Raw genomic sequence first — 101,058 nt, 5'->3', positions numbered from 1 at the left:
GTTTAATTTGACACCTAATTCACTTTCATATCTCAAGTATTTAAAAAGTTATGGCCATTTTCATACTCGGAAATTATCATCTTGTTCCCTATTGATTTTCTATGGACATAACAAAAAAGCTGTGATCGTGGACAGTTAAAAGCCCATAACTTTCTTAAAAATTAAGAGAACTGAATGAAATTTTCAGTTATCATAGATTGAAGCATTCTGAAACAAATATAAAATAATCTTACTTGGATGACCTGAAATTAAAGCATATAATTAGTTAGCTACCTAATTGTAGCTAATTTCAAACTTCAATTACATTTTAACAGTTGGTATGGCTGTATTTTTCCAAAATTTAAGTATCAATTTCTTTCCAATTATTAACCCATAATTAAAAAAAACATTTTGGTCTTTATTTAAATTGGTATCTTCTCCTATTATTCCAAATATAATCCATTCCATTTTGGGTTCTATTCTTGACTTGAAGAGCTTTGTATATATATCAAATATATCACTCCAAAATTTATTCAACTTTGTACATCCTACAAATGAATGTGTTATATTAGCGTTTTGAAACAAACATTTATCGCATCTGGGAGAGACGTTTGGATAAAATTTATTCAACCTCGTTTTTGAATAATATAGTCTATGTAATAATTTGAATTGAATTAAATTATGTCTTGCATTAATAGAACAGTTATATGTATTCATCAGATACTTTTCCCATCTATCCTTCGAGATCTTTATCATTAGCTCATGTTCCCAATCTTCCCTTAGTGCTTCTGTTGAGGGTGATTCTCTATATAATATATTATTATAAAAGTATGATATTAATTTTTGTGAATCAGCCTTAATATTCATTGCTTCTTCTAAAGGGTCTAAAAATATAGTTTGGAATCTATGTGTATATTTCTTCATAAAGTCACATACCTGTATATATTTAAAATATTGATTATCTTTCAATTTAAATTTTAATTTTAATTGTTGAAATGATAACAGTTTACCCAATTCATACATATCCCCTACTTTCCTAATCCCCAGTCTATCCCATTGTTGATATGTGTTGTCGATGAGAGAAGGTTTGAATGCGGGGTTGTTCAATAGTGGGGTTAGTACTGATAAATTATTTAATTTCAAGGATACTTTTATTTGTTTCCAAATTCTTATTATATTGTGAATAATTGGGTTCTTCTTATATATTATACTATTCAATTTTATCGGTGAGAGCAGGATCGTTCCTATATCGTGCGGATAGCACTCCTCTTTCTCCATTCTTATCCACTCCAACTGCTGAGTGGAACTATCCAGCCAGTACATTATGTTCTTAATATGCACTGCCCAGTAGTAATACATAAAGTTAGGTAATGATAAACCCCCAACTTCTTTAGATTTGCACAAATGCTTTCGTTGAATTCTATGTGTTCTGTAATCCCATATAAAATTAGTGATAGTGGAATCTAATTTTTTGAAAAAATATTTTGGAATATATATTGGGATCGCTTGAAACAAATATATTAATTGTGGTAAGAAAGTCATTTTTATAGCGTTAATTCTACCTATCAATGAGAGCGGAAGCGTTTTCCAAAACTTAATCATATCATTCAGTTTATTTAATAGTGGTATAAAATTGGCACTAAATAATGATTTGTGTCTTCTCGTAATTTGAATACCCAGATACTTGAATTTTTCTGTTGCAATTTTGAAGGGGAATTTTAGTAAGTGTCTCGAATCCTGTGGTTTTAAAGACATAATTTCGCTTTTATTCCAATTTATTCTATATCCTGAAAAAGAGCCGAATTCCTCAATTAGTGTTAATAAGGTGGGTATACTCGTTTGTGTATTAGTAATATATAAAAGGATATCATCAGCATATAGTGAAATTTTATTCTTTGAGTCCTTAGTGTTATATCCGTGAATATTCGGGTGATTTCTAATCTTTACGGCCAACGGTTCTATCATAAGGGCAAATAGCAATGGTGATAAGGCACACCCTTGCCTATTACCCCTTGATAAGTAAAATTTTGGAGATAGCGTATTGTTAGTTAGTATTCTTGCCGTAGGTCTATCGTAAAGTAGTTTAACCCATCTAATAAAATTCTCTCCCATATTGAATTTTTGGAGTACCTTGTATAAATACTGCCATTCTACTTGATCAAATGCCTTCTCTGCATCCAGCGTGACAACTGAAATATCTTCATTGTCCTCATTATGAGAGTTCATTATATTGAAAAGCCTTCTCAAATTATTAAATGATTGTCTTTTGGTTATAAATCCCGTTTGATCCGTATTTATTAAATTGTTAATATAATTATTTAGCCTTCTAGCTAGAATCTTTGCTAAAATTTTCTGATCCGTATTTAGTAGTGAAATAGCTCTATAAGAATCCGGTTCATCTAAATCTTTATCTTTTTTTGGTATAAGTGTTATTGTTGCTTCTGCTAGGGTTTCTGGTAGTTTATTTTCAGTATAAGCCTGCGTGTATAAATTGAATAATCTTGGTACAATTGACTCCTGAAATCTTTTATAAAATTCATTACTAAAACCGTCTGGTCCTGGGGTCTTCCCATTTTTCAGTGAGTTTATTATTTGTTTTATTTCTTCATTAGTAATCCGTGCTCCTAATTGCTCTTGTTCTAAGCTATCCAATTTTGGGAGCTTGCAATTATCTAAAAAATTTGTAATTTTACTTACATCTGTATTTATTTTAGATGTATATAAATTGTGATAAAATTGGGCAAACCTCTTATTAATATCCTTAGGCAGTTAAAAACTCACCCTTATCCGATTTAATTTTAGTAATAGTTTTTTCCTTTTCTCGTTGCTTCAGTTGCCTCGCAAGTAGTTTATGTGGCTTATCCCCAAATTCGAAGTGTGCTTGTTTTGTAATTTGGAATAATCTTATTACTCTAGCCGATAGTATTCTATTGACTTTATATTTCAATAAAGTTATCTTATTATGTTTATTTATGGTTGGGTCAGTTGCATTGTCCAGTTCTAGTAGTTTTATTTTCTGTTCTATCCGCTGAAGTTCTCTTTTATTTTCCTTATTTTGAAAACTTTGGTGAGAAATTATGACACCGCGAATATATGCCTTGAAGGTTTCCCATAATAGGGCAGAAATACCCGGCGTGTCATTTATTTCGAAAAAAAGTTTTATTTGTTCTTTTATATACTCATAACCCTGCGGGTTATTTAATATACGTACATTGAATCTCCAAAAAGGGTTTATACTCGGCATTCCCTCAATTTTAAGTATAAAAGTCAATGGTGAATGATCAGAAATAATACTATTATGATATGATGGTTTATTCGTATACGGGATTAATTTTGTGTCCAATAAAAAATAGTCAATTCACGAATAAGTTTTGTGAACTGATGAACAAAATGAGTATTCCCTACCACTTGGATTTGCTATTCTCCAAATATCAGCTATGTTATTATTTTTTATATAAGTATTTAAAAATTCACAGGTCTTAGTTTTAACAAGACGCTTCCCTAGCTTTATTGATTTATCTAAGTATGGATCTATAACACAGTTAAAATCTCCCCCCATTATTATATTTTGATAATTATGCTCTGCGATTAAATCTATTATTTTCCTAAAAAATTGTGGGTTATCAAAATTAGGAGCGTAAATATTTATCATAGTTAATGGTGTATTGTAAATTTCTCCCGTGACTATAACATATCTTCCCTCTTTATCAGATATAGATTTCTTTAATTTAAAATGTATACCCTTCCGAATTATAATAGCCGTGCCTCTTGCTTTAGAGGTGAATGAGGAGTAATAGGTTTGACCTATCCAATTTGCCCTTAATCTGATCTGAGTTTGTTGTTTCAGATGTGTCTCTTGTAGGAAAGCAATATCCATATTTAATGATTTTAATTGTGCCAGAATTTTACCCCTCTTAATTGGCTCATTCGCACCTCTGATGTTCCAACTACAGAAGGTGAGACCTCCGATATTTATTCGACTATTATCTTGCATTGGCTATTATTTCCAGACTGTATGATTCATGTGATGCAGCCAAGTACCTCGGAATCCCGAATCCAGAGTTGTCCTTCATAATTTCTACAGTAGTTTTACATCTCCTGACGCTATTAAACATAATTAAGGGAAAGAGAAAATAAAATAAAGTGTACATAAAAATTATTAAGTCATACAACACATAATTGTGAATAAACAAAAAAAGTGAATGTAATTTATCAAAAAAGCGATAAATTACAAAAAAGCCACCTAAGGTAGCTAAGTTTGTTTTTAAATTGACTTCCGTCGATGAGATTATGCACTGGGCCTTATCCCCCTATTAGAATTTGACCCAACGTTAGTCGGTTCCCTCTAATTGTTACCAAAATTATCATATCAGGTCAATTAATCGCTGAACAGTTTAAAATAGAATAAAATAAAATAAAAGGGAAGGTAGAAGATTTGGATTAAAATAAAAGAAATTATGGGTTAAAGTACCTCGTCAATAATTACACTTTTCATTTACCTGTATGTTAATTAATTCATAATTAGTATTTAAAATATATGTCTAACCTCCCCCATCCTTCCTGCTATATAGTTAGTCGTGTTAGTATAGTACATTACGCCTTTAACGTTAGTTGAGTTTATTGCGCGTAAGTGGTTAATTAGTTAGTTAGTTATATATATAAATAATAGGTCATATAGTGTGGAACAGATGCCTCATATCATGGCCATTTCAAAAGGAGACGGTCTCATAGTTCTCCGAGCTGAGGGGTTTGGTGACGAGCTTGCGACCTTGAGCTTCCATCTGTGCTTTCAGTTCAGAAGTTTAATTCGGCCTCTGTTATTGAACAACACATTCTTTCCAGATAAGCCTGTCTGGTAACCGTCTGAAGCGTTCTAGTGTCTTAGTTGAAACAGAAAAAACAAAGTTCCACAGGTAAAATGTCTATTATTCTGTTCCTCCTTGAATTTTGTTTAAAATCTCCTGGGCGTATTTGCAAGCAGAGTCCGGGTCCGTGAATGAGCATTGCTTGCCATTAAACGTAATTAGCATTTTCGCTGGATAGATCACGCCATAACGAACTTCAGAATGTCCATATAAAATACTGCTTGCCCTTTTAAACTCGCGTCTTTTTGCCAAAATTTCCCGAGGATAATCCCTGTAGAATCTTACGATATTATCAGCAAATGTAAGATTTTCTCCATAGGTTATCTTCTTTAATAGAGTTTCCAAAGTTGAAATATCCAGGAACTTTACAATAATTTGCCTTGGTTTAGCATTATCACGTTTTTGGAAGCGACCCACTCGATGAGCCAGATCTATCTTTGGTTTTTCTGGAAGTTTGAAAACATCTTTAAGTAGATTAGTAATAAAATCACACATTTGAAGGCCGTGTTCAGCACCCTCTTTAACTCCTACTATTCTCAAATTATGCCTCCTTGACCTGGCCTCTAAATCTTGACATTTCTCATTCAGTTTATTCGTTAGCTCCCAATTCGTATCGTATTGGTTTTAATTACAACTAACTGCTCAGTAGCGGAAATATCGTGTGCATGTTTTTGTTCATTGTGCGATTTTGGCTGAGGTCTGGTAGCACCCTTGGCTTTGAATCATGAGGTTATGGATTTAGTCCCCACTAATACAAGAAATGAATATGTTACCCCAGTGCAGTGCAGAGCTAGTGTTGTGAGACGGTGTGGTGTGAGACGGCGGGACTCCTACCATTATCATGGTAGCCTCTTCTCTTGGTTCTTGGTTTCTTGGTCCTCCAAAATATTCCAAATGGAATTTAAACTGGAGGTGGGAAGGAAGTTGAGAAGGGATTTATTTGAGAAATTGACAGGCTGATGCAGGGTAGGATGATTTTCCTAGTTAAGGATATATCGTACAAGTAGTTCTGCTATAGCTCATGTTTCCATATCACGCAGACACAAGGAACCGCAGATGCTGGAATCTTGTGTAGAAGAACACCAAGTGCTGAGGTAACTTGGATAGGTGACGTTGGCTAAAGAAGGACTTGGATAGGTGACGTTGGCTTAATAGAAACATCATCTATCCAGGTCCTCCAAAGATGCTGCCTGGCCCGCTGAGTTACTCCAACACTTGCATTTGCATTTCCTTGTATCTACTCTTTACATTTGTAAATCCAATGGGAAATAACTTTGTAATACCAGTTTCCAGACGTAACACCAATTAACAGTAATCGGCAGCACCCATAGGAGCATTGATATACAGAGGGATCTTGGAGTGCAAGTCGGCCGAACGCACTATGGGAACTACACTCGTCCCCCTTCAGGATCTATACATCAGAAGGTGCAGATCCAGAGCCAGCAACAATATGGGGGACCCCTACCATCCCAGCAACGGACTGTTCCAGCTGCTACGTTCAGGCAAACGCCTCCGCTGTCATGCTGTGAAAACAGAGAGGATGATACAGGCCATCAGGACTGTAAACTCTTATCTCACCAGAGACTAATTTACCGTACTAATTTACTGTTGTGTGTCTTTTTAAAATTGCTGGGGTTTTTTCTATTATGTAAATACTGATTCTGTTCTATTCTGTTCTGTAGTTTTTTGCACAATCCGCAGGCATTGCCACTTTCATTTCACTGCACATCTTGTAGGTGTATTGACAAATAGTTGACTTGACTTGACGTGAAGTCCAGAGCTCCCTGAAAGTGGCAACACGTGGATAGGGTGGTAAAGAAGATATATGGCATGCTTGCCTTCATTGATCAGATGACTGATTTTAAAAAAAATTAGGTCTTTTACAGCTGTATAAAACTTATGTTAGGACACATTTGGAGTATTGGTTGCTACACTATTGGAAGGATGAGAAGACTTTGAAGAGGGTGAATAAGTTCACTGGGATATTACCTGGAATTAAATATCTTACCTCTAAAGAGAGATTTGGACAAATTTTGATTGTTTTCTCTGGAGCACTGGAGTCTGCGGGATAATCTGACAGATATACATATATATGAAATTATGAGAGGCGTGGATAAGGTGGAGATGGTCAGAGTATTTGTTTCTATAGGATCAAATACTACTGGGGATAGGTTTAAAACGAGATAGGGAAAATTTGCGAGGGAATAGAGGGACATGGATCATGTGCAAACATATGGATCAGTTTAGATTTGATGGCTAAAAGGCCTGTTCCTGTGGTGTATTCAGTGTTCTACATTCTTACATATGGGACTGATGATAGAATTCATCAAATTACTTTTATTATAAACTTGGGATCACCCATAAATCCTCTGCCCATGATGTAATATGTATCAATAAATTCTGCTGAGTCATATATCAACCCTATAAATTGCCCTCAGGTTAAGAGACATTTGATCTTAGAAATTGCTTCAATGCATTTAAATTGTTTTCCAACACCATCCTAAAACCCCAAATGCTTTTTGTGAAATTCCCATAAAGATCAATATTTTCAATCGTAAGGCTTGTAGAATAGCATTGTAGGGATTCCCTGTGGGTTTTGTTTTGTTTCTTTTCTCAGGATCTGTCAAAGCCAATTCCTAATTATCCTTGAGAAGGGGTGTTGAATGGCCTTCTTGAACTGGAACATCAAAACATAATGGCACTGTGGAGTTCTTTGTGTTATATGAGTTAAGAAAGGTTGCTCTTTGCTGGTAATGAGAATGTTGCTAGTCAATGGAGGCAGAAGCAGAAAAAGATGGACCCAGTGGCTACTATTAGCATCTGCGGCAAGAGCCGAAAAGTTAACAGAAAAGAAAAATATAAAATACCACAAATTTTAAAGAGTATTAAAACATCTAGAAATACTCAGTTGTTTTACCAAAGTGACATAATTAAATATATTTCTTTTCTCCATAGTGGACTTCTGTCAATGTTTTTGATGAAGATATTCCCCGAGTTGTGTAGGGGGTTTCAGGATTTACATCTAGTGAAGATGAAGGAGTGTAAGGGGTAGGCTTTTCACATTGAGGGTGAGGCCATCCAAATGAGAGGCCAGAGGAGGTGGTAGAGGCAGCTACGACTACTGCATCTAAAAGGCATTTGGAAAGGTACATGGATAAAAAAAGACGTGGAGGGTTATGGGCCTATCACAGGCAAATAAGATTAGTGTAGATAGGCATCATGAGCTGGGCGGAACTATTCTACAATTCTAAGAGTGGTGGTGTATTTCCAAGTCAGGATGATGTTCGATTTGGAGGGCTGGTGCTTGAACCCTTTGATTCTAATGAGAGTTGCATGTTTAGAAGGTCCTATCAATGTAGGCTAGCTGGGTAATTGCATTGAAATATATAAATGGTTGACTCTGCTACCACAGATCAATGGTTTTGAAGAGAGTGAATGTTTATGGTGGAGGATGTTGATGGTGTGTAATCAATCAAGCAGTCTACTTTGCTCTGGATGGAGTGGAGTTTTGGAATGTTGTTCTAGCCGCAGTCATGCAGGCTAGAGTATTCCATCGTAGCCTTGTCCTGTCCTCCATAGATTGATAGAGAAGGTTCTGGGATCTATGGATGTGAATTTCCACCAGTTCCTGACCAGATCTTGGAGCTACTGTAGTAATGTGGCTGGTCCATTTGCATGTTTTCTCTGCAAATAAGTGAACTTCCCACATGTGCTCTTGTTTCTTCCCACATCCTCGAGACATGCTGGTTGGTAGGTTAATTGTGTGTTACTGCAGGTGGGTGTTAAAATCTAGGGGAGTTGTTGGGAATGTGAGAAGGGTAGGTTGGAAGGAAAATTAGTGGGGCCAAGGGATCGATTGGCATAAATTCACCTGGTAGCAATGTTGCAAGCAGTTAAAAAGCAGGACTGGTGGAAGCAACTTTTTCTGACAGCCAGTTCCACACTGTACTTGCTGAAGGACTCACTGGAGCTTGGAGCACTCAATGCCAAGGTTCTGTGGGGGAGGACCACAGTCTAGGATCCTACTGCTGGACATTGAAGGGTATAGTCTGGTGGGGTCATCCCTCAAACAAGGAAAGGGACATCACCCCAGGGATCCACCAGTGGCAACAGTGCTTGGTGTAAGGAGAGTTGCGAAGACTATAGAATTGACTATTGACACTGAATGTCGGAAATGATTTTTCACGGTTGTTTTGTATAGATTTTTAATTCTGAATAAAGTTTATTTTTGGAAATAAAAATAGCTTTTCTTTGAGCAATTCATATTCTTACAATGTCACTAAAACTAATCCTGATTCCCCAAACATTAGTAGTTCCACATATTATTTTTCCTTCGTGATTTTTAATGTTAATTTGTTCACATGTTAATAATTCAAAAATTAAAATCAAATATTCCAAACCACATTTACAAATAAAAGCACAGCACTTGACATCATCATTGTGCATGTCTTCTATGTCTCATTGACTATCTTAGGGAACCCTTATGGGTGCAGTGAAGGAGTTTGTAAATGGCTTTGTTTGATGATCTTTAGGAGATCTAGACATATAAGCCCTGAATTTGGACTGCTGCTTTGGCAACAATTCTTAAAACTTCACTGATCCAACTCACAATTCAAAATGTTTGAACGGTTTGAGGGACGTTGCTATAACCCTGGTAGAATTGATACTTCTCTGGTCTCATTTAGTTTCAGTTTGGTATGAAAGATACACTGTGGAAACAGACATTACTGTCCACCGTGTCTGCACTGACCAACAATCACCCGTACACTAGTTCTATGTTATCCCAGTTTGGCATCCTACACACGAGGGGCAATTTACAAAAGCCAATTAACCTACAAACATGCAGGTCATTGGAATGTGGATGAAAACCGGTGCACCCGGAGAAAATCTTCTCAGTCATGTACAAACTCCATACAGAAGGCAACCATTGACAGGATCAAACGCTGGTCTCTGGCGTTGTACGGCAGCAACTCTATCGGTGCGTCATTGTGCCATCTTTTGATAATGTGGAGGAGAAAAGATCCTCATGGCAGGCCCAAACAAGCCTGTAAGTTCAATTAGCAACTACCTAAAAATATCAACATCAATTGTGATGCATTCTTAACTTGGATTCAGTGGTGAGAGAAATGTGATATACTTCATCTTTAAACAGTAATAAACAGACCAACAAATAACCACCTATAGTTACTATGATTTTTGTAAACAGATAAGGCAGGAAATGTGCATAGTAAAATGTAGTAATACCAATAAGAGAAATGTCCTATTAATTTCTTCCTCATGTATTTGATGGAAGGATAAACATTGGGTGGTATATCAGGAATGTTACTTAGATATTTACATATAACAGAGCAGGTGGAGTGACCTCAGTAGATCAGTACAAGCTTCTGGAGTAAATCAGACGTAGAAACACTTTAGGTTTGATCAGGAAACTGGTAATTCGTGTAAACCCAGGACTAAAATTTGTGTATCCAAGCTAAGATCCACACATGTCCAGTGCCAGCACATTCATAGTCATGTTAGCTCACAGACCACGTGCTAATTGTTGCAGTGATGGGCCCCAGCATGCAGGCTGCTAGGCAAGGCTATGTGTTGAAGACTGCAACCTATATGTAGCCTGAAATGTTTCATGGCCAGTTCCATGGAAGGTATACTGTATACTGTGAGGGGAAGGTATACTGTATACTGTGAGGGGAAGGTATACTGTATACTGTGAGGGGATGGTATACTGTAAGGCAGGAAGCTACCATTGAATTAGAGACACATTATATCTAACATTATTTAGAAAACATTTTTTTTGAGTTGCTGTAATATTTCCAGACATTTGAGGAGATATGGACTGTTCTGGAATGAAGTATTCCCAGTCTTCTTTGTATGCTTTCAGGGAGCAAAGTTGATCCTTGGTAGGGGGAATTTGCGTGAGGGTCAGGGCTTAAGAATTGCAATTAGACAGAAACAGAACATAATTAAAACATTTAAAAAGTACATATTTTGTATTATACACTGCTCTCCTGAGACTTTGGTTCATTTCGAAACAAGATTAAAAAAAAAAAAATGAGGTACAATTTTGCTTTGACCTTTTCCTTACACACTTAGAAGCCACAATCCAGTTGCTGTGACACACGCAGCTAAATATAGAGGTATAGAGTTCTCAAAACTTAATCAGAGTATTGTCTCCTCATTGTCTCCTGACATGTTACCTTCTGGATAGAGAAACAATAAAGAAATTGTTAAAACATAAATAGTAATTTGGGAGCAGCCACATACAAAGGCTCTATGATTTCACTGGAAAGAAAAGTTGGCACAAGTCCTGGCTTAACCATGACTTGATAATGGATAAACAATCTGACAGTACATTGGTGGCATGAAAAGGATGATATCATATATTATTTTGTAACAATCATAACTATAATTATTGCACATCTGATGGATTAAGAACCCTGCTGCTCATTATTTATAAGCACAACTTGGGCTTAACAATCAGAAATACAAATAGAAAAATAGTGTATATAATAGATATCGAAGAGGAATATGACAGAACATTAGAAAACAATTATGTGTATTATATAACGGGCAAATAATCATTAGTCTTGATAAAGGTGAGATAATATGTTTTGGGCAGAAAAAAAACATATTTCTTGAGCTATAGATATGTGAACAGGATAGGCCACAGTTTAAGAATAAGGGGTAAGCCATTTAGAACGGAGACGAGGAAACATTTTTTCTCACAGAGAGTGGTGAGTCTGTGGAATTCTCTGCCTCAGAGGGCGGTGGAGGCGGGTTCTCTGGATGTTTTCAAGAGAATGCTAGATAGGGCTCTTAAAAATAGCGGAGTCAGGGGATATGGGGAGAAGGCAGGAATGAGGTACTGATTGGGGATGATCAGCCATGATCACAATGAATGGCGGTGCTGGCTCGAAGGGCCAAATGGCCTACTCCTTCAATTATTGTCTATTGATAGAGTAACAGAAGGATCTGCAATCTAGTCTGAAGTAGCAATGTAGGTTAACAAGGACAAACAAAAATATAATTGGCTTAATTTTTCCAGGGGGGGGGGGGTTAAAAAAGAGTTCCTAATCCTGTATAGAACCTTGATAAGAGAAAAATGTTTGTTTCCTAAACTCACATGTAAAAACATTGAATTTATTTATTTATTCGTCTTTATGCTATGGTCATTCTTAACGCCTTCTCTCTATTGAGGTCTGATTTTCAATTGCTCATTTGAGTTACTTTGAAGCAATTTTGTCAGCCATTCAATATTTTGTATGATACAGAGAGGAGAAACTATTGTGGATGCTGATGTAGCCTTACCTCCAGTAAGTCAATTCTTGATCATTCTTAGAAATTAGAAAAGGAAAATGCATCCATTTGCAGACTAAAAAGAGATCAGGAATATAGAAAAAGAGAGATAGGGAAAGTCCACACAAGAGAAAGACAGAAGAGTGAAGAAACAAGAGAATAAAAACGTATTAGTGTTACCCATGAATTGTTGGGAAAGGCTTATACTTTTTGGCGTGGTATATCTATTTGACATGAGCTTATATGTCAAGTGTATGGTGTGTGACAGCAACACATTCAATTTGACCAGTTGATATCAACTTGTTGGCGTTTAGACCAAACTACAATAACATTAGAAACTAACTACATTATCAGATGCAGAATTTCACGAAGCCTGCAGGTTGAATTTAATCAAAGACTTTAGTTAAATTTAGCTATTGAATAATCGACACCTGGAAATTATTCCTGAAATCACCTGGAATCTAATTGAACATTTTGAACAGATTCCATGGAAAATAAGAGATTCTCGTGAATGTTATGGGAAGGAATGTACTTTTGTTTTATAGTTTGTGTAGGGAGTAATGAATACCTGCATAAAACCTGCAGGTTGAATTCTACCAAGTACTTGGATTAGGATTAGATTCTATGATCCCCTTTTCCCAGGACTCTATGTTTGAATGAGGCAGGAATTAAAAAAATAAGGCTGCAGCACTAGTTCCATTTTGAGGCTCCTGTTCCTCTTGAATGCTGAGTGACGTATGCAGAATTTACGCTGCAGGTTAATGAATGCTAGGGATTGAGTGACTGGCTGAACGGATCTCAAGGTTGTGAATATCTAAGTGCAATAATAAGATTTTGAGTTAACGCAGTTCCGAAAATAACAGAGGAGCTGTGCTAATTCACAATAACAATTATTTTTACCTCTCAACCTCCTGTGTCTTGACCTGCAAAAAAAAAAAGTTTTTTCTTCATGAATTGAATGATATCAGTTGATCTCATGAACACAATTTCCTCCACCACCAAAATATTATTAAATTAGATGATTATTACGGATAGTATTTTCTCTCACTTGAAAGTGAATGGGCAAATTAGTCAGCATGGCTTTGTCTAGGTTCCAAGACCATGCATTTCAAATTTGATAGGGTTTTGTGGGATGGTTTTAGCTCCAATGTTATGACTCTTATGGATGCTATTGCACCACTAAAGACCAAGGTTTTATCTGGAAGGAAAAAGTCACCATGGAGAAATGCCACAGCAGTGAGATCCCAAAGAACAAAGTGTAGACAGGCCGAACGTAGGTGGCGAAAAACCAAACTACAGGTCCACTACGACATCTACAAAGACAACCTCCGTATCTATAATCAGGAATTGAAAGGGGCAAGGCAGTCCTTTATCTCAGAGGTTATCAACAAAAATAATAATTCCCGCACCCTGTTTGCCATTGTCGATAGACTGACAAACCCCTCATCATCAGTCCCTCCTGAGCTCCTGTCCAGCAAGTCGTGCAATGACTTTGCAGATTTCTTCACCGATAAAATTCTGAAGATAAGACAAACAATGTCTAGCTCCACCTCAGGGAACATGGCTTTGTCACCTATGCCTCCAGATTCACTAATGAATCTACAACATTTTAAACTTTTAGATTGTGCATCTCTGACTGAAACTGTTCAACAGCTAAAGTCCACTACCTGCTGTCTTGATCTGCTGCCCACAAGCTTCTTTAAAAATATTTTTAACAGTGTTGCACCAGAAGTACTGAACATAGTAAACACTTCCCTTCAATCGGGGCATTTTCCCGAAGCCTTAAAAACAGCAGTGATCAAGCCCCTATTGAAGAAGCCTAATTTGGATGCCTCAGCTATGAGCAACTACAGGCCCATATCTAATTTAGCATTTTTGGCAAAGATTATTGAAAGGGTAGTTTACCAACAAATTTACTGCTTCATGACCCAAAACAATATTTTTAATGTTTTCCAGTCGGGATTTCGGCCACATCACAGCACCGAGACTGCACTCACTAAGGTCCTAAACGACATACATCTAAACAGTGATGCATCAAAAGCTTCAGTTTTGGTACTGCTAGATCTCAGTGCTGCTTTTGATACGGTAGACCACAACATACTGCTTGACAGACTGGAGAAGTGGGTGGGACTCTCTGGTTCTGTGCTGGACTGGTTCAAATCTTACTTGAAAGATCGGGATTATTTTGTTTCCCTTGGTAATTTTGAATCAGAACGTACAAAACTCACATGCGGGGTTCCTCAGGGCTCCATTCTTGGACCCATTTTGTTCAACATTTATATGCTCCCCCTAGCTCAGATCATAGAGCATTTTAACATATCCTACCACACTTATGCCGATGACACACAACTATATATCGCAGTGTCACCACATGACCATAGTCCCCTACACTCACTGAGCCAGTGTGTCAAACATATCAATGAGTGGATGAACCAGAACTTCCTCCAGCTCAATGCAAATAAGACAGAAATTATTGTCTTTGGTCCCAAAAAATCAAGGCTAGAGGTGAGTGCTCAACTCGACTCAATTGCACTGAAAACCACAGACAAAGCCAGAAATCTTGGTGTAGTTATGGACTCGGATTTGAATTTTAACAGCCATATAAAGACCATTACCAGATCTGCCTATTACCATCTAAAAAATATTGCAAGAATCAAGGGATTTCTGTCCAAAGATGACACTGAAAAACTTGTTCATGCATATATTTTTAGTAGGTTAGATTATTGTAATGGCATCTTTACAGGTCTCAATAAAAAATCAATTAAACAACTGCAGCTTATCCAAAATGCCGCTGCCAGAGTCTTGACCAACCCCAAGAAAATGGACCATATTACACCTGTCCTTAAATCTTTGCACTGGCTCCCTGTGTGTAAGAGGATAGATTTTAAAATTCTGTTACTGACCTACAAGGCACTGAATGGTCTTGGTCCAAAATACATCTCTGACCTACTTGTTGTATATGAGGCGCCTAGACTCCTCAGGTCTTCAGGGACAGGTTTACTCTGTGTTCCCAGGGTCAGAACTAAAATGGCTGAAGCAGCATTCGGTTTTTATGCTCCACACCTGTGGAATAAGCTCCCTGAACACCTGAGGTGTGCACAAACTGTAAGCACATTTAAATCAGGCCTAAAAACACTGTTGTTTACTATAGCTTTTCCATAACCCGACATGCAGGTAATCTTAACCGTCTAATTTTAACCCTTTTATGTGCTTTTAAAAATCGTTTTAATGTTTCATTGACGTTGTTTTATTATTCATACATTTGTCGTATTGCTTATTTTGCAATTTTTAATTATTGACTATTTTATTTTTTCTTTCCTGTAAAGCACCTTGAATTGCAGTTTGCACGAATGGTGCTATACAAATAAATTTGCCTTGCCTTGCCTTGCCTTGCTGTCAAAAGTGATTGATGAGGGTACTGCAATTGATGTTGTCTACATGGATTTTAGTAAGGCATTTCACAGGGATCAGTACTGGATACATGTGATCTATATATAAATGATATGTACCAAAATATAGATGGGTTGATGAGTGTATTTGTAAAAGACACACAAGTTGGTGGAGCTGCATTCGATGAAGAAGGCTGTCAAATGTTACAGTGGGAGATACATCATATACAGAAATAGGTGGAGAAATGGCAGGCAAAGTTTAATCTGGAAAATGCAAGGTATTGGGACATCAAAATTAAAGCAAATTGTACAGTTGATGGCAGGATCCTTACATATTGATGTACATGGAGATCTTGAGGTTCCAAGTCAATAGCTCCCTGAAAGTAGCAACACAGGTAAAGAGAGAAATAAAGAAAGCCTATGATATGCATGCAAAATTAGTTGGGACACTGAGTATGTTGTCATATCGTCATAAAACATTTTGGTTAGGCTGTATTTGGAATATTATCCCATTACAGTAAGGATATGGAGGCTTTGGAGAGGATGCAAAGGAGGATTACCAGAATGGATTGGAGGGCTACGAGCAGAGGTTGGACAAACTTGGATTGTTTTCTTCAGAGGTTGAGGGGAAAACTGATAGAAGTGTACACACTTATGAAAGGCATAGATAGGGTAGATAGTCAGAATCTATTTCCTAGATTGGAAAGGGGAAAGTTTAAAAGACATATGTGGGACAAGTTTTATATTACACAGAGAGATAGGTGCCTGGAATGTTCTGCCAGGGGAGAGGGGGGTTTGTTGAAGCAGAAAGGATAATGCCATTTAGAAGATTTTCGATAGACACATGAATATGCTGGGAATGGAGGGATTTGAAACGTCCAGGTAAATAAGTTTGTTTAATTTGTTGTCATGTTCGGCACATACATCATGAGATCATAAGTCTATTCCCATGCTATACTGTTCTAGACACAAAATGCTGGAGTAACTCAGCGGGACAGGCAGCATCTGTGGATGGAAAGAATGGGTGACGTTTCAGGTCGAGACTCTTCTTCAGACTATGAGTCACGGGAGAGGGAGAAACAAATAAGGAAGTATAAAGTGTGAAAACGAGACATCAAAAGAGATGTTGGAGGAGGTCAACCTCATCTACTGTATCCACTGTTCCTGGTGTGCACTCCTATATATCGGCGAGACCAAGCGTAGGCTTGGCGATCGTTTCGCTGAACACCTCCGCTCATTGCGCCTAAACCTACCTGATTTCCTGGTTTCTAAACACTTTAACTCCCCATCCCATTCCAGCACTGCCCTTTCTATCCTGGGCCTCCTCGAATGTCAGAGTGAGGCCCAGCACAAATTGGAAGAACAGCCCCTCAAATTTTTGCTGGTCAGCTTACACCCCAGCGGTATGAACATTGACTTCTCTAACTTCAAGTAACCCTTGATTTTCCTCTCTCTCCATCCCTCCCTCTTCCCAGTAAAGACACAAACTCAACAGTTAATCTCTGACCAGTCTGACTTGTCCCCCTGATTACATTTTATCTCTGTTTGCTTTGTTGTCACTTTCTCCTAGCTAACAATGATCTATTCTCCATGTTCCTTGATCGATATCTCTTTTGATGTCTAATTTTCACACTGTACACTTCCTTATCTCTGTTTCTCCCTCTCCCATGACTCTCAGTCTGATGAAGGGTCTCGACCCAAAACGTCACCCATTTCTTCTATCCAGAGATGCTACCTGTCCTGCTGAGTTACTCTGGAATTTTGTGTCTATCTTCGGTGTAAACCAGCATCTGCAGTTCCTTCCTACACTATACTGTTCTATGTTCTACATCATTTCAATTAATCTTTTTACCACACAAATCAGTAAAGTTTAGATCATAAAAATATATACTGCAGAGCAGAAATACTCTGTGGCCACGTTGGCTTGGTCTTTCATTCAATTAGATCATGTCTGGTCTAATCTTGGTCTCAGTTTCCTTGGCTTTCTAATAGATCATAAAATAATGATATCCCTTACCGTTGAATGAAACATACGAGGAGAATCACCAGTAAAGACACAAAATCAACAGTTAACCATATTGCGAGGTAGGTTTTCGGAGACTGAAAACAAAACAGAATTAAACAGAAATTAATGAAATAAATTTAGAATTGCTACAACCAAGATTACAGAAGAGGAAGCAATTTAGAATATGGCTATTATCAATGCCTATTCTCTACAGCAGAGCAAAGATTTAGATACTGAAGAAGGGTCTCGAACGTCACCCATTCCTTCTATCCAGAGAAGATGCTTCTTGTCCCGCTGAGTTACTCCAGCATTTTGATTACTGATAGTAATGATTACTCTAGCATAAGATTTAGATAGTCTGCTCTCTATTCGCTGGTTAACAAAAGTCATCAAATGGACTCAAGGTCAATCTGATCAAATTGTGCTGATTTTTTTGTTGCAACAGCTTCAACTTGAAACTACCAGCATTAACTGATTGGCAGATTATAAATCATTTAACTTAAGTTTAAAAACAGAAAAAATAATTTTGCACATTCTTATATTGCTTGGAACTGGCAAACATTATAAAGCTATGCATCAAATTTTCAGAGGTTTCTTAATTAAGATTATAAATCAATGATTTTTAGGCACCATAGTTCTAAGACTGGTGCAAATTGGAGCTAATAAGTGAAACAAAAGGCTATATACTTGAAACATTAACTCTAGTTAACATTAATTCTTCTCAGATTCACCTTAACATGACAAGTACCTCCACAATCTTCTGGCTTAATTTAATTCTAGATCATCTCTATTTTTCTAGACATTTTGACTTGCTAACGCTTGAATGTTGCTGCCTGCACATTAATATTTTCCCCACTGAGGTTTGGCAGGTGCGTTCACTTTCCAATCAATGAATGCATTCATGTGATAAAGAATAGACCTTCTGAAAACATGAACTGGTGCAGTTTGTGTCAAGAATTTACTTAATATGTGAGAAAATAATTTGATGTTGTTAAGTTAGTTTGGGCGGCATGGTGGCATAGTGGTAGAGCTACTGCCTTACAGCGCCAGAGACCAGAGTTCAATCTTGACTGCGGGTACTTGTCTGTACAGAGTTAATAGGTTCTCCCTGCGGCCTGCGTTTTATCTGAGATCTTCGGTTTCCTCCCACACTCCAAAGACGTACAGGTCAGTGGGTTAATTGGCTTGGTATAAATGTTAAATTGCCCCAAGTGTGTGTAGGGTAATGTTAATGTGCGGGGATCGCTGGTCTGTGCGGACTCGGTGGGCTGAGGGTCCAGTTTCCGCGCTGTACATTTAAACTAAACTTAGATCAGCACATAAATGCTGATAGTAAAACAAAATTTGGTGCAAACTCAGAGAATTTGTACCCCAGTGTTTCATTTCATCCATAAGCAAATAGGAAATTGGTTTAATGATCTATATGTGATGGAGGAACCCCTACCATGTTCCATACATATCAAAAATATTCCATACTGACTGTACTCCACAATGAGCTGCTTCAATGGTCAACGTGAACTCTACCAGGGGTGAAATAAATATTGTAATTGATAATTTTGTTTACAGGTGTTTTAGAAATAAGTTATCTTCTTTGGAATTGATTACATTTTCTTGATAATTTCCCCAGAAGCATTTCCTCCGGTCCTGGAAGTCTAAGGAAGGGAGGTATGGTGGGGAGATTAGGCTTGAAATCTATCAATTGTACTTCTCACTGACAATAAAAAAACAAACATATTATGTGGTTTGAAATACCAGTATTAACTGGGTTGCATCCCACATTCCTAAATCTCAACAGGCAGAAATGTTTTGCTCTACCTTCTGCAACTCCAAAGAATGCTATTGTGCAGAAAAGATTTACGAGGATGTTACCAGGACGTGAGAGCCTATGCTCGAGCGAGAAGTTGGGCAGGATAAGATTTTATTCCTTGGAGTGCAGGAGGCTGAGGGATCTTATAAAGGCAACTTTTTCATTCAGAGGGTGGTGGAATTAGCTGCCAGAGGAAGTAGTTGGGACAGACACAATAAAAACATTTAATAGACTCTTGGACAGGTACATGGAGAGGAACGTTTTAGACGAATATGGACCAAATCCAACAAACTATTTTCTTATTACCAATGTTTGCCATGTAATTCAAGAATAGATGAAGAAACATCCAATTCATAAGGCTCTAAATTGGAGTAGAATTAAGCTATTCAGCCCATCAAGTCTGCTCCGCCATTTGATCATGTCTGATCGAGTTTTCCATCTCAGCCCCATTCTCCTGCCTTCTTCTCATAACCTTTGACACCCTTAATCAAGAACTGATCAATCTCCACTTTAAAAATACCCGATGACTTGGCCTTAACCACCATCTGTGAATTCCACAGTCAGGTGCGGAAATAGCTATCAAAACATGGAGGGGGGGGGCTCTGTGCGCGACTGCGCACACACACACACATGTGCGAGGCTTTGGAGGCTTCAGCCGTGGTCCCTGTGGATGGTAACATCAGGAGCTGACCTAGTTGGTGACCGACTTCGAACTCCAGCAACAGCATCTTCGTCCGCCCTGAATCATGGGGCTTCAATCGGCCCGTTTGTGGGCCTTTCATCACCTGGCGGGGGCTTCAACATCGGGAGCCTCGATCGCCTCGATGCAGCAATTTGACCGCAGGGCGATTGAAAAGTCCTGCAGCCGATTTTACCAAGGCCGGGCGATTCAAGCCCCGCTCTATGATCTTTGCTCCACCAGGACATCTCCCTCCTCCAATCATCGCGCCCTCGATCATCAGTCTCACCAGTATCTTTGGTCACCATTTTCTGGCGAAAGATATTCCTTCTTAGCTCCATTCTAATTCTAAGGCTTCAATTCTATTACGCAACTCCCGCCCTATGCCATTTTCTTTTTTTTTTTTAATATACTCTTTCATTGGCATTCCCCAGCAAACACATTTCCATAAAACGGGTTTCAGGTATAATGCTATATGTATACATCATCCACTTATGTTTGTCTTGAATTGCCTCTTTTTGAGATTTGTACAAAACAAATATAGAAACAAGAACACAGTAAAAACTACGAACACTTAGGGAGTGATACTTTCTTTACCATATAATCAAAAATGTGTAAAAATAAAGTTCATGCATTCAGAGTTGGGCTCTCCTGTGATAACCATTTCTTTGTGAGAGCCTTTTTGTGAGATACCATCAATATATTCGGTAAGTATTTGTCTTTTTTCTGCCAGTCTTCAGGTACGAGTCCAAAAAACATGGTCTCACTTTCCAGGGGCACATCTAATATATAAAACTGTGTGCCTGTCGCCCGTCCGGCTGCCTTTCTTCCTTTTGATTCGTTTCCATCGTGTGATGTCACAATGCCCAATGCTCGCAGATGTCCAATCACAATGCCCAATGCTCGCAGATGTCCAATCGGAATGGATCCATTTACATGGACGGCTGCTGGCTGCATTTCTTCCTTTGATTCACTGCATCTCCGAAACCAGACGCAGAATCGCCGACATCTTTTCCATTTCGGTAGAGATTTCACTTTTCTTTCTAATTATCCGCTCCTCATTACATTTCGTGGTGTTTAAGTACACGTTTTTAATCAAATCCTTCCCCCCCCCCCCCCCCAATATTTCAAAAATAAACTGGCTTCTCACCCATAGAAGCAGCACCAGCCCCTGGTGAACGTTCCATCGTATGATGTCACAATGCCCAATGCTCACAGATGTCCAATCGGAATGGATTCATTTACATATGCCTTTGCAGGAGCCCCAGCCCCTGGTGAACGTTCCATTGAGTGATGTCACAATGCCCAATGTTCATATATGCCCAATCGGAACTTAAGAGGGAGTTAGATGTGGTCCTTGTGGCTAAAGGGATCAGGGGATATGGAGAGAAGGCAGGTACAGGATACTGAGTTGGATGATCAGCCATGATCATATTGAATGGTGGTGCAGGCTCAAAGGGCCGAATGGCCTACTCCTGCACTTAATTTCTATGTTTCCCTCTCCTCACCCCTCTCCCTCTCCCTCTCCCACCCATCCCTCTCTCCCCCACCCCCCTTCCCTCTCTACCAGGTCAGGTCTCCAACAGGGGGCGCTGACCTGTGCGCGGCTGCCCAGCCAGCAGCTGTCTGTCCTTTCATCTTTTTTTTTATTTTTAGTTAGTTAAAGTGTTTTGTTTCTGGAGTTCTAGACTTTTTTATGTGGGGGGTGGGGGGGGGGAAGGGGGAAACTACCTTTGAGGGTCCCTACCTGGTCGGAGAGGCAGCTTTTCTCCGGGCTGCAGTTTCGACCCGTCCTCGCGGCCTACCAGCGGGCCTGGAGCGGCGTTTCCTGTCGGGGACCGCCCAGAACCACGGCTTCGGCAGCGGCACAGCGCTGGAGCGCTATCGTGGAGCGGGCGATGCCTTGTCCGGGTCGCCGCGCTGGAGCTCCGGTGAGCTGAGACCGCTGGGTAAAACATCGCGGAGCTGTGGGACCAAAGATCCTATAGCTCTGCTATAAGATCTTTGTGCGGGACTGTGGAGCGGCCGGCCGCGGGCAGCGGCGCTGAACTGTACACCGGGAGCCTGGGATCTCGCGACGAGATCGCCAATAGTGGAGCTCCATCCGGCGCGGCCTTGTTGGCTTTGGAAGCCGCGGTCTCCAGTACGGAAGCGGCCGTTCCAGGTGTCCCAAGCCGCTGTGAGGATTCTCCCGACGCCGGAGCACCATCACCCGGCGAGAACGGCCAGGAACATCGGGCCTCCGTAGAGGCAACTGTGGAGGCCTCAATTGGCTCGACTATGGGTGAACTGGGGTTGAAGACTGGACTTTGTGCCTTCCCTCATGGTGGGAGCCATTGTGGGGGGATGTTCTTTATGTTTAAATCTCTTATTAATGTTATGTCTGTATTCTTTCTTTATGTGCTGCATTGGCAAGAAGCATTTCACTACACCTAGGTGTATGTGACCAATAAATAACCTTTGAACCCCACCCCCTTCCCTCTCTCCCCGCCCCCTTCCCCAACCCCTCTGTCCCTCTTCCACCACTCCCCCTACCCCTCCCTCCCCACTCTTCCACTTCTCTCCCCTTACTCCACCCCTCTCCCTCCCCCACCCCTCTCTCTTCCCCTCCCTTTCCCTCTCTCCCCCACCCCTTCCTCTTACCCCTCTGTTCCTCTTCCACCACTCCCCCGTCCCTCTTCCACCACTCCCGCTACCCCTCTACCCCTCCCTCCCTCCCCACTCTCCCCCTTCTCTCCTCCCCCCTCCCTCTCCTCACCCCTCTCCCTCTCCCATCCCTCTCTCCCCCACCCCCTTCCCTCTCTACCCCCGCCCCCTTCCCCCTATCCCTCTGTCCGTCTTCCATCATTCCCCCTACCCCTCTCCTCCTCCCTCCCCACTCTTCCACTTCTCTCCCCCCACCCCCTCCACTCTCCCTCCCCATCCCCCCTCCCCCCTCCCCCACATCTGTCTCCCCATCCCCCTCTCTCACCCCCTACCCGGCTTTCCTTTCTCTCCCAAATCTGTCCCGTTTCCTCCTCCTCCTCTCCCCTCCCTCCCCTCTTCTCACCCCCCTCCCCCCACCTGTGTGTTTGTGGGGTGGTTAATGTGAGTGTGATGCCGCAGCCCCCCCACCCCCTCCCCCCCCAATATTTCAAAAAATACTGGCTTCTCACCCATAGAAGCAGCCCCAGCCCCTGGTGAACGTTCCATCGTGTGATGTCACAATGCCCAATGCTCAAAGACATGTTGCCATAGTGGGAGTACAGAGAAGGTTCACCAGACTGATTCCTGGGATGTCGGGACTTTCATATGAATAAAGACTGGATAGACTCAGCTTGTACTCGCTAGATTTTAGAAGATTGAGGGGGTATCTTATAGACTTACAAAATTCTTAAGTGTTTGGACAGACTAGGTGCAGGAAGATTGTTCCAGATGTTGGGGAAGTCCAGAACAAGGGGTCACAGTTTAAGGATAAGGGGTAAATCTTTTAGGACCAAGATGAGAAAAACATTTTTCACACAGAGAGTGGTGAATCTCTGGAATTCACTGGTACAGAAGGTAGTTGAGGCCAGTTCATTGGCTATATTTAAGAGGGAGTTAGATCTGGCCCTTGTGGCTAAAGGGATCAGGGGGTATGGAGAGAAGGCAGGTACAGGATACTGAGTTGGATGATCAGCCATGATCATATTGAATGGTGGTGCAGGCTCGTAGGGCCGAATGGCCTACTCCTGCACTTAATTTCTATGTTTCCCTCTCCTCACCCCTCTCCCTCTCCCACCCATCCCTCTCTCCCCCACCCCCTTCCCTCTCTACCCCACCCCCTTCCCTCTCTCCCCCCGCCCCCTTCCCCATACCGCTCTGTCCCTCTTCCACCATTCCCCCTACCCCTCCCTCCCCACTCTTCCACTTCTCTCCCCTTACCCCACCCCTCTTCCTCCCCCACCCATCTCTCTTCCCCTCCTTTCCCCTCTCTCCCCCACCCCTTCCCCTACCCCTCTGTTCCTCTTCCACCACTACCCCGTCCCTCTTCCACCACTCCCGCTACCCCTCTACCCCTCCCTCCCTCCCCACTCCTCTCCCCCATGTAACTCTCTCCAAAAATCTTTAATAACAGGGCAATCCCAGAGAACATGGTAATAATCTGCCTTTAAATTTCCACATTTTCTCCAACAAACTGGAGAGTTCCCACCGTAATGGGATTTCTGAGAAGGTGTAATAAAATACTGTATCAGGCTTTTCCAACTAAACTCCCTCCAGCTTTGTGAGCTGGTACATTTCCATTGATACCTCCATATTGCTGTCCATTCTTCCCCAGATATAATTATCCCTCTTTCCTTCTCCCATTTCATTTTAATATACAAGGTTGAGTGTGATTTAAGATTCAATAACCTTTTGTACATACATGAAATTATTTTACTACCAGTATTTGAGTTACACGCTTTCCTAAATAATCCCATCAAACCTATATTCAACTCTGTTTTATTTTTAACATTTTTATTAACGTAGTTCCGCATCTGTAAGTATCGATAGAAGTCTTGATTTTCTAACTGGAATTTTTCCTTAAGCATTTCAAAACTTAACAGTGTTCCTTCTTTCATTATGTTACAAAGAGCAGTTATGCCTTTAACTGTCCACTCTTTAAGCCTACTATCTAATTTATTAGAAGTAAAATCTGTGTCATATGCGCACCATTTAAGAATTATGTCTTCCTCTAAATTATACTCTGTTATAACTGTTTTCCATATTTTAAGTCCATTTTACCCAAGGATTTTCAATAGCATTTATAGTCTTGTAGGTTGCTGTCAGTTATGATCGATTGTACAGGAATGACGAGTGTTCTCTCTTCAATATTTTTCCATTGAGCATCATATCATGGGTTGCACCAGCATATCATAGATCTTAGCTGTGCTGCCTGATAATAGTCTTTGAGAGAGGGTAGACCCCATCCCCCCCTTTTGTTTTGTTAACTGTAAGGTTTTGGGACGGGTCCTAGGTATTTTACCTTGCCATATACATCTTGACAATATTTTGTCCCATTCATTAAATTGTTTTTAATTAATCTCTATTGGTAGGGTCTGAAATAAATATAACAGTCTTGGCAATATGTTCATTTTAGATTCAATTCTCGAGCTGAGAATTAAGAAAGGAATTAGGTTCCATCAAGCTATGTCCTCCTTAATGTGTTGGTGTATAGGTGAATAGTTGCATTCTGATAATTCTGTAAAATCCCTTGGTATAATGATGCCCAAATATTTGAGATGTTCTGCTTGCCATGCCAGAGGGTACCTACTTCTGACTTCTGCTGATGGGCTGTAGTTGTATGTAAGCAGTTGTGTTTTACCTATGTTAATCTTATATCTTGATAGTTGACCATATTGTTCGAGTGATTGCATCAATTTAGGTAGAGTTTGTTTGCCCCAAATAAATCAAAATGTCATCCGCATAACAGGCCAATTTATGTTCTGTCCCTTGAATAATAATACCTTTTATTTCTTCATTTTGTCTTATACATTGAGTTAGTGGTTCCAAAGATAATGCAAAGAGTAATGGTGACCACGCACATCCCTGTCTTGAGCCCCTTTCAAGAGAAAAACCCTTTGATAAATATACGTTAACTTTAATTCTAGCGGTGGGCTTATTATATAGTGCCTGTATGGTTTTAACAATAGTGTCATGCAGGCCAAATCTATGTGGAACTCAATAGAGAAAGTTCCAGTTCACAGAGTCGAATGCCTTTTCAGCATCCACACTTATCACTTGCTTCAATTTTATTTTTTTGAATGTCGTCCACAATATGTAGTATCCGTCGTATATTGTCCTGTGTTTGACGTTGTCGAATAAACCCTGTCTGGTCATTGTGTATTAATTTAAGCAAGAACTGTTCTAACCGTTTGGCCATGATAAAAGTGAATAATTTACATTAAGAACTGATATCAGTCTAAATGACCCACACTCTGTTTTATCTTTACCTTCTTTTGGTATAGCAGAGATAATTGCCTCCCTCCAGCTCGGTGGTGTTTGTGCCTTTTTTTAAACCCAGTTTAATGCCTTTACTGTACCACTCTACTGCTTTTTTTTTTTTAATTGCTGTTTTTTTCCCTTTTTCCTTCCGCCCACAATATTAAGAATATGTGATTCTGTTCCATTCTGTTTGTAGTTTGTTTGGTTGTTTGTTTGTTTTTCTTTTTGCACAAAGTCCGCGAGCGTTGCCACTTTTCATTTCACTGCACATCTCGTATGTGTATGTGACGAATAAACTTGACTTGACTTGACTTGGAGTATAATAGGTGTTAATTCATCTTTAAATTCCTTGTACCATTCTGCTGTATAACCATCACATCCTGGTGACTTGCTCAGCTTGAGCCAACTAATTGAATTTTTTAATTCACCCTCTGTTATGTCTTCCAGTCATTATCTTGTTTTGTTCTTCATTTAAGATAGGCAAATCTAAGGAATTCAAAAAGGTGTCTACTTGAGTTTGGCTACCTCCTGGAACCAGAGTACAGAGTTCTGTGGAACACTTCAAAGGCTTCCTGAATTCACTTAATTTACTTTTCAATATTTTTGTTCTTGGGTTTCTGTGAACTGTATTTTCAGCATTTTCTTTTTTCCAGTTTCCACGCCAAGATTTAGAACCACTTTCATTGTGCCCAGGGCCGGATTTAGATGAAGGCCCTAAGCTATTTCACTTGTGAGCCCCCCCTCCCAATCACCACCCCCACGACTAGAGGACCATGACTACCCGACAGATCCTACTGTATGTTGTCATTAAACAGTTGGTTTTAAAATACATATTGGATTCACCGCGGAGCGGGCGATGCCTTACCCGGCTCGCCGTTTGAAGCTCTGGAGTGTTGGGCCTGTGGCAAGGATGGGGGTTGGGGCCGGAGGAAGGCAGGTGAGCGGACTGAGGCGAGGCGATGTCTGGTGCGGGAGTGGTGGGTGGTCAGGGGGGAGTGGGGTATGAGGACTGTAGTGTGGGTGTGGAAGAGCTGGGGTCATATGGTTTGAGGGGAATAGGGAAGACCCAGTGGAACATCCACTGAGATTACCAGGGTTAGGGGGCCTAGCACTAGGACCCAGCGCAGTCAAATCCAGGGTAGTGGGAATCTGCAGCGTGGAAACTTCAGGCCCGATGCTGAGTCCAGGCTGCAGGTAAGGCGACGGGTGCGGGCTGCTGGAGGGCAGTGGAGTGGCCAGGGTCAGCGGGCAAAGAGTAGGAGGTCCTGGTGGGCGGATGGTCGGTGAGGCAGCGAGGTGAGTAGGCCCTCCTAGATCTCGAGGCCCTAAGCTTAAGGTTGTCTAGCTTATACGTAAATCCAGCCCTGATTGTGCCTCTGTTTAAGGAACATAATCTTCTTCTTGATTTCTTGTGATTGTTGATTTCATTCCTAGTATTCCTAAATCCTTATGTCATTTTCATCAGTTTAAAGATTTCACTTACCAGATGCCAAATGGGTACAGCCATCTCGTTAAAGATATGACATGCATTGGTTGTGACAGACTTTACTTTGGCACACCATAGTGTCGAGAACACCCAACGTTCATTGACAACATAAACGTTTGTGCTGATATTTGCTGTTGCATATTTCCTGAAAGTACAATTTGCACGAAACAAGGCATTAGCCAAATACTTTCAACAAAATGTCAAATTATCCTGAACAAGATGGTTATATCCTCTGTTCAACATTTGACTTTCATTAGAACAACCATTTTTATTATCTGCAGTCATCTGGTGCACAGCCTTGGAAGCACAAAAGTTGCTTGCACTATATCTGGAACTTCAAATTTATTTAAAAATGTAAAATCTGCTGCAGTTGTCCTGATCTAATATTTATAAATACTTCCATCAAACCTCAAATTTTCCATTGGCAACTTTCTACAAGACAATGTCAACATCCAATCCTAATGTACGAATACTGGAAAAACTAAGTCTGATGATTGGCCGCACTGACTAAACTCCGAGAAATCCATAACATACCATTCTATCCTATCATTGAAGTTCCTCTAAAAAATGTTGAGGATGAAATTAGGGAGACTTACTTGTAAGTACTTGTGGGACTTAAGTCAGCACTAGTATTATTTCAGATTTGTTTATTGCCACAAATTGCAAGGTGCAATGAAATCTCTTGTTCACAAGAAGCTCACAGAGTAAAGAGTATACACATTTAGTCATGTTAAATGCAGAATTTAATCAGTTTATTTATTCATGTGTGTATATATTTATATCATGGTATATGGACACATTTATCTGTTTTGTAGTAAATGCCTACTATTTTCTGTGTGCTTATGCAAAGCAAGAATTTCATTGTCCTATACAGGGACACATGACAATAAACTCACTTGAACTTGAACTTGAAATAAATGTGTGCATTGCATTTATGTGCCTGTTAATCTGCTGCAAGTAAGAATTTTATTGATCCATTATCGGTACGTATGCCAATTATACTTAAAGCAGCAGAATGATACAAATGGCACGAATGGTACAAAATTGTTCCTTTGCAGAGAATGATCCTTAAAACTACATAATCTATTGTGAAGCAGATATGTGAAATTTAGAGAGGATTTAATCTGTTCAGAATAAATGCCTAAATTATGCACCTAGAAGCTAAGGTTCGGAGTAGGGAACTTGATTTAAAAAACTATAGTGCAATTCAGTACAAAGAACTTAATTGATGCACGGTGGCACAGCGGTAGAGTTGCTGCCTTACAGCGAATGCAGCACCGGAGACCAGGGTCCCGACTACGGGTGCTGTCTGTACGGAGTTTGTACGTTCTCCCCGAGACTTGCGTGGGTTTTGTCCGAGATCTTCGGTTTCCTCCCACACTCCAAAGACGAACAAGTTTGTAAGTTAATTGGCTTGGTAAATGTAAACATTGTCCCTAGTGGGTGTAGGAAAGTATTAATATTTGGGGATCACTGGTCGGCACAGACCCGGTGGGCCGAAGGGCCCGTTTCTGTGCTGTATCTCTAAACTAAAAAAACAAATTCACAAAATAGTGCATCTTAGTGCTATCAGTCACCTTTACAGAGTTTTCAGTTTGGTTCACATTCATGGTTGTATTGTGATATTTCAAAAATAACTCACCTAATCTCTGCTTCACTGATGTTGCTATAACGAATATTAATTATATGAATTTTGTCTTGCTGCAATTTTTCTGGTTCAAGTTTTTCTCCCAGAACCTGCTGGAATCCAGGCGGGGTGCTATTCTTATGGTTGGGCAGCCATAGGATCTACAAGGTATCAAGTATACAAAGCATATAGAGAAAGGAGCATATTTGAGATTTTTACTGTTATATATGGGCAGAAGATGAGTTGAAGCAACACAGAGCCTACCATTATTGTTGAGGTGGAAATACATAGATTTGACAATAGGATAGATATATTGACAAATCTCATAATTAACCAATAATATGTTCAATGATTATAATATAGATTATTTATTCTACATAATATCTTGCATGCACTGATGCATTTTCCTGCTTTTTAGGAAAGTGGACTATAAATCAGTGTGGTCTGGCAAAATTTGAGAACTCAATATTTTTTTAACTGTATAACTCAATGAAAAGAAAGTTGCGTATCATACAGGTACACCCGTTTCCAATTGCTATTTTATTATAATTGTGTCAAAATTCTGTGCAAATCCACGTGCAGATATTCTATCTCAAAGCTAATCAGTCTTGTTTCCCAAGACTTGAAAACAAGTATTCCCAACTGATTCACAATGATTCTGCAGAGGGGATGAGAAAAAGATAGAATCTAATCATCTGACACTCTCCCTATTAATTCTGTGTCGAAAATCACACTGTAGAGTTGCCAAATCTATCACGGTGAATTCGTTATTTCTTCCCTTAAAATGTGAGGAAATGATAATTGCAGTATTTATGTGTCTAGCCCAGCTAAGTCCTCTGCTAAGTAAAAGGAATAAAAATCATATCATTTTATAATGGCAAGAAATACCTCAGAACTAGAACATGACCACCTACAGTGTCTCTAGACTGATGCAAATGCAAGAATAGAATAGCCTGTTTGATACACTAACCCAGGAACCTCCCTGTCAGTGGATATGAATTGCTATTACATGCTCTCTACAATTTTCCATTCTTACCTAATCATCATCATAAACAGGTGTAAATGTTCAGTTAAAATTGCTTTACATCTGGGAGTAATTCCTTGTAAGATGAATTAGTCTTTATAGCAATATAGTAAGACATAAATTTAAACATAATCTCATTCGGGTCAACTTGTTGTAGAGAGCAATGATATAGCTTTAGTGATCTATTGCAATGAAGATTTTCTGAATTTAACTTGACAGGCCCATTTGAAATTGAAACACTATTTCCTTACCTGATTGTGATCAATTGTGGAATTCAAGATGGTTTCTATAACAGCATTGTGCGAAGTGTTGTAGTATGGATGAGATCTGTTACTTGGAGTGCGCAAGTCAAACATTACATATTTTTTAGTTTTTTTTGCAAGTTTCAGCACCTCAGCCAGGGAAGAAACATTCTGTTGGCTAGCAATTTGTCGTGTTTCCTTTGATAGTGACTGTACCGTGTTGAAAGGTTTTTTCTGTCAAGTAATATAGTCGGAGAAGCATATGGTTAGGCCAACCCTCAGAAATATGTTATTATTTACCACACATAACCTTCATATTCCATTTGTTGAGTGCCTACCTTAAAAATTTACGTAGGTTTTTAACTGAAAATTACAGTATCAATTTTAAAGTTCCTCATACAATGGGAATATTTCTCAATTGCTATTAAGGTTCTTTATTTAATTTTGGTGATAGGTTCATTAAATTGAGAAAAGTAACTATTGAGTGATAAACATTTATTGAGCACAAACTTTTCTGTCATCATTGAACTCTCCAAAGCAAGTATATTGTAGGTTAGATGTAAATTATAACTCTCTGAATGGTATCCCATCCAGTGATGTTAGATATAGATTGGCTAAATGCAGCAGCTCTAATCATTTTCTCAATATACCTTAGTCCCTGTATCAGAAATGGCAACCACGTGCATTTCCTATATGGCATTTCTATTTAATTCGAAAAAGTGTGGTCTTTCTGGGAGAAAATATCACCTCATTTTACATTAATTTTACATTACATTACATTAATTTTCTGTTTGGGATTCTCGTGTACTAAGAACTGGACTGAAGCTCCAGGAGTTCATTTCATAAAAGATATAAATATTTCCTCTGAGTTAGAATGATGTGGGTTCAAGTCTCACTTCAGAAACTTGCGCACAAATGTCTAGACTGATATGTCATTACACTACCGGTGGAATACTAAACTGTTAGAGGAGATGACTTTTAGATGTCCATTATTATTTAATTGCTTAAGAAGGAACTGCAGATGTTGAAAAATCGAAGGTAGACAAAAATGCTGGAGAAACTCAGCGGGTGAGGCAGCATCTATGGAGCGAAGGAAATAGGCAACGTTTCGACCAAAAACGTTGCCTATTTCCTTCGATTCCATAGATGCTGCGTCACCCGCTGAGTTTCTCCATCATTATTTAATTGCTGTTTGTGAAAGTTTGATGTGTAAATTGATTGTCACGTTACATACATTTCAAAAACACCTAATTGCTATAAATCAGTTTGCGTTATTCTGACAGATTCATGAAAGGCACCAAATAAGTAAAAGTTCTTCTTTTATTTTGACCAGCTATGGAAGAGACTATAATCCTATCAGTTTTACCTGGAGTTGAATTTAGGATTTTCATGCTGATGGAAAGCCCTCTCCTAAAATTATTTACTTCTCACGTATGCTTTGAATTCATTGGTTGTTTTTTCCCGTATGGGCCAGAGCATTTCCCTGTACTTTGGTGTTAGAGACAAACATAAGTTAAAAAAAACTACTGCATCTTCACCTTCAGAAACCACTTCCCAGCATTGAGCTGCTGAATCTCTGCCCATGTAAAACTTGAGGATTCATCGTTAACTCTCTTTGGAAACTTCTCCTTTATGTCTGTTGTCCTTTCAAATGTGTTGTCATGCATTATAAATGGCACTCCATCAAAACTAGGCAAAAAAGAGAAATGTAAAACCTCATCAGTTTAGTTTTACATTCAATGGCTGATTTATTCAATTCCTCATGTTATCCAGCAGATAAATTCTACTTAACTTATGTAATTCCATTTATGCCACTAATGTAGCATTCTCTGTAGTCGAAACCCAGGAAAACTTACTATTGACCAGAAATCTAAGTGCTTATGTATAGTATACAAAAAAGAATTTCACTGTACTTTGGTACAAGTGACAAATAAAATACTATACCATACCAGATTTCCCTGAACTAGCAAATGTGGAAAGTAGGCTGTTTGGGTACAATTCACTTGCCTGGATGATTACACCCTCCTATAATCCTTCAAGGGAATCAATGAGATTCATGATTGTACTTTCCTTTGTCCTGGCTGGTCATTATATACAAAGACATAGAAAATAGGTGCAGGAGACGGCCATTTGGCCCTTGGAGTCAGCACCGCCATTCATTGTGATCATGGCTGATCATCCACAATCAGTAACCCGTGCTTGCCTCCCCATATCCCTTGATTCCGCCAACCCCGAGAACTCTATCTAACTCTCTTTTAAATTCATCCAGTGAATTGACCTCTACTGCCTTCTGTGGCAGAGAATTCCACAAATTCACAACTCTCTGGTTGAAAAAGATTTTTCTCATCTCAGTTTTAAATGGCCTCCTCTTTATTCTTAGACTGTGGCCTCTGGTTCTGGACATTGGGAACATTTTTCCTGTATCTAGCTTGTCCAGTCCTTTTACAATTTTATATGTTTCTATAAGATATCCCTCTCATCCTTCTAAATTCCAGTGAATACAAGCCCAGTCTTTTCAATCTTTTCTCATACGACAGTCCCACCAACCCGGGGATTAACCTTGTGAACCTACGCTGCACTGCCTCAATAGCAAGGATGTCCTTCCTCAAATTAGGAGTAAAACTGCACACAGTACTTCAGATGTGGTCACACCAGGGCCCTGTATAACTGCAGAAGGACCTCTTTACTCCTATACTCAAATCCTTTCGTTATGAAGGCCAACATGCCATTAGCTTGCTTCACTGCCTTGTTTATGGCATTGCTTGTCTGCTTGCACAAACCCCAGGTTCCCTCTCAGGGCCTTGCACTTTGAAACGGAGAAGTAGAAACAAGGAACTGCAGATGCTAGATTACAAAAGACACAGAGTGCTGGAGTAGTTTAGCAGGTCAGGCAGCATCTCAGAACATGGATAAGTGACGTTTTGGGTCGGGACCCTTCTTCAGTCTGAAATGTTGCCGGCAGCCTGTGCACTTAAAAAAGGGGTTCTTGCAACTATAAATTGCTCGTAAAAAGACCATGGAAAGTCTGTAGCAGCAGTAACTGTAATGAGTGACAAGTGTTTTTCCTTCTCTACTGTATGTATGACACAACTTCCTGTCATCACCCCTCACTCTTAATCCTACTTACCGTGACTCTTCCCTACTGAATCTTCCCTCAGCCTCTTACTTGATCATCATCCCAACCTGATTCTGCTCCACATCCCCAGGCTCTGACAGAGCATCTGACCACCAGCACTCTCTCCTTGATTTGACCTCAGTTTTAAATGAAACTAGACCAAGTGCAGACCCGTTGGGTCTGGTCCCCCAATGGTGTGATCCCCCAACCCAATATTCGTCCAATGGAACTGAAGCCGTTCCCAAATGTAAGATTCCAGCACTCCCCTGCCTCCCTCAGCAGTGGATTTAAAAACAAATCCAATTGCACCTCCCCTGCCTGCTGCAGCAGTGAATGGTTCAGAGTGTTCCTGGCTTGCAAGTTTGTTTCGAAGTGTGTTGGAAGCTGATAGGAAGGAGCAGCCGTCAACAAATCAAAAGGCAGAAAGTCAACGAATCAAAAGGCAGACAGGCAGCCGGACGGACGGATGTCGGACGGATGGGGCGAGAGTTTTATAGAATAATAGATAGATAGATAGATAGATGATGCACCTGTTCTGACCTTGGACTCCATTGCAGCTTGGCCACTGTTGGTCAACGGTTGTATTGATTGTTAATGACCCTCATAGCCAGCACACTTATACAGACACAATCTGATTATTTTTCTTAATCTACCTAGTTTAACGAGTAAGCATGTGAATGAATGACAGGGTTGTTAAACATTAAACAAGGGCGGCATGGTCGCAAGGCTACTTGCCTTACAGCATCAGAGACCTGGGTTCGATCCTGACTACGAGTGCTTGTCTGTACAAAGTTTGTACGTTCTCTCCGTGAGCTGCGTGGGTTTTCTCCAAGATCTTTGTTTTCTTCCCACACTCCAAAGACGTACAGGTTTGTAGGATAATTGGCTTGGTATAAATGTAAATTGTCCCTAGTGTGTGTAGGATAGTGTTAGTGTGCAGGGATCGTTAGTCGGTGCGGACTCGGTGGACCGAAGGGCTGTTTCCGCGCTGTATCTCTAAACTAATCTACATTTGAAATAACAGTTTCCCCCCCCCCCACAAGTAGGTTCTTTTCTGATCACTAATTATAACTTGCTTGCCCTTTGTAATTCTTTCAAGAAAGTGAAATTTCATCCAAACTGATCATCATAATACAATTTACAAATTTCTTGTGCCAAAAGCCTGCTGCTGAACTATGATGAATAAGATTTGGCCTTGGAATAAAACACTCTCAGATCCCAACAATGCACACCTTTGACCTCCAGGCATTGTTAAAAAATCTGGAATATGCTATATTTTTTCCCCATGTTGTATGGCAGTGAGGTGGTTGGCAGCTGATTGGAAAGGAGGTGAGCAGTGTCTTTACATGTCACTTGAGTGCATCTGTCATTAATATAGCTGGAGGCAGCCCCGATGCTACCTGACCTTGTACTGATGAGGGTGGACACAAAATGCTGGAATAACTCAGCGGGTCAGGCAGCATCTCTGGGGAGAAGGAATGGATGACGTTTCGGGTCAAGACCCTTTTTCAGACATGTACTGATTGTACTGATGAGGTTGGATTGATTGCGCAGGAGATGCAATAAAAAATAAAATGGCTGAGGTAACTCCAAGATATTCACAGGTTAAAACTAAACACTGTTTGTCACATACCTAATCTGCACATCAGTTTCAAATGTAGATGCATTACATTCCACAGTCTTCTCGAAAGACATCAGAGTGTTCTCTGGAGCCAACTGAAAGATGCACAACAGTGTCCATATGAGATACCTTATATCGACTGATAATGCCAATGTCAGATACAACACGAGTCAGATGATGCTCAGGCTACACTATTCCACTTTACCTACATTTTGCTTTAAGCATTCTCAGTTCATGTACACGATTGAATGGAAAATCAATCTCTCCCTGTGATAACTCTGTCAAACAAAGCACGAATTAAGGGTAAAGCTCTCAAATCAGATAGCCCAATATACAATATGCAATGTAAAACTTACTCAAAGTAACCTCTTATCATAGCACGGTACATTCTCATATATTTTGACCATATGGTGTAAGATCATGAACAGATCTTAACTCTTTTTACACAGTAAACACAGGAGGTTTGAGGTGTAAATAACTTTTTAGACTTTGGACTTTACTTTAGAGATACAGCACGGAAACAGACCCTTCGGTCCACCAAGTCTACGCCGACCAGCGATCACCCCGTACACTAGCACTCTCGTGTGCACCTGAAATAATTTACAATTTTATCGAAGCCAATTAACTTACAAACTTGTACATCATTGAAGTATGGGAGGAAATCCGAGCACCTGGAGAAAACCCACAAGGGAAAATGTACAAACTCAGTATAGACAGCACCAGTAGTCAGGATCAAACCCGGGTCTCTGGTGCTGCAGCAGCAGCAACTCTAACGCTGCGCCACTGTGCTGCCTAAAACTGGGTAACTTAACTACTGTTATATTCCTCTGCTTCTAAGGTTAATGCAAAAATAAAAATAAAAAGTCAGATACTTACCATGGGTGCTCCACGATGCCCCATCAAAGCTGGTTTTGGCCCCAGGTATTCATTTTCAATAATGCAAGGAGAGGAGATTGCGAGAGGAATGAAATAGAGAAATATCACCACCCCAAGATAGAATATGGACAAGACAATCTGAAAAACTAAAAGTAGAAATTAAAATTGGTGATATAACTTCCATGATCAAAACACTGGCTTTGTAACAGCAAACAAACATTTGTTCAAATATGTACAGAAAGATGTGAGGGAGGTTTAATGGCCAGAAAAGCTGGACACCATTGCTTCAGCTGAACTTAACCAGAATATTTTTGGATTCCCTGTGTAAACTGCAGGCCTGTAGCTGTGACCAAGTAAGTCTGTAGCGAGCCTGCAGCTGGGAAATAGATCAAAAAGTGCAAAGGAAAGATTCATAGCTTGCAGTTGCACATCAAGGGGGTAAAGTACACCAGATGGTTGACTGAGATTTAGAGAGTGCACTTGGAACACCTGACGGTGTTGAAGTGGTCAGGGGAAGTACATGGGTGAATACTCCCGACTCATAAGTGGTAATGGAAAGATATTTATCTCCCATCCAACCTGCCACCCCTTTAGCTGTCATATTTCCAACCCCCTAATTTTAATTTTAAGCCCTAAAACAGAACAAGGGGGTCACAGTTTAAGGATAAGAGGGAAGTCTTTTAGGACCGAGATGAGAAAATCATTTTTCACACAGAGAGTGGTAAATCTGTGGAATTCTCTGCCACAGAATGTAGTTGAGGCCAGTTCATTGGCTATATTTAAGAGGGAGTTAGATGTGGCCCTTGTGGCTAAAGGTATGGAGAGAAGGCAGGTATGGGATACTGAGTTGGATGATCAGCCATGATCATATTGAATGGCGGTGCAGGCCGAATGGCCTACTCCTGCACCTATTTTCTATGTTTCTAACAGTGAGCAAATCAGCGGTCCAATTCTAAAATATTGACCTTTGCCCATTTCTCCATCATCACCCAGCGGGTGTAACATGTTCCCTCTACTGATTTCATAAGAAAAGTCTACTTGACCATTGCAGGGGCTTTTCCTTCTCTGACAGGTATATGACATCAAAACCATTAAAGATCTTTGGTATTATAATTCCATTCCCAACAGAATTCTGGAATTATTGAGATAATTTTTGAAGTTTCCTTCACTGCAGTGGCTGCAGAACTTCCTTTGAGTCTGTGGGTGAAAAGTTCAAGATCCAAGCCACACAACCCCACCAAGTGGAAGCTAGAATATGTTATTATGAAACTGTATATTTTTAGAATATGTTCTTAAAAAAATCTTTCATAAAAAGGGCGGCACGGTGGCGCAGTGGTACAGCTGCTGCCATACAGCGCCAGAGACCTGCGTTCAATCCTGGCAAGGGGTGCTGTTTGTAGACTTTATAGCTTCTCCCTGTGACCACGTGGGTATTCTCCTGGTGCTCCAGTTTCTTCCCAAATAGCAAAGACATGCAAGTGTATAGGTTAATTGGCCTCTGTAAATTGTCCCTAGTGTGTAGAATAGAACTATAGTTCACCACAGACTTGGTGGGCTGAAGGGCTTGTTTCCATATTGTATCTCTAAAAATAAAACTAAAACTAAAAAAAGCCATTCAGCAGCATAATTGTGGGGATAATGGTTCACTGCTATCTGTGTGATGATACAATATTTAAATTCGTGAATCAGTAAGTATGCATTCCAGCTCCACTCAAGGCAATATTGCAAGCAGAGAATTCAATGCAAACTTTAAATATTTCATTGACGTTCTACAGGGTTACTAAGCTCGTTCTAAGCTCCCCCTCAGTCTAGTTTCAGTCATTAAAATACTGAATCAAGCACTTGAACAACTAAACGTCGAACAATACTTGTTCGAGGCGTACCAGGGCCCCATCCCCGAACTCTACCTCCGCTACATCGACGACTGCATTGGTGCCACCTCCTGCACCCACACACAACTCACTGACTTCATCCATTTCACCACTAACTTCCATCCGGCACTCAATACACCTGGAACATTTCTGACATTTCCCTACCATTTCTTGACCTCACTATCTCCATCGCAGGTGATAGACTTCTGACCGACATCCACTATAAACTCACTAACTCCCATGGCTATCTGGACTACACTTCTTCCCACCCTGCATCCTGTAAGGACTCCATCCCCTACTCCTCCATCTATGCCGCATCTGCTCCCAGGATGAGGTGTTCCACACCAGGGCATCGGAGATATCCTCGTTCTTCAGGGAACAGGGGTTCCCCTCTTCTACCATAGATGAGGCTCTCACCAGGGTTTCTTCGATACCCCGTGATACTGCTCTCTCTCCCCATCCCCCCCCATCCCCCCACTTGTAACAAGGGCACTCCATAGATGCTGCCTCACCCGCTGAGTTTCTCCAGCATTTTTGTCTACCTTGAACAACTAAACTTTATTTTGGATAGCACAACACAAATTCCCCTATACAATACCTAACCACTGCAGGTTTGTTCCTTGCATCTGCTTGGCCAAGCCCTCCTAGCCTTGTGCAAGCAGAGACACTACAAAAGGTCATGCAGTCCCAAGCGTTCTTCCAGAAGATCGACATCGGACCTCGTGGGAGCTACCTTTTATAGGTCCCCGAACCTTAAGGGGCCGAACCACATGGGGGTAGTCTCGAAACAGTCCAATAACAAATATCGATTAACACAGTACATGTTAGACAGTTCCCTTACCCAATAATACAGTAACTAATACAATGTATCTGACAAAGTTTCTAGATGGAAGTTAACAAAGATGAATTATGCAACATGTGGCGAGGTATTCAAGAAACCCAGACAAGGCTCAACACTTAACCCAATCAACATCTAGCAAAGTAAAGCTAGATTATTTGACCCAATCCGTTTCATGCAATTTACACCTAATTGTAAGAATCTGCAGATGTCCCATTCTTTCCCTGCAGCTCTTATCTAGGCCACAGACAAACTGGCACCATTCAGCAGCTTGTCCCAGTTCTGCAAAAGGCACATTTAACTTGACCAAAACGGCCTAGCAGCATACAAGCCTTTACTCAATTTTAATGTCCTGGCTGCTCCAATTTGGCCAGAATTAACAATGTCTGGTAAGTGCAGGTGGTCCCCCTCCCCCATCTTTTACTTGAAAATTTGCATTGGATTCTACAGTCTTTGGTGCGATTCAAATAAGAAAAGGCACTTCAAAAGGCACTTTAAAACCCATGATTAAGGCAGCAGAAACAATTTCAACCGCTGTTTCTCTAAGAAATCTAAATATTAGGACTTCTCAAAAGAAGAGTACAATGCACCAACAAATCTAAGTAATCACAATATCCACTTGAATTTCTTTAGAACATTTCTAAAATGGTAAAGCACCCAAAGTTCGAATAAACCCACAGTACTCGAGCCATCAGCCATTGGTGGCAGATGTAATCTTTGAGAATTTTAGAATTTTGACTCGTATTTGCTGTTATTTGTCTTGTTCTCTAAAGTACATCTATTACTCACCTCTTCTTTTAGATTGCAAAATGTGTTCAGCAATGAACCAAGCCACAATAGTCACACCAGCAACTGCACCAATGTGGAAGAAAGGGGCTGTTACCTGCACAAACAGAAAGTATTTTCTATTAATTCCTAAGTAAAATCCTTAATTCGAAGTGAAAACAAATAAATTTAGTTTCCATGACCTTTTCCACATAACCTTCAGTCTTAAGGGCCTATGGCGCCATTTACGTGACAGGCCGGCAGTGACTGACGGGCGACAGTCACGCGAAACTCGTCTAGCAGTACGCCAGTCGCGCGCCAAGCGCTCTTGAGGGCCCTGCTTCTTTGGGGAGCCATTTGCGATGTTGTTTGTACTTAGTCCGATCTCCGTGGCAAGGATTTTCCCAGTGAAAAATGTTCAAAACTACGGGCGCTTTATACCCGAGTAGTCACATGGTGCGGCGCTCAAATGACGCGTAAATGACATGCCGACGGCGTACGGGCGGCGCATGGTTACGGACGTTGACGCATAATAAATTAGCGCAATAGGCAATGTTCGTGCGTCACCGTGCGTAACCATGCATCACCACGCGCTACACGTACGCCGTCAGTACATCAGCGTACACCATCAGTACCTCAGCGGGCGCAAGGGATAGGTCACGCAGTTGGCGCCCAAGGATTTTGAGCATCCCAAAATCCTGGGGCGCCGCGAGTAACCGTGGTCCACTGCATACGCCACCACGCCTCACCACGCGCCATGCACACGTCACGCCACCCAATTTTTAGGATGTCGCGTAAATGACGCGCAAATGACGCCCAAGTGGGACAGGCCCTTTACAGTATAATGAGCCACAACCCAAAGTCTGTGCAATCGGGAGCAAAGGGCATTTATGAACTTGCAATTTGCAGCTAATTGGGAAAGATTCACACGGTAAATTGGGAGTGTTTTTGAATGAAAAAGGGTGCGTAAACTAGTTTAAACTTATTTCTGTGTATAATTGGTCTAGAAATACTAGATGTCAATTCACTATATGCTTTTCTTGTGATCCCTTCTTCTAGTTTGATTGGCACATGTAACATTTTGTCATCTTGTCCAGCATATGTGATTAAGAATTTTAAAATCCTTGGGATTGCACTCTTTTCGTTGCTGAAGCAGTTCAGCTTTGAACACTAACAGGAAAGTGGACTCAAAAGTTCATGGTGGGTCATTGGAGACAAGGAGCTGGACGGTGCAGTAGGAAGCTACATTAAAAGATGATGGCTCTACTCAGACACAGAACCAATTCAATAATAAAAGACACATAGTGCTGGAGTTAGTGTCCTGACCCAAAACTTAGAGTATCTATGTCCTCCAGAGATGTTCAATGACCCGCTGAGTTACTCCAGCACTTTGTTTTTTTTTGTTGTAAATCAGCATCTGCAATTCCTCGTGTCTCCAATAATAACAGCACAGCTGATAGAAGAGATAGTCAATTTAAAATGTAGAAACAAGGAATTGCAGGTGCTGGTTTACACAAAAAGGACAGAAAGTGCTGGAGTAACTCAGTGGGTCAGCCAGCATCTTTGGAAAACATGGAAAGGTGATGTTTTGGGTCGGGACCATTCTTCAGACAGAATCTACAAAAAAAAGATACAAAGTGCAGGAGTAACTCAGCGGGTCAGTCAGCGATCCCTGAATTCTCATCAAAGGTAAAATGAGTACGGTTACTGGTGTGATGAAAAATGATCATTCATTCTCCTCCTCACTAATGGACACATCTCTTCAGCAAAAAAGATATCTCTAAATAAATTGGGAACTCCCACTCTCAGAGGCATAATTCCCCCTTTTTTTAAATTGCTAGTCTCTCTCAAAGCAATTGCCTTTGTGCGCAGTAATACATAGTATGACCGCCAGATGGCACAACTTTCCTAAAGGTGAAGGTACACAAAATTGCTGGGGAAACTCAGCGGGTGCAGCAGCATCTATGGAGCGAAGGAAATAGGCGACGTTTCGGGCCGAAACCCTTCTTCAGACTGATGGGGGGTGGGGAAAGAAAGAAGGAAAAAGGGGAGGAGGAGGAGGAGCCCGAGGGCGGGCGGATGGGAGGGTGGGAGGAGCCAGCTAGAGGGTGAAGGAAGGGGAGGAGACAGCACAGGCTAGCCAAATTGGGGGAATTCAATGTTGATGCCATAAGGACGCAAGGACCCCAGACGGAATATGAGGTGCTGTTCCTCCAATTTCCGCTGTTGCTCACTCTGGCAATGGAGGAGACCCAGGACAGAGAGGTCGGATTGGGAATGGGAGGGGGAGTTGAAGTGCTGAGCCACCGGGAGGTCAGGTAGGTTATTGCGGACTGAGCGGAGGTGTTCGGCGAAACGGTCGCCTAACCTACGCTTGGTCTCACCGATGTAAATCAGCTGACATCTAGAGCAGCGGATGCAGTAGATGAGGTTGGAGGAGATACAGGTGAACCTTTGTCGCACCTGGAACGACTGCTTGGGACCTTGAATGGAGTCGAGGGGGGAGGTGAAGGGACAGGTGTTGCATTTCTTGCGGTTGCAACGGAAAGTGCCCAGGGAGGGGGTGGTGCGGGAGGGAAGGGAAGAATTGACGAGGGAGTTGCGGAGGGAGCGGTCTTTGCGGAAGGCAGACATGGGGGGAGATGGGAAGATGTGGCGAGTGGTGGGGTCACGTTGGAGGTGGCGGAAATGGCGGAGGATTATGTGTTTTTGAACACTTTCCTAAAGGTGAGATTGGAGCCAATGGTGGATAATAAAACCAGAGGCCACTGCTGCTCCGGGAGTGATCTCACCATCACCGACACTCTTACACTTTTACTTCAAGTGCTAATCCCTAAATCTTTCTTGTCATTCTAAAAATAACTACACATGACCTACAACATTGTGAAGACATTTGGGAAGTTTTGTGGATAATAATTAAACTTTAGTTGGCATAATGATATTTTAAGTTAGTCAAACGCCAATGAATATCAATTAAACATAAATTCCGGATATTCATACAGTTTATGGGGTTGATGTGCAAACAAAAATCTTTGGCATCACTACTGAATTGTCTACTAAATAGCCGCAGCTGTCTGAGCATTTTATTTTCTAGAAACTCTAAATTCAATAGATAAAAACAATGATATTATTCGCAGGTCATCTGGAATCAGATGAGAACAAATCCATCACGCTTTATGTTATAGAGCAGGACATCTCAAGACTGGCTTCCCGTGACAGTGTTTGATAATCTTGAACATAATGAGGTTGCAAATGCATGCTGTGAGTTGAAGATGGCTGGTACAGTATCTACTCCATTTATTGCATTCATATGAACACACTCTTCAGAAAACCAATGCATTCAGAACTTGTACCACTTTATATAATAAGATGGGTGGAGAGAGAGGGGAGGAGAGAGAGGGGGGGAGAGAGAGGGGGGGAGAGAGAGGGGGGGGGGGAGGGGGGAGAGAGAGAGGGGGGGAGAGAGAGAGGGGGGAGAGAGAGAGGGGGGGAGAGAGAGAGGGGGGGGGAGAGAGAGAGGGGGGAGAGAGAGAGGGGGGAGAGAGAGGGGGGGGAGAGAGGGAAGAGAGAGGGGGAGAGAGAGAGGGGGGCGGGGGGAGAGAGGGAGGGGAGAGAGGGGGAGAGAGGGAGCGGAGAGGGAGAGGGGGGAGGGGGGAGAGGGGGGGGAGAGAGGGGGGGAGAGAGAGGGGGGGAGAGAGAGGGCGGGAGCAAGATGAGAGGGGGGGAGAGAGAGGGGGGGGGGAGAGGAGGAGGGGAGAGAGAGAGAGGGGGTGAGAGGGGGAGAGAGAGGGAGAGGAGAGAGAGGGGAGGGAGGGAGAGAGAGAGAGAGAGGAGAGAGACAGGGGGAGAGAGAGGGAGGGGAGAGAGGGGGGAGAGAGGGGAGGGAGAGGGAGAGAGAGGGGGAGAGAGAGGGGGGAGAGAGAGAGGAGGAGAGAGAGAGAGGGGGAGAGAGAGGGGGTGGAGAGAGGGGGAGAGAGAGGGGGGGGGAGAGGGGGGGGGAGAGAGAGGGGGGGAGAGAGAGGGGGGGAGGGAGAGAGAGGGGGGGGAGAGAGGGAGGGGGGGGGGGGGAGAGAGAGGGGGGGAGAGAGAGGGGGGGAGGGGAGGGAGAGGGGGGGGAGGGAGAGGGGAGAGAGGGGGGGGGGGGGGGAGGGAGGGAGAGGGGGGGGGGAGGGGGGGGGGGAGGGAGGGAGGGAGGGAGAGGGAAGAGAGAGGGTGGGGGGAGAGAGAGGGTGGGGGGAGAGAGAGGGTGGGGGGAGAGAGAGGGTGGGGGGAGAGAGAGGGGGGGGGGGAGAGAGAGGGGGGGGGAGAGAGAGGGGGGGGGGGGAGAGAGGGTGGGGGGAGAGAGGGTGGGGGGAGAGAGTGTGGGGGGAGAGAGGGTGGGGGGAGAGAGGGTGGGGGGAGAGAGGGTGGGGGGTGGGGGGAGAGAGGGTGGCGGGAGAGAGGGGGAGGGAGAGAGAGAGGGGAGGGAGAGAGAGAGGGGAGGGAGAGAGAGAGGGGAGGGAGAGAGAGAGGGGAGGGAGAGAGAGAGGGGATGGAGAGAGAGAGGGGAGGAAGAGAGAGGGGAGGGAGAGAGAGGGGAGGGAGAGAGAGTTGGAGAGGGGGGGGAGAGACAGAGGAGAGGGGTGGGGCGGCACCCCGAGTGAGGCACGGAACAATCTGAGGATGGTGAAAAGCAGGGGTCCAGCCGATCGTGGCTTCCGCAAAGGGAAGCACACCCACCAGCGTGCCAGAGCTGGGCCGGGTGGGGGGGCGGGGACACCAGACGATCGGGCCTCCCTGGAGAGGAGGTCATCCTCTGTGATGGGTAGAGAGGAGAGGGGAGAGAGGGAGGAAGGACAGGGGAAGAAGTGAGAAGAGGGGGGGGAGGGGAGGGGAGGGGCGGGGCTTCACGAGCTGCGCCGACAGTGAGGAGAAGCTTCATCGCATGAGGCGCCTCTGAGCTCGAGATCTTCAGAACAAAGATCCTGTAGCGGAGCAGAGCTGTAGAATCATTGCTGCAGAACCTTCTCGATTTTTCTGCGCCTTTTGAAGAACGGGCGGGGAGGTGGACTAACCTCATGGAAAACTGCGCATGCGCATTGACAGCTGCTGCATTAATCCAGACCGGTGGGGGGGGGGGGGTCACGTGGAAAGGCATTGTGAGGTCAGCAGCTGGGCAATCTTAATATTTTTTTTTAAATGGCAGTTTGGTGATAAATTTTAGTAAATATCTTGGGAAATAATGGACCAAATTTATAGAGGATTGGATTTTTGAAATCATAAGGAACATTTCTACCAGAAGATGTAAACATTTCACTGTTATTGTAACGTCAGCAGCTGGGTAGCAGTCAGATTGTAAAAAAAAGGCCGGATTGGTCAACAATTTTAATTAAAAAGTCACGAAAATAATATACCAAATGTACAGAGGAGTGGATTTCGAAAATCTCTACTGAAATATGTAAAATTTTTCCAGTTTCGGCGTCTGGTTTTCGAGGAGATACGTTTCACATGCAAACTGACACACACACACACCCCACCCACACACAGTTTTAATAGATATATGATAGTTTTGTTACATATTAGAATGAAAAGAAACTTCCATTTAGTTGCATGCCCAATATTTTACCCAAAATCATTTTCGACCCAAGTCCATGGCGCCAATGGGAAACTGCAAAATTTGAAGGAATTAGCTTGCACAAACCTGTCAGGGCTCAACTACTGTGGCTCGAAAGAAGAAATTAAAAACAGCATTTGCATGACGACCACTTTCAAAGAAATATTAGTCACATCAGTTAAATTATTGAGAAAACTCACTTGAAGAGACAAGTGTATAGCATCCCATTCTTCCTTCCATTGTATTCTAATGACGATCATCAAAACCAAGATAAGAAAGATGGAAACCAACATAGCAACCTGGAGAGGAAGGAAAATATAACATTGTGTCATAATTGATTTGGAAAAAGACTTACATGATTTTATCTTCCCCGTTTTTCACATTGCTGTTTTTCTCTCCTTGGTAAGATTTTATCCAATTCCCTGCTAGCTTTTCCTTTAAGTTATGTAGGTCTTTTCTTCAACCACTCAATTGACCATAATTCATCTCCAGTCTTCCATTCCTGTGCCTGCCACTATTGACCTTTACATTCCGCTCACCACATGATGCCTGGTCTCAACTTTATTTTACAAATACTTTACAATTTGTAATGCAGTAAATCCTTCATGATTCCAATGATGACTTGTGAAATAGTTACTATGTTGTTTCTCAGATAGTTCTGACTATTGGTGAACTAGGGCTCATTAGCTGTCAACATCAGCTAAAAACTCAAGGATCCCAATTGTTGACTACCTTAACATGATACAATAAACGTCCAAGAGGTTCCAACTGGAAGTGTGATATGTGCCTTGTTGCATATCTGGCTGCAAATATTACGTGCTGAAAGCTGTAAGAACCTGCGACATAACACAATCACAACAATCTTGTGATCATCACAAATGAAATTCTTGCTTTTTATGCAGCTTTCATGAATAGCATTAATGTAACCTGCAAAACTATTTAAATGACAGAAAGATTTTGTGAAATATTTTTTAGATCCCTGCCTCTCAACTGATGGCTTCACATTCACTTACGGAACCAACCAACTGGTGTCCCAGATCTCTGCTTGCATTTAGAGTTTTCACCCAGGACCCATAAAATAGCCGTATTTTTCAAGTCAAGATGATTTGAGATTTAAAGATCACTTTATAGTTGGTAAAACACTTAAGCAATACTAGTATTCTCTTGCTATGTGGTTGACATCATGGTTTTCTCAATTGATGAGCTGATGTTATTAATTTTCTACATTGTACACACTACACTCACATTGATTGCATGCAACAGCAATGGTTAATAGGAAAGGTAGTCAAGATATTGTCCTTCTTTGTCCTGAATGACGTCAAGCTTCTTTAGTATGTTGAAGTTGTGTTTCTAGAGACATTTAGAGAATACTAGACCAAGTGCAGACCCGTTGGGTCTGCTCCCCCAATGGTGTTATCCCCCAAGCCAATATTCCACCATGCACTCGTCTCCTCCAATGGAACTGAAGCCGTTCCCAAATGTAAGATTCCAGCACTCCCCTGCCTCCCTCAGCAGTGGATTAAAAAAAAATCCAATTGCACCTCCCCTGCCTGCTGCAGCAGTGAAAAGTTCAGAGTGTTCCTGTCTTGCAACTTTGTTTCGAAGTGTGTTGGAAGCTGAAATGGCTGCTTGAATGGGTGAGAAGCCAGTTTATTTGTGAAATACTGGGGGCTGGGGGGAGAAGGATGTGATTAAAAACGTGTACTTAAACACGACGAAATGTAATGAGGAGTGGATACTTAGAAAGAAAAGCGAAATCTCTACCGAAATGGAAAAGATCTCGGAGATTGAGCGTCTGGATCCGGCGTGGCAAGGAATCAAAGGAAGAAATGCAGCCGGCAGCCGTACATGTAAATGGATCCATTCCGATTGGACATCTGCGAGCATCGGCCATTCCGATTGGACATCTGCGAGTATCGGGCACGAATCAAAAGGCAGAAAGGCAGCCGGACGGCAGCCGGACGGATGGCACGAGAGTTTTATAGATTAGAAGATAGATAGATAGATAGATAGATAGATAGATAGATAGATAGATAGATAGATATAGATACTCTTGCAACACTTGGTTTGTGCCTTATGGGTAACAGAAGGGGTTTGCCATGTCAACATTTATGTTCACATTACAGGATACCCAGCCACCAATGAGTTTTGCAGCTATGTCCCTGGTTACTTTCCAGTTAATGGTAACCCCCAGTACATAAGCAATGATAATGCGATTAAATATACATGTCTGCTCATAAGGCACAACATGCAGGCACAAATCCTGCACCCGCTGAGTTTCTCCAGCATTTTTGTGTACCCATGCAGGCACAAATTGCCTTTTGTCTGACTCTTTCTTCAGTTAATGAAGACCCCATGAACTGAAAAGCAATTGACCCTGCCCTCACAGCATATCCAGGGAGAATCTTTCATCGTTACCTATTCCTTGCTCTTTCTCTGCCTATCTTCTCTTCCTGCTCCTAATGTTGTGGGGTTGTGGTCAGAGACAATGTCCACATAACTGGAGAAAACACCATGCAATGACAAATGAGAGACCTTCAGTATTCATCCCAGGTCTAAATAAAATCTACTCTGAATTCCTCAGATAAGATAATTAACACAAGGTGCCTACTGACTCATAAAGATCATAAAGATCATGCGAGCCATAAAGAACCTTTCAAATAGTCCAGGCGTGGGTGTGGTGTGTGTAGAGGTAAGAGTTGGGGAACACTAATAGGTTGGTATTTTGCCAGGAAGATGCTCTTGCTGCTTGAGTTCACACGTTGCGAATTTGCCAGGACTTTGTCAATTCATTAAGGGCCTGTCCCACAAGCATGCGACTCCATGCGGCAAGCGCGACCTGACGTGGTCGCTTGAGCCGACCGGCCTCGCGGGGCCGGTCCCACTTTGATCGCCGGAGCTGTATGGAGTTGTGCGGAGCTGGTCCCAACATCGCACGGGGCTCTGAAAAACTGACCGTGTTCAAAATCTTTCGCGCGGCAACGGCCTGCCAGCCCGCAGCCTCCTCAACGCCGTACGCACCGCCTCGACGGGCATACGCAGCGTCTTGACGCCGTATGTCATGCGCGAACTTCGCTCGAACTTCATGTCACGCACTCGACCTCCGCGAGGCCCCCCGCTTCCGGTTTGGTCGCGCTCGCCGCATGCAGGCGCGTGCTGGTGGGACCGGTCCTGTACGGGGATCACTCGACCTCCGCGCGGCCCCCGCTTCCGGTTTGGTCGCGCTTGCCGCATGCAGGTCACATGCTCGTGGGACAGGCCCTTTACTGCACGAGTATTTACATCAGCAACGCCTCTCTACGCACTTCTGGTTTGTAAACGAAATACACATGGAGCCATGCAATTTAACTTGATGGAACACAAAGTGCACTTGAAATTCAATTTCCAACAATTTATCTGTCTCCACAATTCTTTCCACATTTAGTCTGACAGACTGCATTCCATTCATTTCACAGCTCTATTTCAACATTCTATGCCTTGTCTCCCCACATTCCGGTTGACAATTTATCTTTTCCTTCTCATCATTTTATGCTGTTGCTCACTCCTATCTATTCTTAATCTTTTTCTCAGCTGCTCTATCATTTCTGGCTCCTGCTTCTCTATATTCATCAGCACCTTTTTGTACCCATCCAATTGCATTAAATGTATCAGGACACTGGCAGCTAGATTCCTTGATTTTGCAAAACCACAGTGAGAAACTAAAGTGTTCAGTCCCAAGAAACATAGAAACATAGAAATTAGGTGCAGGAGTAGGCCATTCGGCCCTTCGAGCCTGCACCGCCATTCAATATGATCATGGCTGATCATCCAACTCAGTATCCCGTACCTGCCTTCTCTCCATACCCTCTGATCCCCTTAGCCACAAGGGCCACATCTAACTCCCTCTTAAATATAGCCAATGAACTGGCCTCGACTACCCTCTGTGGCAGGGAGTTCCAGAGATTCACCACTCTCTGTGTGAAAAAAGTTCTTCTCATCTCGGTTTTAAAGGATTTCCCCCTTATCCTTAAGCTGTGACCCCTTGTCCTGGACTTCCCCAACATCGGGAGCAATCTTCCTGCATCTAGCCTGTCCAACCCCTTAAGAATTTTGTAAGTTTCTATAAGATCCCCTCTCAATCTCCTAAATTCTAGAGAGTATAAACCAAGTCTATCCAGTCTTTCTTCATAAGACAGTCCTGACATCCCAGGAATCAGTCTGGTGAACCTTCTCTGCACTCCCTCTATGGCAATAATGTCCTTCCTCAGATTTGGAGACCAAAACTGTACGCAATACTCCAGGTGTGGTCTCACCAAGACCCTGTACAACTGCAGTAGAACCTCCCTGCTCCTATACTCAAATCCTTTTGCTATGAAAGCTAACATACCATTCGCTTTCTTTACTGCCTGCTGCACCTGCATGCCCACTTTCAATGACTGGTGTACCATGACACCCAGGTCTCGCTGCATCTCCCCTTTTCCTAGTCGGCCACTGTAGATGGGTTATGCATGCAACCTATAACGTAGTTACCTCATCACCACTAACCACGCCCCATCATATTAGTATAACTGTAGTATCCTCCCTTTGTTCCTCCCATTAGGTCCCAGTACGCCTGAAGGCTGGATGCAGTCAGTGCTGGGACGTGTGTGCCATGTGCTATAATAAACTACCAGTAAAGGTCACAGTGTGTCAGCAATCACTCCTTTACATGGCGTCAGAAGTTTAAAACTCGCGTTTCCCGTTTACCGGTTTTCATTTATTTTGTCCCCGTTAGTGCCCAGTTTTGGGTTTTCCTTGACATGGCATCCTCATGCCGAAAGCCATCTCCCCTTGTCTTCGACGCTGACATTGCGGAACGATGGACAACTTTTGTGATGGACTACACTCACTACGTCAATATTGCGCACCGGAACGACCCAGCCGCGGTCAAAGCATCACTCCTGCTCAACCTGGCCGGTCCCGACGCAATGAAGAGAGCCCAAGCCTTTGTCTACGAACCAGCGGTACTGGATGACAATGACCAACCGGTCGAGCCAGCTGAATCGGCCGACGACCCGGTATGTCTTTTGCGCAAATTCGCGGAGATATGTGACCTGCCCTCCAACCGTATACTGGAGCGGGCCAGGTTCTTCTCACGCAAGCAACAGCCGGATGAACCTGTTGAATGCTTCATTGCCGACCTACGGCACCTTGCCCAGCGGTGCCGATTCGAAACCATGCGCGACCAGCTTACCAGGGACATTCTCGTTACCGGTATGATCGATCAGAAGCTGCGCACCGACCTGCTGCAACGGCCCGACCTAACCCTGACTCAGGCAATGCATGCGTGCCGCATTGCCGAAGTGGTCACCCCTACTCATGGACAGAGGGGGTCTGACAACCGAGCCATAAACTTAACTGGTGTTGCTGGACAACGACGGATGAAGGACAACTTTCGCCCTCCACCGCGGCCCGTTCGTACACCACGGGACCCAAGATCTAAAAAGTGTCCTAACTGCAACTACGTGCACTCCTCAGAATCACAGTGCCCAGCCCTCGGGAAGACCTGCAATTTCTGCGGGAGAAGAAACCATTTTGCAGCTGCCTGCCGATCCCGTGGGAAAGTTCCCTCAGCTCCCAGACAACTCCTAAACAACCTTCTGCAAGTTGATAGCGAGATGGACTCTCAGCCCTCTGTTGACGCTGCCCCCGACTCTGAGCTCAGCTTTTCCACGGGAGATGTAAGTATTTACACTCTCCTCCACAGCCGATCTCGCCTCCCCGATCCTTCTGTGAACATAACTGTAAACAATAAGTCTTTCTCTGCTAAACTTGACACGGGGGCGAAAGTGAACGTAATGTCAACAAAGCTGTTCCACCAGATAAGGAATAATGAGCTGCTGATTGCAGACCGCTCTGTTTTGCGTGCCTATGGGGGAGAGGAACTAACACCTGTGGGGAGGGCAACTTTCCACTGCGTGCTGCAGGAATCTTCCCAGGACCTGTCTTTCTTCATTCTGGACAGTGACTGTGTGACGTTGCTTAGCAACCAGGCCTGCCAGGATCTTGGGCTGGTGTCGTTTGCCCGTACGGTCCACGAGGTGCAACCCGTGATGGATCCACTATGTGAGTACCCAGACCTGTTTGACGACAAGTTGGGGAAGCTGCCGGTGGTGTACAAGATCGCGACTGACCCATCTGTGGAGCCTGTGATCCGTCCACCCCACAGAGTGTCTTTTGCCATGAAGGGCAAGGTGGAGAATATGCTGAAGGACATGGTCAACATGGGAGTGCTGGAGGCTGTCAGCGATCCAACCGTATGGGTCTCCACCCTGGTCGCCACGTTGAAGAAAGGAAAAAATGAGATACGGGTATGCATCAACCCTAAGGACTTAAATATGGCGATTAAACGGCCCCACTACCCCATGAGGACTGTCGAAGATGTTGCCGCCCAGGTGTGACAAGCTACTGTGTTCTCCGTCCTCGATGCAAGAAGTTCGTTTTGGCAGATACCACTGGACAAACGCTGCACGGACCTGACCACGTTCAGCACGCCCTTCGGCAGGTTTAAGTTTTTACGGATGCCGTTCGGCATCAACTCTGCCAGCGAGGTATTTCAGCGTTCTATGGAACAATTATTCGCAGGTCTGCCCTGCGCTATTATTGTGGATGACATTCTGGTCTATGGGAGGGATGTGGCCGAACATGACCACAACCTCCATCGGATTTTGTACCGTGCTCGGCAGATTAATTTGAAGCTCAATCGGTCAAAGTGCAAGTTCCGGGTGCCTGAGGTCACATATGTCGGCCACGTTTTCACGGCCCAAGGGTTGAAGCCAGACCCGCAAAAGACCAGCGCAATCTCTGAGCTGCCCGCCCCGACAGACGCTGTCAGTCTGCAGCGCTTCCTGGGTATGGTGAATTACCTGGGGAAGTTTATCCCCGACCTCAGCGAGTTGAGCGCACCCCTGAGACAACTCACAAAGAAGGACATTGCCTGGGCATGGTTTCCGCACCACCAGCAGGCATTTGATCTGCTAAAGACGAGGCTGGTCAGCACACCTACACTGAAGTTTTTTGATCTGCTGCGTCCGATCGTGGTCACTTGCGATGCCTCTCGATTTGGTCTGGGTGCTGCCTGCCTGCAACCCCACGCTGGTGACTCGCTGCTGCCCATCTCCTATGCCTCCAGGACCATGACGGACACAGAGCAGCTCTATGCCCAGATAGAGAAGGAGCTGCTGGCGGTGGTTTTCGCGTGTTCGAAGTTTAAGGACTTCTTATTTGGCACCAGGTTCACCGTTGAGACGGATCACCAGCCACTGGTAACGATACTTAACAAACCAATACACTGCGCTCCTGCCAGGCTACAGCGGATGATGCTGCAGCTACAGCGCTTTGACTTTAAAATCGTATATAAGAGGGGCACCGAGATGCATGTGGCTCCTGCGACCAGCACCCCTTCGAGCGGTCGGACTTACAGGTACTGAACGTCAACTTCGTCCCTTCTCACCAGCTGCAGTGCTTGGTTGAACACACCGCAAACAACCCCGACCTGCAGCAGCTTGCTGCTGTCATCAAGCGGGGGTGGCCCACCAAACGGAATTCGTTGCCTGCCAGCGTCCACCCCTATTTTTTGGTCCGCGATGAGTTAGTCCTCCGGGACGGTATTATTATCAAAGGACACAAAGTTGTCATCCCGGAATCGCTGCGTGGCTTGTATTTTGATGCCGCCCACATGGGTCATCCTGGGGCGGATGCCACCATCTCACATGCCCAGGAACAGTACTACTGGCCGGCCATGGCTAAATACATCCAGGCCAGGGTGGATTCCTGTCCGGACTGTCACTCGCTTGCCCCGCATCAGCAAAGACAGCCACTTTTGCAGCAGCCTGCCCCTGACATGCGCTGGTCTTCTCTGGCGGCCGATATCTTCGACTGGCGTGGGAGGCAATACCTTGTGCTAGTAGACTCTTACTCGAATTGGTTCGAGGTGGACCTCCTCCCTGCCATCACCTCCGAGATGGTGATCAGCAAGCTTCGCCGCCACTTTGCCACGTTTGGTTCCCCTGTCCGGCTGCAGACAGACAACGGTCGCCAGTTCACCAGCGCCGAGTTTCGAGCATTTGCCACCAAGTGGAACTTTAATCATTTCACTAGCAGCCCGGAGTACCCGCAGAGCAATGGTCTAGCTGAACGGGCGGTCCGCAGCGCTAAGCACCTGCTTGAACAAACCCGTCTCTCGAACGGGGATTTCTATCAGGGTCTCCTGAACCTTCGCAACATTTCCAGAGACAGTACCATGGGATCCCCTGCCCAGCGACTCATGTCCCGAGTTGTCCGCCCTCCGATGCCTATTGCCCAGCAGTCCCTGATGCCTAAAGTCCTGCAGCCTGCTGATGTCCAGAAACGTATTGCCCAGAAGCACGAGATCCAGCGACGATCGCATGATAAATCCTGCCGCCCTCTTTCGCCACTGATGCCTGGACAGGTCGTCCGTTTGCAGACGCCCACCGGCTATTCCCGACTTGCCACCGTCGTCGGGTTTGACAGCGCGCCACGGTCCTACCTCGTGGATTTCGAAGGGACTGTATACCGACGCAGCCGCCAGCACCTGCTGGCGGTTAACGAGCCCAAACCACCTCCTGCGGTTCCGTATACCCCTCCATCGCGTGTCGAGCCTTCCTCCACTAACGTACCATCTGCTCCCTGCACGCCACGGTCGGTCCTTTTGCCTCGGATAGCCCCCCCTGCTCCTCCCGGTTTTGCTCCCCAGGCTCTGTTGTCCCCTGCAAGGTCTTCTCTCTCTCCAACTTCAGCTCGTTCTACCCCTCCATTCTCACCTGGCTCTCCTGTGCCTCTCCGTTCCCCCTTCAAGCTGGGTTCCCCACCCATCTTCTCTCCCCCTCCTGTTTCTGCTCCTGTCCCTCCTCCTATTCTTTCTGGTGGGGAGGGTGAAGGTGCTGTGCGCACTCGCTCGGGTCGGATTGTAAAACCTCCGGCTCGCTACGGAGAATATGCTTAGCTTTGCAGGTTCTGTATAATAAACCTGCTACTGTAGTAACTTGTTCGAATTGTAAGGGAAAGGATGTAGATGGGTTATGCATGCAACCTATAACGTAGTTACCTCATCACCACTAACCACGCCCCATCATATTAGTATAACTGTAGTATCCTCCCTTTGTTCCTCCCATTAGGTCCCAGTACGCCTGAAGGCTGGATGCAGTCAGTGCTGGGACGTGTGTGCCATGTGCTATAATAAACTACCAGTAAAGGTCACAGTGTGTCAGCAATCACTCCTTTACAGCCACCATTTAGATAATAGTCTGCTTTCCTGTTTTTGCCACCAAAATGGATAACCTCACATTTATCCACATTATACTGCATCTGCCAAACATTTGCCCACTCACCCAGCCTATCCAAGTCACCTTGCAGTCTCCTAGCATCCTCCTCACAGCTAACACTGCCCCCCAGCTTCGTGTCATCCGCAAACTTGGAGATATTGCCTTCAATTCCCTCATCCAGATCATTAATATATATTGTAAATAGCTGGGGTCCCAGCACTGAGCCTTGCGGTACCCCACTAGTCACTGCCTGCCATTGTGAAAAGGACCCGTTTACTCCTACTCTTTGCTTCCTGTTTGCCAGCCAGTTCTCTATCCACATCAATACTGAACCCCCAATGCCGTGTGCTTTAAGTTTGTAAACTAATCTCTTATGTGGGACCTTGTCGAAAGCCTTCTGGAAGTCCAGATACACCACATCCACTGGTTCTCCCCTATCCACGCTACTAGTTACATCCTCGAAAAATTCTATAAGATTCGTCAGACATGATTTACCTTTTGTAAATCCATGCTGACTTTGTCCAATGATTTCACCACTTTCCAAATGTGCTGCTATCCCATCTTTAATAACTGACTCTAGCAGTTTCCCCACTACCGATGTTAGACCAACTGGTCTGTAATTCCCCGTTTTCTCTCGCCCTCCCTTCTTAAAAAGTGGGGTTACGTTTGCTACCCGCCAATCCTCAGGAACTACTCCAGAGTCTAAAGAGTTTTGAAAGATTATTACTAATGCATCCACTATTTCTGGAGCTACTTCCTTAAGTACTCTGGGATGCAGCCTATCTGGCCCTGGGGATTTATCGGCCTTTAATCCATTTAATTTACCCAACACCACTTCCCGGCTAACCTGGATTTCACTCAATTCCTCCAACTCCTTTGACCCGCGGTCCCCTGCTATCTCCGGCAGATTATTTATGTCTTCCTTAGTGAAGACGGAACCAAAGTAGTTATTCAATTGGTCCGCCATATCCTTGTTCCCCATGATCAACTCACCCGTTTCTGACTGCAAGGGACCTACATTTGTTTTAACTAATCTCTTTCTTTTCACATATCTATAAAAACTTTTGCAGTCAGTTTTTATGTTCCCTGCCAGTTTTCTTTCATAATCTATATTTCCTTTCCTAATTAAGCCCTTTGTCCTCCTCTGCTGGTCTCTGAATTTCTCCCAGTCCTCCGGTATGCTGCTTTTTCTGGCTAATTTGTACGCATCATCCTTCGCTTTGATACTATCCCTGATTTCCCTTGTTATCCACGGATGCACTACCTTCCCTGATTTATTCTTTTGCCAAACTGGGATGAACAATTTTTGTAGTTCATCCATGCAGTCTTTAAATGTCTTCCATTGCATATCCACCGTCAACCCTTTTAGAATTAATTGCCAGTCAATCTTGGCCAATTCACGTCTCATACCCTCAAAGTTACCTTTCTTTAAGTTCAGAACCATTGTTTCTGAATTAACAATGTCACTCTCCATCCTAATGAAGAACTCAACCATATTATGGTCACTCTTGCCCAAGGGGGCACGTACAACAAGACTGCTAACTAACCCTTCCTCATTACTCAATACCCAGTCTAAAATAGCCTGCTCTCTCGTTGGTTCCTCTACATGTTGATTTAGATAACTATCCCGCATACATTCCAAAAAATCCTCTTCCTCAGCACCCCTGCCAATTTGATTCACCCAATCTATATGTAGATTGAAGTCACCCATTATAACGGTTTTGCCTTTGTCGCACGCATTTCTAATTTCCTGTTTGATACCATCTCCAAATCACTACTACTGTTAGGTGGCCTGTACACAACACCCACCAGCGTTTTCTGCCCCTTAGTGTTTCGCAGCTCTACCCATACCGATTCCACATCCTGCAAACTAATGTCCTTCCTTTCCATTGCGTTAATCTCCTCTCTAATCAGCAACGCTACCCCACCTCCTTTTCCTTTCTCTCTATCCCTCCTGAATATTGAATATCCCTGGATGTTCAGCTCCCAGCCTTGGTCACCCTGGAGCCATGTCTCCGTGATCCCAACTATATCATAGTCATTAATAGCTATCTGCACATTCAACTCATCCACCTTATTACGAATGCTCCTTGCACTGAGACACAAAGCCTTCAGGCTTGTTTTTACAACACTCTTACCCCTTATACACTTTTGTTGAAAAGTGGCCCTTTTTGATTTTTGCCCTGGATTTTCCGGCCTGCCACTTTTACTTTTCACCTTGCTACCTATTGCTTCTACCCTCATTTTACACCCCTCTGTCTCTACGCTCACACATTTAAGAAACCCTTTCCCTTTAACTCCATCCTCCACTAGCCCATTCGACACCCCACCCCCCTTATTCAGTTTAAAACCACCCGTGTAGCAGTGGCAAACCTGCCTGCCAGAATGCTGGTCCCACACCTGTTAAGATGCAATCCGTCCCTTTTGTACAGTTCCCCCTTACCCCAAAACAGATCCCAGTGATCTAAGAATCTAAATCCCTGCCCCGTGCACCAGTTCCTCAGCCACACGTTCAGGTCCCGTATCTCCGTTCCTGCTCTCGCCAGCACGAGGAACTGGAAGCAAACCGGAGATAACAACCCTGGAGGTCCTGCTTTTCAGCATTTTTCCGAGCTCTCCAAAGTCACGCTGCAGAATATTCATCCCCTTCTTTCCGACATCGTTTGTGCCGACATGCACTACCACTTCCGGATGTTCACCTTCGCCCTTGAGGATTTTCTGCACTCTGTCCGTGACATCCTGGATCCTGGCACCAGGAAGGCAGCACACCATCCTCGCATCCCGTCTGTTGCCGCAGAAACCCCTGTCCGTACCTCTCACAATGGAGTCTCCTACTACAATGGCGTTGCCTGCTTTAGGCCTTTTTGGTTTTGGCTCAACAGCCCTATTCGCATCACAAGCCAGTCCGCCGCCCAGTGTAAACACCTCTTCTGTCCCGACAGCTTCTAAGTGGGTGAACCTGTTCACAAGAGGTACAACCCCCGGGGACGTTGGCATTCCATGCTTCCCTCCCGTTCTCACTGTCTGCCACCTTCTCTCTTCCAGTACCTTAGATGTAACAATCGTACTGTAGGACTTGTCGAGGAACGACTCCGTTTCTCGGACGAACCGGAGGTCATCCACTTGCTTCTCCAGTTCCCCAACACGGCCCTTCAGGAGCTCTACCTGGATGCACTTTTCGCATTTGTAGCAGCCAGAGGCACCAGCGGTGTCCTTGACCTCCCACATACTGCAAGCATCACACTGAATCAGCTTGCCTGACATCTCCTTCTTTCGTCTCTCCCTCTGCAGTGTTTTGCGTAGTCTCTTCTCCTCAGCCTCCTCTCCGAAGACTCTCGAGCCAAAGACTCACACTTTTCTCACAGGGCACTTCACTCACAAGGCCGCTCACTCACAGAAGAGATACAGGAGCTCGAGTGCAATGTAAGGGAAGTCAATAATGGTTATAATTTTTGTCCATTGACTTCAAGACAAAACGTTGACTGTTTGCATAAAATCCAGACAGTTGTTATGAGTTTTGCATTACTTTGTTAATGTTACCTTGATCTTGTTACATTTACCTTGTTAATCCAGTGCAAATAAAGTGGTTCACGCAAAACAAAGTGACACACTGCAAGTATCTGAAACAACAGTACAAAAATAATTAATAAGAACACTGCTTGCATGGTGGTTGAACAGTATCAGTGCTACAGTAATTGGGGAAGTCCTCAGTCAAAATCACCAATGAAGTATTATGATAATCATCGATGCCCAATTTTAAAAACTGGTTTCAAAATAATTAAAATCATAGATTAAGATTGCATTATTCAGTACAATGTGTTATCTGTTCACTTCTGTCCCCAAGTCAGAACATCAAACTTTTGTTTCTACACCCAGGAGTACTTCAGTAATTACTAATGTATATCATCTATATTGAACTATCCAATATTATACATCTTGCATATCCTGTTGTTATTTAAAAACATGTTCAGAATTGATGCCAGGCTCCATATTTGTGATATTCCAGAGTTCTATTTAATATGTGCTGTTAAATTATATGAACATAAATATATAGAATTTCACAAGCTGGAATTAAATTGTAGAATTTGAATGGTTTCTATACAGAATAATGAATTTGGGGGAATTAATTACAGCTTAGAGTGTAATCGAGTGGGTCAGATGGTTTACAAGTATGTAAATCCATGTCTGAGGCAATGAATATGTTTTAGTACAGGTATAGTGGGACAGTTTATTTACTTCCAACTACATGGGTTTTGGTACAATAAAAGTGTGACAAGTTTTAACCCTCTTAAATGTGACATGTTATTACCCGTACCATGCAAGATCGATGACGAAGTGTTTCTATGATTTTTCTGCAGTTCCCTGAATGGATTTCACATTATTTCATCTGGAATTTAAATTAGAATACCAGAAAAATCAGAACCAAAGCAAGGTCACCCAAAGAACAAACAAGGATTTCCTCAGTGTTTGGACAGGGTAGAATGTGTTAGGTGTATCCAAAAGGGTTTCTTGAAACAGTATGTGGATAGACCAATTATAGGAAGAACCATATTGGACCTTGTATTGAGAAACGAATTCGGCCAGTGACTGGCATTTCAGTGGGAGAGAATTTTTGGGGAATAGTGATCACAACTCCTTAAATTTTAGGACAGTTATGAATAACAGTAAGTCTGGACCTTGGGTGAAAGTAATACATTGAGGTACAGAAAAGAACAACATTATTAGACAGAAGCTTGGATAGTAAATTGGGAACAGATGTTATTGGGTAAATCCATATTTGACATGTGGGAGTTGTTTAACAACCAGCTTAAAGTTCAGAATTGGCATGTTCCAATAAGGAGTAGTGGCAAGGATGGTAAGGCAAAGGGACCTTGGATGCCAAGACAGGTTGAAATTTGATCAAATTTCATGATATGGTATTCCAGAACATTAAGATGCATGTAATATATGGTGACTTGGTAGTTTGAATTCAGAACTTACCCACAGGAGGCATAGGGTAGTGGTAGAATGGTGTCATTATAGATGGAGATTTGTGACCATTGTTGTTCCACAGAGATTAGAGCTGGTACCTTTTGTTTATGCTGACATAAATGACTTGGACGAAAATGTACATGGGTTGATAATTAAGTTTGCAAACAACGCAATAAGAGTTGCAGTCAATGAAGAAGGCTGTAAAAGGATAAAGCAGGATATAGATCATTTACAGATATGAGTGGCGAAATGGCAGATGGAGGGCAATATGAGCAACTATGTGGTTTCACTTTGGGAAGTCGAATGTAAAGAGAAAATATTTAGTTAATGGCAGGACCCTAAACAACATTGACGTGCCGAAGGATCTTGGAGTCCAAATCCATAGCTCTCGGAAAATAGCAACACCAGAAAATAGAGTAGCATTTGAGTACAAGACTCAGGAAATGACATAAGAGCTTTATAGAACTTTGGTTATTCTGCATTTGGAGTATTGTTTAGTTTAGTTTAGAGATACAGTGCGGAAACAGGCCCTTCGACCCACCGAGTCCGCACCAACCAGCACATTAACTTTATCCTACACACACTAGGGACAATTTACATTTATACTAAGCCAAATAACCAAAAAACTTCTATGTCTTTGGAGTGTGGGAGGAAACCGAGATCTCGGAGAAAACCCACGTGGTCACGGGGAAAATGTACAAATTCAGCATCCGTAAAAAAAGACAGCGCCCATAGTCAGGTCTCCGGTACTGCAAGCACTGTAAGGAAGCAACTCTACTGCTTTGCCACTGTGCTGCCCAAATTGTGTGCCATCCTGGTTCCTCCAAGGATATGGAGGCTTTAGAGAAGGTGCAGAAGAGGTTCACCAGGATGCTGCCAGGATTAGAGGGTATTAGCTATAAGGAGGTTGGACAAACTGGGATTGTTTTCTCTGGGGGGTCAGAGAGTGAGAGGAAACATAATAGAAGTTTATAAATTTGTGAGAGAGAAAGACAGCCAGAATCCTTTTCCCAGGATGAAAATGTTATAGAAGGCACAGCTTTAAGGTGATAAGAGGTGTGTAGGGTAAGGTTTTTAGATGGTGGGTGCCTGGAACGCACTGCCAGGGGTGGTGGTAAAGGCAGATATGACAGTGGTGTTTGAGAAGCTGTTAGATAGGCATATGGATATGCACAGATCAGAGGGATATGGATCATATGTAGGCCGGTGAGATTAGTTTATCTTGGCATCATATTCAGCACAGACATTGTGGGCAGAAGGGCCAGTCCCTGTGCTCTATTTTCATGCTATCCCAATTTTTTTTTTTTTTTTTTTAAAGACAAAATGGATAAATGGTTAATTAGCATGATACTTATTCTTGGAAAAATGTTTAAAGAACAAATAGTATCACATTTGGAAAAGTATAATCTAATCAGGCAGAATCCGCCTTGGGTTCGTGAAGGGGAAATCACGTCTGCCAATTTATTAAACCTTCTAAGAGGAAATGTTGACAGGATTGAATAGACCAGAACCAGTTGACTTATTGTATTTGGACTTCCAGAAGTCATTTGACAAGGTCTCTCACGAAGGACTAAATAAGAGCTATGGTATTGGGCATAATATATTAGCAGGAATACAGATTGTCTAAAAGGCTGGAAGCAGTGAGTTAACCGTGGGGCTAATTTTCAGGAGATGTCACAGGGAACAATGCCAGTGTTGCAGCTGTTATACATATGCTAGTGATTAAATTATACTTCTGTGAGTGAAGGTAGTCAAATGTGTGGATGACACAATAGGTGAGTAGGTATATAAATGAGAATGTAAAACAATCCATTTTGGAAGGAGAAACTATTATTTAAATGGTCAAGCCAAGTCAGATTTATTTATATAGCACATTTAAAAAACAACTCTCGTTGGCCAAAGTGCTTTACATTTGTTATAAGAATAGTATAAACAAACAAACTACATACATAAATACATATAGCCCTCGCTCAGTGGACATCAGGAAAGGCTTGGGAGTATAGATAAGTTTTTAGTCTTGACTTAAAGGAGTCGATGGAGGGGGCAGTTCTGATGGGAAGGGGATGCTGTTCCACAGTCTAGGAGCTGCAACCGCAAAGGCGCGGTCGCCCCTAAGCTTATGCCTAGACCGCGGGATATTCAACAGCCCCAAGTCGGCCGATCTGAGGGACCTGGAGGTGGAGTGGTGGGTGAGAAGATTTTTAATGTAGGAGGGGGCAAGCCCATTGAGGGCTTTGTAGACATAGAGGAGGGTCTTGAAATATATACGGAACCGCACAGGGAGCCAGTGGAGAGAAGCCAGGATCGGGGTGATGTGGTCCCTTTTTCGGGTGCCCGTCAGGAGTCTCGCTGTGGCGTTTTGGACCAGTTGCAGGCGGGACAGGGAAGATTGGCTGATGCCAGTGTAGAGGGAGTTGCATTAATCTAGGCGGGAGGAGATAAATGTGTGGATGATCTTTTCGAGGTCATCAAAGTGGAGGAATTGTTTTATTTTAGCTATCGTCCGAAGCTTGAAGAAGCTAGCTTTTACCACGGCATTGACTTGTTTGTCAAATTTCAGTGCTGAGTCAAATATTACGCCAAGGTTTTTGACGTGAGGTTTGAGTAGTGGGGTAAGGCTTCCAAGGCTGCCTGCTATCATTTTGATTGAGTCCGAGGGGCCGAGAAGGATGACCTCAGACTTACTCTCATTTAGTTGGAGGAAGTTCTGGGCCATCCAACACTTTATATCCTCGAGGCAGTGGGTAAGGTTAAACAGATTTGATTGGTTTTTGGGCTTCAGGGGGGAGATAGAGTTGTGTATCGTCTGCGTAGCAATGGAAGGAAATGCCGTGCCTTTGAATGACTTGGCCTAAGGGGAGCATATACAGGGAGAAGAGAATGGGGCCAAGGATGGAACCTTGTGGAACCCCGCAGCAGAGATTAGCTGGGGAGGAGAAAGAGTTGCTGGGGAGGAGAAATGGTGAAATACTGAGAACTGCAACACATAGAGATCTTTGCGCATGAAGCACTGAATGTTGGCGCTCACATGCAGCAGACATTACGAAAGGCCAATTGAATGTTGGCCTTGTTTTAATGGTCTTGGAGTATAAAACCAAAGTAGACTTACTGCAGGTGTACAAGTGGTATGGAGACCCCCTCTAGAGTAGAGTGAACTTTTGATCCCCTTTCTTTAAGAAAAATTGTTACATCAATTGAGGCACCTCAGAAAAAGTTCTTTAGTATGAGCTCAGGTCTGGATGAATTGTCCTCTAAGGAAGGTTGAACAGTTGGGATTCTAGTCATTGGAATTCAGAAGAATGAGAGGCAATCATATTGAAACATAAGATTCTTGGTGGGCTAGCCAGGATACATGCTGAGAGAATGCTTCCTGGGAGAGTCGAGAATCAGAGCATGAACTCACAAAAGTCTCATCTAATCAAATTTTGAGACTGAGATAAGGAAAAAATCTTCTCTGTTAGGGGTGTGAGTCTTCGTAACTCTTTGCCAACAGGGCATCATGGGGCCAGGTTTAGCCTATATGAAGCGCAGATGGATTTTTTTTATCGATAAGACAGTCAAATGTGGCAAGGGCATAAAATGGACTTGAAGAACATCAGCATTGATCCCAACTGTATGTGGAAACAAAATCCGCAGATGCTGTTTAATACACAAAAGGGCACAAAGTTCTAGAGGAACTCAGCAGGTCAGGCAGTATCTCAGGTAAACATGATAGGTGATGTTTCTTTGAGGCCGGCCTGAAGAGGGGCCTCGACCCGAAACGTCACCTATCCGTGTTCTCCAGAGATGCTGTCTGACCTGCTGCATATAGATAACTCCATCAGTGTCCATTAAATTTCATTTCATATGCCAATAATTCACAAAACCGCCCCTTGATTTATCAGTAAACTTACCATGAGCAGAAACAAATAGCTAAAGATGGTGGCTGCCAAAATCAGTAGAATTACTGACCAATCTAACCATCGGTGGATAAATCCAAAGAAATGTCTATAAAGTAAAAGCACAATGTTATTTTTCATGTAATATTCTTTCATGTATGACATGCACATTGTACCTGGTAAATTGCAGCCTATTTTTTCGTGAATGCTTTTCAATTGTCTATCAGATAATATTCTGATGTTTTCCAATAATCTACCATTCCAATACTCTTTTTTGGTTCTCTCATTTATTTTAAATTATTCCAAATTAAAACCATGGGGCTGTTTTGCAGAAGACCTCTTTGTCTCCAACAGTTGCAGAGATTTGAAATTCATTCGGTAAGGCTACAATAGGTAAATTACAAACTCGGGGGGAAATATTCTCTGGCAAATGCCCAATTATTCTTCGTAATATAACTGAGGTTGAACTTTATGTGTAGGAAGGAACTGCAGATACTGGTTTACACCGAAGTTAGACACAAAAAGCTGGAGTAACTCAGCGGGTCAAGTAGCCTCTCTGGGGAAAAGGAATAGGTGACGTTTCAGGTTGAGACTGAACTTTATGGTGTTAGACCAGGGGATCGCAATGTAGCAGTATAATAAATTGTTCAAAGCGACATCAAGAAGGCCTCTTTAAAATAAATGTGAGAACCAAAAAAGAATATTGGAATGGTAGATTATTGGAAAACATCAGAATGTTATCTCATAGAGAAACAATTGAAAATAATTTTCATTAAGCTGCAATTGTATCTCTCAAAGAGCTGTCGAAACTATGTTAATTGGTTGGATTGTGTTCGATCTGGTCCGGCAGACTTGTTCACTTGCTTTACACCCCATCACTCCCTGCGCTGTTCCTTAGCCACACATACCTTTGACAACTCTGCTGTACTGTTTGACCTTGACATCTGGCTTCTGCAGTCATTCCAGGTATTCGGGTGGGGCGTGTGTAGCAACTAAACCTCTGGCAACGGATCCTAATGCCTCAACCTTAGAACCCCCATTTGATGTTTTGGGAGCCTGCTACACTTAAAAGGGTTTTTACTATATAAAATATATTCTGATAATCAAAGACTTTTAAAAAACAATTCAAACATATTTAAATAATTCGATTACATAACCATTATTTAAATCAAAATTAAAATCCAAATTCTGCTAGAAATTTGTTAAGATCAAAGACAATTTAAAAATAAAGAAAACTTTATTCTAGACGATGGTGTGGGTATACCAATAATGGTTTTGTAGTGGGTGGCGGTAAATAAAAACAATTTGTGGAACCAACTGCACACAGTTAATCATGAAACTTGATTAAACAATAGCGGTCTGTAGACCATCAAAAGTCAACCTCCTGTTCCTTTGAGAAACTAAAGATTGGTACAAAGCCAAAGACAGGGTGTGACAGGCTTCAAATGGATCAGGACTTAGGCAAATAAAACTCTGAGCTGGATATGCTTCTCTTGGAAATACTGAAAAGAAGATGGCGTTCTGTTCCATTATTTTTTTCTGTAACCAGGGATAGCCAACAAAATCACAAAAGGACACACAATGCTGGAGTAACTCAGCAGGTCAGGCAGCACCTCTGGAGAACATGAATAGGTGACCTTTCGAGTCAAGACTTTTCTTCAGAAAAGTCACCTGTCCGTTCACCAGAGATGTTGCCTGACCTGCTGAGTTACTCCAGCAGTCCTTTTGTGTATTAACCAGCATCTGCAGCTTGCCAGTTCTGAAAAGCATAGCAAGCAGCAAAACATCCTCCAGTTCAATCAGAAATTCAGCAGCAACCTTAGTTCAGATTTGTATTGAAATGAAATAAGTTTCAAGGGAGAATAGCTGCATTCAGCATATTACTGTATATTGGTAAATGAGGAGATGCTGGCTCTTCTTATTAGTTCCTTTAACAGAGCAGGGAGCACAGACTCATAGGTCAGGGATACAGGGATATACTAGGAAAGCATCGTTATGCAAAGAGTGATTAGGATTTGGCACACTTGTTGCATGGGAAAAGCAGTAATCAATCAATATGAAATTGGAGAAATCGTATGGCAAACAATTTGTTGGGCAGTAGGGAAAATAAATTGACAGGATTTCTCTATTGACAGTTGGCATAGACTCAAGGGGATAAACAGCTTTCTTTTGTACCATTATAGGTAATTATTGTTTTTTTAACTCTAGTTATGTCAATTTATTATTAGTAAATTTGGCAATCCAAATCCTAAGTTATGATCTGAGAAGTGTTATTCTGGACATAAACAAACATTATAATATAAAGCCATGCGATGGTGAGGCAAATCACAGTGATAAATATTTTGATTAATCTTAGCATCACCATAATTATTCAGATGATGGCATTCATAGAATTCCGCTTCTTTGAGAAAGAGTAGTCTGAAGGATGGATTATGATGCTGAGCAGTAGAAAAGAGTTTGAGTTAAAGTCAGCAGGTGTGTCCCAGAATGGCTGGGTAGACAAAAAAGGCTGGAGAAACTCAGCAGATGTGGCGGCATCTATGGAGAGAAGAGATGCTGGAATAATTTCACACTTACTCATTTAAATTGCTGTAGTCATTCAGCAGAGCCCACCAGCAATAAAACCAGAAAATACTGAGTGCGAAGCCACAAGACAGGACAAGAAACCAGATAGACTCTCTCTGCAATGACAGAATAAGGACAATTAGAAAACAATATATAAACAATCCTCTATATGTAGAACGATACAATAAAACGTTATTTATCCCAGAATGGAAATTGGTCTGCCAACAGTCATAACACACAAGATACATGAGACATAAAATTAAAATGATGAGTGGAAGGATTGGGGATGTGCAAAGATTGTGTGTGTGTGTGGGGGGGGGGCAGTCAGTCTACCCCACGGCAGAAGGGGGAGGAGTTGTACAGTTTGAAAGCCACAGGGAAGAAGGATCTCCTGTGGCGTTCTGTACTGCATCTTGGTGGAACCAGTCTGTTGCTGAAGGTGCTCCTTAGGTTGACCAGTGTGTCTTGGACGGGGTGAGCTGTATTGACACATATGACAAGAGTTTAGATATTCAATTGCACATGGAAACATGCATTTTGTCCATGGCATTTTGTCCATGTCCTGTTGTTTTTCCTACACTGTACAAGAATGTAATGCTTACAGGGTGAAAATAACAGTGTTTTCCCCATTAATGCAGGTTATTTTCAATGAACTTCATGAGTACCACACCAGCTGGGAGTAACCATGTCTGCACCCCTCAAATGGGTGAACACTGAATCTAATGAGCCTGTCCCACTTAGGCGACTGCAGGAGACTATGCAGTCGCCACATGGTCGCCACATGTTTGCGGGTGGTTGCCGGGGAGTCGCCTTCATGTTCGTGAGGAGTTCCCGCATTCTGGGAACGTTGCGGCCTCATTATGGTCGCCATGAATTTTTCAATATGTTGAAAAATTAGCGGTGACTAGAATGAAGCTGCCATGGAGAGTAGCGAGAATTCTCGAGCCGTAGGTGGGTCGCAAGGAGGTCCTAATGGGTTTCCAGGAGGTCGAAGGTTCTCGGAAGTTTTTGTAAGTTGTGGTCGGTGCTGACCGGTGAATTTCATTGGCTCATTGGGGAAAAAAAACGTAAGCAGTAGTTTTCAGAACAAAGGATAACCGACCTTGTTAAATGTCCGCAGACCTTCACAGCCGTGTATCTCTGGCTTCTTAAAAGTTGTCTCCACTCCTTCTCCCCCCTTCCCCCCCACCCTTTTTTTTTTTAAAGGACCTACCATACACTGTGCAAGCCACTTAATTACAGTGCCAACCTGAAAAATTGCCTAAGTGGGACAGGCCCATAACCATTGCAGGACAGGCCCATAACCATTGCAGGACAGGCCCATAACCATTGCAGGACAATGTTGCAGTTTGTAGAGTGAGCTACTTTTCTTCTTGTAAAAGATGGCTAATCAAAAGCCCATGTATCAAAGTACTAGAAAAACCTTAAGCCCAAATGTGGCCGATGAAAGCGTAGATCTTCACAGATGCTCAAATAATTCTGACAGAAATGGACATGTTCATGGTTAACTGCAGATTTGCACGTCTCAAAGCACAACAAATGTCTATATAATTATTCCTGTGCAACATGCCCTAAAGCAGGCTTAAGAAATCATAGAGGAATATTCAGCTTACCTGTGTGAGGCATTAAAATCTCACTAGTAGGGTGTGAGAAAAATATACAGAAGGTGAGGCCCTGAGCTATAGGGAGAGGTTGGACAGGTTAGGGCTGTATTCCCAGTAGAGTAGGAGGTAATCTGATGGAGGTATATAAGATCATGAGGGGATCAGACAGGGTAGATGCACAGTCTTTTACTCAGAATAGGGGAATCAAGAACCAGCGGATTCTTCAGTGCACTCCATAATGTTTGGGACGAAGACCCATCATTTATTTATTTGCCTCTGTATCCCACAATTTGAGATTTGCAATAGAAAAAAAAAAAAATCACATGTGGTTAAAGTACACATTGAGCATAAGAATCAGGATGTCACGATACAGCTCTAGAAGACTTCGGTCAGGCCACATTTAGAGTATTGCTTGCCGTTCTGGTTCCCTTATAACAGGAAGGATGTGGAATCTTTGGAGGAGGTTCTAAAGTGGTTTACCAGAATGCTGCCTTTTAAAAGATATTTGAAATATAGATATATAAATAGGAAGGGTTTACCGGAATCTGGGCCAAATGCAGGCAATTGGGACTAACCCCATATGCCAGTTTGGTCGGCACGGACAAGGTGGGCTGGTCAGCTCTGTGACTCTGTGGTCGGAAGTAGGGCCTGTTACTGTTCTGTATAACTCTATGACTTTATATCACATCATGGGGTACTCTTCAAAGTGAAAGATATCTCTGCATGCTAATTAATTAAGGGAAGCTTAATTTTTTCAAGTTACTCATAAGCTACTGACTTACATCCTGCTGAGCAGTGGGAATTTTTATACAGCTATTCATTCCATCAATTAATTAAATTCTCTTAATTCATAAAAGTGAGTAACACTAATCTCAACCCATTTTGTTTCTGGTCGCAATGGCTGCACATGAGGGCATACTTTTAAGGTGAGAGGGGCAGTGTTTAAAGGGAATGTGCAGGGTGAGTTTTTTTTACACAAAGGGTGGTGGATGACTGGAACACAATGCCAGGGATGGAGGCAGAAATGATGGTGGCATTTAAGAGGCTTTTAGATAGGCACATGGATATGCAGTCTGGAGGGGGTATGGTTCATATGTAGGCAGATGTGTTTAGTTTACCTTGGCATTATGTTCAGCAAAGACATTGTGGGCTGAATGGCCTGTTCCTGTGCTCTACCTTGTGATGTTCTGTTCTAACATATAGGATATGCATAATCTAATTTATTGGTAGGACAGGATTGAGGGACTAAGTAGCGTGCTCCAGTTTCCATATTATGTAACAGCTGTTGAGCTGTTTCAATATTTGAAGAGCAATACAAATGCAAGCACAAGGAAAATGACCTAAAACAGCAACAGCAAATGTAGCTTGAAAATTCTGTAAATAGGAAGGCAACAGTTGGACATGTTACAAAGAAGCTTCTGCACAGCCTAACATATGCTTTATGAAGAATAAAGCAGTGATACACACTTGTTATTGAATTAATACTAGGCTGAAACATGCTTTCTTTAGAAAGAATAGCCGTTGAGCCATGCAAACGCAACCGCAAGAATGAGATTATAGTGCACTCTAAAGGTCCTGTCCCACTTGGGCGTCATTTGCACGTCACGCAGATGGCGCGCGAAGATTTTGTGAATCCCAAAATCCTGAGGTGCTGCGCGCGATCGCGCGTCACTACCTACGTCACCACGCGCGCGTCGTGACGCGTAAATGATGTTGCGTAAATGACCCAAGTGGGACAGGCCCTTTACTGACTCAATGCTGAGAGCAGGGTTCTGAAGCTCCACTTTTTTCTTAAAAACATCTGTTGGCATTTTTAGTTTCATCTCTTTCCAAACCAAAATTTCATATTAAAATCATAAAAGGTTTAGCATCTGTTAACCAGACAATGAATATGCTCAGTGAAGAACTCTGCTAATTTCTATCTCAGTCCTTTGTTAGCAAAGAGTTCTTATGTCTCACAAATTATTACTCGAGGTCAGAATTGTACCTTTTTGTTGGATTTTGATTGCTTTTTCTTCCATTGGCAACCATAAATGCCAGTAATAGTGGTTAAACAATATTTCTTCAACATACGCGACATCTGTCTCTCCGCTTTTAAATACAATGTCTCCAGTCCTCGGGCATTAACTTTATTATCCTGGGGGAAGAAAATGGTAAATAAATAAATTAACATGTTAGAATAAAATATTCTGTTCCATTAGATCAGTGGAATTATTATATCTCATTCACTGTTGCATTTTAGAAAATTAAATGGGGCAGAAGTGCTGACAATTGAAGTTTTGGGATTTAATTTCAACCAGAATAAATATCAGTTTGGAAGGTAGGCCAAGGAATGGTAATTTAACTCTGACAACTATGAGGTGTTGCAATTCGGTATGTCAAACCAGGGAAGGACTTGCAAAGTAAATGGCAGAGCCCTGGAGAGTGTTGCAAAACAGAGAGATCTGGGAGTTAATGATGACTTACGTGGACAGTGTGGTGAAGAAGGCACTGAACACATTTGCCTTCATTGGGAAAGGATTTGGAGTACAAAGTTGAGCCATCATGATGAAGCTTTGCAAGTTGTTGATAAGACAACACTTGCAGTAGTGTGCTGTTCTGAACAGCTAGTTATGGGAAGGATACAATAAAATTGGAAAGGATGCAACAAAAATTACCAGGATGTTACCTGGACTTGCGGCTTTAGGTTATATGGAGAGATTGGATAGGCTGGGACTTTTTTTCTTTGGAGCATGGAGGCTGAGGTGTTGGCCTTATTGAGGTGTAAGAGATCATGAAAGGCATGGATAAGCTGACACGCAGATATATGGATAGGAAGGGTTTACCAGGATATGAGCCAAATTATTTTTTATCATTTAAAAATAAATTGGATAGTTATATGGACGGGAAAGGAATGGAGGGTTATGGTCTGAGCGCAGGTATATGGGACTAGGGGAGAATACGTGTTCGGCACGGACTAGAAGGGTCGAGATGGCCTGTTTCCGTGCTGTAATTGTTATATGGTTATAAGGCAATTGGGATTAGTCCCATATGCAATTTGTTTGGCATAGACAAGAAGGGCTGAAGGGCCATATTCCACATTGTGCAGCTCTATGACTTTGTTATGGCAAGTAGGACCTATTTCTGTTCTCTATAACTCCATGACTTTATATCACATCATTGGATTCCCTGTACAGATATCTCTGCATGCTAATTAAGTGAAGCTTAATTTTTTTTTCCAAGTTACTCATAAGCTATTGACTTTCCTCCTGCTGGGCTTGTATTGTTATTCATTCCATCAATTAATTCAATTTTCTTAATTCATAAATGTGAGTAACTCTAGTCTCAACTTACTTTGTTTCTGGTTGCACATATTGAATTGATATTCAAAAATAGAAAGTACTGTTTTACTCATTCCAGGGCTGTGCCATGTTTTGTAAGTTCCATCAAAAGGGGTGTTAAAGTGAGGCATGCATTCAGCGTTGCTGTGCTTCTCAGAGATATTAATTTGCAACCATCATGTATATAAAAGTGTCTCGACCCGAAACATCACCCATTCCTTCTCTCCAGAGATGCTGCCTGTCCCCCTGAGATACTCCAGCATTTTTGTGTCTAGCTTCGGTTTAAACCAGCATCTGCAGTTCCTTCCTACATAGAACCTGCAACGCTGATTAGTTTAGTTTAATTTAGAGATACTCTAAACAAAACATATGCTAATTAGTTTCGTTTCGATTAATTACTGCACTCAATGTATCTGTGCAAGGAAAAGCTTCTCTATTTTCACAGTTCAGACAAAATAGGGTAACTCCTTTGGTGTAATACATTAAACAATTCCTTCTTACTCTTTGTCATCAAAGAAAATTAATTTGCATTTATATACTCACTGTGCTGTTATGAAGAAATCAAACTGCAGATGTGCGGCTTTCTCTTTTGATCTAAGCTGCAATCTAATGTGCTGCTGCTTTGTTGAAATTTGCTCCAGTAAACTTTTCTTCTGCCTGTAGCCTATATAGCATTGGGGACATGTCTTATGTTGAAAGCAGTCTCCACAAATCTTGCTCCCTCCCCCTCCTCCTCCTCTCCATCACACACCTTGGGTGGGGCACCTTTGCATACAGATATTTTGCAGTTCCAGTTTTACCAGGATTGAGACGGGTAATACATGAACGTTGAAATGGTGTTACGCACATCATGTTTGCACTTGAGCAAACCGGGCACATGTTTGCCAGTTTGTCATACATCAAAGCCAGTAGTTTAAATTATTTCAACATAGTTTTTCACATGAAAACCCCAGAAGCTCTTAGGTTGTGCAATATTATTATGGGAATGAGGAAGACAGATTATTCATACAAAATGTTACAAAAACTGGTTTAAGCATTAGTTGAGTGTTTTTTGGCCGTGTCTGGTTGAATTATACATATTACACAGACCACAGCTTCGATCCCTCAGCTCTATAGAGTTATCTGATGTATGTTATGGGGATTTTAGGGAAACTTCATTTCGCTTAAATGGGGTGTCGGGGGTGGTTTGAAGATTTATTGAAGATGGTATTGCCTAGCATTTTATAGCACGAATGACACTAGCCTCTTCTCAGCCCATGCCCGAATGGTATATCTATCTTGCATAAGTTTTATTTGTTGTGGAGTTGCAAATGGATGGAAAATCATGCAATCTTAAGTAACCATCTCCTTATCCGATTTATCATTGCAGGATGATTATTGATGAAGCAGCTGAAAACAACTAGGATACTGTCCTGAAGAACTCCTGTACCGATGTTTTGGGGCTGCTTGGAAACAGGCCTTTCGGCCCAATTTGCTCACACCGATCAACACTAAACCCACCTACCTGCGTCCGTCCCATATCCCTCTAAACCTGTATTAATCATGTACCTGTCTAAATGTTTCTTAAACATTGCCATAGTAACTGCCTCAACTCCCTCTTCTGCCAGCTCATTCCATATACCCACCTCTCTGTGTAAAAAAGTTGCCCCTCAGGTTCCTGGTAAATCTTTCCTTAAACTCTGTGCTTTTGAGACACATATAATCATAGAACCTTTGGCCACAAGGGTGTCTGAAGAAGGGTCTCGACCTGAAACGTCGCCTATTTCCTTCGCTCCTTAGATACTGCCTCACCCGCTGAGTTTTTCCAGCATTTCTGTCTACCTTTGGCCACAAAGTCTGTGCCAACCATCAAGCACCTTCCAGCACTGATGTTAATTTATTTTTCCCCTCATCCTATCTCCCCCCCCCCCCCCCCCCTCAAAGATCTACTATCTAGTTTGCACATCAGAGATATAATTTTAGATTGAAAACAAGCTATTTGCAGTTCTGGTTCTTTAATTGTAAATAGGCTGTTGGGAGAGAAGAAAGTTAAGCAGGAACACAGATACACAGCATGGAAACAGGCCCTTCGGCCCAGCCCGACCAGCGACCCCCGCACATTAACACGACCCCCACAACAACACTCTAGGTGACAAGTTACACGTGCACCGTCAATTTACCTACAAACCTGTACGTCCCTTGTAGTGTGGGAGAAAACCCCATGCGGTCACGGGGAAGGGGCGAAGGTACAAACTCCCGCAGACCAGCGCCCGTAGTCGGGATCGAACCCGCGTCTCCAGCGCAAGTAAGCGGGTAAAGGCAGCAACTCCACCGCTGCGCCGCCCTAATCCTCACTGGTGAACACTATAATCCATGTCGAAAACATCACAGACGCTGGGTTACAAAAGGAGACACGAAGTGCTGCAGTAACTCGATGGGTCAGGCAGCACCACTGGAGTTCGGTGGCGTTACTTACAGGCCGATGGATGGTCGGGGCCCTTCGCTTACACTTGTTTCATGTACTTGGTAACATTGGACGCATCCTCAACAATTCACTAATACTTGAGCAGTTTTTAATAAAGCTGCAAATATTCAGGTGGCAAATACGGAAGAGCGTCGATAACAGTAAATTATTTTTATATAGAAAAAAAAAGAGGCACAAAGTGCTGGAATAATTCAGCGGGTCTGTCTGGCAGCTTCTGTGGAGACGGTGGATAGATGCCTTGTCAGGTAAGGACTGTTCTTACTTCAAATCCAGTAGATTCTTTGCTTCAGACTGATTGGAGGGGAGGGGTGGAAAGGAGGGGAGGGGTGGAAAGGAGGGGAGGGGTGGAAAGGAGGGAGGGAGGGGTGGAAAGGAGGGGAGGGGTGGAAAGGAGGGGAGGGGTGGAAAGGAGGGGAGGGGTGGAAAGGAGGGGAGGGGTGGAAAGGAGGGGAGGGGTGGAAAGGAGGGGAGGGGTGGAAAGGAGGGGAGGGGTGGAAAGGAGGGGAGGACAAAGCCAGTCTCATTATAGTTGGATACAGGTGAGGGGCTGGGGGTTGATACAATACAATACAATACAATTCAATTTATTGTCATTTGGACCCCTTGAGGTCCAAACGAAATGTCGTTTCTGCAGCCATACATTACAAAACAAAAAGACCCGAGACACAACACAGTTTACACAAACATCCATCACATCAATGTGATGGAAGGCAAAAAAAACGTATCTCTCCACTGCACTCTCCCCCCCGATGTCAGAGTCAGAGTCAAAGTCAAAGCCCCCGGCTGGCGATGGCGATTGTCCCGCGGCCATTAAAGCCACGCCGGGTGATGCAAGGTCGCGCACTGGGTCTTGGTGTTAGAGCCCCCGGCGTGCGTTCGCAGAGTCCCGCGGCCATTCCAAGCCGCGCGGGGCGATGGTGTAAGGCCCCGCTCAGGTAATCTTCAACCCCGCAACTCGGGCGGGAGAAGTCGCCGTTGCGGAAGCCCCGTAAAGCGGTCACCCAGCAGGGACCCGCGGGCTCCCGGTGCCGCCGTCCGCCAAACCCGCAGTCGCAGCCTCCGAATCTCCGGAGGTCGGGTGGCAGCAATGCTCAACCACAGCTCCACCCGCTCCGGACTCGGCCAGCCCCGTGACGGTGAGTAGTCGGCAGCTCCGCAGCTGGAACCCCAGGTCGTTCCTGTTGGAGGCCGCTCCACGTTGCAGCCCCAACGACAACGGAGACCCGACAAAGAAAAGGTCGGGTCTCCCGTGCAGGGGAAAGATTTTAAAGTTACCCCTTCCCCCCCACACCACCCCCACCCCCCCACACACATACCCCAACAGAAAAAATAACAAAAACTACATAAAAACGAGACAAAAAATAATAAAACACAGACGGACTGCAGAGGCCGCTGCTGACGAGAGTCGCGCCGCCCACCAGAAGGCAGATGATTGGACATAGGCCAGAGATGAAAAGCCAGAAGGGGTGACACAAAAGGACTGAAGACAATAGAGCATGTCATTATACATTGTGAGAGGTATGAGGAAGAAAGAAGACAAATGAGTGAACGATTCAGAAAAGAAAAAGTACAATTTGATTTAATAGATATTTTACAAAAGAATTCACATAAGTGCTATCAAATCCTATTGCTTTTTCTCAGGGTAACCAATTTGTTCGGAAAGATATAGGTTATTAGTATATAAGTTATAATGTTATTTGATCCACACTCCATACCAGTTGGTGGCGGTAATGCACTAAAAAGTTGTTTGCCAACTGCCAAAAAAAACTACATAGAAGAAGAAGAAGTAGAAGAAGACAAAAGGACTGAATAGTTGCAAATTGTGAGGGTAGAGAAAGGAATGTAGATGGAGGGGAAGGGAGAGAATTAGGTTCACAGTGGAGAGAGGGTAGGAAAAGAAGTGGGGAGGGTGGTTGGTTATCTATCATTGGAGGATTTAATGTTCATAATATTGGTATGTAATGTACTCAAGTTGAATATGAGGTGCTATTCCTCCACTGTATATGGGCGGCACCGTGGCGCAGCGGTAGAGTTGCTGCCTTACAGCGCCAGAGACCCAGGTTCGATCCTGACTATTATCCTGTCTGTATGGAGTTTGTAGTTCTACCGGTGACCTGCGTGGGCTTTCTCCAGAGGGTCCCGATTCCTCCTACACTCCAAAGATGTACAGGTTTGTAGGTTAATTGGCTTGGTATAATTGTAACTTGTTCCTAGTGTGAAGGATAGTGTTAATGTACAGGGATCGCTTGTCGGCGCGGACCCAGTGGGCTGAAGGGCCTTCCGTGCTGTATCTCTAAACTAAAAATGTGCCCAAGAACCACTTCTCTTTTCCAGTTGTCTGCCTGCCCCCTCCACCTCCCGCTGCCCCAGCCCCTGCCCCATAGTCAGAACAAGGGTCCCAACCTGAAACATTACCTATCCATGTTCTCCATGAAGGCAAGCATACCATACACCTTCTTTATCACCCTATCTACTTGTGCTGCTACATTCAGTGAGCAATGAATTTGGACTCCATGATCCTTCTGCTATCAATGCTTTTAAGGGCATGCTATTAACTGTATACTTTTCCTTTGCATTCAAACTCCCAAAGTGCAACACCTCACAATTGCTTGGGTTAAACTCCACCTGTCATTTCTTTGCCCATTTCTGCAGATGACTCTATCTTCTGACAACTTCAAGTTCAAGTTCAAGGGAGTTTATTGTCATGTGTCCCAGTATAGGACAATGAAATTCTTGCTTTGCTTCAGCACACAGAACATAGTAGGCATTTACTACAAAACAGATAAGTGTGTCCATATACCATGATATAAATATATACACACATGAATAAATAAACTGATAAAGTGCAAATAACAGAAAATGGTTATTAATAATCAGAGTTTTGTCCGAGCCAGGTTTAATAGCCTGATGGCTGTGGGGAAGTAGCTATTCCTGAACCTGGTTGTTGCAGTCTTCAGGCTCCTGTACCTTCTACTTGAAGGTAGCAGGGAGATGAGTGTGTGGCCAGGATGGTGTGAGTCTTTGATGATACTGCCAGCCTTTTTGAGGCAGCGACTGCGATAAATCCCCTCGATGGAAGGAAGGTCAGAGCCGATGATGGACTGGGCAGTGTTTACTACTTTTTGTAGTCTTTTCCTCTCCATGGAGCTCAAATTGCCGAACCAAGCCACGATGCAACCGGTCAGCATGCTCTCTACTGTGCACCTGTAGAAGTTAGAGAGTCTTCCTTGACAAACCGACTCTCCGTAATCTTCTCGGGAAGTAGAGGCGCTGATGAGCTTTCTTGATAATTGCATCAGTGTACTCGGACCAGGAAAGATCTTCAGAGATGTGCACGCCCAGGAATTTGAAGCTCTTGACTTTCCTCACTGTCTGCAACCCCTCCAATTTTGGTGTTGTTAGCAAACTTACTCACCAACGTATCTACGTTTGCATCCAAAGTAGACAAAAAATGTTGGAGAAACTCAGCGGGTGAGGCAGCATCTATGGAGAAAAGGAGTAGGCGACGTTTCGGGTCGAGGTCTAAAGAAGGGTCTTGACCTGAAACGTCACCAACTGCTTTTCTCCATAGATGCTGCCTCGCCCGCTGAGTTTCTCCAGCATTTTTTGTCTACTTTCGATTTTTGTCTCCGTTTCCAGCATCTGCAGTTCCTTCTTTTACATTTATATCCAGGTAATTTATATATATATCAAACAGCAGAGGTCCCAGCACAGATCTCTGTGGAATTCCACTGGTCACAGTCCTCCAGCCAGAATATCTACTTTCTAGTACAAACCTCTGTCTTATATGAATAAGCCAGTTCTGAATCCATACGACCAAGTATATCTTAATCTTCTGGGTCAGCCTACCATGAGGGACCTGATCAAAAACTTTACTAAAATCCATGTGTCCAACATCTATTGCCCTGCCTTCATCAATCTGCTTTGTCACCTCCCCAAAAAACTCAGTAACATTATACAATAACTGGATTTGCCCATCCGTGAGGAGGCTCTCTTTTCATTTAATTTTCCTTATTTACTCAAAATATGCTTTCCGTGTGGATTCCCTGCAAATGTTCAAAAGCTAAATGAGCAGTTTTACTGAGGATAGACACAAAATGCTGGAGTAACTCAGTGGGCCAGGCAGCATCTCTGGAGAGAAAGAATGGGTGACGTTTCGGATCGAGACCCTTCTTCAGAATTACTATGTTTTAGTGAGGAGGTTGATATTAGTACAGGTATATATAAAATGTCAAGAGTGTTTTATTGTCATATGTTCCAGATAGGACAATGAAATTCTTGTTTTTGCTGCAACACAACAGAATACGTAAACATAGTACATAACCGGAGAAGAAAAAAAAGTTCAGTGCGTGTGTGTATACACATGCACACATACTCAATAAATAACAAATATAGTGCATTAATAATAAAATTATAGTCTGTTGCAGTTCAGAGCTTATTTGTTGTCGTGTTTAATAGCCTGATGGCTGTAGGGAAGAAGCTGTTCCTGGACTTGGATGTTATAGTTTTCAGGCTCCTGTACCTTCTTCCCGATGGCAATGGTGAAATTAGTGTGTGGCCAGGATGGTGTGGGCCTTTGATGATGTTGGCTGCCTTTTTGAGGCAGCGACTTCGATAGAACCCATCGATGGTGGGGAGGTCAAAGCCGGTGATGGACTGGGCAGTGGTCACAACTTTTTGCAGTCTTTGATATACCACATGGCTAAATTGTGCGACTCGTCTTTACTTATCTTGGGAACCAAAATATTTTTTTCTCCATGGAATAGCATCACATATTATGTTTGAATCAGTTATTAATTGTTGTAAAATTAATTATTGTAAAAAATCACATCTTTGCAGGGATATGGGAAATCATAAATTAATAAACCAACATTGAATTTAAGATATTTACAAACAGATTGAAGATCAACATCAAAATCTGGGAAAATGGACCAAGTAAATAAAAGACATGCCAAATGGAAAAATATGGGCTACATCTGTTTCTGAAATTGCCACCACACCATTTGATGCAGACTATTGAGATAACAAGGAGTGGTGAGGCTGGATTTAAAAGGCATATACATGAGTGTTTTTGTAAACCTGAGGAAAGTGTATTATAGGATTTACTGGTGCCATTTTGCACATTTAAACTCATCACTTTGTCTTTTTTATGAGCATGCTGTGAGTATCTAGTCTGCACACTGACCAGAAATGTTCAAAATCGTCTCCTTCGTTATGTTCTTTATGTTTCCCATTTCATCTGCTCACAGTCTGCCAGTTCCTTAGCAATTCACAAATCTTTTGTTTAATAATCTCTCAATATTTCCGCTTGTTACTGAGATCTCCTTCCACTCCATTGTTACTTCCTGCTGATTATGATTTATCTACTTCTATGCTTTTCCTACAGTTTTGTTTAATTTTAACACAACCTCCTGTGTTTGTATTTGACACGATCATTCAATGGATATTTTTTTTACTCGTCTACTCAGGGGGAAAAAATTATCATGGGTAGAAAGGTATCAGAGTAAACGGAAAATATTTTCACGTACTGGATGCCAATAAAGGTACCTATTTGTCAAGCAAAAATCAAACTGCTGGAGGAATTTGGCAGGTGAGACATTCTCTATGGAGACAAAGAGATTATCGACCTTCGGGTCGAGATCCGGCAAAAGGACTGCATGCCTTTCACTTCACAGATGTTGTTCGACCTGCTGAGTTCCTCTAGCAGTTTGATTTTTGCTGCAGATTACAGCATCTATGGTCTCTTAAGCCTACATATTTTAACTGCATCTGCAGTAAGTTTATTTATGAGTTGATAGCCTTTGGGTTTGGCAAATGTCAAACAGAAACAAGAGCAGACAGATTTCTATGCTCTGAAGATAACATTGCTACATCTTTGATTCTTTTGTGGTTTTGCCTCACAAATCTGCCCTCAAGCTTACAGCTCACACTTTATCTCTTGATGGTTTTAAGACTACACCCAAATCCTGTCTTACCTTTCTAAGACGTTTGTGGCTTCCTTTTTATTCTTTGCATTTTTATTTTTAATTTCTAGCATTCAGCATTGATGGTTTTATTTTCACTTTGCCGCTGCTTCATACTTGGCCTGGAGTACTGTAATTCTCAATGTTTTAACCTTAGCCAGGTAAGCGATTGAAAATCCATTCGTGTCCAATGCTTTTGTGTTTGGGAAGAAATGAGCACTGGAATTTTCAAAATGTTCTCATGATTTCAGTGTGTGTGTGTGTGTTCTGCACTGTCATTAATTTATATCAAAACCTTCACCTCCACTCTCGTGCTTACTCCCATAGTAATTGACTCATCTTATCCAAGAGATATATCTCCACTCTAAAGATATTCAATTATTCAGAATCCACAGTCCCACATGTTTTAATAAGACCTCTCTTCTTTTTTTTTCCAACTCCAGTGAGTATGGTTGCAATCTGCTAAACAGTTTCTCACAGGGCAGATCTAATGAACCGTCTCAGAATTGTTTCCATTGCAAGTAAATCCCTAGTTAAATAAGAAGACTAAAGTTGCATGAGTACTTGAGATATAGTTTCATCATTGCACTACGGATTTGTAGTTGTTCCTGTTATGTTTATCCTATCCCCTGTTGTAATAAACCAGTTTCAAAGAAATGCACATACTGAAAATCTAAAATACAATGCCAGAAACATTCAGTGGATCAGGCAGCTTCTGTGCAAAAGTAATTGTTTCATGTGTCTCCTTATGCGCTGTACCTTGATGCTATTGTGCCATGTGCATGTATAAGGATACCCAGATTTCTCACCAATGCAATCTCTCTCTCTTTAAACAATATTCCATGATATCTATTCTTCCTACCATTAACCCAGATTACATTCCACCCAACAAATTGTTTGCCTAATCACCTAATATATGGATATCACTTTGCAAATGCTTCATGCCCTCCCCACAGCCTGCCATTCCACCTATCTTTGTTCCATCTGCAAATCAATACAGTTGGCTGTCCACCTAAATTATGAGCATAGATTTTAACTATTGGAGGCCTCAGCACAGATCCATGTGACATCAGCTGTAGCTTGCTAGTCTGAATATTGCCATTTAACTGAATTGGTTTTCTGTTCTTAAGCCATTCTTCTATCTACTCAAACTTTACCTCCAATACCATGTGTTCATATCATGTGATTTAATTTAGCCCTTGTTGAAAATCTAAATACACCAAATTGACTGGTTCCCCTTTATTCATCTATTGGTTACATCTTCAACAAGCTCCAATGGTTTGATAAAACATGACATCGAGCCATGTTGACTCCTCTTCGTTGAATTACTATTTTCTAAAATCTCCTCCTCTGAAATCCTTGCCATAAAACATTAACTCTTTTTTTTCTCTCCATCGATGCTGCTTGAGCAACTGGGTATTTTTAGCAATCCCCATTTCATATTGGTTTCCAAGCATCTCCAGTTTGCTGCCATTTTATCTTTGGTGGAGCTGTTCAGTTTATTCTGACCCAATGTCTGCCAGCTTCCTAACTGCAAGAAGATTTGAGTATAGATGCAGGGAGGTTCTACTGCAGTGGTACAGGGTCTTGGTGAGACCACACCTGGAGTATTGCGTACAGTTTTGGTCTCCTAATCTGAGGAAGGACATTCTTGTACAGAGAAGGTTGACTGTACAGACTGATTCCTGGGATGTCAGGACTTTCATATGAAGAAAGACTGGATAGACTCGGCTTGTACTCGCTAGAATTTAGAAGATTGAGGGGGGATCTTATAGAAACTTACAAAATTCTTAAGGGGTTGGACAGGCTAGATGCAGGAAGATTGTTCCCGATGTTGGGGAAGTCCAGAACAAGGGGTCACAGTTTAAGGATAAAGGGGAAATCTTTTAGGACTGAGATGAGAAAAAAATGTTTTACACAGAGAGTGGTGAATCTCTGGAATTCTCTGCCACAGAATGTAGTTGAGGCCAGTTCATTGGTTATATTTAAGAGGGAGTTAGATGTGGCCCTTGTGGCTAAAGGGATCAGGGAATATGGAGAGAAAGCAGGTACAGGATACTGAGTTGGATGATCAGCCATGATCATATTGAATGGCGGTGAAGGGCCGAATGGCCTACTCCTGCACCTATTTTCTATGTTTCTTTGTAAGAGAAGGCTATCGAAGTATATAAAATCATGGACGACGTGGATAAGGTAGATGATCACACTCTTTTCCCCAGGAAGAGGAGTCCAGAATGTGGCCCCTTCGATTTAAACTGAGAGTGGAAAACATTTGAAGAGGATCTAAGGGTTAAGTTTTCACACAGTGGTGGTGGGTTTTTGAAACAAGCTTGAAGTGGTAGAGGTGGTAACAATTAAAATATTTAAAATGCATTTAGACAGGTACATAGATAGAGTATTGGTTAGTGGGATATGGGTCAATGCAGGCAAATAGGACCATCTCAGGTAGGCAACTTGATCGGCATGGACGAGTTGGGTTGTAAGCATGTTTCCTTGCTGTATAACTCTTTGACTAAATATTGCAATGTGCGCAGCTCAGCGGTTCCTGGAGGACCCTGACAAGTGTCCAATGATGCTCGTCATTCCCGCCCTCCAGCAAACATTGCACTACACTCGCCTCTACAGCTCAACTGGAAGATCCTGTTGTCACTCTATATGTGAGCTGATATTGTCAGCTTTAAAGACAGTCATCTACTCCCCGTTCCCGCACACATATTCCACAACTACTTTTACAACTTATGCTGTGCCTGATTGTAATTGAGATACCTTAATTGGTTCTATGTTCTAAATTCCAGTCAATACAAAACAAATACCACTTATCAGCAATTTAGATCAATCATATGCATCTATCACTGGTGTTTCTAAAGTATTTAAAGAAATGGATCATATTACACACTGGAATTTTTAAATTATATAAAGATGGGTTTTTTTCATTGCCCTGTGATATTTTTGTGACCATCTTATGCTAATCTTTGAACTATTCTCTTTTCTGCTCTATTTGCCTTATTATTATAATAAAAACACATTATTGAACCAGGCTCTATTGGGCAGGGTGAAATTATTCTAGAAGTTGAATTTTATTCCATGAAAGAATGACTTATAAGGTGAGCCCAGAATCTGCAATGGAATTTTCAGTTATGAGGAGAAACTAGGTCGGGTCTATTTTCCTTGGGGTGGAGGAGATGAGGAGGGACTTGATAGGGAAGGGAGCTGATAGCAAATTTATGAGGGGGGGAATGATAGGAGTAAGCTTTCCCCCATAGCAGATCTGTCTGTAGCCAGTGGACATAGGTTTAGGGTAAGGGGTAAGAGATTTACCATGTGGGAATCCGAGGATAGGTTTTTTTCCAGCCAGATGGTGGTTAGAATCCAGAACACTCTGCCGAAGACGGTGATACACTCATAACACTTTAAAAGTATATATGAGCAGTTGAATTGCCAAAGCCTAGGATATATGGTCATGGGATCGTAAATGGATCTTTCCTGGTCCGAGAACACTGATGCAATTATTAAGAAAGCACATCAGCGCCTCTACTTCCTGAGAAGATTACGGAGAGTCAGTTTGTCAAGGAGGACTCTCTCTAACTTCTACAGGTGCACAGTAGAGAGCATGCTGACCGGTTGCATCGTGGCTTGGTTCGGCAACCTGAGCGCCCTGGAGAGGAAAAGACTACAAAAAGTAGTAAACACTGCCCAGTCCATCATCGGCTCTGACCTCCCTTCCATCGAGGGGATTTATCGCAGTCGCTGCCTCAACAAGGCTGGCAGTATCATCAAAAACCCACACCATCCTGGCCACACACTCATCTCCCTGCTACCTTCAGGTAGAAGGTACAGGAGCCTGAAGACTGCAACAACCAGGTTCAGGAATAGCTACTTCCCCACAGCCATCAGGTTATTAAACCTGGCTCGGACAAAACTCTGAACATTAATAGCCCATTATCTGTTATTTGCACTTTTTCAGTTTATTTATTCATGTGTGTATATATTTATATAATGGTATATGGACACACTGATCTGTTCTGTAGTCATGCCTACTATGTTCTGTTGTGCTGAAGAAAAGCAAGAATTTCATTGTCATGTCAGGGACACATGACAATACACTCTCTTCAATCTTGAAATGGAATAGATATGTGATGGACATAACTTTTTTCGTTAGGCTCCATCAAGATCAAGGACAATTTGCTTCCATTTCAGTTCTCTTGAGTTCTGAAGTGGCTGATAAGTCCTCTGATTCTACTATAGATCCAGCAGGGATCACTAGTAGGGATCGGACGTTGGGTAGTTTGGGATGTGGTGCACTCCCTGTGCCCTCTGGGCTTCTGCATGCTCCTGATGGCAGGACCCTTGGTTCTCTATGGCTACATGTGTGGGTTGGTGGACTATGAACGTGCTGGGTTTGAGGTCTTGATCGTCAAACACTCCTTTCCTTAGACTGTGACTGTGGCCAAAGACCGAAGGTGTTGCTGAATTTCATAATTCATGTTTGCCTTCACTGAGATGGATAGTTTTAAATTACGGAGAATATGGAGGAAATCTGACTATTTTGGACTTCAATATTATATCTTGCATTAAATAATGTACCCTTTATCTTCACACCGTGGACGGCTTTTCACTGTTCATCGGTATACGAGGCACTCAACTAAACCAAAGTAAATTAAACTAAAGTAAACTAAACTCAACTAGTAATACATACAATCGCAGGTGAGATGCAGCATTGTGGCAAGTGCTAAGACGATGACACAACCTTCCTGACACCAGCTTGCATTGAGATTGAGTCTGCTGTGGACCTCGTGGACCTGTTCGTTAAGATATTTGCTTATTCTAAACCAAAATCCAAATGATCAGCTATTTTAATGCTGCATTTAATTTGTAGTCTGAATTGATACACTCATTAATGTAACATTTTTATTACGAGTAAAAATAAATTTCCATTTACTGGATTGTAAGTGTGAAGATTGAATATTCATTGCCAATATTGATGTATGGTACTACTTTAAGTTCTAGAGCATTGAAATATCATTCATTTTTGTATGAACAATATTAGAAGCTTATGGACCCTGATTCTCTATCCAACTGCTAGTATTAACCAAGGAGGGGTAATGTGAAATCTGAAGGTTCAGTCAATCAATGGGGAACATGGTATTCCCTACTGTGGAGAATTTTCAATAGGTCCTGGCCTCACACAATCCAGTTTATAACTCTCAAGTTGACATAAAAAATTGTCCTGCATGTAACATATATGTTTTTTTTTAGTTTAGAGATACAACGTGGAAACATGCCCTTCGGACCACAGTGTCCGCACCAACCAGCACACGGATCCCCGCACACTAACACTATCCTACACACACTAGGGACAATTTACATGTATACCAAGCCAATTAACCTACAAACCTGTACGTCTTTGGAGTATGGGAGGAAACCGAAGATCTCAGAGCAAACTCACGCAGGTCACGGGGAGAAAGTACAAACTCCATACAGACAGCACCCGTAGTCGGGATCGAACCCGTGTCTCTGGTGCTTCAAGGCAGTAGCTCCACCGTTATGCCACCGTGCCACCCTTTAAGATATTTTTTCCCTCTCTTCCCTTTGCCCCACTTGGGTTACCCAATTTTCCCTCCACCCACATCCATTCCTCTGTCTTCACAATTTGTTCCTTACACTTTTTGTCTTTTCTTTTTGGACCTTTGTTCAACCATCTGCCAATCAACTCCCCACCCCTTTCATCTGTATCCACCTATCACTCTCCAGGCTTTGTCCACCTCTCTTCCAGCTTTGTCAACACAGCTCCCCACACCACAATCGGTCTGAAGAAAGGACCTGAAATATTACCTATCCATGTTCTCCAGAGACCTTGACTCTGTGAGTTACTCCAGCACTAGGTGTCCTTTTTTACCAATACACATTAAATAGTGAGATGAAGCAGTGACTGAGCTAGTTAATATTGTGTTATATTTTACCAATTAAATGTCATGATATCACAGACAATGACAAATCCGTGAAGTGGTGGCAGTAATGGCTGTTGCTGCCAATCAGCTGTCGGATTTTCAACAACACAAGGAATGAAATTATTCCTCATGCCACAACTAATTATTTTCCTATCACCTTAAATCAGCATCATTTGACTTTCTGTCATTTGAAACAGTTTTTCCGTACATACTTCATCAAAATCATTTGCAATTTAGATTATCTCGATCAAATTTCCTCCATACGTTTGTTTAGTTTAGTTTAGAGATACAGCATGGAAGCAGGCTCTTCAACCCACCGATTCCTTGAGGGCCAGTGAGCACCCATACACCAGTTCTATCCTACACACTAGGGACAATTTACAGAAAGCAATGTGTCTACAAACTTTGGAATGTGGGAAGAAACCAGAGAAAACCTACATGGTCACAGGGAGAATGTACAGACTTCATACAGATAGCACCCGTAGTCAGGATCAAATCCGGGTCTCTGGCGCTGTAAGGCAGCAACTGTGGCACTTTGCCGCCTACACTTTTCTTTGAGGGGTTAAATTTAGTTCATCAGTCCCTGCATATGAACCAAAGCCCTGCATCCTTGTACCAGTGTTTTAATTTATTCTGCAGTCTCTTTGGGCTTTGACTTTCTTATGGTGCTCAGAATTCAATGTATTGCTCCTGCTGAGCTATGCTTTTATCAATGGGCCTATTGATAAAGCCAAGCATCCCAAACAGAATTCTTTTTCTTGGCTTCTCAACTTTTCTTGTCACCCTCAAAAGATTTGTGTATTAATCTTGTGCCAATTTTATATTAAGTGATACAACTAATGTCATTGCAGTCCCACGATATTGATTGAGTGACGTCTATTATTTGGCACTTCTGAAAACAACATGATAATAAATGACAACAGCCTAATGTTTCTGCTCCTTTATTAAAACAAATAACTCAGTTGTGTTAGTTTAACATGATCTGCAGTTAACAAATCTGTGCTGATTTCCATTCATGAGTACAAACCTTTCCAAGTGCCATCTAAATGTATTCTGGTTATAGTTTATCGAAGTAACTTGTTACGTGCACATCTAATTTAGCACGGAGCAACAATAAACGTATGTGATGGGAATATTCGTGTTATGAAGTTGCTGCTGCACTTTCCTCTCCTCAGTGGAATGCAGCTGCAGTCCTGCCTAATCAAAGCTTTTGCTTCACATATTGCCATGAACTCAACTTGAAAGTGCCACATATTAGGCACTCAAATTGCCATGAACTCTTGAAAGTGCCACACTTGCGAGTGCCGATGTGCACTGTAATCATTAATTATTTTCCTAATTTCCTAACCCTTAGAATTCCAGATCATGACCAAGTCTGCATGGATTTCTTCCACTGCTGCTGAATCTAGTTGTGTTGGTCAGTTGATTTGATTTGGGTTGCAAACACTGGAAAACTCATGCCTATATCTTAACGTCCAACTTTTCTACATTCTGCTCTGTAACAAGCTCATAAGTGCACAGTGCGATGTGATTCATCACAAGCAGTTCTATTGTGAAAATGATAATCAGATAAAATGATAAGCTTGTTCGGTGGGCAGCTGATCTATGACATTAGCATTACACTACAGTGGCAAGTTTAAATTGTATTCATTCTAATCCAAAGAGATCGCAACAGTTGACAGCATTTGTAATACCAACGAGCTGTTTACTAAAGACAACTGGATCTTTTTTATTTCCTATTGTGTGTTCTGCATTCATAGGAACTTGCACTGAAACATGCAAAGAACTTTCATTATCAGCGTACATAGTACATCTCTGGCACTAATAACTACCTGCGGTCTTCAAGGGCTATGAATCTGCCAGTTATCAGGATTTCATGTGAGGTTTATAGGAATCGAAACAGATATGAAAAGGTTGTTACAAATAATAACACAAGATTCAAATACGAAATATACATACCGTGGTAAAGAGGATTAGCTCGATAAATTCTTTCGGTCTCAAGGTTCACAGCTTGCCTGATTGCTCACAACTTTAACAAAACTTTAAAATCAGTTCTTAAGATCCGCCCTCCTTTCTTTTGTGCTTGGAATGGATTGAAGTTTGAAAATAATTTATGCACTTGTGAATCATTGCCAGGCTGACTGTGACATGTCTGCATTAACCGCTTCAATGCCCAAATCCTGAAACTGGCTGCTTCTGTGAAAAGATTAATGTAGGCAGTAACTCTCTTGATAAAAAGCTACCCAGAGCTTAAGGTGTAGATATCTGAAAGTAAGCATTTGTGGTGGATAAACTGATTCAATAAATTAATGAGATTGAAAACTAGTACTGGCACAGTGATTATTGATTGTGAGACTGTTGTTGGGTTAGGGAACTGGGCTTGATTGATAGCCAGATAGTAGGCAAGAATGGCTTCAATGCAAAGGCGTAACTTTTTGTTGAGTTTATTCTCCACAGAGCAGAGGCGAAGAAACAGAAATTTGATGGATGTCGTATTCATAGAGTTGTACAGCACAAAATGCCCTTCATCTCAACCTAGCCATGACAATATTTTTGCCCATCTACAACAATCCTATTTGTCTGTTTTAAAACTATATGCTTCTTTGCCTTGTTTATTTAAGGACCATTCAAATGTTTCTTAAACATGGTAATTTTATCCAATTGCTATTACCTCCTGTGGCAGTGAATTCCAGTGATCAACCATTCTGTATAGAAAAAAAAAAAGCCTTACCCTTAGATCCCCTTTAAACCTCCAACCTCTTACCCTAAACTGATATTATCATGTTTTTGACACTATTACCATGGAAATAAAATGACTACAGTATCTGTCTCTCATAATCTTATATCTTTGTATCAGGTCACCCTCTTGGAAAAATAAGTCTATCCAATAACGCATTATCCAGCTACATCCTGATGAATCTTCTCTGCATTTTGTCCAGCACAATTGTATTCATCCTTTAATGTGCACACACAATCCAAGTGTCTCGCTGTAGCCCAAGGCAAGCCTCTTGTCTATCAACTACCATCAACTTTTATGTCATCTGCAGATTTACTGCTCATATTTCCTACATTTGCATCCAAGTCATTAATAAATATCACAAACAGAAAAATCCCAGCACTGATCTCTTCTGTGCACCACTACTCACAGACATTTGATCAGAAAAACACTACCCTCTGGTTCTTAAAACCAATCTAATTTTGGAACTAATTAGCCAGCTTACTTTGGATTGCATATGCATTGACGTTGTGTGAGGACCAGTGGCCTGGGGAGGGAAACCAATCAGGACTGGGCCTATGAGCTAAACATGTTTTTGAATAGATTTGATGGTGGGGCCTCTGTTCACCCTCCTCCTTGGTCCTTGACAGTCCCTCTCAATTCCCCTTCCTCTGCTCTTTCTTTGCTGAGCCTGACCATCAAGGATGAGCAGGTGAGGAAGGAGCTGAGCAGACTCCGCCCAGGTAAAGCTATAGGTCCTGATGGTGTCAGCCAGTTGACTCAAGGCATGTGCCAGCCAGTTGTGCTGAGTGCTACAGCATATCTTCAGCCTGAGCCTGGAGAGGGTTCCTGTAATGTGGAAGACATCCTGCCTGGTTCCTGTACCAAAGAGGATGTGCCCCAGCTCCTCCAATGACTACAGACCAGTGGCGCTGACTTCGCACATCATGAAGTCCCTGGATAGGCTGGTGCTCACTCACCTACGACCCCTGGTTAAAACATAGAAAATAGGTGCAGGAGGAGGCCATTCGGCCCTTCGAGCCAGCACCGCCATTCATTGTGATCATGGCTGATCGTCCCCAATCAATAACCTACGCCTGCCTTCTCCCCATATCCCTTGATTCCACTAGCCCCTAGAGCTCTATCTAACTCCCTCTTAAATCCATCCAGTGATTTGGCCTCCACTGCCCTCTGTGGCAGGGAATTCCATAAATTCACAACTCTGGGTGAAAAGGTTTTTTCTCACCTCAGTCTTAAATGGCCTCCCTTTTATACTAAGACTGTGACCCCTGGTTCTGGACTCGCCCAACATTAGGAAAAATTTTCCTGCATTTAGCTTGTCCAGTCCTTTTATAATTTTATATGTTTCTATAAGATATCCCCTCATCCTTCTAAACTCCAGTGAATACAAGCCTAGTCTTTTCAATCTTTACTCATATGACAGTCCCGCCATCCCAGGGATCAATCTCGTGAACCTACGCTGCACTGTCTCAATCACAAGGATGTCTTTCCCCAAATTAGGAGACCAAAAGTGTGCACAATACTCCAGATGTGGTCTTACCAGAGCCCTATACAACTGCAGAAGAACATCTCTACTCCTATACTGAAATCCTCTTGTTATGAAGGCCAACATTCCATTAGCTTTCTTCACTGCCTGTTGTACCTGCACGCCAACTTTCAGTGACCAGTGTACAAGGACACCCAGGTTTCGCTGTACTTCCCCCTGACCTAAACTAACCCCATTGAGATAATAATCTGCCCCCTTGTTTTTGCCACCAAAGTGGATAACCTCACATTTATCTATATTATACTGCATCTGCCACGCATCTGCCCACTCACTCAACCTGTCCAGGTCACCCTGCAACCTCCTAATGTCCTCTTCACAGTTCACACTGCCACCCAACTTTGTGTCATCTGCAAACTTGCTAGTGTTGCTCCTAATTCCCTCTTCCAAATCATTTATATGGTAAACAGTTGCGGCCCCAACACCGAGCCTTGCGGCACTCCACTCGCAGTGGAAACCTACCTGGACCCACTGCAATTCGCTTACCAAACAAAGATGGGGGTTGAGGACGTTATCATCCACCCCTCCATCGTTCCTATGCTCACCTGGATAAGCCAGGAAACATTGTGAGAGTCATGTTTTTGATCTCCAGTGCTTTTAACACCATCCGGCCTGCACTGCTAGGGAGCAAACTAACGAAGATGCAGGTGGATGCCCCACAGGTGTTTTGGATCACCAACTACCTGACTGGACGACCACAATATGTCAGGCTACAGAACTGTGTCGTGGACGTGGTGTTGAGCAACAAAGGTACCCCACAAGGTCGGTACTCTCTCCCTTCCTGTTTACCATCTACACCTCGGACTTCAGATATAACCCTGCCTCCTGCCACCTGCAGAAGTATTTGATGACCCTGTATTTGTGGGTTGCATCAGTGAGTGGAGGGAAGCTGAATACAGAGGTGTAGTCAACGACTTCGTTGAGTGGTGTGGGCTGAATCACCTGCAGCTCAACACCGACAAGACTAAAGAATTGGTGTTGGACTTTAGGAGGAGAGGAACACCCCTGTGTCCATCAATGGTATGGATGTGCAGTTTACCAGGGAGTACAAATATCTGGGAGTGTACCTGGACAGTAAACTGGACTGGTCCAGGAACGCTGAGCCCCTGTACAAGAAGGGACAGAGCCGGCTGTACTTTTTGAGAAGGCGCCGCTCCTTCAACGTCTGCAGTAGGATGCTGCAGATGTTCTACCAAACGGTGGTAGCCAGTGCCATCTTTGCTGCCGTGTGCTGGGGCAGCAGGGCGAAGGCTGTGGATGCCAATAGGATCAACAAACTCATCCGGAAGCCTGGCTCTGTCCTGGGGGCGGAGTTGGATTCTTGGGAGTGGTCTTGGAGGGGAGGATGCTCCTCAAACTGCGGAGCATCCTGGACAATACAGCTCACCCCCTCCATGACACACTGGTCAACCCGAAGAGTATCTTCAGCAACAGACTGGTCCCACCAAGATGCAGGACGGAACGCCACAGGAGATCCTTCTTCCATGTGGCTATCAAACTTTACAACTCCTCCCCCTTCTGTCGTGGGGTAGACTGAGACCTCCCCCCCCAACCTCATCAATCTTTGCACATCCCCAAAGCCTTACCACTCGTCACTTTATTTTCATGTTTCATGTATTTTGTGTTTATTATGACGACAAATTAATTTCCCTCCTGGGATAAATAAAGTTCTATCGTATCATATCGTACCCAAGTTTACCACGCAGGACCTTGAGAAGTGTACTACTGAAGTCCTTTTGGACCTCATCTACACCCCACCTTTATTAATCTCCTTTTACCTCCTCAAAAACCATTTAAGTTAATGAGACAGATTTTCTCCAGCACAGCCATGCCAGAAATCCTTAATCTGTTCTTGTCTTTCTAGCTGTACCCAAATCCAGCCCTTTAGGATTATCTCTAATAATTTGTCTACTACTGATGTAAGGCTCATCTGGCTTATCCCTGCTGCCCTCCGTAACAGGTGATTGGTAACTCAACAGGTCAGGCAGCTTCTGTGGAGCACATGAAAAGTGACGTTTTGAATCGTGCCCCAAAACGTCACTGATCTATGTTCTCCAGAGATGTTGGCTGATCTGCTGTAAACACCAGCACTTTGTGTTCTTTTAGATTGCATCCTGTATCCTCATTTGCTGAGGGAATTGGAGGTACGGAATACAGAATGGTTTACCTTAATCTTTCAACGTTCACTTACACGTGAACATGTGCGGCAGCTATTTCATACATAGCCAAGTTCTACAAACAGCAATGGAATGAATGGTCTATTAATCTGCTTTTGCAATGAAGCTTGAAGGAGAACTATTCAGTAGTTCAATTATCTGCAGTTCTGAATCACCAAGGTTTGATTTGAAACTGTCTGTTATCTAGTAAACAGATCAGTATTCCTGCTCTACCCAGGCAATTCCTGACAAATCCCCTCTGTCAGAATGCCTCATCATCCTTCATTCTCCGCTGTCTTTACTGTCTCCCCTGCTGCTCCCCTCCCCACTCCCACACAATCCTGCTGTCAACTATCCCTCTCTCCTTGACAAGCCCATTGTGTCCATGCTCCTTCTCACTTTTCCACACTTGCTGTCTCCACCACTCCTCTTGGTTCTTGGTTCTTGGTTTCTTGGTCCTCCAAAATATTCCAAGTGGAATTTAAACTGGAGATGGTACCTCATGGCGGTATCCCATCTCCCCCCTCCCCCACACCTCTCTCCCCCTCCCCTCTCTCCTCCCCTCCCCCACCCCTCTCTCCTCCCCCTCTCCATCTCCCTCTCCTCACCCTCCTCCTCCCACCCCCATCCCTCCCCTCCCTCCTACCCTACTCGGCACTCTTCCTTTCCTCCCCACTCCTAACTCCATTCTTCTTTGACACTCTTCTCTCCTTTTCTCTCCTTCCCTTTCCTCTCTCTCTCTTTCTCTTTCTCCTTTTCAAAAACTTTATTCGACAGTCATATGATACAGCACATCAAAACATAATCAGAAATTACACTAACAAATAATCATTATAGTACAACAATGCATTCATTGTTTACAATACTCTCAACCCCACGCGGTGACCAGCGCCCACGGAAGGCCTCCAAAGTCCCCGTGGACACCGCGTGTTCCCTCTCCAGGGACACACGTGCACGGACGTAGGCCCGAAAGAGGGGCAGGCAGCCGACTCTAGCCTGATCATCGACTGCTCGCGCTCCCTCTCTCTCTCTCCTCTTTTCTCTGCCAATTCTTCCTCTCGTCTCTGCCACTCCCTCTCTCCCTCCTCTTCTTTGCCACTTCTCCCTACCTCACTACATCACTCCACCCTCTTTCCCTCTCTTTGCCGCCAACCTCTGATGAATTAGCTGCCTCTGCTGCTACTCCCCCCCAAATCCATTCTCTTCTCTGCCGCTCCTGTCTTACTCCTTCCCTTATTCTCTGCCACTCCTCCCTCCATCTCTCCATCACATTTACCTCCCTCGCTCACTTCTTCTCTAGTCACACCTTGTCTTCTGCAACCTTCTCAACTGGCTGGAGTGCCAGAAATTCTGGCAGGGGCTGTCGTGATGTGATGAGCTGTGCAATTTTTGGAAAGACTCCCAGTAACAATTCCAGAGACATTTTCTGTTAATATTTACTAAATGCATAAAGTAAAGGACACCTCGTATTTGATCTTCATTTAAACTTTTGCAATGGGCTGCATTGATTGATTCCATATCATTGAACTTGCAATATTTTAAAATCTTCCAAACAATGAAAATTCATAATTTATATGAGATCTTTCACAGTCCCTTTGAAATTATTGTTCATTTTAAATCATTTTTCTCAGATACAAGTTTAATGATATGAACTGCACACTTTAAAACGTGGGTCATACTGTAGATCATAGGTTTATAGTATTAGAATCTACAGATGTGCTTTCATTTCAATTAAATCTTGTCAGGATGTTAACATTGTACCTTCCTTTCAAAGCAATAGACCACTGGCTTATCAACTGATAATTTGTCCATTCCAAAATAATCAGCTAACCTAAAAGTAATCTGTCAAAATTGCATCAGAAAAGCAATTTTCTAAAAAAAATTGAATCAATGGATAGCAAGAAGCAATTAAAAAAAATGAAAATCTAGATACAATCAACTACTCTGGTGTGTTGTGAGTGTGGTGTGTGACATTTGATTATAATTCCAATTCACTAATACATCTTTACACTGAAAATGAATTTAAATATGTATATTATACAATTTGTTGAAGGAGCTTGCTCAATCTGTGGTTATGCAAATGCATAATTAATAAAATTATACATTTGTGCAAGGACACATAAAAGTCTGTCCACGAGGTTAACCCAGATAAATTAGATCCTCTACTTCCAATATATGGGACACTTATGTTAATCAATTTGAAGGTTATTAGTGAGAATGAAACAATTATCGTTTCAAATTATCATGAAGTACTTTCAGCTGAAGTATAACAATATTAGATGCAAAATAAGCTTTATTCATTTCATTCTCCACAAAATACTTTGACCCTAACTGCTGAAGTACATTCCTTAATTTGCACTCTGGACACCCCCTGTCCCTTTCCAGTAATATCCTCAGTTTTATGCAATTCTTCTGCATCACAATTGGGAATCATTTGGTGTTGTGAAAAAAATGCTTGGGAATTTTTAGAGTTCAAAATACTGCTCATTAGGTTGGGAAGAGTGAGCAGGGGTGACAATGATTTAAAACTGATATCATATCCATCAGTTCTGTGTACAAAACACACTAGTGACCCGTTCCAAAGAATGGTGTTTTTTTAAAAGGCAGATAAATGTTAATAAATGGAAGAGAAAACATCAGACCTAATATTTAAGAAAGACCTTGAAGGTTCTCAATGAATGATCTTCAGTCATTACCACTCCTCTAGTATCTTTGGTCATTACACTCAACCTTTATGATTCCTTCAGTATTGCATGCTAACAGCATAAATGTTTCAACATGTTGTGTGCAAACATTGTAACAGATTCATTGCACATGTACTAACAACTGAAACATTTTGTGCTATACAAGTCTAGTAAATCTGGCACAAGCTGCAAAAGTAATATGTTCAAGAAGGAACTGCAGATGCTGGAAAATCGAAGGTAGACAAAATTGATGGAGAAACTCCTCCGCTCGGTCCGCATTAACCAACCTGATCTCCCTGTGGCTCAGAACTTCAACTCCCCCTTCCATTCCGAATCCGACCTTTCTGTCCTGGGCCTCCTCCATTGCCAGAGTGAGCACCACCGAAAACTGGAGGAGCAGCACCTCATATTCCGCTTGGGCAGTCTGCATCCCAGTGGCCTGAACATCGACTTCTCCAATTTCCGGTAGCCCTTGCTGTCTCCTCCCCTTCTCAGCTCTCTCTCAGCCCTCTGGCTCCTCTTCCTTTCTTCTTCCCGCCCCCCACCCTGCATCAGTCTTAAGAAGGGTTTCGGCCCGAAACGTTGCCTATTTCCTTTGCTCCATAGATGTTGCCGCACCTGCTGAGTTCCTCCAGCATTTTTGTCTACCTGCAAAAGTAATATCTTTGTCAAGATGGTAGATTTGCTGCCTTATGGGCCTGTCCTACTTAGGCGAATGAAGGCGACTATGCAGTCGCCACATGGCCGCCACATGGTTGCCGGGGAGTCTCCTTCATGGTCGCGAGGAGTTCCCGCATTCTGGGAACTAGTCACGGCATCATTATGGTTGCCATGAATTTTTTAACATGTTGAAAAATTAGCGGCGACTAGAATGAAGCCGCCATGGAGAGTACCAAGAATTCTCGTGCCGTAGGTGGGTCGCCAGGAGGTCCTAGTAGGTTGCCAGGAGGTCGGAGGTTCTCATAGATTGTAGCCGGTGGTGACCGGTGAATTTCATTGACTCATTGGGAAAAAAAAGATAAGCAGGAGTTTTCAGAACCAAGGATAACCGACCGGTAATGTTAAATGTCCGCCGAGCTTCACAGCCATGTATCTCTGGCTTCCTAAAGGTTATCACCACTCCTTCTCCCCCCTCTCTCAACCCCCCTTTAAGTGCATTTAGCATTTAAAAAAATGGGTGCTAATGAATCCATTTATTTTTGCTCAAGTGCCTGCAAAATTTGTAGATTCTTAAAGGGCATTTCAATTTGTTTCAGAATTAAGCTATTTGATAATCCGGCAGATATCAAAAGAAAATGAAACCAACAGGGGCTGCAACTGGACTACTGTTCACACTTCATCTTGGAAAATACATTATTCTCAAATAATATATTTGCATGCATGGTCAGAAAGCTTGCTCCAGTTTAGGACGTTGTTTAAAAATGCCAGCCTCCATTTCTAAGAATGCTATAACAAAATTGGCAGTTGTCTAAAAGATCCCTGCCTGCAATCATATTGTAGTAATTAAGAAAGCCTTTATTACAGTCAAAGTACCCAGAATTAGAGCCATCTTTCTAACTGATTCAAAATCAGACAATTCCCTGAGAAACGTAACTGCCCTCCAATTACCCGAGGATCTGTGTTTAACTTCACAAGAGTGTTAAAAACATAACATAAGCCAATGATCCTGTTTGAGGCAACGAGGCAGAGGACAATCTTGAGGCTTAGGTTAAAAAAACTGAAAAGAACAGAATTTTGATCTGGCTATGAACGGCAAAATTAAACTAAACTCACCCATATTTCCACGATCATCTTATTTAGCTGTAGTGAGTGGAGGGAATACCTAATCCCTGTTGCCATAGACACCTATTATCCAGACAAATGGGGTCAAGGAAAGAGCGTTCACGTTTTCACCAATCTTTCTACCACCACGCACAAGACAGACACCGTTGTATGCAGTTGCCGAGATGTTTCAGCTCTGGTTGAACAATTTCTAATCTTGTGTGTGGACACGATAAGAAAAAGAAGATCCAGACAAATTTCCGGCATTTGACAGACATTAGGAAGTGTTATAATTGTGTGAGTTAGGTGAATGCTGTTGGATTGCATTGCAGCTTGGTTTGGGGACAGCTCTGACCAAGATTGCAAGAAATTCCAGTGTTGTAGATGTAGCCCAGTCCATCACTGAGGCTAAACTTCCCACCATTAAATGCGGGGGCTACCATTGACTCCACAATTAAAAAGGCACAACAGAGGATGTAATAATAATAATAATAATAAATTTAATTTTTATAGCGCTTTTCTAAGACTCAAAGTCGCTTTACAATAGTAACAGACAATAGCAAACGGAGAAGCGGCGAACAAACAGCGCCAGCGTCCTCTCCGTGCAGCACATAAAGAAAGAATACAGACATAACAATAATAAAGACATTTAAACATAAAAACATCCCCCCACAATGGTTCCCATTATGAGGGAAGGCACAAAGTCCAGTCCCCATCCCCAGTTCACCCATAGTCGGGCCTATTGAGGCCTCCACAGTTGCCTCCATGGAGGACCGATGTTCCAGGCCGTTCTCGCTGGGAGATGGTGCTCCGGCGTCGGGAGAATCCTCACAGCGGCATGGGAACCCTGGAACGGCCGCTTCCGTACTGGAGACCGCGGCTTCCGAAGCCAACAAGGCCGCGCCGGATGGAGCTCCACAACTGGTGATCTCGTCGAGAGATCCCAGGCTCCCGGTGTAAAGTTCAGCGCCGCCGCCCGCAGCTGGTCGCTCCACAGTCCCGCAGCTCCGCGATGTTTTTTATCGCAGGTCCCAGCTCCAGCGCGGCGACCCGGGCAAGGCATCGCCCGCTCTGCGATAGCGCTCCAGCGCTGTGCCGCCGCCGAAGCCATGGTACTGGGCGGTCCCTGACAGAAAACGCCGCTCCAGGCCCGCTGGTAGGCCGCGAAACTGCAGCCCGGAGAAAAGCTGCCTCTCCGACCAGGTAGGGACCCTGAAGGATAGTTTCCCCCTTCACCCCCCCTCCCCACCCCCCACCCCCCACATAAAAAAGTTTAGACCTCCAAACAAAACACTTTAACTAATTAAAATTAAAAAAAAAGATGAAGAGACAGACAGCTGCTGGCTGGGCAGCCATGCACAGGACAGCGCCCCCAACCTATGTACTCCCTGCGACAGCTGAAGAAGCACAATCTGCCGCAGGCAATGATGATCCAATTCTATACGGCCATCGTAGAGTCTGTCCTCACCTTCTCCATCATGGTCTGGTTTGGCTCAGCCACCAAGCACGACATCCGGAGGCTGCAGCTAATCGTCCGATCAGCAGAGAAGATTATTGGCTGCAACCTTCCCTCCATTGATGAACTGTACACCGCAAAGGCCAGGAAGCGAGTGGGTAAGATCATCTCTGACCCCTCTCACCCTGGCTCTTTGAATCACTACCCTCTGGAAGGCGACTCCGGACTGTCAAAGCTGCCACAGCCAGACATAAAAACAGCATTTTTCCACGAGTAGTCGCTCTACTCAATAACCAAAAATCTGTAGCCTCCTTTTGCTCTGGTATATTATTTAATTCACATGTTTAATCAATAATGTTTTATTATTAGTTGTAGTGGGGTCGCCATGTAGTTAGGGTAGTCGAGGTAGTCGTAGGTAGTTTTAGTTAATCGCCTATGCTGACTGGGCATTTTCATTGGCTCATTGGGGAAAAAAAAATGTAAGCACGAGTTTTCAGAACCAAGGATAACTGACCGGTAATGTTAAATGTCCGCCGAACTTCACAGCTGTGTATCTCTGGCTTCTTAAGTGTCTCCACTCCTTCTCCCCCTCTTCTCACCCACTTCTCCCCCCCCCTTCACCCCTCCCTCCCTCCCCCCTCTTTTAAAGGACTTACCGTACACTGTGCTAGCCATCTTAACCTTCCTGTTCATCGCGGTGTGTGTCTGTATCACCTTGGCTTTGCAACGTGTGAATTCAGACAGTGCTCCCCCACTTTCCCTGGCCCCCGCCTTTGCGGTGTGTATGTGTGTTCCACTCTGACAGTCGCCGTTCCAGTTCCCAGTTTTTCAGGCGAGTGCTGTGAACTTGACAGTCCGCTGAAAAATCGCCGAAGTGGGACAGGCCCTTTATTAGGCCCTTTACAGGGTTATCGTTGGTCGGAGTGATCTCAGGGAGCTGAAGGGCCTGTTTCCCAGCTGTATCTTTGAAGTCTGAAGTGAACAGAGAAGGAATAGAACATGGAGAGCTGGGCCATGCGGCTGAATGCCACCTCACCTCTTGAGGCATGTCCTCATATGACTCATGGGGTGGTATCAACCACCAGTGGAAGGAGCATCTATGACAGCTCAGGACCAAATTAACGCGAGTTAGCCCTCCTCTTTGAATTAAAGCAGATAACTGCAACAAGCTGAAGTCAACAATAAAGATGGATATCTTTGAACATTTTCTGGGGGTGAACAAGTAGTAGCTCTGGATTTGATGAGCAAGTAAGAAATACGTTCAGCCCTTTATCTGAAGTCCTTATACAATATATACACAGGACCTTATCAAGTGCTTAATCCATGATCATTTGGGATGATACAAAAGGAGATGTGGATTTTAGACTTTAGAGATATAGTGCAGAAACAGGCTCTTTGGCCCACCGAGCCTGCACCGACCAGCGCTTACCCTGTACACTAGTACTATCCCACACACTCAGTATACTTTACAATTTTACTGAAGCCAATTAACCTACAAATCTGTATGTCTTTGGAGTGTGGAGGGAAATCAGAGCACCTGGAAAAAACCTACGCAGTCACAGGGAGAATGTACAAACTCGGTACAGACCGCACCTGTAGTCAGGATTGAACCCAAGTCCTTGGTGTTGTAAAGGGCCTGTCCCACTTCCCCGAGTTAGTCACGAATTCTCCCGAGTTTTCCCCTTGATTCAAACTCGGGGAATGTCCGTAGGAGGCCATAGGAGTCCGTAGATATTTTGTAGCGGCTCGTAATGCCAGCCGTAGGTACTCGGGGCATCAGGTAAGTCGGGATGTTTTTGCAGCATGTTGAAAAATGTCCACGAGTGATTAAAAAAAATAGCCCCTAGTACCTACGGCTGGCATCTCCGAGTTTGAATCAAGGGGGGAAATCGGGAGAATTCGTGAGTAACTCGGGAAAGTGGGACAGGTCCTTAAGGCAGCAACTCTACCGCTGCACCACTGTGCTACCTCGAAGATATAAGGGAGGCTTCATAATGGAAGAGATGGTGATTTAATCACAGCACCAATTCTTCAGGAGATGCAGACATGTTTGTAATGAAACTAGTTGGATCAGCAAGTGGAGTTTAATCTTTTTTGAAGGAGAGTAAGAAACAAGACTCACACATATCCCACTCATAATTAGAAGCAGCAAGGTGATACATAAGGTGCCCCTTGCAGAGATTGCTTTGTGACAAATCTGGACAAAATTCCTAGAAATGTGGGGCAAGCAGGTTTTATAATCTATGTTCTACCACAGATCAATGGCTACAAAGTAAGAACATTGGAGGCTGCTGAAGCTTTAATTGGTGCTTCAAGTTATGAGCTTGCTTGATCAATAACTTTCTTTTGAGTCTTAAAAGCAAGCAGAAGCCTCCACGTGGCGCATCCCGGGCAATGCTGACGACAGAAACTGTACCACAGTGACTGAAGTGGCCAATTCTGCAACCACCGACCGTCAACCGTCACTGACCGACCGGAAAGACGTGATATAGAAGATGGCCGGACACGAGGAAGAAGTCTTAAAAGTTTTGTAGTAATTTTGAAGAGTATATGATTTATGTTTCAACATTTTGTACTTGTTCATTTTTTGCACTTAATGTTGATGCTTCTTTTGGTGCAAGAACATAAAACAGTATGGTACAGGTACATGCCATTCAGCCCACAATGTTCTGTTCCGGGCATGATGCCAAGTTAAACTAATCTCGTCTGACTGCACATGATCCAAATCCATAATTTCCCTGCAAATCCATATGCTTACTTAAAAGCCTATTAAATGCAACTATCATGTCTGCCTCCACCACCATCCCTGGCAGCACGTTGTAGGCACCAACCAGCCCCTGTCAAAAAATTGCTCTGCACATCCCCATTAAACTTTGTTCCTCTCACTTTAAAGCTATGCCTTCTGGACTTTTACATTTCCACCCTGGGGAAAATGGTTCTGACTGTTTACCTTGCCCTAGGCCTTCAACATTCTGAATACTTCAATCAAGTCTCACCTCACCTACTTACACTACAGAGAAAACAATCCAAGTTTGTCCAATCTCTCCTAATGGATCGGGGCAGCATCCTGGTAAACCTCTCCTGCCAAAGTCCCCACAATTTCCCTGTAATGCGGTGACCAGAACTGCACACAGTATTCCAAATGAAGTTTAAACATAATTCTATAAAGCTGCAACATGATTTCCTGACTTAAGAATGAGACAATGATTCGATATCATGGCAGCGAGTCTATAGCAAAGTTTCTGGGAAGATACAGGTACATGAACAGACCCAGTGGTAATACAAATGAACCAGTTGTATCAACATGAAAAGTTAACTGGTAATAATGAAGGAAATCAGGTGATGAAGGAATGGCATGTTAATGATATGGTGATTCACACTTAAATCAAAGTTCAACTTTGCTAACCTGGACAATCAGAAACCAGCTTGCAAAAGTATAGGGGGGAATGAAACAAGTGTAGTTTGAAAGATACGTTTTTTTGCCTTCCATCTCAGCGAGGAGGAGATGCGCTGTGATGGATGTCTGTGTAAATTGTGTTGTGTCTTGGGTCTTTTTCTTTTTGTATGTATGACTGCAGAAACAACATTTCATTTGGACCTCAACGAGGTTCAAATGACAAATAAAATTGTATTGTATTGTATTAGAAGACGATCAATTCACATAACAGTTCCCAACCAAGATGTG

The 101,058-nt window shown here is 42.8% G+C and overlaps 1 protein-coding gene across 2 annotated transcripts; it reads right to left on the bottom strand.

Annotated features, from left to right (window-relative positions):
• Window positions 1-9,075: 9,075 nt before the first annotated feature.
• gdpd2 (glycerophosphodiester phosphodiesterase domain containing 2) lies at window positions 9,076-87,149 on the bottom strand. Of its 2 annotated transcripts, XM_033030641.1 has the most exons (18): window positions 86,996-87,143; window positions 71,205-71,325; window positions 69,329-69,478; window positions 65,750-65,853; window positions 63,188-63,281; window positions 57,884-57,943; window positions 45,222-45,320; window positions 39,453-39,546; window positions 35,955-36,100; window positions 35,091-35,173; window positions 31,881-32,031; window positions 30,352-30,576; window positions 29,092-29,237; window positions 27,447-27,594; window positions 17,547-17,629; window positions 13,041-13,063; window positions 10,553-11,044; window positions 9,076-10,494 (listed from the first exon to the last, which is right to left on the bottom strand). In XM_033030641.1, the coding sequence occupies exons 3-17, from the start codon at window positions 69,419-69,421 to the stop codon at window positions 11,004-11,006; spliced, it is 1,590 nt and encodes a 529-aa protein (XP_032886532.1). In that variant the 5' UTR covers window positions 69,422-69,478; window positions 71,205-71,325; window positions 86,996-87,143; the 3' UTR covers window positions 9,076-10,494; window positions 10,553-11,003. The 2 variants fall into 2 exon arrangements, with proteins under 2 accessions (XP_032886532.1, XP_032886533.1); XM_033030642.1 differs by lacking the exon at window positions 71,205-71,325 and having other exon boundaries at window positions 86,996-87,149.
• Between the last annotated feature and the right edge of the window lie 13,909 nt (window positions 87,150-101,058).

The sequence above is a fragment of the Amblyraja radiata genome, chromosome 12 (genome assembly GCF_010909765.2).
Source record: "Amblyraja radiata isolate CabotCenter1 chromosome 12, sAmbRad1.1.pri, whole genome shotgun sequence".
Taxonomy (NCBI): Eukaryota; Metazoa; Chordata; class Chondrichthyes; order Rajiformes; family Rajidae; genus Amblyraja; species Amblyraja radiata.
Note: the sequence above shows the minus strand (reverse complement) of the source record. Positions and strands in the feature narration are given on the sequence as shown.

Excerpts from the sequence above, each read along its gene's own strand:
- gdpd2 (XM_033030642.1), bottom strand. The coding sequence starts at position 69,421 with ATGTCGCGTATGTTGAAGAAATATTGTTTAACCACTATTACTGGCATT. Across the intron at positions 36,101-39,452 it reads TTTGCAATCTAAAAGAAGAG|TTTTTCAGATTGTCTTGTCC; the intron begins GTGAGTAATAGA and ends TTCTACTTTTAG. Across the intron at positions 27,595-29,091 it reads ATCAGTGAAGCAGAGATTAG|GAAATATGCAACAGCAAATA; the intron begins GTGAGTTATTTT and ends TTGTACTTTCAG.